Genomic DNA, 144179 nt, shown 5'->3' with positions numbered 1-144179 from the left:
ACTGGCCTAATATATGAACAACTTGGGTTACAACTGAAATTTTAGTTTTAACTTACAATCAAAGTCTTGAGGTATCACCCAAATGCTAGCCACTTGTACTTCCCTATGTTCTCAGATACAAATTTAACTCTTAAAGAGTTCTGGAAGGAACATTACAACATTCTTTCCTGTGTGGGATTAATTGGGCCAATGCCTCTCAAAGGACACTGAGACCTGCCTGTATACAGAAGAAAGACTTTGAAGGCTGTGTAGAGGAGCCTGAGCCTTCACTGACCAACTTGAGTTATAACTAGCCCTTGGGAATGAATCGAGTTTGTAAGTCAAATGTCCACTGTACGAATAATTTTCATTCTGGAATGTCTTTTATAACATTTCAAAACCTTAAAAAAATAGAAATAGCTAAATTTCTGTGAACTCTTTGTATGTTTGTGTCATGGACATTAGTTATATTTCTTTTCTAATCAGTACTTTGAACCCTTGTTTTGAGTTGATTTCAATCCATACTTCTAAATTATTTTACCCCCATGATAGAGTTTATGGTATATTCCTACTTTTCTCCTACACAGTTCTGTAAACTAAATCACTATTCCATGTTTGGAGTTGTAGATTTTATTTTGTTTCTCTTCCTCTTCTGTTTCTGGCTCCTCTTCCTCTTTCCCATCCCTTGGTCACTTCTTCCTCCTCCTCCCTCTTCTTCTCCTTCTCCTTCTTTTTCTCTTCCTTCTGCTCCTTCTTCTGTTTCTCTTTTTCTATTCCTTGTGCATTGTTGTTATGTCTGTGTCCATTTTTCTGCTGATGCTCAGACAACAAAGTGAGTAGCAATTTTTCAAAAATTAAAACTAGTTTAGAAAAACATAAGTGTTAGAGAAATAATTTTGGGAAACTCAGGAAAAATACTGAAAATAATATTATGAACTGGTTATAAATTAAAAAGCTTGGGAAAGAAATAGATAAGAAAGCTCTTTTTTTTGTAGCAATAGGGACTGAATCAGGGTTTTATATATAATAACAACTGGATGATAATGGATAATGTACCTTCAGCCATGGAATAATTTTAAACTTCATATTTTAATAAGTTCTCAGAATGTTTTCACTCCATGCTATATAAAATAATTATGCATTTTCATTTGTCTGAATCTATGATTTTATAAAACTTGCATTTTATCACCCAAAGTATGTATAATGCTTACTTCTATTTGAGAATCATTTAATAGGACATTATTGGTAGGTATCTTTTCCCTTATTATTAAGTAATGCATACATATGAAAATATACTAAAACATTAGTTCCTTTTCTCCTAGAAAGGACTGATTGTCAGAGGATGATGGCTCTAATTTGAGTCTTGCCCCCAACCATCTACAACCTGCTAATGATATTATAACTAATGTATAACATTTTATTTCTCGTTTGTTCCTAATCATGTGCCACTACTATAATTTTAGTAGAAATATGTGCCTAAACAGCATTGATGCCTAAGAGATGGTGAAAATAATATTTTATTGAGGAAATAAACTGCTCAAATTCTACTGACCAAGACTTAATTTGTCATTTATTTACTAGACTTGAGACAATGGAGTTTCTCAAAAGACCTATCAATGTCCTAATCATACAACCTATAAAAAATATCTTATGTGGCAGAAGAATCATCTGGGATTAGGATTTTAAAAGGAGCATATGCTCCAATATCCTGATGGATCTTACTCCCATCAAATCTTTCCCTTAAAGAGCAATATGGAAATGCAATGCACATATGAGATATTTTAAGACAGAAGCAGAAATTAGAGTAACATTACCTCATTACCTCAAGTTTGGTAATTTTGAAACATCCCCAAGAAGCTGCAAGAAATAAGAACAATAGTCTCTTGGGGGAATGTGGCCCTGCCAACACCTTCATATGAGTCTTCTGGTGATAATGATTTGGACCTTTGACATCTAGAACTGCAACACAATAGTTTTCTCTAAATCATCAAATTTGTGTTAATTTGCTATGACAATCCTAGAGAACTAATGTAGTTACTAGTGATTTGGGAAGTATGCAACAAGACACAGACACAAGAAGCCAGAGCAATGGGTAAGAAGCCTGCAGCAATAGTGTTGGAAGCATTCCCCACACGGCAAGGATAGCCTTGCCTTTCCTTCACATCCATAATGTGCTGCTATCTCCTTTCATTCACTTCATAATCTTCCCTGCTGCTTTTCTCATCCTTCTAATCCTTACCTTGCTTTGTGGATCACCTGAGTAAATGTCTGCATGTTTCTCCATTTATCAGTAATGATGAAAATCCAGGCGCAATTTTGAAAAAGATTTATCTATGGTTGGATCAAAGGATTTTACAGGGTCAGCATTCTAGATGTTTCATTTCCTCTTATTTGGACATGGAAAAAATCTATTTCTTCACCTAGGTTCAAATTCAAGTCCTGCTAATTACTCAGTATGTGACCTCTAACAATTTAATTAACCTCTCGAGTTGTGGTTTTCTAATCTATAAATTCAAGATGCTATCGACCTCACTGATTAGTTATGAGCATTATAGATTATGGAAGTAAAACGTGAGGCAAAATAGTCAGCACTTAGAGAATTAAAAGGTTTTTTATTACTTTTACATTTGGCCCAGCCTTGCTCTGCCCTTGCTTGGTACAAACACGGGGATTGGTGTGATTGTCCACTATGCTTAGATGAGGGAATGCTTCCCCAGGGATTTGTCTTACCACTTTCCAGGAGAAAAGGAACAGTTCAAACTTAATGAGAAGAATACTTATTAGAATAATTTCTAAAAATATTGTTATTTTCTACTTCAAACAATACTAAATAAACACTCACTACTTGCATTGGTATTACAGTTTCTATTAAGGTCTTTTCCTCCAATTGTTTCAAAATTCTAAGTGGAAGTGAGGAAATATTTCCCATCCTCAGCTCTACCCTCCTTTGAGGAGGAAATGTTTTAAAATTAAAAATAAAAGAAATCTCCACAAGCAGTTTCATGAACAAAATCTTGCCACTGTTTATGTTCTCATTCAGGAAAGAAGATTTTGGATTTCTCAATCCTATAACAGAGATATTACTAAGTAAAAAAAAAAGAAAATTCTCACATACTATGATTAAAGGATATCTCATGCCCTTGTGAAAACTTAATGAAATTATCTTTTGGGTATGAAACATTCTATAGCTATGCATTCCCAAGAGTTTATCAAGTTCATTTTCCTCCTATATCAAGGCAGAATTCCCATATTGCTAATATTCCTCACTTTTGGCTGCTAGGGCAAGATTTTCTTTTTTTTTTCCCCTTGAATTCTTTTATTGGTACATTTTAGGTATACAATATGTTTCCATTTACCATTGGGTGCTTGTACCTGTACATGATGTATCTTGGTTTTCATTTTTTTCCCCATTACCTGTGCGCCCTCACCCCCTCCACCCTTCCCTATTTACATAGACTTTGTTTCCTTTTTTTTTTCTTTTCTCATAATTTTTCCTTTCCACTCTTTCCGTTCCCCTTCCCCTCCTACCACCCCTACCCCTTTGGAACTTTTTTCCATTTCAAAGTATCAATTATGGGTTATTAATCCTTTTAATCCTTATTTACACTTCCAGTTTCTCACTCTAGAGAAACTATTTGGTATTTTCACGTGTGTCTTATTTATTTCACGTAAGAGTATGGCCTCAACGTGCATCCATTTAGCTATAAATATCTCTAGTCTCTCATTGTTTATGGCTGAGTAGTACTCCATTTTATAAAAAACCCCACATCTTCTTTATCCAATTTCCAGTTGATGGGCACTTGGGCTGTTTCCAAGCTTTAGCTATTACAAACTGTGCTGCTATAAACATGGGTGCACATATATTGCTGTGGTATGATTCTTTTAATTCTTTTGGGAAGATACCCAGCAGGGCAATAGCTGGGTCAAATGGGACCTCTAGCCCCTGTTCTTTGAGGTATCTCCACACGGATTTCCATAGTGGTTGCAACAGTCTGCACTCCCACCGATAATGGAGAAGAGTTTCTTTCTCTCCACACCCCCGCCAGCATTTGTTATTGGTTGATTTCTTGATAGCAGCCATTCTTTGTGGGGTGAGGTGGAATCTCAGTGTTGTTTTCATCTGCATCTCCCGAATGACCAGTGATGTTGAACATTTTTCATAAGTTTATTAGCTGCTTTTACTTCCTTGTCTGAGAAATGTCTGTTCATTTCAGATGCCCATTTTTGAATTGCGTCTTTGAATTTGGGAGGTCTGATTTTGTTCAGTTCTTTATATATTCTAGATAGTAGTCCTTTGTCTGAGGTACAGCTGCTAAAAAATTTTTCCCACATTGTAGGTTGTCTCTTAGCTCTGCTGGTGGTTTCTCTTGCAGTGCAGAAGCTTTTTAATAAGATGAGATGCCAGTTATTGATTCTTTCTTCTAGTTCCCGTGCTATTGAGTTTTGTTCATAAAGTCTTCTCCTATGTCAATGTCTTCAAGAGTTCTACCTAACTTATCTTCCAGCAAATTTAGTGTTTCTGTCTTAATATTTAGATCTTTAATCAACTTCAATCTTAGTTTAGTGCATGGTGATAGGTATGGGTCTAGTTTTAATCTTTGGCAAGTTGTCATCCAGTTTTCCAGCACCATTTATTAAATAGGCTATCTTTCCTCCAATGAGGGTGGTTGGCTCCTTTGTCAAAGATGAGGTGGCTGAGTATGTCTGGAGTTGTTTCTGCATCTTCTTATCTATTCCACTGATCCTCAGGTCTGTTTCTTTGCCGGTACCATGCTGTTTTTATCACAGTAGCTTTGTACTATTTTTTCAAGTTGGGGATTGTGATACCCCCTGCCATGTCTCTGTTGCCTGAAATTCCCTTTGCTATTCTAGGTCTCTTCTGGTTCCAAATGAATTTTTGGATTGTTTTCTGTAGCTCTGTGAAGTATACTGTTGGAATTTCAATCAGCATTGCATTGAATCTATATATAGTAGTTTTGGAAGTATGGCCATTTTCACTATATTGATTCTTCCTACTCAGGAACAAGGGTTGTCTTTCCATTTTCCTATATCCTCCTCAATCTCCTCTTTCGGGGTGCTGTAATTTTCAGTGTGGAGGTCTTTTCCTTCCTTTGTTAGATTGATTCCTAGATATGTCATTTTTTTGGATGCTATTGTAAAAGGAATCATTTCCCTAATTTCGCTGTCAGTGAGTCTGTTATTTGTGTATAAGAAGGCTATTGCTTTTTGAGTGTTCACCTTATACCCTGCTACTCTACTGAATCTGTCAATTAAGTCCAGAAGTCTTTTGGCCGAGTTTTTTGGGTCTTCTATGTAAAGTATCATATCATCAGCATATAATGACAGTTTAACTTCTTCCTTTTCTATCTTTATTCCTTTTATTTCTTTCTCTTTTCTAATTGCTGTGGCTAATGTTTCCAGAACTATATTGAACAGGAGTGGTGATAGTCAGCATCCTTAAGGCAAGATTTTCAATATCCTTCATGACCTAAAACTCTTGCAATCATTTGCCAAGTTTTACCATCCTAAAGAAACCTTTTCTCGGAGACAATTATTATGAGCTTTTTGCTGTCTTTCTCTGAATATAATTCCCTGCAATCCAGTTCATAAACACAGTTTCCATCAGGACAATGCATATGAGCCACAGAACTGTATTTCTGACTTTAAGCATCCTCCCCAACCTCACACTTTGTCATCTGATATCCTCTTCACCAAAATGTCATAAAAACATTAAAACAAACATGTTAAAAACTGAATGCACATACAAAAAAATAACCAGCAATTAAGAAAGGAATAGAAAGTGTTTCAAACGGAGAGCAGAGAGTAACAACTACAATTTTCAGAGATGGTTCTACTGACTGGAGAGGATTAGAGTCACCTTCATGTGAACAGTAATTCTGAAGCAATCCTTAAGAAAGGGCTTTTAGTAAATGGACAGTTGTTTGACTTTTACTGAGAGAATTATGGATACTAAAATTCAGATGTAGAAATATAAAAGGATTTGGAAAAAGTATGAAAGTCACACCTGATGAGAAACAAATGGTTAGTTCATACATAGCTTATTTAAATAGAAATAAAGCTCAAATGATCACGAAGCATAAAATTACCCACGGTTTTCCAGATAATTCTTTGTCATTCTTCAAAAATATCAGCATGTTCTGGGATATTTACTTCTCTATTCTATTTCCTTCTTAAAATTTTAGGAAATTTTGTTTTATAACATTTCCTCACAATATTTTGTTAAAATTTTATCATATCCCAAATGAATTTCCATGAATTTAATTTTAAATATCTCCTGACTTCCACTGGACATTATTTTAATAAACTCACATTCTAAATGTCTAGCTAAACACAAAAATCCCCCTTTAATTCATGAATATGATGGGATTCTCACCCTCATCACCTTAAAATTTGAGTTGAGAGTTTTGTAATCCACATTTAAATAAGCTAGGTTCAGCCTTCTCTGACCGAACTATTTGTTCTGTAAGTGTATCAGAAAAACCCTAATGTGTTTTTTGGTACATTGAGCTTCCTTTCTCAGGAAATGACAAACATCTGTATTGCTCTATTTCTAATCTTAAAAGTTCCTTGAAAGAGCAAGTTTGAGTATCCGGTATCCAAACACTCAGTATTCTCTCCACTTGACATGATTCTGTTAATCAACCTCCAGTTAGGTTTTCTGGAGCTAAATGGTAAATTCAGCCACACACTTGAAGCCTGATGGCTCTTCCCACTTATTCCACGGGTACCTTGACCACTTTATTTTGTATTCAGTCAAAAATCACTGTATACACAATTATTATAACAGAAATGGTCAGGAGAAAATCTATGAATGTTACAATATATTATGCTGTTTCAAATTGAATTTGAACCAAATACAGGGGCACAAAAGCACAATGGTATCTGTAAGTAAATAATTCCCAAATTGAGACTATGAACTATATATAACCATAGATTTCATATTGATGATGTTCAAAGATATGTGATGTTCTATTGTGCTAATTTAGAATAGACTTTAGTTCTACATTAAGAATACAGATCACTTTAAGACTATTTACATGAAAAAATTTTTAAAAATTATAACATTAAAAATTAAATAGTATAGGAAAAACTGACATAAAATGAACAAAATATGTGACAATAGACATAAAATTTCATAAATTTTGTGACAATTCTGACAATTCACATTTCTAGATTGTAGCTGCTAGCATATAAACATATACACATGTATTTTAGTTCAATTTTTTGCGGCAATCATATTTCATTTATTATAAATGTATGCTAGAAAAGAATAAAAGGCATTTAAATTTTATATATTGAACTTGTGTGGCACGTAAATATGAGTTTAGAATTGAACACTGATTTAGCGGCTTAAGGAGTGATATTTGCCCAATCAAGCACAATGACAAAGAACATAATTAAATTCAGAAATAAATATAGCTAAAAATTAAAAATTATTTTTAACTTGATAATTTGAATTAGGCAAATGCTATGTAATTTGTTAAATTTCTATTTTCACTATTTAAATGAGGATATATCCCTTTCTATATTCCATATATGTTTATAATCTTGTTGCTTTGCTTTGTGTACTTTCTTGATTTATTAACTTTTTAAAAAATATGTTTTGGGCTTCACTTAATATTTTCATAATGATCAGAAAGGAAGTACACAAAGTTTTTTTCTTGTATTTTATTTTTTTGCAAGAGTCCTTTGTTCTTGATGTGCAATTTCTAGGTTTCCAGCTATGTGAATGAATTTGGATAAAGCTTATTATGGCTCTCTGCTTCATGTTGCTTACCTGACTTACAAGCGTGTTGTAAGGATTAATGCCTATTTAAACTACCTTACTATTGCACTTTCCATTAGAGAGAATGGCTCATACACATTACAAAAATCACCCAGTGGAAAGAAAATTATACATACACTCAGAATCCTCTAAACTTCCAGTAGGCTACATTTTAATGAGACAAACCTTTTCTATAGCTATGTTACAGCATTCTTAGTCATCAAAAAGAAGTGTTCAAATGCCATGAGGAGAAGAATTTCAAGGAAAATATAGGAAGCTTTTCATAATTATGAGTAGTGATCAAAAAGCATTTAAAGAACATGAAATTATCTGCACTTAGACTCTAGAGTCAGTCAGCCTTATAAAAGTACATTTTAAAAAAGCCGATATAGCTAATTTCCCTAAATAATGCTACTTTCCATTATGAACAGCAAGTTTATAGATCGTAAAACTATACTAATAATCAGACACTGTACCTTTTGGCTCCTTAATTGCCACCTAGTGACTATTAAAAATAAATGAATTTTATATGTAGAAAGTAAGCATCATGAACAAATGCAGCAGCAGTCTCTATATATTTGCCACTAGCTATTACATGAACAATAAGATCTACTTTTACCCATTCTTTACTTTCTAGTTCAGAAGTAGTATTATTTTATTACTATTAATTTATCAAATAGTGTAGCTATTTTTATAGAAAGAAATGTTGAAGACCAAAACTTCCACAACTTTCTACTTAATTCCTGGTTGACAGGACACTTCTAGATGTTCTCAACCACACTATGATCCAGCAGCTTAGTGGTTTGTGATAAAACCAAGATTGTTCCAAAACTTTGTAATACAGTCTACCTACTGGAATCCATTCTGATTCATGGAGATTCAGCCCTAGAACAAGTTGACTAATCTAGGTAAGTTGAATTTGATTATTTGGATTTATTCTTGTTGCATATTGTGATAATTTCTCTTATCTCAAGATTTCTGAACATGGACTAAAGTCCAAAGAAAGTCTCCATGTGAGCCTCTCTCTAGTGGCTCAGATGGTGAGACGTAGAAGTCACCAGCTCCCTCGCACTCCTGTTTTCTTCTTTGTAGAATGAACCAGATGACAAAGTCAGAGAGAATAAAGCTGAACTATGGATGAAGAAGAGGTGAAGAGAATTAAAGGACCTATTTACAGTTGTTGCAGGCCTCCAAATTGCCTTTTCCACAGATTAGTTTTTAACATTTGAGTTTTATGAACCACAACTACTCAGGCTGAGCTAATTCTACCTCTTCTGCTTCTTAACAAGCTTTCAAGGGTATTTCTCACCATTTTGAATCATTTGATAATGGCTTCAAGGCCAGACTCTCATCTCTCTTGCAATACTGCATTATCAGCACATAGTAGCCATGTTAACTCACAGCAAGTGTTCAACAAATATTTGTTGAATGACTTAATGAATATGATACACATCCTATTTAAATTCTCACTGGTACAGCATACATAGACTTAGTCACCTAATTTAGCATAAAAGTCTTTGACCTCCTTCAGTTGATTTAACATTTTCAAAAGCGTTTGGGAATGCATTTAAAACTTTTATAATAGGTGGCAACACTAAGAGAGGAATAACTATGTGTTATTTGAAGATTGTGGAGAGTGTTGTAAATAAGGGAGCTCAAATAATATTGATTATTACAACAAGAGAAACAGAGGAGACTTCTTAATTTATGTATTTCTACTCAAAACTTTAGTTAATAAGAAAACTGAGATCCAGGAAATTTATTCCTTTCTTCAAGGTCTCATTATTATTTTGGTGCTAAGCCAGGAAGAAAATTGAGAAGGCATTTCAAGTTACTCAAGCTTATTCAAAACATTGATACAACTTACTTAAATTGTGTATATATCAGGTAAATATAAAATTATTATCTTGTACATCTTAACACTTTCTTCACACTATTATTTAGTCACTTAGTTATATGTTATCTGATGAAAAAATATGAATTCTTTGGGAATTAGCTTAGGATGCTCTTACAAATGACTGTGATATCTGACGTGTATATTATTACATGTGAGATATGACGATATGATGTTAGTACACATAGTTTTGTTACTGGCCTGCCAAAATGGAACTTTAAGTTAGATTTTTTCCATTACAGACAAGTGGCTTCTCCAAACTTCCTCTGACTAGAGCAGAAGCAGTCACCCTTACCTTTTCTCAGCCCTGATAAGTGGATAGAATATATAGATGCTGGCAACATGAGTTCAAAATCCAGTTTCATTTCCCCAGGCAAAAAAGGGAGAGGTTCAGTCCCAGAGAGGGGATGAAACAAGTTTGATTATGTCTGTTGTCTCACCACATTCCTTCCCCTCACTCTTCCCCTTCACATCTGTATATGATGGGATAGTGAAATGCGTGATCAGGCTTCACTATTTCCTCAGAGTTAGGTTTGAGTAAATCCTTATTCTTTTTTTAGCAGAGTAAATGCCCTACTTCAATTTGGTCAGAGGCAAGCAAATGAACCTGAGCATATGTATCTAAGTTATCGGTAGCAGTTTTAACAGAAATTTCCTTAATTGCTGGATTAATATGATGATGGCAGCTTCAGATTCTTCATAAGTCAAAGAGAAAACCATGCCTGAGCCCATATTTGACCTCTACCATGATCAATGTCCTCAAAAAAATGTTTAGACTGAATATTTGAAATTCATATGTTGAAGACATAACCTCCTGTGTGATGTTATTAGGAGGCCAGACCTTCGGAAGGTGATTCAGATTATAGATCAAGAGGTGGAAAGCCCTCATAAATAAGAATAGTTATAAGAGCCTTGAGAGAGACTGCTCTTCTCTGCTGTCTGTAACAGGCACCTCTGCCCAGTATTAGCAGGCTATAAAGTGGCACAAGCTTTTTGCCTCTCCACAATCCGGCTGTAGTATTTTAGGAGTCTGACCAAAGCTCTACAGTGACTCAAAATGGCATGTCAGCTAACAGAGTGGGAAGACTAAGGTCCTCTGCTAATGGCTACTACTGAGACTTAAATCCTAGTCAGTGAAGTAGTAGGGCTCGGCTGAGTTCACTTCCAGCCAAGGTCAACTTGACTCCAAGTAAATGCTTTCCCTTTGAATTACCCATTTATTTTCTTCAGCAAAGACATGCTAATGCCACTCTTTCATGTCCTGCCTGCAATTCTTGTTATCAGCGGGTCTCCAAGCTCTACCTTGCTCTCCTCCTTCCCATGCTTGTAATGAATAAACACGAGATGTCCTTGGTGTCTTTTGTCTTTTGTCTTTGCTGCCCAGAGCAGCTTAGATCAGCCCCAAGACCCAGCTCTCTCTAGTGATGTCTGTTTTATTCTCGTCAGCTTAGGGTACTGTCTCATAGGAGATGGAGACCCATTGTAGGGGTCTTCGATAATGTCTCCTGTAGCTGTTGTCCCCCATGAGGAAGTTGGCTGTGTTATAAGAGAACAGAGTGCTTAGGGACTCAGGTGGGCTCTGGAAGGTGAGAGCAACATAGACAGCAGCCAGTATGAAAAACAAAAACAAAAACAAACACAAAACTTAGTCCTACAAACACATGCTGAATTCCATGAAAAATCTGAATGCATTTAAAAGGGGAGTCTGAGTCTCAGATGCACTTTTGACCTGCTGAGAAGCAGAGCAGAGATACCACATAACCTAAGTCTTGAAGCCACAGAAAAAGTTGAGATAACAAATGTATGTCACTTAAACTTCTAAATGGCATTCGCTTTTTTATTCATTAGTTGAAAACTCATTCAGGATTACTTTGCATTCCCACTCTTCATTGATTTTCTTATCTACTGATCTGAGAATGTAAAAAACTCTAGCTGTAACCTGATTCAATTGTTGCAAAATGCCCGGCTTTAGAAACAGTAAGGAATAGTGTGGAATCTGAAGTTTTTTTTTTTTTTCTACTTCCAAATTATAGGGTATGAAAAATACTAGATGCATCCAAAATGATACTATGTAGCAGTATCTTCCTTCTGAATAAAACCGTTCAATTGTTTTGACCTAGAAGTGACTCATATTTCTGATCACTGTTAAAGCAGTAGATGATAGATAAGATTAGTAAAGAGGAAGAGCATGACATTTTACCCTCAGTATAAAAATGAGAGCCTATTTACTTGCTATATGGCATCCGATCCTTCCATTCATAGGAGGAACATTTCACCTTCACCTGACCCTCCTACTGTGACCCCTCTATCTATCCAAGAGCAAATTCTGTTCTGCCCAAGAAGCCACCAGTGAATCTGGCTCTTCCTGAATCTGACTAGCTCCGAGGATAGAAAGTAGCTGAGTTACTGTCCTTTCCTGTGAAAACAAGGCACTTGAGAAATAACAACATAAAGGAGGAAAATTTTATGTTGATTCATGGTTTCCAGTTTCACTCCATGGTCTGCTGACTACTTTGCTTCTAAGAGCCTAGTGAGGCAGTAAGTCACAGCAGCAGGGCACGGGGCGGGAAGCTACCCACCTCCCCAAAAGCAGCCACAAGCAGAGAGAGGGGCAGAAGAGTAAGACCTGGCAGACTCCCTTTTTCTGTGTTTCCCCCACATCTGGCTCCCAGAGTATTGGATGACACTGCCCACGTTCAGAATAGGTCTCCATGTTAGATGTCTGCCCTACATTCAGCCATCAGTGGAAATATTCTCACAGTTACAGGAAGAACTATGCTTTACTCATTTCCTTGGAATTTCTCTATCTAATCAAGTTGGCAATCAATGAACCCTCACAAGAACTATGCCTTACAACTTTTATAAATAATAAGTGCTTGGTGAGTCCTTCCCTGGGGGTCTCCCTTCCATTCCACTGTCTTTCTTTCTTTTCCTTTTATACCCCAATGCTGCACTTCAAAGATACTGCAATGTTATAGAAATAATATGATCCATGAATGATATCTTCACATCTTCTCCTGTGTGGTTGTCTTTATAAACGGCTATATAAGCACTTCCAGGTTTTAAGACATGTCAGTTAGCTTCATGCATGTTCTCAGAAATTTAAAAAAATGAGTTAATGATTCAGTGACACAAACATGAATTATATGGAATATAAAGTGAAATGATTTATCAAAAATATTATAAAACAGCAGAAAGCTTTTAGATATCAGCTCAACTTTAACTAAAAGAAAAAAATGTATTTTATCTCATAAACATTTATTTCTTCCTTCTGTTTGCAAAGCTTCATAAACTTAAACTCATGTTATACTTATAACCCCATAAGTTAGTTGCTATTTTCCCCTTATATGCATAAAAGTAAAAGAAAAAAAGGCTTATTAAATAACTTTTCAAGGGCACAAATACAGAAACTAGAAGAATCAAAATTCAACCTCAGACAACCTAGCTCCTAAGCCCATTCAATAAAATACTATCTATGTGGCTTTCAGTCATTTTTCTCCATTGTGACATTCCAAATCAACAAATAATCATACATTTATAATCATGACATTTAAAAAAATAGATGATAGAATTATACACCAAAAGGAAACTATATACAAGTTAAACCATTTAAAACTATTTTATATCATACACATTTCTCATATAACTTTACCCAAGAAGGTGATAAAAATACATAGATTTATTACTACTATAAATCCCCTAATTACCATGAACAATGGCATAATCATATAAAAATGTGCCTGTTTTATTTTGATAATAAAAAAATGGCATATTTCTCTGTTAAATTTATCATAAGCAATTTAGACTAAATAAAAATTAATCTAAACCCAATCATTTGACTTACAGAAGGAAATGAGCAAAATAAAACTAGGGGGAATTTTCATAAAGGTTGCATTTATTTTGACAATAATAAATCAATCTGCAATATCACTCAAGTGTTGTCAAGTAAATGTAAGCATTACGGCTTATGTTTTCTCTTTTTAATTCTATTTATCTTTTTTGCCCCATAAGTTGTATAAAATAATTCCATTCCTTATGTGCCAAATTTATGGAAAAGCCTGAACTAGAATATAAACTCAAATAAAAGGTAGAATAGTTAATGTACTCTGAGTATAGAAATCTATACAATAATTGTATTTTCTATTGAGACAAAATTACATCTATATCAGTGTATACATATCCACACATACACTAATCCACACAAGTGCACATGCATGCATATGGAGCCATAATTATAAATAGATGAGCAAAAGAGATACAGTGTATTATATAGGAGTAAAATTCTTTTTCATTTTAGTATTTCCTCTTTTCATTTCCTTCCTTGTATATTTGTGTAAATGATATAATTATTCTTGTGTTCACTTTTGTAATTTATAAACAATACATGATATCTGACACTTGTAGCCCATAATATGCATGCAATGAGGAGTCAGGTCCAACAGAAACAACTTGGTGTATTCCTCCTGCTTTCTTTTCAAACTACTGCTCCTATTCACTGAATTAAAATTCAAGGCACGTCCCTTGACTTGCCTTATATTTTAAAAGTATTAAATGAGTTCCCATAAATTTAAGTCAAAATCCAGACTCATTTTATTAAAATTTTCAGAACCTTGAAATTTCAGACTCTAAACTTAAAATTAAAGTTTTTCTCATAGCCCTGGACTTTTTCAATTATAAAGAACCTGCAAGAAGAAGAATCCAAAATAACTTTCTTTCTCTATGATCCTCTCCTTTCTTTAGACCTACCAGGTCACAGTGATGAGGTCAGGGAAAGTGAATAGGTATAATATAAAGAGCAACTGTGGTCGACAGCCAACTTCATTCTGTATGACATGCTTCTTCACTGATTTCAAACAAGACCTGTCTGCTCCCTGGGGGAATCTATCACATGCAGTGACATTCCTGGTTGTATTGTGGTGGGTCACTTTCAACAGTGACTACTCATTCTCTCGGGATTCAATGCTATTCCTCTTCCTCTACACTTTGAAGTCATTTTTTTCACTTTCCAGATAACTTTTATAGCACTTTGGTTGAATCATCAAAATATTATCCAACTATAATCTCTGTGAGTTAGGTTTGAATCAGTGTTACTTTTTAAATTTTGTCTTAAAATAATCAAGCCAGTCTTGGCCTTTGAAATAATAAGTTGTGGATCACATATCAAGTGTGTTCTCCCAGTTTCAGTGACCAGGTGCAATAATCGTGGTTTCTCTCTGATGCTTGCTACAGCAAGAAGGTCTTTTATCCTTAATGTACAGGAGCTGTATTAAAACCCAGATCTCATGAACAACTTCCAAATTTACAAGCTGTTCTGTGATGATTGCTTAAGTTTTTCTTTTACGGATTTGAGAGAGTGTGTGATTACTTACAGCTCATACAATAAGTTATAACAAAGTATATTTTGGAAATTTAGTATAACTTGTCTCTCAAGCTTTTGCTTGGTACTTTAAGTAATACTGAATATAAACCTGAAAATATTACAGTTTGATATCTGTCATATGTTCTTATATTTATATATACAGAATCATATATGTAAGATTAAAATATCAAAATATTATTAATCTATACAAGGAAAAAAAGTGTTGACAAAAATATACAAAACATTTTATTTTCAACAGATTGAATTCATTATAAGAACCAATCATGCACAGATTGGAAGGGAAAATATGTTATGTCCATTATGAATATTAACCTTCTCTCAGATCAATCCAATAATTCCAAAAAATCAGATAATGCTATATACTGGATATTTGCAAATACTTGAAAGCTTATATTTTCAGTAAGCCACAAAGATAATTCCATTAAAATTACAAAGGTATTTATTTCTTCCATCTTTTTTTATTTTTTCTTTTCTCTCTTTCTTTCCTCTATCTGCCTACCTATCCACTTACCAATTTATTATCCAGTATATCTCTATGTTGGAAATTATTCAGTAAAAATAGATAGTACCCACCCACTGTGATAAAATATTCATTTTAGAGTACTATTTAATGGTTTTTAGAGCTGTATATGTATTACCTCATTATTGTTCACAATATCCCGTGAATTGAGTAGGTGGAAACTATTTCTCATTTTATGAGTGGATAATATAAGATGCTACAAACTTACCCAAGAGACTCACAAAGATTAACTACAAAAAACCAAATAAGATGTGTTTTTATAAAATACAGACTAATAACTTGTCTGAAATTATTCTAAAAATTTATTTTATATGTTGTACCTATTTAGACATTCTTGACAGGTGTGTGAAATTACTCTCAGTGTTTTTAATATACTGAAAAAGGGTGAATTTCTTTACTAACTCTTTCTTTTCTTTTCTTTTATTAGTACTTGTTTGTAGTACATGCATCTTACAATCACCATGGGGAGTTGATACATGTACACAATACAGAAATATTTTCTTTTGTTAAACCCCTCCATCTTACTCTTTCCTCTTCTAATTCCCCTCTCCTCCTTTTCATTCTTGTTGGTATTATTAAGCTTAATTCATATTTATGGTATATAACATCCATATTCATTGAGATTATTAAGTCCTTGCACATGGCATATCTTCACTCTACCCATTTCCTCCTCCTCTCCCCACCCCCCTTGACCCCTCACCCTTGGTTCTGTGGACCCCTTCCCATCTGCAAGAGATCCATCCCCTTGTCTTGTTCTACTCATCCTTTATTTTTGTTTTAGTCTGTATTTCATGTTACTCAGATGAGAGATACCATATGATACTCTGATTTAATGTGTCTGATTTAGTTCACTCAATATTATATTGTCCAAGTAAATGCATTTTCCTAAAAATTAAATTTGTCTTCTTTATAAGAGTAGTATTTCATTATAGATAGATACCGGATTTTATTTATCTAATCATCTATTGATGCATATACAGGTTGTTTCCAGGATTTTGCTATTATGAATCCTATTATAAACTTTGCTGTGCATGTATCATGGTAGCATCGTGTCTTAATTGGGTAGGAATTTTATCAAAGATATTAATAATATGTACTGCACACTCATGTTGTGGCAGGAGCTTCCTATATACTCTAGTTTTTTCTCCAATAAATCTACAATTTCCATTCTTTATTGTGTAATAAATAAAACCTAACCCTTTGCAGCTTCAAAAAACAAGTATATGTTTTCTCATACAGTATGTGATTTCGGAAATCCTGAATGGATTTGGCTAGAGAGCTTCAAATTGAGCAAGGATTTCTGGCCTTCCTTTAAATTTTGTTATTACTCAGAGATCATTTCTTATTGGTTATATGTCCCATTTCCATCTGGAATAGCTAAGTATTTTAAAATACTCAAGTTCAGGATCACAGATGTTTAAATATCTTCTTTGTAGATTATTTATTGATATAATCAATCAGAATACAATGTCTGACACTTAACATTCTAGCGATTTTAACTGGATCTCCAGCACATTAGGTATAATTTTTATTTTCCACATAAGACGAATATTATAAAAAATGACCAACTAATTTTTGATTTCAGTAACAGAATGTACTTTTACAGATTTATGGAAACTTCAAAATCTGAAATCAAGGGTCTCTCTGGGTTCTTACGTGCCTGAACATATTTTATACGATGCATGCATAAATATTTCTCCTTTTTGGTGCTCTTCCATCCAGTGCAGCATTTCTCATTTCAAATTTCAGTTGTTCACTGCTAGTACATTGAATTTGTTCATTACCTGTTGACCTATAACTTTATTGTGCTTACTTAATGTTCTAGTATTTTCTTTCTTTAAAATTTTCTATGTGTATAAGCATGTCATCTTGGGACAAAGTTTTATTTCTTCTTTATCAATATATATGCATGTATATCTTATTTCATGTTTTTAGTATTTTCAGCACAATGTTGTATTAGGTGTCTTAGAAAACTCTTGGCTTGCTGCTGATCTCACAATAAAAAATAATTTTACCTAATTAAGTGGTTTGTTTATATTCTGCTGATGAAATATGCATTAATTGATTTTCATGTATTTCATTTTATATAGGTGGAATTAATAGTTCTTGGTTCATATATAATTATTTTCATATACTATTGGATTTAAGTTGCCAATATCCTATTAAATATATTGCCTGCAAGTTTAGGAGCTATTTCGGTCTATAGGATTCCTTTCTTGTAATATCTTTATCTCGTTTTGATGTTATGCTTAATGCTGGGTTGAAAAATGAGACAAAGTATTTTTTCCTGTGTTTTCTGAAAGTTATTGTAGAGAATTGGAGCTATATAGTCCCTAAATTTCGGTAAGTTTTCCTTGATATCATGTGGCTTGATAATTTAATTTTTTGAAAATGAATAAGTGAGTCAATCTCTAATATATAGGCCTATTCAGGTGATTTATTTCTTCTAGCAAGTTGTTGATAATTTGTGCTTTTCAAAAAAATTGGTCCAGGGCTGGGATGTAGCTCAGTGGCACAGCACCTGCCTGGCAAGTGCAAGACCCTGAGTTTGATTCCTGGCAACAGAAAAACAAAAGGTCCCTTTCATTAAAATAATCAAAATGAGCACAAATAATTGTTGTGTCATCATTTTATTATCTATTTAATAACTATGGTATTTATAATGATGACACATTTTCATTATAATATTGGTGACTTGTGACCCCCCCCCCTTTCTTTGTTCACACTCACTTCAGCAATTCATCAACTTTACCTTTTAAATATCCGCACAGTATATGGTCTCAGAAGCTTCTCTTCTAGGCAAGTAAATTGTGGCTATCCGTTTCCGCATTTGCCTATCTTTTCAGAGTTCTTTGTAATAGGTTTTAATGGGTTGAACCCAGCATTAACCTTTATGTTATACTTCTCTTATACAGATTTCAGTTGCAGTTATGTACAAATACCTGACATTATTTGCCAGCCTCCTCTTTCAGTTGCTGTGCTTTATAAATTTAAACACAAAATATTTACATTTTTAACATTTAAAAAATCAACTCACATTTAGTACTTTTTCATTAGTTATTTTAATATAATAAATGCCAGGTTTTGTTCAAAGCAGTATTCTCATGTATCTGAAAAAAATGTATTTAATTTTACACAAATCTAATATTTTAAAAAATCAGGAGAAAGTCTAATATTTATAAGAAAATAACTTATGTGCTCAACAGAATATTAGGAAGTCACTGATATTCAAGAGTGTATAGGAAAATATCTCAAAAATTTCTTATGTGGTATTCTGCTCTACCATTTAAAATATGGATTTAGCAGATTCATTGTAGACTAGCTAGTTTTTGCTATCTGATAATTTTATATTTTTAAAGGGAACAAAAATAGATTATAGAAAAATTACAGTTCAATGATATCTGTCAAGAAAAAGATAATTCACTTGTGAATATCTCCCTATCCTACTACATAAATATTCATTGAGATGAGCATGAGATTAAGGGAAATTATTATTTTACACTAATTTATTCTAAGTAACATATAAACTCAGAATAAATTAGTTATTATATATATATGATTTCATTCCCTGTTTTTTGTATATTCTTTTATTGGTACATTTTATGTGTACAATATAATGACATTCATTATTGAAAATATGCACCTTTACATACTCTCTTGGTTCATATTTTTCCCCTTCCCCTGCCCTCCCTTCAACCCCTCCATCCCTCCCTATTTACAAAGACTTTGTTTCCTTTTTTACATTTTCTCATATTAATTCCATTCCCTTCTTTCCTTTCCCCTACCCCTCCCACTTCCCCTTCCCCTTTGCCCCTTTTCTTCCTATTTCACATTATCTATTATACCTTTTAGTCCTTATTTACACTTTCAGTTTCTCACACTAGCGAAACTATTCGGTATTTACACGTGTGTCCTATCATTCCCTTTTTAGTTAAATTATTGAAATTTTTAGAGTTAGAAAGATACAATAATGAAATAAAAAACAGATAACCAAAATAGTTCTTAAGTTTTAATATTGTTATATCTGATGGATTCATTTCAAAAATCTGTGTATGTGACCCTTTAGCATATTGTTCAACATTTGGACTACACCTTCTTGTGCATGATGATAAATGATGTCTCAGAAACTTGCTTTTCTTTTCTAAGCTGTGCATCAGCTTATACAGTGTTTTAAAGAAATATTTAAGAAAAGAAACAGAATTTTATGTTAAACCAAATGGAAACTTTTAACATTTTTCTTAATTTGCTTATGGCTTATATGTCCACACTCATTTTTAATGAAATACAAAGTACTTCTCTGAAAATTTGAATATTTTATTTTTAATATAACATCTGCACAATCTAATGACAAAAGTCTAATTCCCAATACTTCTATTCCTCACTCACAGTGTACTGGCAATGCTGGCCTCTAGTCTGCTGCTTGAATTCAAGAGCATAATGTGTTGCACCAGACTACACGCCCACCAGCAATGGAAAAGGTGCCTTTTACCCCACAGCCCAGCCAGAATTTGTTCTTGGTTGACTTCTTGATAGCAGCCATTCTTTCTGGAATGAGATGGAATCTCAGCATTATTTTCATTTGCATCTTTCAAATGACCAATGATATTGAACATTTTTTTCATATATTTGTTTGCTGTTTCTTCTTCTTCATCTGAGAAGTGTCTGTTCATTTCAGATGCTCATTTTTGGATTAGGTCTTTGAATTTGGGAGGTTTGATTTTTTAAAAATTATTTGTATGTTCTATATGAAGTAGGAAGAAACTGTTTAAAAGGAAAGGGAAACTGTGAAAGGGGGAGGGGCGAAAGGGAAAAATCGATAAAAGGAAAAATAGAAACAAAACTTTTGTAAATGGGTGGGGGGGGTTGAAAGGAGGGAAAGGGAAAGGGAAAAAATAGGCATCAAGCTATATCATGTACAAGCACAGACTCTCTTTGATGAATGTGATTATTATATGTATATAATTGTACCAATAAAATGAATTAATATCAAAAGAGCATGATGGGAACTAAGCACTTGCTTCCCCTGCTGACCAAGTTGCTCTTTCCTCAGACTTAGTTTCTTTATTGGTTTCTTAATCCAGATGGTTCCACCTTGAAGGAGATAGAATGGAGGCCATCCATTACTACTGTATCTGAAATTATTCCTGTGGCCAGATACTATTCTCTTACTTGGTTTTATTTTTTTTATAGCACTTAATGTTACCTTAAATTTGTTTTTTTGGTTTGTTTGTTTTTACCTATTACATTTTTCTATCATCTGGCCTTAAAAAGCATCTATGCATGTTCTTTTTTTTTCCGGTACTGGAAATCAAACTCAGGACCTTGTGCTTGTGAGGCAGGCACAGTGCCATTAAGCTAAATCCCTGGCCCATCTATGCATGTTCTGTAACACCAGATTTTTATTTATTTTTATCTTGTTGACTGCGGCATTCTCAGTGTCTACACATTTCTGGGAAAAATATTAAATACAATATGCATTTTGATTAATTTATAAATAGCTAAAGAGCTGAAGGAACTCAACAGAATATGTTACCTATATTGTTCAGTGCCTCAGATATTATTACTGTTTTTCACAAGTTAAAAAAAATATGATACTTTGAAAGGTGGAGTAATGCCGAATGCCAGACAGCTCTGAGAGAGAGAGAATGAAAAAAGGGAGTCCAATGCCATTAGTACTTACATTTTAGTGGAAACTGCAGAGGAACAATCAGGTGCCTGTGATCAAGAAAGATATAATTCATGAGAGAATTATGTGTAAAATTCTTCGTAAATTTCTCAGATCATTAAAGCGAGCTCAAAAATTTAAATATGTCATAGTAGAGGTCATTGTATCAGATTTTTTTTGTACCTGGGATTGAACTCAGAACCTTGAGCTTGTAAGGCAGGTTTGGTGCCACTGAGCTAAATCCCCAGCCCGAGGTCATTATATCAGATTTGAGTGAGAGAGATGTAAGGCAGCACAGATTTAAGTAATGTAGAAGAAAAGGCCTCATGAACAAAGATTGGAAGGCAAAAGAATATGAGGAATTCAGTACAAGTGGCTGAACTTTGCTCAGAATGTAAGAGGTCAGAAAAATGGGGAAATATGAAATATAATTTTACTTACATACAATAACTAGAAATTGGGTCTTTTAAAAATTTTTACTTTAATTATATTTATCAATTGATAAACATAATTGATTTGTGTTTAAATTTTTAATTACTTTTCATTTATTTTATATTAATGATTAACTTAATCATTAACTTAATCACTCAGGTATTTATGCAAGGCTTAATTATGGTACCTGCAATGTGATTCTATGGTTTAGTGAATTAATATGCATGGACTAAAATTTTTGTCTATAAATTAAGTTTCTATGTGTCAATATTTAGAAATACATACATAAAATGAATATATATGATTATGAATATGTGTGTGGGTGTATTTCTAAAAAGAAAATAAAATTCTTTAGTAAAGTATAACAAATTAATTGATGATGAAACATTGAAAAATGCTTATCCTAATTATGCATATATTTCATTATGGTCTGAAAACAAATATCAGTTAAGAATTAAGAAAACAATTAAAAATACATGCATTATATATTACGCTAGTTTCAAAACTGTTATTCAATTGCAAATTAAAATATGTAAAACATTTACAATAATAAGTTTAAACTTAAATACTAATGAATGTACAGCTTTGCTTCTTTTGGTCTCAGAAAGAAAAAGCAAATGATACCATATTATTATCTGAAGGGCTTCTGATAAATATCAGAATAAAGACAAACATCTGTATGAAATAATAGTACTATTAGTTTATTTTTCCATCAAACAATAAAGATGGAGAGACATACTTGGAAATGGTACTACACACACTAAATTTCATCAACAATGAGATGGTAAGGTTTTATATTCAATTCAGATCACCTTGACATGTTAAGCAGAAGACAGAATATCTGGGAGCAAGATAGTTATAAAATTAATAAAAATCACTTATACTCTATGATTTTTCTGAAAAATAATGTTATGAATTTTGTTTGTGGTAGCAATGTGTAAGACATCAGTAAACATAAAATTAGTAAAACATTTATGATCAATTTTGTAATTAAATGCTATATTCTCCATAGACTTCATTTAATTCTTCCTAACCAGGCTTTGTTTGAGAATAACCTTAGGAATCCTGGAAAGGTTTACTTAGTCTACCTTAACATGGCCAGTCAGTACATCCTGGATAATTGCTATGCAATTTTGATATGTCAAAAGCTCTGTCATTTTTCTGTCATACTAAGTTGAGCATCACTCTTCTAAAACTTCCTTCTTTTATTTCCAAGAGATGATATCAAGTTATCTGAGGAAGATACAGCTTTGATAATTAAACAGAATTCTGAGTGATTGATTTGTTTTTGATAATATGAAAATGTTGATGATTTATTAGCTATTTTTTTCTTCTGTGATTCTTTGAAACATTGCTAATTTCCATTCAAATAATTGCTTAAATAGTCAGTACAATTATTCTAATTTGCCATAATTTAAATTGAAGGAAAATAAACTCCTGTTAGGTTAATTTAATCAAGCTTTCTATATCTAGTAAATGTATGTCTTTCTATCATCACAGTTTTCACCAATTACATATAATCAGAAATAATTCATGACTGTGCTTTGATAAGCTCCTAAGTTTTTATTGACACTGTGCACTACACAGTCACACTATGCAGCCACCAGGTATTATTGCCTGAGTTGAAAACTCTGTATGATCATTGTTCTATAATATTAATTTCACCAAAATATGTATTGTGTTGATTGCATGGTAATCTCTGAACTACGCTGTCAAAGAAACATACAATGAAATAAAGCCACTGTAACTCCTTGCCAGGCTGTATTTGAGTGTTTTGATTTTATTTTCTGAGCGAATCCTTGTAGCAATATTGAAAGCCATTTATTTTCCTTGTTTTATAGATGCTAGTACTGAAACTCAAAGATGTGTGTTAAGCAGCTCAAGGTTACTCAATTTGTGAGAGGCAGAGATGTGATTCAAAACAAAGCCTTCTGTTAAAATTAGTGGAAACCTTCACTATCTCAACTTAGTGACAAAATACTTTGCAAAACATAGGATTAATATTTTTGAAAAATGACTGTGAAAAAATTTCCCAGGAAAACTAAAAATCTTACAAAGTAAAATTCTAGGAAAAAGGAATGCCCACCTGGAATAGGAGGCAGTAGAACAATGCAGACACCTGAGATAGATTGACAACTTGTCAGTTACTTTCATAAAATAGCGCACTCTTCTCTGTAGAATTCATAAAAATGGTTTTTCATTCATTGTGTGTGGAATAGACTCATAGGGCTGTGGCCTTGTATTTGCCACATGAGTTGCCCATAAACTGATGGATTGATTTTAATTTGACCTTGGCAGCTTTTGTTACCCTCTGAGATATTAGTCTTGCTCTGTTCCAAACCTTTCCCTTGAACACCTTTGCCTTTGGACACTACCTTTCTTCGAAAGACTTGTCCCTGGGGCCCTAGGCAGGCTGTCAGTCACAACTTTGTTGGCCATGACTGATATGGTGTGTCAAACTCTTTAGTCATTTAGCTACTTCTGTTTTCTAAGAAAAGTGATCTTGGTTGTCTAAAAGCAATCCATATTTTATGTAATGTGAAAAATGAAATAACTCAGTCCAAATAATACTTTTGGTACTAGAAATAATAACTATATGGATGGTAATATATTTTTATACACAGAAACAGGGTTTCTACATGTGAATTTCCATTTAACTTCAGTGTTACAAGCATTATGCTATGTTCAAGTTCATGTGCCAAGAAATAGATACTTCAGAAATAATACTGTGTTTAAACAAATTATCAGTAAATAAGGAGGGCTATCAATTTCAAAATGAATTGCTATAGTCAATTTGTCTGATGTCACTTACCATCAATTCCATAAAAACTAGGATGACATATTTGTATACTTATACATTTTGATTTGATACAATAAGGTTTCTCTTTCATTTTTCTTCCTGATATATCTCCTGCTATTTCTCTTTTTCTCACTTGCCTTATCATTTCTATAATAAAGACACAAGACTGAAAACCTATCCCAAGAAAAAAAAGGAGTTTTATAATTCTCAATAAAAAATGTATATTTGGACTGCTGTTTTGACTTAGAATGCTTTGTGTATTTTGGAAATCTTTATGATTATAATATATAAATTTCCTTTAATCTCCTTTGAAATTAGGCCAAAGTATTTTTATTTTTAGTATCATATGACAACATTTTATTATTTTAGCATGTCATACATGAAATATTACCAGACACATTATAGGGAATGTTGATGAATCTTAGATGATGATTTGATATAATTATCTTTAACCTGTGTGACTCCAGTAATTTCACTCTTAGTATGTCACAATAAATTAAAAAGTTATCTCTGTATTAGTTTTTCTGTCTGCAGAAATGCAGAAAAGAAATATTCAATTTAGTTTATAAGTAAAAACTGCATTCAAATTCTAGGAAAGGCAGTATCACAGACAAGTATACATGTTTGATAAATTCAAAGTTAGAGTTATGCAAATGTGATTTTTGCCAAAGTCCAATATTAATATAGTAAGCAGTTAAACATTCACAAAACATGAAAGATTCAAAAAGAATAAAAACTGTATGTCTCTATTCCCTCATATGACAGATTTACTTTTACATGTAGTATAAATTCCACCATTCTATTTAACATTAGTATTGAAAAAGAAAATCTATATAATATTTTAATTTAAAGGGAGACATCATTATTTTTCTTTTTATCAGGTGTATGGACATCCAGAGCTTGAAAATATAAAGCTTCATATATCTATTTCTAGAGAAATGAATTTGAATTTGTTGCATGCCTGAACACTGGATGTAATGAAATAGTAAGTTTATCCTTAGGAATCAATGCAACATTGAAAAGAGGAAAACATTGGTGGAAACTGTCAAATATAGAAAAAAGGTTTTCTGTCATAAAGATCTTGACAGTAAATGCTGAAGCAATAGAAATCATAAATAATACTGATTTTATGTTACACATACTGAAAAATTTTATAGAGCTCAACTGCATTATAATAAGATAACAATAAAACTCTCCCTAGGATATTATATACAGTATGTTGTAACTTTTGTCTGAGTGCTAAAACAACTCTTTCTCTACACATGAGTGTAAAATTATTTTTTGTAACACAGGTATATATTTGATCAGTTTTATTTCTAAATTCTGCAAACTTGATCCTTTTAAAATGTACTATCTCATTTTTCAGACAGAAAAGATCATAGTGAGAGGACTAGAAGCCTTCATTCTCTTTAACTATCCATAATAAGAATAGTAAAACCTCAAAAATCTAGGAGTGGAAGTCCCATTTGACCCAGCTATTCCCCTGATGGGTATCTTCCCAAAAGAATTAAAAGAATCATACCACAGCAATATATGGGAACCTATGTTCAGAGTAGCACAGTTTGTAATAGCTAAAACTTGGAAACAGCCCAATTGCCCATCAACTGGGGACTAAATAAAGAAAATGTGTGGTTTTTTTTATAAAATGGAGTACTACTCACCCATAAAGAATGACAAATTAGAGATATTTATAGCTAAATGGATGCACATTGAGGAGATACTCTTAAGTGAAATAAATAGGACACACGTGTAAATACTGAATAGTTTCTCTGGTGTGAGAAACTGAAAGTGTAAATAAAGAATAAAAGGTACAATAGATTATGTGAAATAGGAAGAAAAGGGGCAAAGGGGAATGGGAATTGAGAGGGGTAGGAGAAAGGAAAGAAGGGAATGGAATTAATATGAGAAAATGAAAAAATGGAAGCAAAGTCTTTGTAAATAGGGAGGAATGGAGCGGTTGAAGGGAGGGCAGGGGAATGGGGAAAAAATAAGAACCAAGAGAGATTATGTAAAGGAACAAATTTCCAAAGATAAATGTCATTATATTGTATACCTAAAATGTACCAATAAAATTATTTAAAAAAGAATGGTGAAAAGCACTTTGTATTTCATTTCATTATAATTATGTATATTCAAAGGGCAGAGCTGTGTGGCCTCAAAAATAAAGACGACAAAAGAAAATGTAGATAAATAAATAAAAAATAGAAATCTATGTTAATGAAAACTATTATCTTTTTGAACTATGAAAAATAAGTATATCTTACCAAAAAATATTTCCTGATTTAAGTACTTGCAATTAGAATATTTAAATTGCAATCAATTAAATAAAAATGATTTCCACATTTTTTTCAGTATCAAAATTTTTTTTATCATTCAGTAATTATTCATCAATCACCTGTATTTTACAAGCCATATTTCTATAGAATTTGGATATAGGAAATGTACAACCAATATGGTTTTCCTCATAGAGGCTCCATTGTAGAAAGTAATATGCAAGAAAAATATTTTTTAAACTAAATACAAAAATTTAAAGCAATTGGTAAAATTTATGATGAATTAACATAAAGGAAGTTACAGACAGTGTCGTGGAAGGTTATTTTATACAACTTGGTTGGGAAAGATGTCTCTGCTAAGGTAGCACCTAAGTACAGAGAGCAAGGCAAGAAACTTGTTTCTGGGACAAGGGTATTTTGTGGCATGAAAAGAACATGAGCAATTACTTTGAACCTGGCCAAGACAGGGTTGAAACTTTGAATCCACAGCAAGGAGACCAGTGTTATTGTAGCAAAAGACATAGTGGTCACACACCAGCAAAAAGGCAATATGAGGCCTGAAATGGCTTGAGTGTTGGAAAATCTTTGTATTCTATTCTAAATGCAGTGAATAGTCATGTAGGGTTTGGAACAGTGACATGACACCACTTAATCATATTCTTAAAAGATCATCTACTTTCTGCAAAGGAGAAATCCTGCAAGTGTAATAACAAGAGACATTCTATAATAAATTTCTTTTCTTTTTCTTCTTCTATTTTCTCTTTCTTTTTTCTTTCCTTCTTCCTCTTTTTTTTTTGTTACTGAGGTTAGAGGTCAACATAACTGGATTTAGAGTAGAGACTGTGAGAATATTTGGATTATGCATAAACTTTAAAGGTAATGTCAAAAAGTATGCTAATGTTCTATGCAATTTTTTTTTTCAATTCTTTCTTTGGGTGGAGGCAAGAGTTGGAGGGAGCATGGAGGTTTGGGAGAGAAGAGGACAAACAAAGAATTAAGATGTGTGCATGCACAAATTCCCCATAATAAACACAATTATTATGTGCTACAAATATGTACTAATAAAAATATCCAAACATTAAAGAAAGGATATGCTAAAGGATTGGATAATAATGTGAATGAAGAAAGCAGTTGGGAATAAAGACAAGGTCAAAATAGCTCGAACATCACTTCCCTCCTCAGAGCAAGTTTACATCACTGTTGAGAATTACTTTTCCTGATATGTTGAGATTTACTGACACACGGACTAATAATATTCCATTCTATTTTTCAAAGGTAATTAATAACAAAAAGACAGTTCACTTGTCACTATTGATAAACCAATACAAGTACATGATAATTTTTATCCTGTCAGCAATTGTGTTAAAAATTTTAACACCAGGGAACTTGATTATAGAAAATTTCAATATCGGAAAGTCTGCCTTTATTTAGATACATGTATAAATTTAATGTATGATAACCATAAATATTTACTCATTGTCTACTACATGTAAATCTTTGTTATTACCATTATTTCTCTGGCAAGGGTGGAAAAGAGAGACAGTTTGAGCAATTGAGATGTAGAGATCACATAATGATAGAGAATACAAGATGTAGAAACAGAGAGTAAAATGTAGAATGTATAAAGAACTGAAAAAATCAGAGACCCCCCCCAATACAAAGACTCAATTCAAAACTGGGCATCTGAAATGAACAGACATTTCTCAGACAAAGAAGTAAAAGCAGCAAATAAACACATGAAAAAATGTTCAACATCACTGGCCATTCAAGAGATGCAGATGAACACAACACTGAGATTTCACCTCACCCCAGAAAGAATGGCTGCTATCAAGAAATTTGAAATAGGAAGAAAAGGTCCAAAGGGGTAGCAGAAGTGGAAGGGGAAGGGGAAAGGAAAAATTATGAGAAAAGAAAAAAATGGAAACAAAGTCTATGTAAATAGGGAAGGGTGGAGGGGGTAAAGGGCACACAGGTAATGGGGAAAAAATAAGAGCCAAGATACATCATGTACAGGTACAAGTACACAAGGATAAATGTAAACGTATTGTCTACCTAAAATGTACCAATAAAAGAATTTAAGCAAAAAAGAGAAAGAAATAAACCAATAACAAATTCTGGCAGGATTGTGGGGGAAAAGGAAACCTTCTTCATTGTTGGTGGGAGTTCAGACTGGCACAACCATTGTAGAAATCAAAAAAATAAGACTAGAGGTTCCATTTGACCCAGCTATTTCCCTGGTGGGTATCATCCCAAAAGAATTAAAAGAGGGGTCAAGGATTTAGCTCAGTGGTTCTGCCACTTGCCTTGCAAGTGCAAGGACCCAAGTTTGATCCCTGGTACCAAAAAAAAAAAAAAAAAAAAAAAAAAGGATTAAAAGAATCATATCACAGTGATGTATGTGTACCCATGTTTATAGTAGCACAGTTTGTAATAGCTAGGGTTTGGAAACAGCCCAAGTGCCCATCAGCTGGAAACTGGATAAAGATGTGTTTTGTTTTTTTATAAAATGGAGTACAACTCAGCCATAAAGAATGAGAAACTAGAGACATTTATAGCTAAGTGGATGCACATTGAGGCCATACTCTTTCATGAAATAAATAGGACACACATGTGTAAATACTGAATAGTTTCTCTGATGTGAGAAACTGAAAGTATAAATAAGGATCAAAATGTATAAATGATATTGTGAAACAGGAAGAAAAGGTCTAAAGGAGTAGGGAAAGTGGGAAGGGTAGGGAAAAGAAAAAATATGAGAAAAGGAAAAAAATGGAAACAAAGCTTTTGCAAATAGGGAAGGTTGGAGGGGGTAAAGGGAGGGCAGGGGAATGGGGAAAAAATAAGAACCAAGATACATCATGTAAAGGTACAAGATCCCAATGATGAATGTAACTGTATTTTATACCTAAAATGTACCAATAAACTTAATGGAAAAAAAGAAACAAAGAGTAAAGATATATACTATACTAATTATTAGTTATAATTGTAAAATTGCTCAAAATTAAGAAAGGTACATAATCTACTGAAAGCAATGCCTTTTTTTCCCTTGGCACTTTGAAAGGTGCATGAAAGTTTCCATCTTTCAGCAGTTGTTTATATAATTACTATATCATAATATTAAGTCATAAAATGGCAACTTTTAAATGTAGTCTTTTATAGTTTTATTGAGTCCATAAGTTGAGCAAAGTTTTAAAAATGCTGTCCAGACCCTCACCTTTCTAGAAGATATTTCCCAATTTAGACAATCCTGCAGTGATATAATGAATTGGGAGAATATATGCGAACCATTAAAAGTAAAGAAAAGAAGAACATGATACTGTTATCATGAGGAAGTATAATGAAGTTGAGCATGACCCAAAGAACAAAGATAAATTGGTGCATGGTTCCCCACAGCAAATCTCCAAATATAGCATGTCTTTAACTGACATATTTATTGCATACATAACTTTCTCTTTCACATGACTGAGCACTCCATGAAGTGATTAAATGGAAGTTCTCATTGAAAATTTGATATTTAATGACCCTTGAAAAAAAGTAAGAGTTCTTAGAAGACAGAAGTAAAAATAATATATTCTAGAGGATAACAGTTGGACATAAGAATGTGACCTTGACAACAGTGAGTTCTATCTTTCAAGGGAAATCAACTACCTCTTGAAACTTCATGAAAAATAATGAAAAGGGTCACAGTCTAGACTTTAAGAGAACTATCAATCTCTAACAAAGGAGTTTGGACTTTAATCACAAGCAAGGGTCACAAACTGAAGGGTATTAAAAAGTGAAAGACATAATCATTTTCATATTTCTTAAATGAGTCCGATTTGGATGGTTTTGCTTACTTAAAAAAATATTTTTAAATACTTCAACAGCAAGAGTTCACTAGACAAATTCAGTAATCAGTTCATAAAATCTTGAGAAACTGAAAAAGTTCAAATGGAAAAGAAAAATAATTACAAGTGTTAGAGATGACAACACAGTTTATGCTGGTTAGAAATCTGAATAAAATTAAAATGTCAGGAGTTTTATTTGTGTATGTTTGTGTACTCTCTCCGTATTTAGAATAAAGTTAAAATCATAATTAGCTTTAAGAGCACTTCAAGAAATATTTTTCCAAATTATTGGCTTGATTAATGACAAATATGTCCAAAACCAAAGGGAAAATAGGGCAATAATCAAATTGTTTCAGATAGTAACAAACTTAGTTTTAGGGTAGATGACATTGACCAATAACTGAAATGTTGTAAGTCAGAGAAATGGAACAGGCATATAAATCAAAACAGGGAAGAATATGTCCAAGAACTTCTCTAGTTAGAGTCTAACATGGAAACAAGGAAATACAATGGTACCTGGGTTCACAAACTTAATTCCTTCAGTGAGTCTGGTCACAGAAATAGTTGTGAACTGAATAGATTTCTCCTTAAGATTCAATTTAAAAAGGTTAATCCATTCTAAACTGTATGTATTTTAACCTCCAAAATATGAAGCAAATTACAGTATAGTACAGTATGAAGAGAGAGAACACTAACCTTGCTTGAAGCCACTTTTGGGATAGAGGACAGGAAGGAGGGGCTGGGTTATTGTTTGGAAGGAGAGTTCTCCTCTGTAAGGTTATTGGAGGAATCTCCAGGGGTTTCCTCTCTTCTTTGTCTCTTAGCAGTAAGGTCAATATGATTTAAAAAAAATATTTCTAGTGTCACTTGCTTTTTCCTGCACTCCATAACCCTCCAGAAATGAGAGAATATATTATCTTTCATCAGATTCAACACTCTATTCATTACAGTTATGTTGGAGTGGTGCTTCTCAAAGAAATCCTAACACTTATCCCATTTTTCAATAATGGATTTCTCACATCACTGCTAACTGCCTCCCTGTCTTCCTCTTCCTCAGTGGACTCTACCTCAACAAGTGCCTTCTGCTGCTTGCTCTGGTCCTCAATAAGCTCTTCTATGTCTGTACGATCAGTATCCAGACCTATACTCTTGCCCATGGATACAATCTCCTTCACTACCTATCCATCAGACTCTTCAAAGTCACATTAAGTCACACATTCTGGCCACAGCTTCCTCCAGGCTGAGTTTAAGGTCCAATATGCGACATCTTCCCAGGCTTTTGCAATGAGGTTGATGCAGTTGAGGACACTGAGATATTTCTTTCAGAACTCTTTCAGAGTTAAGGATATCTCTCCAGTGAAGACTGTCCTTGTGTACAACTTCTTGAAGTTGGAGATCCCTTGCTTGTCCATGGACTGCAGAAGAGGTATTGTGTTGGTGGAGGTGAAGGGGCATGGCCTTTACAATTTCATGCTCAGCATCTACATCATCCACCAACACTGGAGGGTGTGCTGGGGCACTATTTATCAGAAAAAGGCACCTTTAACACAGTTGATTTTCAGCAAGATATTTATTAATGATGGGTGTGAACATCTCACGCAACCATTCCATGAACGATTCCCTTGTGACCCACGCTTTTCAATTGGCCCTCCACATGACAGGTAGTCTGACTTTGTTTACATTCTCTTCACTGAATGCATGAGGGGTCTGGGAATGGTGCATCAGTAGTGGTTTAAGTTTCAGATTAGTGCTTGTGTTTGCACACAGCAAAAGGGTCAATTTACCTTCATGGGCTTGTGTCCCAGCAATGTCTTTTCCTCCTGCATGGTATAGGTCTTTCCAAAAGAGCCCAGTTTCATTGCAGTTGAGCACTTGTGGAGGGACAGACATATCCTTCTGCCTTCAGGAATTCTGTGAATTCTTTCTTGTAGGCTTCTGCAGTAGCCTTGTCAGAACTGGAAGTCTCACCATGTCTTATCACACTGTGGATGCCACTTCTCTTGTGGAGCTTATGAAACCACCCCTACTGGCTTTAAATTCATCACTTGTTGCACTCGTAGAGGGGTTTAGTTGCAGTAAATCATTGCAATTTCCTGGCTTTTTCAATGATCATAGCTTCACTAATGCTATCAAATAGCAGCTGTTTCTCATTCAGCATAACACTAAGAAAAGTCTTTACAGCTCTTCCAGCCCCTCTGACCTCTACTTGGTTAATATCATTACTCCTTTTGCCACATTAGCTCCATTGATGTTCAAAATAGTTTGGATTGTCAACTCAGCCATCTTGTACTCCAAGGCTAGATCAGTCACATAAATACTATGCTAATACTTTTCTATAATTTCTTTCTTCATTTCAATGGTCATTTTCTTCAAAACCTTCTTATCATATGTGCTCTGCCCTTTCTTGTTACTTTCATCATTGCTCTGCACATTCTGGTTATCTTCATTAGTGCCCCATACTTTCTTTTTCTATCATACTTGCTCTGCCCTTTCTTTGGAGCCATGTTGGATTGAAGAATACTGAATAGTACTGTATATACTAAAAAGCACACAAAAAAGCTTCACAGCAAGTATGCACAGGTCTTTCTGAGACTCCGGTGTTGACTAGAGGAAGCCACGACCACATGTCAGAGGGGAGAGGTTGGCTGAAATCAATTTTGTGTGGGCAAAATGGCAGTGATTGTGTTCATCGCCTGATGCAGAGTTCACGAACAGAAGCAAAATTTTGTAGAAAGCTTCTGTTTGCAAACTTAATTGTTCTCAGACAGAGGTGTTCATGGACTGAGGTATTACTGTTTATGAAGATTTAGAGATGTAACAGATGTGAGACTTAGGTTGAAAGAAAAAATACAGAAGCTAGAATGGGAAAAAGTGTAACTCATAGGCTTGTCGTGAAGTGTCTTCTGTTGTTTTATATTTATATGAACAACAAAAAATAATAAAATAACATTGACAGATATCTTTGACTCACTGCTTGGGTCAAATAGCTCATAAGAAATGTTGTATGATTTCATAACAATGTATTGCTGCACTATCTTTAAGTCTTCACTTCTTAAAACTCTATCACTGGTTACTTTCACATGACATGTGGCATGTTGTGCATATTTAGAACAGCAGTTAGAATCCTCTACTGTTGTAAAGAACTATGAGTCTCTCCAGATTTTTATCTCACTATAAATGTGGGCTGATTATATTAAGAAGAGCTTCCTCTAACCCTCTTCAGAGATTAGTGATTCCCATGTTTTCCCTATCAAAAGTTCAGTATCTACAGTGTTATAGGTAATAATGTGATTCTGAGGGACGTGGGATGGGGAAGAAGTAATGTAAAGTGAGTATGATGAAGCAAGTATTGAAAGACAAAATATTTAGTGTTATGTGAAGGGTTTTTTCTTTTCCTTCTATTTTAGTGACTTACTGGAGAGTGAACCTAGGGCCTTTCTACTGACCTACATTCCCATGCTTTTCTTAATTTTTATTTTGAGGCAGGATCTCACTAAATCTCTAAAATGCCCAGGTTGGGTTTGAATTTCCTATGATCATGCCTTAGCTTCCAAGAGTGCTAGGATTAGAGGCATTTGTTACCAAATCCAGCTTTTAAGGTAATTTTAAGTTTTTTAGATTTCTGAATTGAATGAGAAGTAGTTATTTTAATTTCAAATTTGATCTCACTGCTGAAAGTTATCTTGGTCCAATAAGTTTATTGTTTTCCAATTTAAGGAAAACTTTCTATGTGTTTCCTTTGAAAAAATTAACCATATTTTAACATGGATACACATAAGAAGGAGTTATTTTTAGTTTAGAATTTTAGTATATAAATTGGAATATATTCATTTGTACATAATAGTTCCCTGATAAATGGTTGAATAAATCAAACTGATTAAATGAATTAATGAAGATCAATCTATTTTCTTAAGAACTTTGTTGGATCAAAAAGATTAAAATCACTGATATTTTTAACTTAATGAAATGTTAGAATTAAAACAATGCTACCATAAATTATGATTTTAAAATATTTTTTTCAAAAAATATCTTCAATAAGATTCTTGGACATCCTTCCTTGGAAAGAAAAGTAATTTTATTGCTCCCAGTTTGTATGTGAAGTAATTATAGCCCTTTGGAAACTTCCTTGACACTGTGGAAGGCTAGAATCTGGACAGGTCTAGGCGGTAGAGCATTTCTTCACTTTCAATTTTGTTATGCTATTACACACAAATCTATTATTATTCCATGCAATGGAAATATTGATCTGGACAATACTCTTAAATTTGAATTATTCCTAAAAGCATTTACTTAGTTCATAACTTCGGGAACTATAAAAGGGGAATTTGCTGGGTATTTAGCTCAGTGGTTTCGCTGCCTGCTGCGCAAGTGCAAGGACCCAAGTTCGATCCCCAGTCCAAAAAAAAAAAAAGGGGAATTTGAATAGTAGTCTGGAAGACTTGAATTTTCTGACAGTTGTAGTGTTGACAATGATTTGCTTGGCTTTCAGCAGACATTTCTCTTTCAATGTTACTTCACTGAACAGGACAATATATGTTAATGCTATTTCACTGCCTTTAACCTGTTTCCTGTATGGGCCTAAATTAGCCAGAATTTTTGTCAAAATAGTAAAAACCTCTATGGTATAAGAGCTGAACAGGAATATCTTTTAAAAATAATTTGAAGATGGTTTAAAAGTGCAATGTTCTCAACTTTACTCCTTAAATTAAAGAAGGAAATATTTTGGGATATCTTTGGTTTTACTATGAATGAAGAAATCAATTTCACATGTACATTTTAAATAGGAAAGGTTTAGTCCTATGTAAATCCTGCTCAATATGTCAGCTTATTTCAAACTCCAACTAAATGACCTTGGAGAATTGTCTCAGTATTGTTGGTTTAAAATTTGTATCGCTGGCTTTTATTGGAGTTAGGAGGTAGTCTTCAACTCTTTCTTAATAACCATGAGGAAACATAGAAGCAATAGTGTATGTTGGTAAAGAAACCATAAAGTTTTGTTTTTCACTCCAAAAATTATGACTATTGTTAAGTGAGTAGTTATATATTAGCAGGTCTGAGGGATGCAATGATAGCATGTAGTCTATAATAGCGTGGGTTGCCAGTTCAACAAAAAATGAAGGCACCAATGTATAATATATTTATAGTCACCTCTTAGGTTTCACATCTAAAGTGATCCCTCAGAGCTCGATGATATTTTAAGGTTAGACACTGTGCATATTCCTTCTGATATGCGGCCACCTGGCCAACTAGTTCCAGATAAAGCATACAGCATTTCTGGCTGCAGTAGCCTACAGCCAAATATCAGTAAAGGAAATATATTTTAAAGATTCTCCTGGTTGGGTTGGGACCTGGTTTAAATTAAGAACTTATTTTTATGTCTTATTTATTTCACTCAACATTATATTTTCCAGGTGCATCAAATTTCCTTCAAATGTCTCAAAGTTTTCCTTCTTTATACCCAAGTAGTATTCTATTACATATAGAAGCCTCATTTTCTTTATCCAATCATCTGGTGATGGGTAGGTATACAAGCAGTTTCCAGAACTTGAATACTGTGTTGTATCTCTCATCTAAGTAAGGCAAAGTACAAGCTAACAAATAATAAAGGAAGGCTAGAAAGAGACAAGATGATGGATCTCTTGCAGATGAGAAGGAATCCAGGGGACCAAGAACAAGGAGGAAGGGGAAGGGGATGGGAAAATAGGTAGAGTGAAGAGATGCCATGTACAAGGTTCTAGTAACCACAATGAGTGTGGACATTACACGCCATAAACTGAACTAAGATTAACAATATCACAAGAACAAAAAGAGGCAAAGGGAAATTAGAGGAGGAGGGAAGGAATGGAATTATAAAAGAAACAAGCTGTATTGTGTATAGCTACCAACTCTCCAAGATGACTGCAAACATGTACTAATATAATATAAAAAGGAACTTATCTTTTATAAGTTTCTTACATGACTAAAGCCCCTGAGGAAACATGAATAATCTAAAAAGGAGGAAAGGACAGGAAGCCATTTTGCAATTCCAAAGTAACTTGTAAGTAAAATGCTGGTAAGCATTATAACTACCCCAGAACCCCAGAGCCCAAGAATAACTTTTGGGTATGTAAAGATGTATCCAAGCTCACATTTGGATCAGATGTCTTTGTGGTACTGGCTGCTTTCGCACTTGAAGGTTTAACTGTCTTTATATCAACTTCAAAATACATTCTGCCTGTACTTCTGCACAATGTGTTTGTCTTCACTGAATCCCTTCATCAAGTGCAAATGATGGTCATAGAAATGACACTATGGTTGGTCTCAGCCTCTCTCTCTCTCTCTCTTTCTCTCCCTCCCTCTTTCCCTCCCTTTCTTGTTTTCATGAGTCTATCGCTCTGTCTCTCAAATTCAGTATACGTATTATCCAACTTATCCTTAAATTCAATATCTCCCAAATTCAGTATCCTTATTATCCAAATTCAGTATACTTATTCTAAATACCTACAGATAAGTATTCCTTCAGGAGCATCTGTAAATATACATATTTTACATAAAAAACATATATTCAAATAAATATATAGTAGAATTATAGCATATAACTTTGAACATATTTAAAGAACATTTTGTGAAGTATAAAATTGAAGTCACTTGAAAAATTCTACTTCAAGTTTGAAGAATGCTCCAATTCAAAGAACAGGTAAACATTCAAAATAAAGCTATTTTATATTGAGATTTTTACTAGGAATCTGTTTAATGAAATGTGTATACTTAGCCTATGTGATTGCCCTCATAATGAGAAAAAACTTTAGACTTCATATAGTAGCACACTTTAAAACAACTACTTGAATTTTTGAACTGCCTCTGTACGTTTCTCTGTGTGATATTCACCTAGCATCCAGTTTTTACTGCCATAGGATATTGCTTCTAGCTACTCATGTCAGCAAATGGGCGCATTACTCTCACTACATGTAGTATTGAGATCCAGACAAAGACTAATCATACTCATAAAATGCTGAAATTAGTCATCCACCACCACCGTATCTCAAGTACTATCATTGTTTATTGGGAGATATTTTCCTTCAGTATCAGAATATTTGGCTTTTGTGTATCTATAGAGTTTTTAAAGTGCAGCTTAACTTAATAGTTAGTAACAGTTTTAAAAAGCCTTAAGTCATATTTTTCTGGAGTTTAAAATTATTATAAAAATTTAATATTTCCCATACATTGAAAAATAGCACAAGTCTATATATAGTCGGAAAATTTGTCTCTATTTTAAGTGTTTTGTAGGAAACAAACAAACAAACAAAACAGAATTAATTTATGCCTATTTTAAAATATTTGAGGGTTGGGGATTTAGCTCAGTGGTTGCACTGGCTGCCTTGCAAGCACAAGCTCCCAAGTTCAATCCCCTGTACCCCCCCCCAAAAAAAAAATTGAACTGTTAGACTGATTTAAAAGGTACAACTAATGTTCCATAATTGTTGCTTATCAATTTAACTAATTATATGCCCATTTTTCACTGAGATGAAGTCACGTCACATTTAACCTGAAACTTTTGTAGAAATTCCTGATAGACTGTAATCTTAAACTTGTAATCAGCATTTCCCACAGTAACCAAACAAGTATATTTCCTCGGTCTTCCTCAGAATATGGTCACTTGTAATATGGAACAAGGGGGGAAAAGAAGCTTTAATATAACTTATAGATTACTTATTTTATCATTAAATTTTCCCTGATAGAGTGAAGATTTTTCTTTTCTTTTTTTTCTCTATTATATCCTTTTTAGGTTAAAGACATGCTATTACTTTTAAGGAATATATATAAATAAATAAAACATCTTTCTTATTATTCATATTTATCTTTATTTACTTATTAAACAAATTGCAATGATATATAAATGTGTAAATAAAAAAGTCTGCTTATATAAATCACATCCTTAAGTCACTTTTGCTTAATGAGTTAACATTCATCAATTGATATCTAAAATTTTATATAGTTTTACCAAAATAGTAGTAATAAAGTGCTTATGTGTGATACATAATTGCTGTCTTATCTGTATATTGTACTTTATTTGTGCAAGTAACTGTCTTAAATTTTCAAGCCATATTTCTGCAATACATTGCTAAGTTGTATCATTCTACCATAGAAGGTGATTTGGAAAACAAAAATATTTCAGATATAGCAAAACCATCCACCTTGCTACTTTTGAACCATTTTTATATCTCTGAAAGTCACCGACTAAAATTTAACTTACTATTAAGATATGTATTCATGTCTCACCACTTAAAATACAACATATATAATATTTATTTTGAATGAACTTATCAGAATGTCCTTATCTGACTTACTGGGGAAAAGTCCTGAGGGCAGTGTTAGTATATATAAAAAGCAGGACGAGAATACTTTTTTTTTTTATAAGACTGAAGAAATACAACAGACAAAAATGTGGGGAGGAACAACTCATTTACTTTTCAGACTATTCTCCTCTCTACTATAATGTAGAAGAGTTTGATATCAAAAGCCTTTGACAATAATCTCCCAGCATTTCAGCCATACGTCCTTTGAACTCATCCCTGAACCTGATATATATTTAATTCCAACTGAAAATCTTTATTGAAATTTATACACCTTTTGATGTTTCCTGGTTTATTCCAAAGACTTTCCCCTCTGTATACTACATTCTTTACTTCTCCAGTTAGTGAATTTCCTTTCATCTTTTAATATCCAATACATAGTAACTCTGACACAATTCTGTTTTGCCCAAACAAAATTATTTGCTACTTTTTGTGACTTCTTGTGTATTTTATGGAATATAGTAAAGTGCTTCACTCTACTGATTTGTAGCTCTTGTTTTATTGGCTTCCAAGCAAAACAAGAGCATTTTAAGGAATGTGAGAATTTAAACAATAAACATAAAACAAAGTCCCTGGGCATAACATGATCCCTTTTAACCAATAAGAATACAGTATATTGGTAACAAAAATTATATAGAATTTAGCATGAATTTCTTCTGTTATTTTTACATGTATTTTGATTTCACAGCATTTTGCTTCAATATTATTTACAAATTGCCTTTCTTGTGACTCTTCCTTTTGATGCTGTAACCAAATGCCATCTGGCTAAAGTGTGTGTAATGCAGGAAAAGTTTCAAAAAGATATTTATCTTAAAAAGAAGTTATCTAAATTTGAATGCTATATTAAATATATTATAGTTTCATAGAGTTGATTGAGTGGAGAATGAAAAGGATTGGACATCATATGTTGATATTCTTTTGCTATGCCAGTTTTGTTTTCCATTTTTTCCTAAATGTTTTTAGAAGTTGCCCTCTCTGGTCGTTGACAAAAGCTTGCAGTGTTGATGTTTAAGGGCTGTTGATTGCTGGCAGCAAAGAATTCCAACTGTGCTGGCACCCAAGATAGCATCTCCACTTTTTCTTTCAGGATCATCACCTTTGTGCTAAATAGCTCTCTCATAGTGTGAACAGAAGTCATATGTTTTAGATTTTCTGCCTTGGCACCCAGGAAATCAGTATGATTGAGTAAACATATTAAACCTCTCCTGCATTTCCAGCCTGAACAGATGTTAAGTACAAGCTGATCCACCTACATTCAACCCGAGAGAGTCCACATCCACAGACTGTTTCATTTTCCTTTTTCAATTTATAGAGAAGCATAGATTCTTGCTGGCATGTATAAATGTGTCATTTAAGGCAATCAAAAATGGTTCCACATCTCACTTGATTTCAGCAATTGTTGCTGTAACGATGGACTACTGAGGAGAGAAACTTAATTTTCCTGACAGATCTTCCTCCATTGAAGCAACATGTTCATGGAGAGCCAATATTCAGTAATTACAGCACAATACCTCACAATTTCACAATTCACTGACAATATGCATTTTCACAATGTACAGCTGATTTTCCTTTAACAAAATAAATCATGAAAAGATAGCTGGAAGCAATTGGCAATCTAGATCATTAGATGATTGATGTAAAATTAGAGGACATTTAGACTGGAATAGATTGCAAACATCGGGAAGCTCAGAAAACTCATAAGCTTTATATTTTAAAGAAATATGTTGTTGATGCTCTCTCAGCTCTTGGTAGCAACCTACCAATTTAAAAAAAATAAGCTCAAGATGATTTACCTACTAATTACTGCAAGTTACTATTTGTAGTTATTTACTTCAGATTGACTTTTTAAAAATTTCTCTCCATATTCATTCATCAAAATAGAATTTTCTGTTATAATTCCTTGCCTCTTCATATTATTTCTCTCACTTCACACAAAGAATTGAAAATATGTAATCATAAACAGACTATTTTATTTATTCTTAATATTTTAATATAAAATCTAATCAAATAAGTAGCAGTATTTGAAAAACAATTTCAGTGAATAAGTAAAAATATACAGATGTGATGCACTAAGTCTATACCACTGTCAGTGGTCAAATCTTCTGCTTCTGAATGCTGTTTTGTTTTAATGGCAATGAAAATTATCATTTATTGAGTACATACATTCTTAAGTTTGACACTAAAAGCTGTGGCTATCACAACAAAAAATAATGTAGTTACAGTAATCAACATTCTTACACACAAGGAATCATAAATATGTTCTTCACATCCTATAACCTTTATGATGGGAGAAGGTTAAAGAAAGAGTACAAGAGAAGCAGACACACAAATACATATTAAAATGGAAGTTAGATTAAAACCATGTGATGAATCATATAATGAGGCATCTCCTAGCATACTATATTATGGCAACATAGAAAATAGACTGGTAGTGAATGTATCTTGTCTTTTTCGGTGGAACTGCAGCACTGGCAGAATTTGAAAATTAGAATGTACTTGATAGATCAAAAAGGGAAATGGAAGTTCAGGGAAGGAAATAATATGTAGAAGTTCACAAAGGTGTTGAAGAAAGTGATTGTTCCATTGCAAGGAATATGAAAAAAGAGAATTGTGGGTGATAAAAAAAGTACTGCCCTTGTAAGGGCACAAAGTTCATTAGAATTAGTGGGTGGCACACAGATACCCAAGTCTCTATTGAACCCAAGGTGATTTTGTGAAAAGCTAACTGATGTTTTAAACGGCTGCAATGTTAGATCTACTTGTTTTTCTTTTAACTTTAAAAAATGCTATTAGTACATGTTTGCAGTACGTGCATTTTACAATCACCTTGGAGAGTGTGCACATATACATACTACAGCTTATTTCTTTTTTTAGTCCCCTTTCCCTTTGCTCTTCTTTCCCCCATCCTCCTCTAATTCCTCTATCCCAATTTTCATTCCTCTTAAATATTATTAACCTCAGTTCATGTTACGGCATATAATGTTCACATTTATTGAGGTTATTAGATTCCTGTACATGGCATATCTTTATTCTATTAATTTCCTCTTCCCCTCTTCCTCACCCCTAACCCTTGTTCCCTTAGACCCCTTCCCTATTACAAGAGACCCACCCCCTTGCTTCTTCTATTCTTCCTTTACTATTCTCTTTGTTTGTATTTTGCCTCATTCAAATGAGAGATACTATACAGAATTGTTATATCTGCAAAGCCTATCCCATCCTGACTAGCGAGGTTGACCTGATAGTAGGAAAAATGAAAAATGAAATAACTCTGGCTCCGTACTGAGTGAAGCAGAACATTATCTAAACTTTCTGTCCTATATTTCAGTGAGGGTTTCCTATATTTGCCAATGTTTAAAGACACAATAGTGTGTTTACATGGATTTTATTAGATTAACCAGTACATGTTCATTTTCTTCAGGTATATTTAAATAAGAAGCCTACTGATGTCATTAAGCAAATGAGCAAAATGAGTAATGGAACATTTTATGCCTCTTACTGAAAAATAAACAAATATTACAGTAATGAAAACTACAAGTATGATACAATGTTAAGGCTGAAGAGGTTCTTTCCTGCCATTTAATGGACAAGTTCTAGAAAAGACAAATGCTGTAAATAAAACAGTATAGCCATGGTAACACATACTTCAGCTTTTAACCTTTTGTTACACAGAAATAATTTTAAAACATTTTTGTATTTTCAAAGTTTGTAATAACAGTGGTGGCCTCTGAATTTCTGGAAGTTAGTATTTGGCAAAGCATCAGGCCTTCAACTTTTTGACCAATCTACTAGGACAGCTTTCCTTAGGTTTCTTGTTGCTGATAAACATTCAGTTCATTTTCCTAGCTCAGAAACTTAGAATAAAAATCAGCCCAGGTGTACATAATTTGAATAATGCAAATTTCAAAAATAAATATTTTACTGGTGTTAGTTATACCTGTCTTTGACTCAAAGATTTTTCTATGTATGGTTGAGTGTGGATTTATGCTCCCACATGGATTCAATTGTGTGTTTTGTAAGTAAATGTATTTTTATTATAATTTCTGATAAATCAGAAAGCCAGTGATAATGTACAGATATGATAAATGAAATTTCAATAGTTCTCTGTTGATGCGTTACAATGTTACTACAAAGTTGAAGATTAAGCAGTGAAAAATTATTATTTCACAGTTCCTGTTGGTTGGGAGTCTGTATAGGATTCAGCTGATTCTTCTGCTTCAGAACCTTACAAGTGTGCAATCAAAATGTCAGCTACGACTGTGGCCTTACCTGAGATACAACTGTGAAACGACACTCTTTAAAATCATGTGGTTATTGACTGAATTTGGCAAGTACCTGGAAGGCTGTGGGAGTGAGGACCTCAGTTTCCTGATAGCTCTTAGCTGGTGACAATTTTCAGCTCTTTTAAGTGTGGTCCCCCCATACCAGATCACATGACAGATTGTTTCTTTAAATCCAAATACAGAAAAAAAAAACCACCTCGCCTAACAAAACAAGTCACATTTAATGTGATCTAATTGTGTACACTAGCCCTGTGTTTGTCATATATCTTACTTTAAATTTTTGCCTCTATAACAGAATGCTGCAGGTGGAGTAGATTATAAACAGGAGAGTGTATCAGGATGAGTTTACTTGGCTCCCTAAATAGCTGATACAATGAACAAAACCATACTTAATTCTTTGTATATGATAGAATACTTAAATCTATATAACACTATATTTCTATATATTCATGTGGAAATTGTTCATTATTTAATTAACTTGAACTTTTTACACTACCTGAAAGCCATGGCCCGGCCAAACAAGGCTTGCTAGGGGAAAAGAGAGAAAATAAGACCAAAATTTTATTTCTACTTACTAGGTTCAGAAGGAATACAGCCAACAGGAAAGGCAAAGTGATTCTGGTACAACTATAAAACTATGTGCACTGGATCTCATTTATTTGATATCTAACGCCTTCAAGTAAGAACCTATAGATAAATATCAATTTAAAATAAGTGATTTTCCCTTGAAAAAGAGAATGTCACAGTTGGATGTCACTCCAGATCCAGTTAGAATCATGGTTTTTTCTGGAGTAGATATGGAATTTTGTTCCCTGTGAAAATCACACTTGAGTGCTTTTAAAAAGCATTTAAAGTAATACTTGGAAGTCCAGATTTTCTAGAATAGATGTTAATGTGACAGCTCTACAAAGTACAAAGTAGACCTAAATGTCATAGGAATGACATTTCAGTATTATCTTGTGTTTCTTTTGGAGTGGATACTCTATGATCACTGTTTATAAAACTGCCATTGCATTATTTTCTCTGTGCTACTGTATACTATATATGGCAAATCAGATGCTTCTCCAAGTTCATCTTTACTGAGTTGGGAGTGGTTGTTGAAAATGACCTCTACTACAAACTGTAATTCAGAAAGAGAACATATCTGTGTCAGCTTATTCTGCCAGACGTGGGGGACGTAATGTGTGGCCCAACTGTTGACCCATCTGTGGCCCCGGCACTGTGGGTCTCAGGAATGGCCCTCAGGCATGTCGGCAGTCATTTATGTAATTCCTGGAATAAGAACTCATAACTTCCTCATGTTTGATGTTAGTCTACCCTTTCATATATGCTATGGATTGGATTATGCTCACCCTCTCTCAAATTAATGCATTGAAGCCTTAGTGCTCAGCGTGACTGAATTCCCTTAAACAGATTATGGTACCTCACTGTGGAGTACAGAGGTAAAAATATTAAAACATAGAAAAACAACTTTAATCTGGACAGTGGGTTGAAGCTGGAGCAGTTTTGAGGTGCAAGCTAGGAAAAGCTACATTGCTGTGAAGAGACTGTTTGATAGATATATAGATTATATGTTAAAGTTCATTCTGATGAGGGTTTGGGAAGTAAAGAGAAGAGCTGAAAAGTGTCCAACTTCTTTGACAAAACAATAATGAATAGAATACTGATATAAATATTTATTCTAAAATTATTCTGAAGATGTCTTGAGACAAAGAATAGGTTACTGGAAACTGGAAGAAAGAAGACTGTTTTAATGTGGTGGAAGATTCAGTCGAATTCAGTTCTCCTATAAAGTGGAAGACAGAATTTGTGGTCCATAAATTTGATACTTGAGATTTTGAACCAAAATATTCAAGATGTGACCTGATTACTCCTAAATATTCATAGTTACATGTTGGAAGAGGATAAATTTAAGAAAGATTTGTGAAGAAAAAGGGAATTGGAACTTAAAATTGTGAGAAATTCTCATTGGGCATATTGCAAAAAATTAGAGTGTGTTCTAATTAAACACTAAAGGTGTAAGTGATCTTTATTGTATGATAAAGAAAACATCCAATTTTAAGTTACTATAATATTCCCATTTTTTTCAAAAAGCACCAGGAGCCTAGAGTGTTCAAAATGAATAGGAACTTTTACAGTCCTGTAAAGAAAACAGTATGTTTTATATAAGAGAAAACTAAAAGCCTGCCTTTACTTAAAGAGAAAATGATTTGGCAGTTATCTATAGTTTAAGAAATTTTTGCATTACATACAGAGACATTTTCTAGTGCAAACTGAAAATGGTAATTAAGTCCTACATCTTACAATTTAAAACACAAACCGTATTTTTAAACTAAGAATTTCATTCAAATTTCTCAGAATACACAATAAATGTATTAATAGAAAGTGATTGTACTCGGCCATATAGAAACTTTTTTTCACTAATAAGCCACAGGAGGGCTGGAGATTTAGCTCAGTCATTCCGCCACCTGCCTCATAAGCACAAGGACCTGAGTTCGATCCCTGGTCCAAAACCAAAAAACAAAACAAAACAAAAAAACACATGAAGTTGGTTTTCAAACTGTCAAACTCCAAGGTGTGTGATTGTTTTGATATTCATGGATTATGAATTATTGATGCTTATGATATTCAGTAGCAAATTAAAATTTGGGTGTATTTCATATATATCTGAATTGATAATGAATTCCAAAAGACCCTTTTGTAATACTGAATGAGCCTGAAGTTAAAGAGCCCAAGAATAAAAACAAAATTGTCAATAAATCCACCCTTCCATCTATTTGATTTGAGAGTGTTTTACTTAAATTACCTAGTTGTATATATTAAAAATGTGAATTTCTTTAAATTTTTTGAAAATATAAAGTATTTAAATTTAAATATTTTTATGTTTTACTGTGTCCAAATTTTCTGAATGTAAGAAAAGTTAAACTTTTTTAAAGCTATAATATTTTTTAGATTGTTTACCATATTTTTTTAGATAATTTCAAAAATCAACAAATATTTGTATTTTTTTGTGTTTATATCTTTTTCTCTGAAACTAGACTGTCAGTTTCTAGACATAGAAATATTTATTTATTTAAAATATTTATTTAACTTTACTAAATAGCACAGATACTAAAAGATGTTACTGAAAATTAAGAATTAAAGTATACAATTCCCTTGAGAAAGAATTATGACAACTACCAGATAAACTATCACATTTATTGTGGTGCTATTTAAATCTATTGAGTATGTTATACATTTTGCTAACATTTTAAACTTATTGCCTCTATGGAATTGATAAATTTTCAAAGTGGTTAGTTCTACATTAAAAACCTAAAGTATTGAATAATGATAGAATGTTAATTAGGCTACAATGGGAAAATGTTGATAAACAGGTACTAAATTTCAGTTGGAATGGAGTAAGAAGTTCTGACGTGCTATATTCCACAGTACTGTGACTATAGATAACAATTATGCACTCTAAATTTTTACAAGCTGAGAGAAAGGATTCTGAATATTTTCACAGTAATGATACGTGTTTGAGAAGACAGATTTGTTTACACTGAACTGATTTGAATATAACACTAAATAAATAGAAACTATGTCCCCACCTCTAGTTACTCCCTACTCTATTATGCCATCTTGATACTTTAAAACACTCATCATAATATGAAGTTGTCTTATGTTTGCACGCATTTATAATTTGATACCCCTCAAAAACAAGAGATTCTCTATTTAACCATGTTGAACAATCCCCAGCAGCTACATACTCAATGAACACTACTTACATGAAAAGAAGAAAAAAATTGACATTAAAAAGAGAAAAAGAATATTCATTTTCTTCCTTCAGCACAATGCATTAAGGTTAGGTGAGCTATAATTGCCTCAAGATAACTTAATAATGGCAAGAATATGAAAAACTCAGCATGCTCTACAATCAATGCTATGACCTATATAAGTACATGTTATTGGCTATTTGAAAATATTTTTTATACTTTAGGTGACTGGCTTACTATTCTTCTTACAGTTAGAAACAAGAGAGTTTTGATAACAAAATATCAGAATAACAGGATAATTTGTTTCCACTTCTTGTGATTTTTTATGACATCTGAAGATAAAAATTAAACTCAGTGAGTGTTTATCCACATCTCTAAGAAAGTTTAGTGAAGGCCCATCTGGATGAGATTATTTTCAGAGTCTTGATTTAAATGGACTGTCCATTACCTCATAAGCTCCATGGATATTACAGTAAGTGGATTCTCCTGCTTTTTATCTTTCATATAATTTCTAGTCCTTTCATCAACATTGCTGCTTCATCTAAATGTGAAGATTTTTACTAGTTTTTTGTCATTTTTCCAAATCTCAAAATTTTTCTAGAATATTTTATTTGTGCTTGCTATTGCAAAGTTCTTACAAATGCACAGCAAAATTAAAACCAAGTTAGGGCTGGATGTTTAGCTCAGTGGTGCCGGCGCCTGCCTTGCAAGTGTAAGATTCTGAGTTTGATCCCCAGTACCAAAAGAAAAAAAAAGAATCACTAAAAAACCAAAGTGGGAAAGATGTATACACAATATAATAAGGCATATATTTCTAAAGAAGTAATTTAAGCCCTTCTTTCACAGAAAATACAACTGCATTTTATTAGCTGGCAAATCTTGATTACTAAATAACTCTTGAAAGAGATAATAATTTCTGTAGTACTATTAAATGTGATCATCTCACACAACAATTTAATATGACTTACTTCAATTGCTTTTGTACTAGATGAGGGGCTAATTTTATATAAGAAAAAATCAGTGATATATGTCATTGATTTAATACTATTAATGAATAATCATTATATAGAATGTAGCATATAATACATTTATAATATAAATGTACATTGTAATATATATACTGTAATAGTATACATTGTAATATAAACAATGTTTTCAGAAGTAATGTCCAAGAAATGAAATTGTTATTGTGAAACATTGAATACTTAAAGAATTTATTGGGGTTATCTTTCCCTTTTTTGCCAATGTTTAAGACAATCGTCTGCAATGCATTCAGGTTGATTAAAATAATGATTTATAAGGGAAAATAAGTGATATATTACATCTTCACAATCAACACACAACAACATACAAATACACTCTCATATACTATATACATGTAAAAACAGACATACAATAAATATACATAAATGCATAAATATATACACACATACATTAACAGAGAGAATCATATTGCAAACTGTTTCTATGTTTTCTACTTTACCTTGTGCACATGTGGCATTACTTTATGTACTGTAACTGCTCAATGAAAATGTTTTAAAAATTACTAATGATAGGAGATATGGACAAATATATAAAATATATACAAACAAAGAGTTCTTTTAAAATATATCTCAACCTTTAATGTAGAAAATTTAAAATAATCAGCAAAATATCTATTTGGATAAATCCATTATCCTTTCAATAATTAACAAGACTATTAGCTTTTTCCCATATAAAAAACTTAATAGTGTTGCCAACTTGACAAATACTTTTACGTTTTTAAATCTCTTATTGTTTTGAACAATTGATATTAGCTATATTAATGAATAATATCATTATATAAAAATGTTTAGTATTTAGAGGGTCATTTAAATTGTACTTTATGTGCATTTTGGTTGCAGCATTGTTCATATTCTATCTGCTAAAACATGATTATGTTATACTGATGTGTTGTAAATGAGTGACTTTCTAAAGAACATAAGCATTATATGCAAATAAAAGAAATTTGAAATATTAAGGAAATAGAATACAATTTGGCTCTCCTATAGCAATATCTATTGCTATCAAGGGAAGGCTGCTTGGGAAACTGTATCTGTGTCATTTTCTTAGTCATCTTTATATTCCACTGACAAAAAACTGTGCTTTCAGGATTCCTCTGCAGTGGTCCCATCTCAAGGACTAAAGTTATGTGACCTAAATTGTACAGGCCTTTTAAGTTTTTCTTTTGACTTGGTAAACACACTAGGGGAAAAAAATCATTCCTTTCTAAAACTAACCTGCATGTCACATATAAACACCTGGCAATACTGAAAGGTGGGTGCACTGATGAACAGTCCACTGTCAAGACAAATTTTGATTTTAAAAGATAAATTAAAAACACAGAAAGAATTAATGTAGTTTGCAGCTGCAGATCAAAGCAACTGGCTACCATGATGCTCTGCTGATGGTCCTTGTCACACAGGAACTTGGAGCAAAGGAGACAGGCAGCCAAGGTTATGCCAATGTTGCAGTGAGAAACCATTTACCAGGGAGCTTGACAGAAACAGCAGCAAATGCATCGCACATTACCAACACCTCCCATCTGGCTATTATTAACACTTGCGCAGAATATTTGTCTAAGCATTTACATCTTGCCCACCTTGTCATCTTTCAGTGTCCTCAAAGAGCAGATATATAATTAACTGCCTAGAGAAAAAAAAGAAAATGATTTTAAATAACTGTGTGACACAAGATGGAGCTATAGAATGCAGAATTATGCAGTGATTCTGCAGCAAGGGAAAATTGCTGAAATCTGTCTGAAGGAGAAGACAATGAACAAGTAGAATGGATTTGTATATAATTTTGAAGATGCTTGCTTGTATCCAGCTTTACTTGAGAGATTCCCACCAACATTAATTATAAAGATACAATGTGAATTAGGAAAACTAAAATACTAGTGTGCAGATAGAATGTAATCAAATACCAAAAGTGAAGTTCCCATGCAACTTAAAATATGAATTTTTAAATAAATTCACACCATAGTAAAGAAACCAACTTGTATGCTGTCAGATTGGTATCACTACAATCCATTATGTGTGCCTTCTTTGAAATTACTTCATGCTAAAACTCACTTGATTTCTGACTCTGCTCATTTAGAAATGATTCTTCAATTTTTTGAAATGTGAAATAACAGTGTAAAGATTTATTTCTCCTGGTAAGACCAAATAATCTAATTCAATTTTTAATGAAAACTTCTGTTAATTTCATTATTTTTCAGTTATGTTGACCAAATTCTATTAAAATAGCAATAGTTTAGTAAATGTATACTCTTATGCAATTTATTCAATTAATAGCATCTTTTAGCAGTTTTACCTGATAGAATTCCTTGTAATTAGAATTTATGATACAAATATGAGCAAAGATGCTGTTATTTCTTCAGAGAAAGTTTTTGTGATGAAAAATTACTTTACACTCTAATTTACTTATGATTTATCAAGTTGCTATATTTTTTGTCTGAAGTAAAATATTAGTTAGAAAAGTAATTATTTAACTAAAATCATGTATGCTGCTGTCAGCAGAAAAATCATCTAGGTTAGAACATTCTCTATACAAAGTTGAAAGGATGTTAATGGAGAAATTGCCAGTATATTTTCTAAGTGGAAAGCAAATCACTGGTTCTTTTTTTTAATAAGTTCTTATTAACAGAAAGGATGTTAAAAAGCAATATTATTTTTTCCAAAGTTCATGTTTGTGAATTAAATGTGCATGTGAGACCTCATTATGAGGAGGTTAAATGTTATGTTTTCTATTTTGTGGGTAATGGTGCTTGCGACACTGATTGCTTCTGGAAACTCATAAAAGGACAATGAATTGTGAGACATTCATGAATTGAAATGAACAATCACACATGATCAATGTGGTAAAAACTACTTTACTAACACAATAATCTTAACATTTCTATCAGAAATATATAAGTAAATCTAAAGTAAAATACAGCCTTTCCTAATTCCATCTATTTTACAGCATTTCTAGATGGCATTCTAGGTATAATTAAAAATAGCTGACAAATAAATAACATAAAGTAAATCTGATATATTTAAACATTAGCATTAGAGGGTATTGATATATTTTTACAACTTGACAAGATCAATAAAATCTGGTCTAACCCAGGTTATATCAGTATAATAAAAATTTTTATCATCTCCTATCTGTCCTAATGAGCTTTGTAATTCTCTTCTCTAAAATCTATGCCACAGGCAACCAATGATTGCTTTCTTTATTGTAGGTCACTTAAAATTTATTGGAAGTTCATCTAAATGAAATCATACAGCATAGATTCTTTTTATATTTTCCATCTATCAGTCAAAATAATGAATTTAAGTTTCATCTGTGTTGTAGTGTATATTCACAGTTCAGTATTCTGTTCGTTTTTATACCTGAGTGATATTTCATTTTGTTGATGTATCACAGTTTATCTATTCAGTCATTTGATTATTTCTAATTTTGGGGTATTAGAGAAAAAGGCTGATTTTAGCATATGAGTGGAAATCTTTAGGTGGACATGCACTATTATTTCTCCCAGGTTTTCTTCCCACTCTAGCTGGTAAAACCACAAACTACTCCAGCCTGGGTAAGTTCTAGGTACTTTTACACCTGCTCCTTTCAGTTGGTTCTTTCTTGTCTGGGTAATTATTAATGGAATTCAATAAATAAATAAGTGATACCTGAAGGAAACCTTCTGAAAATCTCCTTTCTTTCTGTAGTTCTCTTCTCTCCAAGACTTTGAACTACAAACTCTAGCTACCATTGCTTCCTTTAACTCTCATCAACTTAGTGTGGTTGCTGGGCTATATTTGATTCTACCTTCTTGTTGCTGCAGCCTGGAAAAATCCACGTCATACCTGGTACAATTGCAGCACTCATCTTGTTTATTAAATTAAATTTCAAAATATTAAAATTCAGTGACAAATGTAATCATAATTTAGATTTTACATGCTTTTACTTTCTCCTGGTTTCTTTTAGAAATGATCCTCCCATGCAAAAAAAGAAAGTCAATGTATTTTCATATATTCAGATGCTTTGTTCAGATTTTTAAGTCATTTAAAGAGAAAAGGTAAGGGGTGTGTCTGGTCTCTTACTCCATCATGGCCAGAAACATGTATTAACTATAAAGTCTTAAATTAAGAGTCGACATTGGAAAGAGGTACATTCTGCAGACTATAATTTACTCACCTTACCAATTTGATGAGATGGAGTAGAAGTAGTTTTTACAGCTTACTGAGAAGTTACCAAATCAAAATATTTTTTAGTCAACTTTTCATTCTACTATTATGGCTTTTGTCTAGATGTCCCCCTAAAGCCTCCTGTGGTCATAGGTGGGTTTTTTCAGAGATGGCTGGATCTAGATTGTGTGACACTGGGATTCATGGTGCAATGCTAGGATTAAAGGCACCAGGGTTAAGGATATGCATGTTATCTGTCCTAAGGCTAAGTAGCCTGGATATGATATAAGGGACAGAAAGAGGCTTTGTACTAGTTGCTTGCTTGCTGTTTTGGCTGTCTTCTGTCTGCCATGAACTGTTTCTGCTCTGGGATGCCCCTCTGCCATGCCACCCTAACTTGGAGCCAGACAATTATGGACTGAAACATTTACAAACCATGAGCTAAAAATTAGTCTTTCTCCTTTAACTTTGGGTGCTGGATTTTTGTTTCAGCAATGAGGAAAGGAACTAAGACACCTGTATTCCCCTGAAATCTGTGGTTTAGTTTTGTTGGCTTCTCTGTCAAAAGGGAAAGGGGTAATTCTTGCACAATATTAAAGAACATATGATCAGAACTGATAAATTTTAAGCATTACAAGACTTAATATCAACTATGTCTCCCTAAGGAATTCTCAGTTTGTTGTTATTTTTCAAGTGCAAATATTAAGTAATAAACGAGAAACCATGTTACTTTACTATAATCTTGACAGCAAATGGAGGCAAGTTTCTCTCTTTTTACCAATGTTTCTTTCTTTTTTTTAAAAAAATTTAGGATATTCTTTTACCCAAGAATTTTGCCCAATAACCTTACCTCACTTTGACATACATTGACTTAAATTGTATTATTGCGTACATTCAATCCATATGGCTCACGATGAGAAGAGATTGTTATAAAGATGAATGTTATGTTTTTCCTGTCTCATGTAGCTCATATCCTAGCTTGAGAGACTGGCATTTATGACAAAGTGCCAAGTTATACAATGAGAAATATTAAGAAGACATCAGAACACAAAGGTATACTCTTATTTACATAAGGCAATGTGACTTCAGTAAAAACTACAGAGTAGCAATGAAACTTTGAATAATAACTGTATTTTCATCATTTGTAAATTATTTTTGAACTCATCATTTTGCCTATAATGTTGTACATTTCAGGAAAAGAAGTCACTTTCTGGGAAAAAGAATGTGTGCAAAATCTATATTATGATTAAAATTGTCACCTAACATTAACACTTTGAAATGCAATTTAATTCAAAATTCAACATTTAAAAATAAATTAATTAGAAAACACAGTTTTATTTGTCATTGGTAGCCATAAACCAAATGTCAGATGTTTTGATAAACTTCTGCTTTCCTCAGTTTTAGAATAGAGATGTCATATAAAATTGAGATTAAAATTTGTGAACAAATATTAAAATTTGTTACCTTAAATTTTCACTAATTTTTGAATGTTAATAGATATTATAAAATGTATTGATTGATATTAAAGGAACATAAATTGTTCAAAAAACTAAAACTATCTTTTACATTAATATCAATTGAAAAAGTATATGAATTATAATTTGAATTCTTTTAAGCAGGATTGAATTCAAGATGTGAAAAATTTTATCATTAGAAATACACTGTGACCTTGATTATTCTTATTCTCTTAAATTACATTCATACACTTTATTGCAACAGAAAAAATGTTAATATGATGACTGAAGAAATGACATGCAAGTGGCAAAAAAAAGTTACAAAATTAACTCAGATAAAAGTAGACTACATTAAAAATGTTAGTATTAACATTTTAAATAAAATTTTATTGGTAATAGATTTTGGTAATTTAATGAAATATAAATACAAAGTCATAGACATTTAAAAATCTGATTTGTACGTAATTTAATTTTAATATGAAGTTATCTTGAAACTACAGAAAAAAGGAAAAGGGTAATTTTTCTAACATCCTAATTAATATTGATATAGCTCATTTGTCTCAAAACTTTAAATAGCCAGTAGAATTATTAAAAATAACCTTGTAATATAAATTACAAAATGGTAACAATGCCTGGCATTTTACATAGAACATATTACATTTCAAATTTATTTATCATGTTCTTTACTTATATAGAGAAAATTTCAAATCTATTGTGAAATATCAAGGTGACCAATAGTTACTCTTCATTATACAAAAATAGTCATTATCAGAAATTAATTTTGTAAAGAATTTTATGTAATCTTTGTTTAGTTAAGTAAATTCCTATAATTTGATGTTTTGACCTCAAATAATTGTATCACTTTATTATACTGTATGTGAGAGTTTGTACCTTGAACCCAGAAGTAAGCAGAGGTGTAGAAGCAAATCATCTATAGCTCCATAAGAATAAAATCAGACTGCAATGCAATACCAGTATTTATAAATATTTTGAACAGTCCTGAAATGAATCCCCATGCAGAAGACGGCAGAATAAGAGAGTTACTCTTGCTATTTAAATCCACTGCCATTATAGATTCCTTTAGTCTCAGTAGCTCAGCAGCAGAACCCCAAACCTGAAGTGATTTTCTTCCTTTTTAATGTGATTCACATGAATTCTCATTTAGGGACTTTAAGCTCGCATTCACTTTCCCAGTTAAATGGACAGTGCCAGCAGTAAGAGATTGGGAGAGGCTGGCTTCAAAACAACAAAAGTAATCCCCATTCTAGAAGTATTTCCCCAGGGACTGTGTGGGATGGTTCTTTTCTGATATCGACAGACTTCTGTTCTTTTTTCTGTACCACTCTCAGAAAATTGAGTCAAAATTTCCCCTGGGAGGCTTGCTGTATTTGTAGTCATTCTGTTTTATCTCTTAGGACTCATCTACCAGCTAGTGACTTTTAGTTAGAGAACACAGTAATTTTCCATAGTGCCCCTATGTCTATTTTAATGAAAATGTAAAGAAATGAAAAGTTTAAATATGAACAGAAACTTTTGGTGACACTACATATGTTGGATTCATATTTCATAATATAATCATCAAGTATTTGTTAAATAACTAATCTAAAAAAATTTCTGGTTGCTGAGAATGGAGCTGAGAATAGTATGTTCCTATGTCTTCAAGGAATTCACTTCAATTGTCTTTAGTTGTATCATCAGTGCCATCCATATTTAACGAATATATTGTATGCATCTGTGTTAGGTGCATGTGTGTTTAAGCGTATCTTTTACTATTGTTCTTTCCTTTGGAGCTCTCATTCTAATTGAGTAAGATAAAAATTGTGCATTTATTTATAAAGTAGAGTTAAATGATGTGAAGAAAAGTAGATGATGACAGAATTCCTATTTTAAATATGTGGTCCTGCAAGTCTTCTCAGAGAGGTGAGCAATGAAGATGGTTATCTGGGGCACTATTCGCCAGAGACCAGGAAACACTGAGTGCAAAGAATCAGAGCCAGAGATATATGTTACATTTAAAGGAGATGCAGGAGGTCCATATAACTGCAGATGGCTTGCCACAGAAAGCAAGTATGAGGTAAAGTGAGAGAAGACTTAAGAAATCAGATCATGTGGGCCTTGTAGGTTACTCTAAGAGTTTGTAATGTGAATGGAGAAGAATAACATGATTTTTCACATATACAAGATGCCCCTGATGTTTGAACCATTGCCTTGGTTGATTTGCTCATTGTGTCAGACAGAAAAATAGAGCCAGAAGGGTACCTGCATCTATGAACACGTGTGTGAATCTTTGTTAGCATATGTATATACATATTTGCGAACACACTAGACCTAGTCTACAATTTATTATAGGAAATTGGCTTATTTTCTATAAGCCAGTTTGTGGGCACTAACAAAACAAAGAAGAGAAGATCAAGAACATATGAGAACGCTACACGCACAAGCTGAGATCCCAAGAGGACTGATGAAATTTACATCTCTTCTTGGTGCATTTCACATTGATGAAGGTTATCCTGCATAAGCAGAGGCATTTTATCAACTTGATGAACATTCACATCTGGCCCAGGAGTTAAAGAAGGTGCCAATCACAGTCCCAGATGCTGCTTTATACCAACAAAGTGTGTCAAGAAATATGGAGCAGTATGTGTCCACTGTGAAATTTTTGCTTTGTTCTTTCCATTTTTAACAACTCTCTAGTGGTTTGTTCTAAATGGAAACATTTCATAAAGAATTCTAATAATGTAGTTCAGTGCAGCTTATTCTTTACATTATAAAGCAAACAAACTAATATCATTCATCCGTTCATGCACTCGTGTGTATTTAGCAAATATTTATTAAAAAGCCTAGGGCCGGGGATTTAGCTCAGTGGTTCTGGTGCCTGCCTCACAAGTGCAAGGTCTTGAGTTCGATCCCGGGTACCAATAAAGAAATAAAGAAATAAATAAGTAAATAAATAGCTAGCCTATATTTTTGCCACATAGAGATTATTGTCAGAGATTGTAGTGTTGTGGTACGAATTCTGTGACTGTTTTGCTAGGGATGCATGTTCATTAATGATTAACTTCTGTGATCTTCCTATTGGAGATTGGTATAAACAGTACATTGAACCTTTTCTCAAGTTACAGAGTCTTCCAGATCTTCCAATCCAAGCAATAGGGCTGCCTGCATCACAGCCTGGTCGTGTTTCAAGATCCTGTTCTATTCTCCTATCTACTCAAAACTAGCTACCTTTCATATTAGCCAGTTTCTGAGTCTGAGCAGCATTCCCTGTCATGAAGTATGCTGCTTTCCAAATTCAAATTGGCCCTTGGGCTATGTGTTTCAACCTTTTGATAGAAGTTGCTATGTGGCAAGATTTGTCTTTTTCTTTGAAAGGGATGTGCTCCCATGCATCACACTAGTATATTCCTAAGATTTTACAGTTGAGACTAAGTCCTGAAAATATCCTGAAGTTAAGTCTTACAAAGGCCTTCTACTTCATAACCACTTCTTGTTCATCCAGGCTGGTAAATATAATATTACTAATACAGGAAATCAGTATCATATCTTGAGACATATTCTAAATTCAGATTGCTAGAGACCATACTGTAACAGAGGCCAAGAGAGTTAAGATGACCTTGCAATGAATCTGTAAATTTATATTTCTCTGCATAGAAATTCAATGGCTGTGTTTTCTTTTTTTCTTTTCTTTGTTTTTTTTTTTTTGGTACCAGGGATGGAACTCAGGACCGTGTGCTTGCAAGGCAGATGCTGAAACTACTGAGCTAAATCCCCAGCCCTGTGTTTTCTATTTCACTCTTTTGGTTGAGGGAGAAAAACATCCCAAATTGATGACCACACTCCATATATCTGAAGTTGTATTGATATCATGATTACCAGAGCATAAGTAATTAGAGATATTGTGTCACTGGTTAGATAAGGTTGTGGCAGTCCACAGACATAAACTAGCATCCAAATAATTTCAACTGAGCCATACTATAGAATAAATTAGAGATATATTTGTGGTGGTCCAAATATATAGTGGATGTTTAACGAAAAAAATATATTCCAGTAAAAGACACATTGCCATTAATTCTCAAAATTTTCCCCCTTGATTCAAACATATATGCCATTATTCTTATGACTTTCTGAAACAGTCTGTATGTCCTCTTGTGAGTGTATTTATCAGATGTGATAGAGAAAATATGAGGAATATTGTTGTCTGGAGCCATCCAGTAGAAAGACAGGCTTATAAAAATCTTTATTATGTGTCTTCATTCACCACATTCGCAATTCTGGCACCATGTGACTTCTAGCTCTTTGCCTATATCAGAGTGCCCATTGGAGCTATGTATTTTTAATTGATTCTGGACATTGAGATAGCCCCAGTGGCACAAGTAAAGAAACTCATGAAAAAGGAATTGCAGAGCTGCTTCAGAGAGAGACAAGAATGATGGAATAAATATGCTTAAAGTGATTAAGAGTATTTTGAGACAGAAAAGTTGTATTTCTATGATTCATCTCTGAGATCATAGCAAGCATTTTATTTGTTTAAATCCATATTTTCTCCCTTAGTAACATCTTATATTTTAATAGATCTTCATTAAACATTTTATTAGTTTTATATATCATTTTGTTATTGAAAATAGTATTTTCCCTCACTGTATGCACACTTTGCTGATTCTCACTTATACAGTGGTTATGACAAATCATATATAAAATAATAAATTAATGTGACATCACAAAGAACCTACAAGTCAAAATAAAAAATGCTAACAATGCAATGGAAAAATGTAAGCCTCATAAGTGGAGTTTTTTGTCTCTTTTGTTTACTAGTATATCCTCAGCACATGTAATACCACCTGGCAGGAAATATCTGTTCAATAGTTATTAAAGTAAGTAATAAATTTCCAAATTATATGAAGAATAAATAATACGAACAGTGACAAATTTTATAAAGATATGAGGAGGTATTAAGACATTATTATAAATTAAATTTATGATACAATTTTGACAAAATTTATAACATTTTCCACAAAGAGACCAACAAGATTATATAATTAGAAACACTTTGGCTTAAAAATGACTATGATAATAAAGGATTATTGTATTTGTGTTTCTAGGAAAGTACATTAACTTAATTAGCCAATTATTAGACAAATTTTAATTGTCCAAATCAAAATATCCAAATATATAGATATATTGTGGATTGGCTTATCAAATTTAGTTTCTTCTATTCAATAGAATATTATTCAATAATTAATGCAATGATCATATTGTATGTCCAAAATAACTTTCAAGTAAGTAAATTATAATGCAAAGCAATATATAGTCCTTTAATTTTATAACTATATTAACTATTTTAAATGAATAATTTAAAAAATACATTGTATGTTCTTGTACTAATATATGCTCTGTTCTTACTTTTCCTATGGAAATGAATGTTGAATTTATAAAGTACTTTCCTTTTTTGAGATCAACTGAGATGATTATAATAAATTATCCAAGTGTCATTTATATTTGAATTATTAAAATACATTTCAATTTAATGTTTAGGTGTTAGTTATGTTAATTTTTTATTTCTTTTTCTCTTTTGGTTTCTTACCATGTGCCAAGATCAATACACAGTACTTTGCATATAGCATCTCAATTCTAACCAGAGGAATGATTTTTCTGTTATCATCATGTCAGATTTACAAATGAAGAAATTAAGATATGAAGAATTTGACAGTTTACCGAGTTGAGAAGTCATTCAATGTAAAGAAAAAAAAAAGTATACCTTATGCTCCTGGTCCACTAATTGTAACATTTCTACCACTTTTAACCTAATTGACTTTGTGGTGATCAGAGCATTTTTTCTGTTCTTTTTATTAAACTTTTGGTTATTAATCTTCCAAGAATCCAAGTGATACCAGAGTCTGAGTCAGTTTTCCAAAGTATGGCAGAAGTATTAGGCAAAATCACCATTTTTTCAATGAATTATAAATTATTTTTGAAAATTATTACCATTATCCTCAAACCTTTAATTTTTCCTTTATATATTGTAATTTTCTCTGAGGCAGCTAAAGAAACAAGTGATAATGCATTGTTTTTATTTATGTTCATATTTCTAAGTTCAATTCTAAAATGTCTTTTTTTAAAGAATAGAATATGTTGCTATTTAAAAATTACCACTCTTTTGAGATTTTTTTTTTTTCTTTAATTTCACAACCTCTTTCTTTTTTTTTTTTTTTTTTTTTTTTTTGAGACCTTGTGCTTGTGCAGCAGGTGGTGAAACCACTGAGCTAAATCCCCGGCCCCCTAACCTCTTTCTTTTAAACATAAGATAGACTAATAAATTTACCTAAAAATTTAGGTAAAATACAACTAAAAGTTAGCCTGAACTACATTACAACATCTGTATTGGGTTTTTTTTTTAATGAATTGTATATTGTAAGGGGAATATGCAACATGATAATTACTTATTTTATTTTTTATATGATAGTAATAATGATGAAGGAGATAAGACACACTCAACATACCCTTTAAAGGAAAAAATGTAATTTTTTCTGTGAGGGAAAAGACTATGTGACATAAAGACATTTTAGCTTCTTTCTTTTAGTTATTTTAAGTGTTATAATATCTATGAAAGAAGAACTTACTTTTTGCATGTTGAGATGACAAATTATCACAAACATAGTGGCTTAAAACAACATAAATTTATTATCTTGCAGGTATGCATGTCACCAATATATTGAGTGTTACTGGGTTAAAACAAAGTGTTGAAGATACATTTTTTCCATAGGCTCTAAGGACAATGAATTTAATTACCTGTACCAGCTTCTGTAGACTACTCACACCCCTTGGCTCCCTGACTCTTTATCTTCAAGGCCAGCAATGGCAGGTTGAGTCCTCTCATGATAGTGCTCTGATTATTTTTTAAAACTCTGCCTGCACTTAAAAGCTTATGATTACATTAGGCACATTGATCGCAAACTTAATTCCATCTCCAACCATTATTCTGCTCTACATGCAACCTAAGGTAATCATTGAGATCAGAGAGGAGGAAGGATACATCTTTATGGGTTTTGGAGAACCATTTTTCTGCCTTCCTCAATGATTAACCATCATCCTTTTGTTTTAAATTAAAAGAAAGTTTCTCCTATGAAATTTCAACAAAATGTAATATATCTTCATATTTTGTATCCATTTTCTTTTAAAACATATTTCCAAATTTACCGTTAAAATCTTTCAGATAATATTTTCTTACCAATTAGCAAAATGTAATCAAATAATGAGTCAAATAATATCAGCACAATAGGACCTGTATCATTATTATTATTAGTGACCTAAAACAGAAGTAAACAGTTTGCAGAGAAAGTGCAGTCAGAACATAAAGCAACTGACTAAATACTGACTGTATATACTAAACTTTTCTTGTCACTCTCTAGCAAGATTAAGTATGTGGGAACGGAGCCGGCGGGGCCGAGTGGGGCCGACCTGTTGCAGGCTGACTGGGACCTGCTTGCTCCAGCTTGCTCCACCAGTTTTCCACCAGCCACCAGGACAGGGTGAGGAGGACCCCCCAGACAGGCCCACCAGCTGACAGCTTGGCCACGAGGGGGCCTGGAACAACATCACCCACCCCCCCGCCTCTGGCCTTTGGACTGTGCCGCTACATGCTTACACACTGCAGAGGCACAGGGGGACAAAAGCCATTGTCCTGAGCTCCAGGAGTGAACAACATAGAGAGTGCCTGTCTCAGGCTCCCTGATGAAAACAAGCCCACTGGAAAAGTGAAGGGAATCTCTGCAATAAAGGCACACCAGACCACCGTGATTGGTAAATTGGAGGGATTATCAGCTTCCATTGGAAACTGGAAATTCTTCAGGGGAAAAGCAGCTGAAACCTGCAGTAGAAACTTGCAGAGTATAACCCTGCAGGAGGACAGAGAGCTCAACATGGGACTTGCAACCAGAAATCTGCCTGAATCTCACAGGTCTGGGACTAGTTGACTGAGACTCATTGACTTATAACTGCACACTGCTGCCCACATTGTCTATTGTGACAACAGAGACACACCTTGAAGGAGGCCCTTTATTTTTTAAAGGTGACAGATTAATAACTACCACAAATTGTCATTCTATAAGAGGTATTTGATGCTATGGTGTTGCTGATTGTATGACTTGGACTAAGGTGTCATGATTGATCTAAACAGTTTTCCTTCATGGTATAAATATTTAAATATTAAGACAGAAACCCTAGACTTGCTGGAAGATAAGTTAGGTAGAACTCTTGAAGATATTGGCATAGGAAAAGACTTTATGAACAAAACCTCAGTAGCATGGGCACTAGCAGAAAGAATCAACAACTGGGATTTCATCTTATTGAAAAGCTTCTGCACTGCAAGAGAAACCACCAACAGAGCTTACAGACAACCTACAATGTGGGAAAAAAATTTTAGCAGCTGTAACTCAGACAAAGGGCTACTATCAAGAATATGTAAAGAACTGAAAAAATGAGACCCTCCAAATTCAAACACCCAATTCAAAAATGGGCATCTGAAATGAACAGACATTTCTCAGACAAAGAAGTAAAAGCAGCAAATAAACATATGAAAAACTGTTCAAAATCACTGGTCATTTGAGAGATGGGATTAAAACAATACTGATATTCCACCTCATCCCAGAAAGAATGGCTGCTATCAAGAAATCAACCAATAACAAATGCTGGTGGGGGTGTGAGGAAAGAGGAGCCCTGCTCCATTGTTGGTGGGAGTGCAGACTGTTGCAACCACTATGGAAATCAGTGTGGAGATACCTCAAAAACTAGGGCTGGAGGTCCCATTTGACCCAGCTATCCCCCTGCTGGATATTTTCCCAAAAGAATTAAAAGAATCATACCACAGAGATATATGTGTACCCATGTTTATAGCAACACAGTTTGCAATAACTAAAGCTTGGAAACAGCTCAAGTGCCCATCAACTGGAAACTGGATAAAGAAGATGTGTGTGTGTGTTTTTTTATAAAATGGAGTACTACTCAGCCATAAAGAATGAGAAACTAGAGTCATTTATAGCTATGTGGATGCATATTGAGGCCATACTCTTAAGTGAAATAAATAAGACACACATGTGTAAATACCAAATAGTTTCTCAAGTGTGAAAAACTGAGAGTGTAAATAAGGACTAAAAGGATTAATAACTAATAATTGATAGTTTGAAATAGGTAAAGGTCCAAAGCGTAGGGGTGGTGGGAGGGGAAGGGGAAAGGAAAGAATGGAAAGGAAAAATTATGAAAAAAAAAATGGAAACAAAGTATATAAATAGGGAAGGGTTTAGGGGTGAAGGGCACACAGGTAATAGGGTAAAAATAAGAACCAAGATACATCATGTACAGGTACAAGCACCCAAAAACAAATGGAAATGTATTGTATACCTAAAATGTACCAATAAATGAATTTAAGAAAAAAAATTAAGTGTGTGTGTGTGTATCTATATATATATTGTTTAGAACAGTAGTTTCTACTACTACACTAGGAGACTTAATAATATGTGTATAGTATTTTTGTTTTCATAGTGATTGAGGGTAATAGTGACTAATTTCAGGGCAGGGACCATGAACCAGGATTCTCAAGCACAATGAAAGATTTCCGAGAATTCTGGCAGTTTCAAATGTCTGATTAAAAGTATAAATAAATTATTTGTCACTAAAAAGATTTTGTGAACACAAACATGCATGATAGAGTGCATTGATTTAAGAAAATACTTAAAAGAAAATTAGAGTTTAAATATGTATCATCTTGAATGGATTGTATAATCCATTCCATAGCTAACATCTATTTAATTTGTCATGAACATCTGGTACCTTTTTTTGGAATACATTTAGTGCACCAACTTAGTTACAGCAAGCACTATGACAATAAATATAAATATGAAAAAAGTTGAGAACAACACTAGCCCATAGTAAGTGAGGTCTCATTTATTAAACTTACAGATTTTTCTTAATTTTACTAATCAAGATTTTTAATTTTATTATTATTTTTATTTTATAGGTCATTTAATATATATAATAAGATGATAAGAAAGTGTGATAAAATTATGTTAAAGTTAGCTATTTTACTTTGGGTTGCCTGTGATCTTTGTTACCTGTATCAGGACACTGCCTACCATCTCTTCTGATTTATACCAGTTCTCCACAGTCTTGCAATTCATGTTTGATTTTCACAACCATTGTCTGCTCACCTTTGCCTTTGGGAAGGTCTTTATTTCAGGTTCTTTTCAAAGACTTGATACTGAACATCTTTCTCAGATATGGTAATTTTTCCATATAAGTGAACTATTTTCATTTTAATGTGTCACTGTTATGTTCTATATCATAATCACTACATTTGTAGTAAGCTCTATTTCCCAGAATAAGATATTTTTTCATTACTTAAATTTCATTTTCAGTTTCTTTTCATTGAATTTCCCTATTTCTTTCTCTTATTGCTTTTCTTTCTACCATATTCAAATAAGTCTCATTGAAATAATTTATTCTAAACTTATGTTCTATTTTAGTTTAACATTGTTCTATTTCTTTTTCTAGTATATCGTCAATGAACCCCTAATTTCTTCCAGTTCCAAAAATTTTCTATGAATAAATAATAGAAGCACATGACTGCTTAATTATCATTAATTTTTAAAATTTTAGCAATGCACAATAATTAATACAAATAATTTAGTATAAAGCAATTTGATTTCTGATTCATATTATGTTGATTAGCTCAGAAATTGTCTATGATTAGTCACTGTTATCTGATTATTTAGTTACAATTTTATAAAACGTGTAAGTATTTGCTTTTACTTTAGTGAAGGTTTATGATTGGATTAGAAGTCTTAAGGCAAGAATATAATGATTAAAAATCAATGTAGTTGGTAAACTACTTAATGCAATGTAATTTACTGAATAAAACAATAAAACTACGTAGCAGAAAGTTTCAAATATAAATGAAAATTTGCTTCATGAGAGGTTGATGAGATGAGAAGTCATTAAGACATCTAGGTAAGGAATTTTCATTTCTTTATCAGGTGATTACAATGTAATACTTATGCATAAATTAATACAAGGTAGAAAATATATAAGATGTAAGCATAAAAGAATATACATACATCTATATATCTAAAGATTTAGAATTAGTCCCAAACATTATACCTTTCTGTGTGCTCTTTTTCAATCTCAATTATCTTTGTCTTCATAATTAGATTAATCACTAATGTAAATTGTGTGATAATAATTTTAATGCTTGTATAAATCACCTTTTCTTTTGTTAGACAAAATACGTGGCACCTGAAAATTAAAAGAGAAGAGGTTTATTTGGCTTACAGATTCAGAAGGTTCAGTGCATGTCTGTTTTGATTGTATGAAGAAAGGCCCCATGGGAATGGCTTGGCAGAGCAAAGCTGTTAGTTCAAGGAACCCAGGAAGCAGGATACTAAGGAGGAGCACCAGAAAATATAACTTCCAAAAGCATAGCGCCATTTACTTTGGACCAACTGGGCCACACCTATGAACAGCAAATTCAGGTATGAATATAAGTGAATATATTTACTCATGACTATAACAGCCTCATAATCCTAGAAATGTATAGTCTTATGCCTGTTTTTTCCTTCTTTCTCTTCTTCCTGATAACCATGACATGAGCTTCTTTCTTCCACTCACACCCATTCACCATGCTGTTTCTCTCTTGAAAATGGCAACTGTGAGCCAAAATAAATCTCTTCTTTAAATTGTGGGTATTGGATTTTGTGTCCCAGAAATAGGAAAGTAACAAAGACAGATTTTGCTTCAAGGAGTGGAGTAACTGCTATGACTATGTCTGAATGTGTGAGTCAGACACCTTTGGAGCTTGTTTGTGAGAGGAGTTTGGAAAGGTGTGGAAATATGGACTAGAGAAGCATTTAAATATTGTAAACTAAACTTGATGGGAAATTCTGATCTGAACTCAGAAAACCAAATTCTGATAGAAGTGTGCATAAGTATGATCAGGCTCAGGAAATTTCAATTGGATATATGGACTGCACTAGCTGTTGAGTGAGAGCCCAAGAGTATTATATTCTGGTGGAAAATATGTATACATTTTTTTAATGTCCTGAGACTTTGCGAGTGACTAAGATTAAGTGTAGTGGTATAATAAATGGTGGGAATAATTTTGAGGCAACCCAATGTTCAGTCTGTGACATGGGTACTTCTCACTGATCACGGTCAGGTATGCTGTGAGATTCTGTAGAAAAATTCCCATTGAAAACTTTGGAGTTTTCCCCCAAAAGGAAGTATCTGAAAAGTCTGAGAAAAGGAGAGAGTAGTTGCTAAAAATATTAGCCTTATGAGGAATTCAACTACTTAACATTGGGACAATAAGAAAGATGGCTTGAGAGGATCTCAATAATTACCAAGACATCACATCTTATAGGTCCAAAGCTGCAAAACTATAAAGCTTTCTTTTTGGAAGAGATTCCCTCTGGGTAATCCTCAAGAAGGATCAAGTAGGGGATTGATTTCCCAAAATTCATTTCAGAATGTTCAGTTATTTGTCAACTCAGAAGACACTGCAGCTGTAATCTATGGGGGCCTGCTTGTTGCTCAAATTAGTGGCAGACCTTAGTGTTATTCAGGTAGTGCTGGTTCTGTAGTAATAGAGAATGCTAGATTTGTTGTGTCATGAAGGCTTTCACCTAGACTTCAAAGGAAGGCCTCAGGCAGTGTGCCCCTGTTCATAAAGCTTTGAGAGTGATCCTGGAAGTGTAATGGTGATACCTAGAAGTTGTAAGTGCCAAGAACCTGGGAACCAACATACAGTATGCAGAGAAATCCTGAGAGATACCATATGTTCTGCAACCAGCAGTGCCATAAGGCCTTTTGGATCTCATGTCTCACTGTTACTTACCCAGGGTGCTAGACATAGTGTAACAGGATATCATGTTTCTCCTCCTAAATGTTTTTCTTTCTTTAGTCTCATATCTTTCTATTCTCCTCTTTGGGTCTTTTAGAATGGGAATGCTTACACTGTGTCTTTCAATGTCAATAGTGTTTGACTCTCTTTGATTTTTACCTGAGTTCATAGTTAAAAGTTTGCCTTGAGTTCTAGACTTTTCAGTCTGGAACTATTAAAAGATTGAGAACTTTGAAAGGTGAACAAAATGCATTTTGGATAATAAGTTGCACATAAATCTTTTAGGGGCACAGGGCAGAATATTATGGTTTGTATCAAAAATATCTCCCAAAATTCTCATGTTTATGGAAGGTGATTAGATCATAGGGATGTTGTAGTTGGTTTACTATTATGAAGTGGGGCCTGGTTGGAATGGGGTCACAGAAGACATGACCTAGAAGAGTATATCCTTGTCCCTAGCTACTACTTTTTCTCTTTTTTCTTCCTGGTCATCAAAATTTGAGCAACTTTCCTTTGCCTATACCTGCCCAGCATGTCTTCCTTGGAGACAGCTGACCAGGAGACAAAATAAAACTTTTCTCCTTGAAGTTGCAAATGGTGGATAGTGAGACTCAGCTTAGATGTCCTAACTAAAACTATAACATTCTTATATATAGCCAAAAATGTGATAATTCTTTCCCCCAAAGTCTCAACATTTCCAGAATTGCTCAGATATCCAAGGCAAATTCTACTCTGAGACAAACCAGAAAAGAACTCTTAGTGGGAACCTCTGTAAAAATCAAAACTGAGTTATATCACCCCATGGTATACTGGTGCACAATAAACATCTCATTTTGAAATGGAGGAAGAATTGGACCAAAGCAAAACTGATATTCAACAGGGCAAACATAAGGTCATGTAGTTTCACCTAGTGCATATGGGACACATGATTGTAAGATGTGAGTTCCAGAGAACTAGGTTGGCTCCACACCAATGGCTTTACTAATTGCTGTTCCCATGGTCTCTCTTGGGGTGGCACCACCCATGGCCTGTGATGTGCCATGTACCTGGCATCTTTAAATTCCAGGGGATTCCATTGCAGTTTTGGTTTCATTCCCACAGCATTGCACATCCTCCTCTCAGGCTTATCTTTATAACCTCCTAGCCCTTTTTTTGAAATATAGTTTGAATCCTCCCTGAACTTACAACTTTCCATTCTGCATTCCTGAAAAGTCAGCATTATGTACAAAATGCCAAGTTTGGCCTCCTACTGGAGCAGTAGCCAAGGTACAATTGAATCATGACCGCTAAGGCCTTTTGTGACTGGATTGCTACTCATGGTGAATGAATCCCTGGGATTCAATATTTTTTAGGTGGTCCTTCTCTAATAGAGTTAGGGACTCTCATAAACAATTAAACTTTCACATTCTTGAGCCTCCAATGATTGGAGACTTGCTTATTCTTGAGATATTCTTTAGGACATCTTTCTTCTTATCTCACTTCAAATATTTGATGTGTTTTCAAGTATGTTGATCTCTTCAGCAAACACAAATGCTTTGTACCCAACTATACACATTGTTCCATTCGGGGGAAAATTCAAATTTTTCTAACATTTCTCTTTTGTTCCTAGTATTTATTATATATTTTGCTAGTAGAATTCAGCAATATCTTTCTTAGAGCCTGAACATTGGCATGCATTAAAATTTTCTTGCCAGATAAGTCAGTCCATTGTCTTTAACTTCAATTTCCTAAAAAGTCTCAAAGTGAAACCCCATGAGCATTGCCTTTACAGTCTTCATTTCTGTCACCATTCTAGTCTTTGTACCTCCTAGTAGAATCATCCATCAGGTCAATCTTAAAGCATTTTAGGCTTTCTGAAGCTAGATTTTCTACAATTTCCAAATTACTAATACCAATCAGTTTCAAAGGCTTCCTAACTACATGGTCAGGCATAATAACAGCAATGACTCTGCTTCTCTGATCAGCCTTTTAATGAATGAACAAGTTACCAGGCACCTACAAATGAAATTAAAAGAGATTTATTTGCCTCACAGTTTTGGAGATTTTAGTCCATGATTGGCTGAACCCAATCCAAAAACATAACATCAGAAGTGTGGGGAATAGCAAAGTTACTTAGTTCATGGTAGCTGAAAGGAGAGCACAGTGTATTTCTAGAAAGTAATATTCCCTTCAAAGTAATGACTCAAGGACCAACCTCTAACTGGACCCCAATTGTGTACAGCATATTCAGCTATACACAGTAGTTGATGAATCTACTGTTGAGTATAGCACTTCTGGGATTCCATCATCTTTCCAGGAGTCTGTTAATATAGTCAAGGTGAAAATTAACCTTACAGGCACAATATATTTTTTCAAAACTTTTTTTTAATCTAAGTTGTTTTTAGATTCTAAATCTCTGTTTGTATTGATGTCTTCATTTATAATCCTGGTATATTTATATACTCTTAACAATGATGAGTCAATTAACTACTGTAAGTGAAATAATGTATGTAGCACTAAATTACATTTTAAATTTTTCTTATTTTAAAATTTTATAAAAGTTTGTTATTGTAATGAATTTTTCATTTTCTGAAATTTGCCTTTTCCTCGAACATATTATATACTAATCCTGATACATTTTTCAAGGTAGTGTTGAAGTTGATTCCTTTATACTCATATATTTCTTCTCTGATACACACATATCAAACATTTTCTGTTAGAATTTGTATAGTTTAGGAGCCTTCTGGGACACAGTACCAGCACCAACAGTGCAGAGGAGCAGAGCCATGTGACTGCCAGCAGCACAGTGCCCCACCACCACCCCATGTTGAAATAAGAAGACATGTAAACAAGTCTCAAAACCAGACTTCCAGATGACCTAAAGCAACCACAAAGGGAAAGGAGAACAACTACCTGGACTTCCTGAACTGGCAAAAAAACAGGATCTGGAAAAATGAAATCAGAAATAATTTCTCAGACAATAGTGGAGATTGTGCCCATAGTGCAAGACATGCTTAATAAATCTAGAGAGGACACAGATAAAAAATAGAGGAGCTGAGTGACATGATGGAATCCCAACATAGGAAACAATGGCATCCATAAAACAGATGCAAACAGATTTCCAGGAGATTAAAAATTACATTGAAAGTTTACACAGCAAAATGAACCAATGTGAGAACAGAATTTCAGATATAGAAGATATGATTGCAATTAGTCACCAGGAAAAGAAAAAATTCTTTAAAATAGTAAGGGACCACAAGGAATCAATCTAGTAGCTGCCAGACGATGGAAAGAAGTATAACATCCAATTGATCAGAGTCAATAAAGAAACAGGAGAGAGTACAGATGACATAAAAAAAAGTTCACAAAGTGATGGCAGGAAACTTCCCAAGCAGGGGAAAAGAACATGACATACAGATAAGTGGGGCATATAGGACTCCAACTAGCCTTGATTAAAGAAAAAAATAATCTACACATAGGCATATAATAGTGAAGATTCCAGAAACCCAACAGAAGAACAAATTTCTCTAAGCAGTTAGACAAAATAAATAAATCAAATATAAAGGAAAGCCTATCAGAATCACAGCAGACTTCTCAATGCAAACCCTCAAGGCAAGAAGAGCTTGGAGTGACATATTTCAAGCCCTAAAGGAAAAGAACCTCCAAAACAGACAGATGTACCCTGCAAAAAATCTATAAAAATGATGGAGAAATAAGATACTTTCATGACAAAGAGCACCTTAGGAACTTCGTGAATATCAAACCAGCTCTTCATAAAATTTTGGAAAATATCCTAGGAAAAGACAACAAGGATCAAAACCCCAGAAAGCCCAGCAGAATGAATCCACTGGGCATGATAAGAAATTAAAGCAAAGGTAAAGAATCCAAAAAAAGAAAAAGTCATGACAATGATAAGTCAATAGATATCAGTTATAACCATCAATGTTAATGGTCTCAATTCACCACTCAAAATAAATAGAGTGACAGAATGGATCAAGAAGCAAGATGTAACAATATGCTGCATACAAGAAACACATTTAATTCAAAAAGAAACTCATAGACTGAAAGTTAAAGGGTGGAAAACAATACTCCATGTGACAGGAACCCGAAAAAAAGCAGGAGTAGCTATCCTCTTTGCAGATCAAGTGGATTTCAAAGCAACACCAATAAAGAGAGACAAAGAAGGACACTACATCCTTGTAAAGGGAACAATCCAACAGGAAGAGATGACAATCATAAAGATATATGCACCAAACACTAGTGTGCCCTCATATATAAAACAAATACTATCAGACATGAAATATCAAATCAGCACTAATACAATAGTAGTGGGGGACCTCAATATGGCCCTGTCACAAATAGATCAACTAGACAAAAAACAAGCAAAGAAATACTGGAACTCAATCAAAACTCTTGAACAAATGAACTTAACAGATGTTTACAGAGTGTTCCAGCACACAAAATCAGAATACACATTATTTTCAGCTGTAAACAGGTTATTTTCCAAATAGAACACATACTGACTCATATAGAAAATGTTTAAGTAAGTGCAAAATAATTGAAGTTATCTTCTGTATATTATCAGACCATAGTGCGATGAAATTGGAAATCAATAGCAAAAGAAACTACAAGAATTTCATAAACACATGGACATTGAACAACAAAATTCTTAATAAAAAATGGGTCACTGAAGAAATTAAAGAAGAAAGCACACAGTTCCTAAAATTAAATGACAATAACAATGCAACATATGAGAATCTATGTCACACAAAGAAAGCAGTCTTATGAAGGAAATTCATAGCACTGAGAACTCCTAATAGTAAAACAAAGTGAGCCCATTTGAACAACCTAATGCTGAACTTCAAGCTTTGAGAAAAAGGGGAGCAGGGCAAACCCAAAACTCATACAAGGAAGGAAATTATAAAGATCAGAGCAGAAATCAGTGCAATAGAGAGTAAGGGTATGATAAAAAAAAATTCCAAGAACCCAAGAGTTGGTTCTTTGAAAGAATAAACAAAATTGACAAACTTTTAGTGAAGCTTATCAGAAAAAGGAAAGAAAAGCCCCAAATCCATGCAATTAGGAATGAAAAGGATGAAATTATAATGGACCCAGCAGAAATCCACAGGGTAATCAATACCTACTTCGACAACCTATATGCCAATAAGATGGAAAACACAGAAGAAATGGACAGATTCCTAGATATGTGTAAATTGCCAAAGCTGAGTGAAAAAGACCTAAATTCTAAACAACCCAATATCAATCAATGAAATTGAGAACATAATTAAAAACTTAACAACTAAGAAAAGCCCAGGTCCTGATGGCTTCAGCACTGCATTCTACAAGACATTTAGAGAGGAACTACTGCCACTACTGTTTAAACTCTTCAATGAAATTGAAAGGAAAGCAATATCCCAAATTCATTCCTGGAAGCAAGCATCACCTTGATCCCCAAAGCAGAGAAAGACCCAAATGAAACAGAGATCTATAGGGCAATCTCACTAATGAACATAGATGAAAACATCCTTAATAAGATACTTGCAAAGAGAATGTGGAAGATCATCAAGAAGATCATATACCCTGACCAAGTGGGATTCATACCAGGGATGAGGGATGTTTCAACATACACAAATCAATCAATGTAATCCACTACATCACTAGAGCCAAGGACAAAACCATATGATCATCTCAATAAATGCAGAAAAAGCATTTGACAAAATCTATCACTTATTTATGATAGAAAACATACAAAAAATTGGAATAGATGGTCTCTACCTCAATCTGATAAAAGCCGTCTATGAAAAAACAACAGCCAATGTCATACTAAATGGTAAAATGATGAAATCTTTCACACTAAAATCAGGAAAAAGTCAAGGATGTCCAATATCACCCCTCCTGTTCGATATAGTTTTGGAAACATTTGCCATAGCAATTAGACAAGAGAAAGAATTAAAAGGAATAAAGATAGGAAATTAAGAAGTCAAACTGTCATTATTTGCAGATGACATCATACTCTATATAGAAGGTCCCAAGAATTCCACCAAAAGTCTTCTGGACTTAATAACCAAATTCAGTAGAGTAGCTGGATAACACACAAAAATCAATAGCTTTCTTTTATACGCACAATGGACTCACTGAGACAGAAATGGGGCAAAAAATTCCTTTCACAATAGCATCCAAAAAACTGAAATACCTAGGAATCAACCTAATGAAAGAAATCAAAGACCTCTTCTCTGAAAAATATAACACTCTGAAAAGAGAGATTGAAGATAATATCAGAAAATGGAAAGACATCCCTTGCTCCTGGGTAGGAAGGATGAATATAGTGAAAATGGCCATACTTCCAAAATTGCTATATAGATTCAATGCAACCCCAATTGAAATCTCAGCAGCATACATCATGAATCTTGAGAAAACAATCCAAAAATTCATTTGGAACAAGAAGAGACCCAGAATAGCAAAAGCAATTCTAGATAACAGAGACATGGCAGGGGGTTTCACAATCCCCATCTGGAAACTATACTACAAAGCTACTGTGATAAAGACAGCATGATACTGGCAAAGAAACAGACCTGAGGACCAGTGGAAGAGATTAGAAGATGCTGAGACAACTCCAGACACACTCGATCATCTCATCTTCGATAAAGGAGCCAAACACCGTCACTGGGGGAAAGATACCCTCTTTAATAAATGTTTCTGGAAAAATTGGGTTTCAATTTGCTAGAGATTAAAACTAGAGCTATACCTCTCACCATGCGCTAAACTAAAATCAAAATGGATTAAGGATCTAAATACTAAAATAGAAACACTGAACCAGCTGGAACAGAGGTTAGGTAGAACTCTTGAAGACACCGGTGTAGGAAAAAACTTTATGAACAAAACCTCAGTTGCCTGTGAACTAGAACAAGCAATCAACAAGTTGGATCTATTCTTATTGAAAAGCTTTTGCACCACAAGAGAAACCACCAATAGTGTGAAGAGACAACCCACAATGTGGGAAAAAATCTTCACCTGCTGTTCCTCAGACAAAGGTCTACTATCTCCAATCTATAAAAAACTTTAAAAACTTAGACCTCTCAAATGTAAAGACCCAACCCAAAAATGGGCATCTGAAGTGAACAGACATTTCTCAGGCAAAGAAGTAGAAATAGCAAATAAATATATGAAATAAAGGTTCAACATCACAGGTCTTTCAAGAGATCCAAATGAAAATAACACTGAGATTCCACCTCCCCTGGAAAGAATGGCTGCTATCATGAAATCAACCAATAACAAATGCTGGTGGCACTGTGGGGAATGAGGAACCCTCTTCCACTGTTGGTGGGAGTGTAGACTGTTGCAACCACTGTGGAAATCAGCATGGAGATACCTCAAAGAAATAGGGTTGGAAATCTCATATGTCCCAGCTATTCCTCTGCTGGGTATCTTCACCAAAGAATTAAAAAAATCATACCACAGTGATATATGTGCACCCATGTTCATAGCAGCACAATTTGTAATAGTTAAAACTTGGAAGCAGCCCAATTTCCCATTAACTCTAGACTGGATAAAGAAGATGTGGGGATTTTTTAATAAAATGGAGTACTACTCAGCCATAAAAAATGAAAAATTAGAGACATTTATAGCTAAATGGATGCACGTTGAGGCAATACTCTTAATTGAAATAAATAGGACATATATGTGTAAATACTGAATACTTTCTCTAGTGTGAGAATCTAAAAGTATAAATAAGGACTAAAAAATGGTATAATAGATAATGCAAAAAGAGGAAGAAAAGGGGTAAAGGGGAATGGGAAGTGGAAGAGGTAGGGAAAAGGAAAGAAGGGAATGTAATTAATATGAGAAAATTAAAAAATGGAAACAAACTCTTTGTATATAAGGAGGGATGGAGGGGTTGAAGGGAGGGCAGGAGAATGGGGAAAAAGTAAGAACCAAGAGAGATTATGTAAAGGTGCCAATTTCCATTGATAAATATCATATTGTATACCTAAAATGTACCAATAAAAATCGTTTAAAAAATAATTTGTACAGTTTATATATTTTGCTACTTGTTATCTGCTCATTTAAAACATAATATGCATATAATTATATAAATTTTGGGGTCTGAATGAACTGAAGCAATGGAAACATCATTAAACCATTTTTTCCTTCGTATATCTTACTTTCTTATGAAGAGATCATCATGAATGGTATCATTTGTGAATAGTCTCACAGAAGTCCTCAACATCATCATTGCACAGAAATTATTCAAGTATTTTGAACATAGGCCACAGATATTTTAAAATTCAAGTGTTGACTGTAAAGAGTTTTTGGAATTTTATTTGTTTTAATTTCCTACTAGTTATATCTTAAAGCAATGCTTTAAAGTCTTCTATAAAGGACAGTTTTCTTCATTGTTACTTTATGCTTGCTGTATTGTTCACACCATATGAAAAAGTATACAATGACCAAAAGTAGTGCCTTTGCTTTATTCATTTCTTATATTCATGCATTTATTAAAATCATCAGTAACAATTAGAATATATATAGTTTTCAGTTACTCAGTACTGAATATATTTTGAAAAATAAATGAAACTTAACAGATGAGAAACTTCAAATTCTTCTCTGAGTGGATGTGAGAATTGTGTCCTAAAGTGTGTTTTAGAGATTAGGCTAAATAATTGGCTTTAGAATGTACAGAGAAGTGCTAGAAAATTGACCCAACTACTTATTAATAACACCAATGTTAATTTCATGCTATTAATTATTTTTAAATTCATTATATATATATAAATTTTGGATGTTATGTTTTTTATAAATTCTTGCTAAAGGATAAATGAAATTATTCATTCTAAACCTCATTATAATGTCTAGGATGGTTATATGTAAATATCAATATTGCAATAAATAATCACTGAAGGACTTATAATTATGTATTTAATAATGCTTACATTTTTGTCATAATATTATTTGTATAAACAGTGCATTGCATGACAATTGAACATTAATAACTGAAACATTTTGTTTGCGCTTGTATTAATCTATTATTATAATATTTAGTTTCTCTCATTGAAACTCTAATACCTATATACTATGTACTATTTGGCTTCACCAAACATAGAGATGAGGTTAAAAGAAAAGAAGGTTCAGAAAGTAAAACTGTATTTCCAAAGAGAAGTGTTCTAAAATTTTAGGTAAATAAAGTGATTTTAAAGCTGATTGTTTTGGTTACTTTCCTCATTGCTGAGACAAAATGCCTAACACCCAAAGTTAAAGGAGGAAAGGCTTATTTTGGCTCACAGTTTGTGGAGGTTTCAGTTCTCCTTTGGCTGGCTGCAAGGCAGGGTGGTGTGGCAGAGGGGCGTCACAGAGGAGAAACAGTTCATATAGGCAGAAGGGAGCTAGGCTGCAAGCTACAAGCAACAAGTGACCCCACAGCCCACTTTCTCTCCTTTATATTTTATCCAAAATGCCTGCCTTAAGGGCAGGTAGTACATCCAGGGTGGGGCACACTTAATCTACCCATAACTATGCCAAATTACTGTAGTTATCACATATCCTTGATTCCAGCATCACACACCCTAGATCCAGCCACCTTTGAAAAGCCCCACTGTACCACATGAGGCTTTGAGAGAACATCTAGATATAAGCCATAAAACTATGGAGAAATATATTGTCCAAATCTTCTAATACAAAAAGGGATAAACAAAATTAAAGATAATCAATAATCATTTGTATCTCAAAAGTAATTTTGCCTTGTTTTCTGATAAAACATACTGTGCTATTTCAACTAATTTTCAATAATTTTCAGTTAACAGAGAAAAGCATTTTCAAACATCCAGCAATCATTAGTAAAACTACACCATTATATTAAACTTTATGCAATGATACCACCTATAGAAAAAGTCACATTGTTCTAACCATTTTAAAAATATTTAGTTAAAATAGACTCTGGGTAATTTGCTTCAGAAGCAGCTTAACAAGAAACAAAAGAAATTCCAAAGAAATTAATACTTCCTTATGCTTGAATTTTAAAAGTGTAACAGAAAAATAAAATTTTGACAAAATTTATGAAATAAAAATTCACAATGGATTTTGAATGCATGAATAGCAACATAGATATGAATTTATATTGCATCATTATTTTTATCAATATTAATAGGAATCATAAATTTAAGTCTATGAGGCAGACTATTCCCATCTGTTTAGTTATTTAGATGACAAAGTCACACTAATTATGAGCCAACTGGGTAGGAGTTACCAGTCTACTTATTGGACAATATAGGTTGCATATTTAATTAAATGAATTATATATAAACAAAACTATCTTTCACTGTTTTAATCATTATTCTTTTCATCACACTACAGTATCTTATTTACTTATTTATTATTTTTATTTGCTTAAACTAGATTAAGATAGATTTGGAATTTCCAATTCATGTATATTGTTAGTCATATGCCACTTATATGCATATGTAAGCCATGTTTATGTAAATTAGATATCCACTTGAAATGTAAATTAATCCTACAGCTAACCACCATGTAGCAATGCTTGGGGAGGAAAAAAATTAAGCATATTTGTTCCTGTTATTATATTGTTCTTGAGGTTACTTTTTGTGAAACTTAGATCTGCATTTTAGTTTAAGTGTTTTTACATTTAGACATGTTAGTTTTCATTAAATTCCTTTAATATTAATAAAATATATGCCAGTGTCCACAGTCTCAGCAATGTGACCCGAATTGTGCATCTCAAACAATTTTATTTTAATATATAGAAATGAAGTGGGGGTTAGGGATTTAGCTCAGAGGCACTGTGCCTGTCTCACAAGCCCAAGGTTCTGAGTTCATTCCCTGGTACAAAAAAAAGAGAAGTGAAGAAAAAGGAAAAGTAACAGTAAACTTTTACTAAAAATTTTACTCTTGATACTTAAAAATGCCATAATTAAATGTAAATAGCTAATGTCATGTTATATCAACTATGCTATTAATATTAGCAACAAAAATATGTATTTATAACATTGTGACAAGAAAATGATTTATTGAAATCTTATTTGGAAAAGTAAGCTCAGTTTATTGGCTCTATATTTATTTTTTCTATGAGTAAATATAGCAGAGCAAGTGTATACTTATATAGGCAAAAGCATCAAACAACATGGACAACGATGGTAATCTAACCTTTGTCTCTTGGCTTACATTTTATAACAAGCTTCTAATTTTATTTTCTCATCTGTTAGGCATCTTCCAGGGGAGAAAAACAATTTTGCAAGTGTTATATAAACCAAGCATGCTGAAATAATAGAAAACAAAAATTATGAATACATTGAAATGTATTTACACCAAAGTATGCACATGTTTTAGATTAAAAAATATCTGAGGCAATAGGTAATTAGACCCATTGAATATTTTGTTTGAGATGTGTATGCATACATGTGTTGTGCATACATTTTGTGCTGCCTTAAACTTAGCCTAGCTTGTGCAAATAAAATTAATAAATAAGTAGACAAAATAGGAGCAGGTAATTGAAAAGATTCTGCAAAGGCCATTGACAGATTTCTACCCAAGAGGATTTTAAGGCTAGAGTATTATCTAAAAGTCTTTCACTCCGTATTCATTTTAACATAGGTAGAGTTGTTGAGCAAAACAGCTGTTTAAAAGTAGCAAGTACATTGAAAACAAAATTGAATGTCAATTATTGGCATATTTCCTGATTTTTCTTATTCTATGAGACAGTAAGGAAGATACACATCTTCATCCAAACTCTCATTTCTCATCTGAGCAGACAGCTAATAATCTCTATAAACATAAATATGAGGTTAAAATAAACTTCATAAAGCTCTGTGTAACATAGTAAGGTTGTAGTATATTTAAGTGTTTTATTATTATATTGGGATGTTCTTATGTAAGTAATTATCAGTAATATAATTCATTTTCTTGTAAAACATTAAATTCTACCCTGAATTAAAATAATGGACAAAGCAGTAGCAATCATTTTAACTGACATAACAATCACTAAATTTTGTCTATATCCATTTTCATATCATATTGCAATTTATATATGTCAGGTAAAAAAGCCGAAGACCAAGACCAGACCAGGCCACAACAAGCCTTTATTAGGGGAATAGATCTGCCAGGCTGTCTCTGAACAAAGGAGAGACAAAAGGAATATGGCCAGGGTAGGGGGAGTCTTTTATAGAGACTGGGGTGGGGTTTGTAGGGGCTGAGGCGGGGTTGAGTGAGGTAGTGACTAGGGAATGGAGGAGCCGGTGATGTCACTAAGTGGTAGGAGGTGAGCGAGTATTAGGTTACTTTCTAGGCAGGAACAGGGGCATACTGGGAAGAAGAGTTTATTCTTTGGTGGGAGCAACCATCTTGGCATGATGTCACACAGGGGAGGGGGCAAGGCACCATAGGAAGAGGGCAGCTACTATACATAATAGCTGCTGAGGTGGTGGGAGACCTATCAATATACAGTTATTTAACATCAAATCCTGATTAAATATATTTACTAACTAAAACATAATCATGGGATTTGTTGAATATTTTAATTAGTTGATCAAATACTTATGAATATAATACATGAAGCATCTGTGTTAACATAAAAATAAAATTCAAAATATATATATATATATATATAACATGGTCTTATTCTTTGCTAAAATGGCAAATGAATCTAAAACATCGCTTTCCTTATAATAAATTTTGAATAAATGTCACAAGAATAAATAAATGAAGAATGTAATAAAAATAGCTTAATGATGCATCAAATGAATATAGAAATATATTTTAAAATAATCAGTAAAATATGTCATAACTGATTTGGACTATTGTTTGCTTTCAAAAAATCAGAAAGTGAAAATACCGATAAAGAGTATAAACAAAGCTTATTCCAATAAGTGTTATATTGTTTATTCCAATTATGGTTATATTGAGCATATTAAGCTAGCAGAAGAAGAAAGTTTAAAACTCAAATAAAATTGATTGCAAAATATTTTTCTCTTCTGAAAGATGAAGAAAAATACTTCTCCAGCATATTATATTCAGTTTTCCACCATGGGACATTTTAAAGTAAATTACATGTTCAACATGTTAATATTCTGTTATATATATAATTAACTAATATTAAAATTTATCATTTTCATTCAAATTAATAATTTACAAAATTATCCCTTGCATTTATACAGATTTTACATTTACAATATCAAAATGAGGTTACTTTCATTAGGTTTTTGTCAACTATATACAGTCATCAATAATTTCAAACATTAAGCATTCTCAAACTATTTAGAATATAATAATAGAATGTATTAAATATGCATCTATGTGGGTGGATTATGTCTATAATTCTTTAATAAATTGGCTCAATCAGCTACAACTGATGGAATTGTAAGTAATATTTTCTTGTTTTTTAAATTTACATTTTGAATATTTTACCCAAATAATTATGTATGTCTTGTTCAGAAAAGAGAAAAGTCAATGAATATTTAATTTTAAAAAACCTGTCTCAAAAATAAAAGAAGGCTGTGGATGTTCAATCCACAAAAAAGACACGGATTCAATCTGTATTGCCAAAATGAGAGAGAGAGAGAGAGAGAGAGAATCATCTTCAATTTAAAAATGGAACAATTTCCCCTATTGGCCATGAGATTTTGAAGATCTTGATTAAGTATACGGGATATACCTTGATAGATTATGAGCAACTGTCTACAATGTCTGAAAAAGAATATAAATTTTTTCTAATGCTAGGGATCCTGCATTTCTAACACTCATATTTATTTCTTCACATTAAAATATAGATTTTTCTCCTTTTAAGAAATATTTAATATAGGAATCCTAATTTATAAGAAATACTTTACATAGGCAGTTTCTAAAATGTATAATCATGGTAGTTCCCTGAATTAGATATGATACTGCTAGTGCTCAGTGATGCTTGATGTTCCATTGATTGCTTTTAGTGTAATGTAAGCACTCTCTGCTTCTGTACTCACTGTCCTGCTGTTTATTTTCAATATACCAACTAGCAAGATCCTGCCAAGGTCATTTCTCTGGCCATAGTTTCCAAATGGTCTTGTTTTACTAAAAATAAAACACCAATATATTTTTTTTTCTGGCCTGTAGGACCCACACAATATTTACCCTCCCCTCCTGACTGTAATCTCAGCTTCTACTGCCTGTCACTCCCCCTTCCTCCCTTTCAATGTGTTCTTCATGCTCTCTGCTCTGCCCTCAGGTTACTGTCCCTTCTACTTGAAATGTCCCTCCCCTTTCTATTCCCACTGTTAGCACTTTTATTCCTAATATTGGCTTAAATATTTCCTTCTTTATATATCCTGACATGAACACTGTTGAAAACTACAGGGTTCTGAAATCTCATTGTACCTCTTCCTGGATAGTGACATTTATTTCCTTTGTTCTTGTCAGAATTTTCCATTTCCATAGCTTTTAGCATCCTTCAGCATTCTACATAATTTAGGCAATTATTGGGATGCCTATTAACTGGCTATGTGACTTTTTCCACTCTAAAGACTATAAGCTCATAAAATTATCTAGTTATTTTCATACTACTCATATCTTGAGAGTATATACCTACGCCTGAAATGTAAGAAACACTTCATAAATTTATTCTTTTACAAATTTTATTGTATCATTACCAACTGTTAGACACTCATCTGTATGCTTGGGCTATATCAGTGAGCAAAAGAAGATTAAAGTTCTCTGTACAAAAGGCCCTTACCTTCTACCCACATGGGGATGACAATAAATAATATATTTATTATAAGTAGTTCCTGATAGAAAGGTATGTATAGTTTTAAAAGTTATTGAAAAATAAATAAATAATTAGGACTAATCTCAATATGAATTCTAGGAATGTGTTCATGCATTTCTCTAGGTAAAGGTAATAAAAACAAGAAAGCAAATATATTAAGAAAGGTAGTAAGTTCTTTTTTAAAAATTAAATATAAAGTGACACCTATGTTGAAATACTCCAGTGTTAAACTAGAAATGCAGATCCGATTTTGTAAATATAATCTAGTAAAATAGAAATTTACATTCTCTGGAACATAAGTGATTTTTTTAAAACTGGGGATTGAACCTAGGTATTTCACACTGAGATATATTCCCTGCCCCTCCCTACTATTAATTTCTGACAGGTTCTCACTAATTCACAGATATCCCCAGTGTAGTTTGCGCTTTTGATCTTGCTGCCTCAGGCTCTGAGGGATTACAGGGATACGCCATGCTACTCGGCTATAACTTATATGCTTTAATGAAAAGAGATAAAAATATTCTCATTCAGAATAGATAGAATAGATGAGCAATACATATTTTAAATAAACAGAAGATACTCTAGTTTCTTTTCAGATTGTATAAACCTTTCCCCTTAAATAAACAGAATATGTCCAAATCAATCAAGCAATCACACAAAGATCAAATCAATAATAAAATGTAAATTACTAAAGTATTCTTATTAAGAGCAATAGGTACAAATGAGTCTAGGAAATGTATTTTTTTAAGCTTTTCAGCTTTTACAGAAAAAGAGGGCAAAACTGGATGGAAATTGGGACTGATATTCATCTATTTAACCTAACACATTCACCACCACACAGGTAAACTATATTTTAGGAATACTTTGTAGATCAAACATTTAGTACACTCTGAGGTCTATACAGAAATATTCCCCTGCTGGGTATCTTCCCCAAAGAATTAAAAGAATCATGCCACAGTGATATATGTGCACCCATGGTCATAGCAGCACAATTTGTGATAGCTAAAACTTGGAAGCAGCCCAATTGCCCATCAGCTGGAGATTGGATAAAGAAAATGTGTTTTTTTTTTTTTAATAAAATGGAATACTACTCAGCCATAGAAAATGAGAAATTAGAGACATTTATAACTAAATGGATGCACATTGAGGAGATAATCTCAAGTGAAATAAATAGGATGCACACATGTAAATACTGAATAGTTTGTCTAGCCTGAGAAACTGAAAGTGTAAATAAGGGCTAAAAGATATAATAGATAATGTGAAAGAGGAAGAAAAAGGGCAAAGGGGAATGGGAAGTGGGAGGGGTAGGGAAAATGAAAGAAGGGAATGGAATTAATATGAGAAAATTAAAAACTGGAAACAAAGTCTTTGTAAATAGGGAGGAATGGAGCAGTTGAATGGAGAGCAGGGGAAAAAATAAGAACCAAAAGAGATTATGTAAAGGTGCAAATTTCCACTGATGAATGTCATTATATTGTATACCTAAAATGTACCAATAAAATTTTTAAAAAGAAATATTGATTGCTATATTTTGTGTAATATTTGTGGTACTATCTGGGACAGATTAATTTCCATCTCATAGAGATTTCTGATGACATAGAATGATTTATATATATTTATCTTCCTGGTGAAATACTTCATTATAGGTAGACAATTTGAAAAGAAATAATGCTTACAGAGTTCACAGTACAAAGCAGTTCAAAACAAGATAATCGATATATAAAAACTACAATAAAAATGAGTGATAAAAGTGTATCATGGAATCTTGTTATGTGGGAAGGTATTTTACATGATTTTTAAAATGTAGAAAAATGTGTAGAAGGAAACACCCTTGATTTGTTAACTTACTGGACATTACTAACTTAGTTAACAATTGGTAACTTAAAGGACATTTGAATGAGGAGATGGAAGAATAAACTGGTAACACCAAATCATACATAACATACATAATTAGAGCAAAACTATCATTCTCAAATTATTAAGCTATTTTATTTCATAAAAAACAGAAGTTAGAAATAATTTATGGTAGTCAGGCTTACACCTTCATATATAAAATCCTTGACTATGTTACCCTATATGGCAAAATGAACTTTGCACTGTGATTAAAGTAAAACTAGGGACGGGGGGTTAGAAAAGAAAATGAGAAAAGAAGAAAAAAATGGAAACAAAGCTTTTGAAAATAAGAAAGGAGGATAGGGGAATGGGAAAAAAAAGAATCAAGATAGATCACATAAAGGTACAGATTCCCTATGACGAATGTGCTCATTATATGCATCTAAAATGTACCAATACACTTAATTAATAAAAAAATTAAAAAAAAATAAAATAAAATTTTTAAAAAGTAAAAAGTCTTGTGATGGGAAAACTATCCTGGGTTATACTGGTTGACCCTGCCTCCTAACTAGGTCCACACAAAAATGATGAATAGTTTGTTTGAATGTGGAGAAAAACAAGCAGACTCTAGCCAAGCTATGTGAGCCGACTAGGGAATTTAAAAAGGCAATAAAATGAATTATTATTGTTCCAGCCAGAGAAAAGAATGTAAAACTACTCACATGTTGGTTTTAGAACAGTTGACTATGTCAAACTAGAAACTTATAAAACTTCTATATTATAGAAGATAATTTATTTCTTTTACTGTTATGCAAAAAATATGTGGTAATGAAAAAGCTATGGAAAGCTAACATAAAACTGCACCAAGTATTTTTAATTGTTATATATTTTAATTTAATCCGAGAGATGTACAAGAATTAGGTGAGTATGAGGACCACAAATACAAATGGATTTCAATTTTACATTATATTCAAGCACCACACTGTTAAGAAGTTCTGTATTTCTTAAGTTAAACTTTATTTTCACTTGTTTAGGTATTTAACTTGACGGTATACAAAAACAATGCATGGTGGCACATGCCTATAATTCCAAATATCTATGAGACTGAAGCAAGATGATCACAACTTCAAGTTCAGTCTGATCAATTTAGCTACTTAGTGACATTTGGTCTCCAAATTTTAAAAATATCTTTTAAAAAGGTCTGGGAATGTAGACCATTGCAAAACACCTGGGTTCAATCCTTAGTGCCATAAAAAAAGTACACTTGAAGAACAGAACTGAAATATGCACAGCAAAATAGAAAAATATATGCCATACCTATCATTAAATATTCATGACTATTACTGAGAAAAGGAAATTTTCCTAATTGGGAAGGTCTAAAGTGTTAAATAATAATCTTTCTAAAAATATATATATTTTAGGGGCTGGAGATTTAGCTCGGTGGTTCTACCACCTGCCTCACAAGTGCAAGGTCCTGAGTTTAATCCCCAGTACCAAAAAAAAAAAAAAAGAAAAAAAGAAAAAAAGAAAAAAATATGTATTTTATTAAACATTTCTAAAAGTAATTTTATATTTCCTGCTGTGCCAAGGTATTGAAAAAAATCTCATGTTTTTCTAAGTCTACATGTTTGTTTTAGATAAATATTCAGGTTTTTTTTCTCTAATGAACTGCACTCAACAACCACAATATTCTGTTGTGTGATTGGTGGATTCTCATTTGGAATTTTGTGTTATAATCTGGCATTTTATTGAACAGAATACAGAAACGGCAACAGATCACAGAAATGACCTTGGTTCTTAAAATATGTAGCATTTCAATGTCATTTATTCTGAGTTAGGACCATTTATCCTTCTTAAGAAAAGAGCAGGCCCAGGATTTAGCTCAGTGGTGCCACACCTGCCTCACAAGCACAAGGTCCTGAGTTCCATCCCTGGTACCTTAAAAAAAAAAAAAAAAAAAAAAAGCATAACTTTTACTTCCCGTGGAGATAGACATTTTAAATTTTTTTCCAATTTGAACTTTTTTTGTGATTATATGTGTCTGATATTTGCAAAAGGTACTTCATTATTCATCAAAATGTGCTGTACCTAAACAGAAAAACTGGTAAGTACATCAATAACCATTTTGGCTGATTTAAATTTCTTAAAATACTACTCTTGGTGGTGGTGGAATTCTGTGTAGGTGTGTAAATATGAACACAGGCATCTACTGCCTGATTATTTTTAGAATTGTTCTGGAATTTATATTCCCTAATACCAAGGATAGTAACATGCAAATACATTGAACATAATTTTGATCATAAATTCTGAGTTGAAAGACAGTAAATAATTATTTTTTAAATTTTATTTTATTGGTACATTTTGGGTACACAATATAATGACATTCATCAGTGGAAATTTGCACCTTTACATAATCTCTCTTGGTTCTTATGTTTCCCCATTCCCCGCCCTCCCTTCAACCCCTCCATCCCTCCCTATTTACAAAGACTTTGTTTCCACTTTTTCATTTTCTCATATTAATTCCATTCCCTTCTTTCCTTTCCCCTACCTCTCCCACTTCCCCTTCCCTTCTGCCCCATTTTCTTCCTACTTCACATTACCTATTATACCTTTAATCCTTATTTACACTTGCAGTTTCTCACATTAGAGAAACTATTTGGTATTTACACATGGGTGTCCTGTTTATTTCACTTAAGAGTATCACCTAGATGGCAGGGTGTGGACCCCCGCGGCTTGGAGCCCTCCTCTCCAACCCCGCGTTCCGCATAGCCACGTGGGTGCCTGCAGCGCCTCCCCCCCCCCCCCCCCCGCCGCATCATCCTTGTCGTCCCCACCCCCATGCCCCATGCCCATCCCCCACTTCTGGCCTCCTGGCTGTGCCACTACCTGGATCCACACTACAGAGGCACAGGGGATCATAAAGGCCCTTGTCCTGAGCCCCACAAGATAGAGCAGAAGTGAGCAACAGAAAGAGGGCCTTTCTCAGGCTCTTCGATGAAAATTGAAGCTCAGTGGAAAACTGAAGGGAATCTCTGCAATAAAGGCATACCAGACAGCCGTACTGGGTAAGTTGGAGGGATCATCAACTCCCATCAGAACCTGGATTATCTTCGGGGGAAGGGCAACTGGAACCTGCAGTAGAACCTTGCAGAGTTCAACCCTGTAGGAGGACAGGGAGCTCAACTTGGGACCAGTAGCCAGAAATCTGCCTGAATCTCACGGGCCTGCGACTGGCTGGCTGAGACTCATTGACTTGTACTTGCACACTGCTGCCCACGTTGTCTACAATGACAGCAGAGACATACCCTAAAGGAGGTACTTCATTTTTATTTTTTGTTATTTACAAAAAAGAAAATTTTTTTCTTTTATTTTTAATTCTTAATTTTTATTTTTTTCTATTCTTTTCAAATTTTTATTTTTCTCTTCTTTTTTTTTTGATCTTTTCTCTTTTCTTTCTCTCTTTCTCTCAATCATTCTCTCACTGTCCTACATTGCTCTTCATCTCCTGTTTTTGTTCCTTTCTGGACCAAATTCAGATTTTGCCTTTATTTTTCGTTTCTTTTCTTTTTTCTTCTCTCGATTATCATTAGTTTTAAAGGAAAGTAAATACAGTATATAGCCTCCCTATTGCTGTTAGGTGGTTCTGTTCATGTCTTTGTTCTTTCATTATGTCTTTTCCTCTTGCCTTCAACAGTTTCTTAGAGTTTGTGTGATTTTCCTGGGTTTTCCAGCCTCACCGCTAATCTTTCCTGATCCTTCAACCTATCTGTCTCTCCCTTCCCAACTCCTCCTAACTCCCCATCCCGAAGAGTAAAGTTACTATATTGAATAGTTTATTCGCTATAAACATATGTTGGGTTGGTTATTGATTTTGATTTAATTCACACAGTTAAATGTGATAGATTAATAACTACCACAAATTGTCATTTTATAAGATGTGTTTGATGCTATGGTATTGCTGATTGTATCATTTGTGCTAAGATGTTGTGATTGCCTTCCTGGTATAAAAAAAATGAGATAGCCTCAGAGTCATTAAAGTCTCAAAACCTGAAGACCAGCTATATCTGGAAGACAACTCTAAAAAGCAATCATTCCATAAGGGTACTAATACTAAACACAAGCAACAAAGATAGCTACAATAAGCAATATTGAAATATCAACCCAGGAATTAAACCAAGAACAGTACCAAAAACAAGAATGAGAAGACACTTAAGCAAGTCACAAACTCAGACTTCCACCCCACACAAAGCAAATCCTGGGGGAAACTAGGTGGAAAAATCTGATAATTAATCACCTGGACACCCTGAACTGACAGCACAGGAATTAACAAAACAGATGAATGAGGCTCTAAAATAATTCAAAGTAGAAATAACCTCCCAGAAAACTACAGAGATGGTGAGCAGAGTGCAAGGCATGATTTGAAGCTCTAGAACAGAAACAGATTAAAAAAGAAAAAATGGATGAGATCAGAAACATGCTGGAAGCCATGAATGCCCAGCATAAGAAAGAAATGGAAACCATGATTGCCCAGCATAAGAAAGAAATGGAATTCATAAATCAGTTTCAAACAGATATTCAGGAGATTAAAAACTCCACTGAAAGCATGCAGAGCATATTAAGAGAATCTGAAGATAGAATATCAGATATAGAAGACAGGATTGTGGTTAAGGACAATTAAAACAGAGACTTCTTAAAAACAGTAAGGAACCATGAGAAATCAATCCAGCAGCTGCTAGATGATGCAAAGAAGAGTAACAGAAGACTGATAGGAGTCCATGAAAAAACAGGAGAAAGTACAATTGACATTAAAAAAAACTGTTCACAGAAGTACTATTAGAAAACTTCCCAGACATAGGTGGAGAATTGGAAATACAGATAAGTGAGGCATATAGAACTCCAACTAGCAATGATAAAAAAAAGCCACACCTACACATATAATAGTCAAGATCCCAGAAACCTAAAAGAAGAACAAAATTCTACAGGCAGTTAGAGAAAAGAAACAAATCATCTACAAAGGAAAGCCCATCAGAATCACAACAGAATTATCAACCCTAACCCTCAAATCAAGGAGAGCATGGAATGAAGTATTTCAAGCCCTAAAAGAAAATAACTTCCAAGCTAGACTGTTGTATCCTGCAAAATTATCTTTCAAAATCAATGAGGAAATTAGATGCTTCCACAACAAAGAACACCTGAGAAATTGCATAAACACCAAACAAGCACTCCAAACAATTCTAAGCAATATCCTAGAAAAAGGCAATGAAGGTCACAACTCCATGAGGTCCAACAGAGGGAAGCCACCAGGCAAGGTAAGAAACTAAGGGGAAAAGGGGGAAAAATAAGAAATAAAGGAGCCAACAACAGTAAAACTTCATGACAAGGATTAGTCAATAATTACCAATTATAACTATCAATGTTGATGGCCTTAATTTACTAATCAAAAGAAATAGACTGACAGAATGGATAAAAAAGCAAAATCCAGCAATGTGCTGTATATAAGAAACACACCTAACTCAAAAAGAAATTCATAGACTGAAAATAAAAGGATGGAAAACAGTTCTCCATGTGACAGTAACACACAAAAAAAGCAGGGGTAGCAATCCCATTTGCAGGCAAAGTAGAATTCAAACCAAAATTAATTAAGAGAGTCAAAGATGGTCACTACATCCTTGTGAAGAGAACAATCCAAGTAAAGATGACAATCCTAAATATATATGCACCAAATATGAATGCCCCCAACTATACAAAACAAATATTTATGGACATGAAAATCCCAATAAGCACTAATGCAATTGTAGTGGGGGACCTCAATACCCCATTATCACAAATAGACAGATCATCAAGACAAAAAATAACAATGAAATTCTAGAACTGAACCAAGTATTGAATAAATGGACTTAATAGATGTTTACAGAATTTTCCACCCCATAATATCAGAATACAAATTCTCTTTTAGCTGCACACTGGTCATGCTCCAAAATAGACCACATGCTAGCTTATATGATATGTCTAAGTAAATGTAAAAGAATTAAAATTAGCCCCTGTATATTATCAGAACATAGTGCAATAAAATTGGAGATCAATAACATAAGAAACCACAAAACTCCCACAAACACATGGAAACTGAATAACACCCTCCTGAACAACCAATGGGTCACAGAGGAAATTAAAGAAGAAATTAGACAATTTCTATAAGTAAATGATAAGGCCAGTAAAACGTACAGGAATCTATGGGACAAAATGATAGCAGTTCTACTTGGGAAATTCAAAGCAATGAATGTCCATATTAGGAAAACAGAGAGAACTCAAATAAATAACCTAGTACAGAACCTCAAGCTCCTAGAAAACAAACAGCATAACAAACCAAAAGCTAGTACAAGAGAGGAAATTATAAAGATCCAAGCAGAAATCAATGCCATGGAGACTAAGAGAATGATACAAAAAATCAATGAATTAAAGAGTTGGTTTTTTGAAAGAATAAATAAAATAGAAAAACCTTTAGCCAAACTTATCAAAAAAAGGAAGGGACATGCTCAAATCCATGCAATTAAGAACAAAAAAGGTGAAGTCACAACATACCAAGAAGAAATTCAGAGGATCATCAATAACTACTTTAAGAACCTGTACTCTAATAAAATGGAAAACACAGAAGAAATGGATAGATTCCTAGATACATATGAATTGCCAAATTTAAATGAAGAAGATATATAAATTCTAAACACCCCAATTACAATGAGTGAAATTGAAAATGTAATAAAAATTTACCAACAAAGAAAAGCCCAGATCCTGATAGGTTCACTGCTGAATTCTACAAGACATTTAAATAAGAACTATAGCCATTACTCTTTAAACTCATCAAGGAAATTGAAAGGGCTCCCAAACTCATTCCTGGAAGCAAGTGTTACTTTGATTCCAAAACCAGGGAAAGACACAACCCAAAAAGAGAACTATAGGCCAATCTCCCTAATAAACATAGATGCAAAAATCTTCAACAAGATACTGGCAAACAGAATACAGAGGGTCATCAAGAAGACCATGCACCCTGACCAAGTTGGATTTATCTCAGGGATGCAAGGATGGTTCAATATTCGTAAATCAATAAATGTAATACACTATATAAACAGAGTCAAGGACAAAAACCATATGATAATCTCAATAGATGCAGAAAAGGCATTCAACAAAATCCAACACTTATTAATGATAAAAACCCTACAGAAAATTGAAATAGAGGTCTTTATCTTAACCTGATTAAGGCTATTTATGAAAAACCAACAGTCAACAACATACTAAATGGTCAAACCTGAAAACTTTCATGCTAAAATCAGGAGCAAGACAAAGATGCCCACTATCACCATTCCTGTTCAATATTGTTCTGGAAATATTAGACACAGAAATGAGAAAAGAGAAAGAAATTAAAAAGAATAAATATAGGAAATGAAGAAGTGAAACTGTCATTATTTGCTGATGATATGATACTTTACATAGAAGACCCAAAAAACTCAGTCAAAAGTCTTCTAGACCTAACTGACAGATTCAATACAGTAGCTGGATATAAGGTCAATACTGAAAAATCAATAACCTTTTTATACACAAATAGCAGACTCATTGAGAGAGAATTTAAGGAAACAATTCCTTTTACAATATCATCCAAAAAATTTCAATATCTAGGAATCAATTTAACAAAGGAAGCAAAAGAACGCTACACTGAAAACTACAGCACCCTGAGAAAGGAGATCAAGGAGGATATAAGAATATGGAAAAACATCCCTTGTTCCAGGGTAGGAAGTACCAATATAGTGAAAATGGCCATACTTCCAAAACTACTATACAGATTTAATGCAATTCCAATTGAAATTCAAAAAATACACTTCATAGAACTAGAGAAAACAATCCAAAAATTCATTTGGAACCAGAAGAGACCTAGAATAGCAAAAGCAATTCTAGGCAACAGAGACATGGCTGGGGGTATCACAATCCCCAACTGGAAACTATACTAAAAAGCTACTGTGATAAAAACAGCATGGTACTGGCAAAGAAACGGACCCAAGGATCAGTAGAATAGATTAGAAGATGCAGAAACAACTTCAGACATACTCAGCCACCTCATCTTTGACAAAGGAGCCAACCACTGTCATCAAAGGAAAGATAGCCTATTTAATAAATGGTGTTGGAAAAACTGGATTTCAACCTGTCAGAGATTAAAACTAGACCCACATATATCACCATGCACTAAACTAAGATCTAAGTGGATTAAAGATCTAAATACTAAGACAGAAACACTAAACTTGATGGAAGATAACTTAGGTAGAACTCTTGAAGTCATTGGCATGGGAAAAGACTTTATGAAGAAAACCTCAGTAGCATGGGAACTAGCACAAAGAATCAACAACTGGGATCTCATCTTATTAAATACCTTCTGCACTGAAAGAGAAACCACCAACAGAGCTAAGAGACAACCTACAATGTGGGAAATAATTTTTACCAGCTATAGCTCAGACAAAGTTTTACTATCCAGAATATATAAAGAATTGAAAAAAATCAGACCCCCAAATTCAAAGACCCAATTCAAAAATGGGCAACTGAAATGAACAGACATTTTTCAGACAAAGAAGTAATAGCATCAAATAAATATATGAAAAAATGTTCAACATCACTGGTTATTTGAGAGATGCAGATGAAAACAACATTGAGATTCCACCTCACTCCAGAAAGAATGGCTGCTATCTAGAAATCAACCAACAACAAATGCTGGCATGGGTGTGGAGAGAAATAAACCCTTCTCCATTATTGGTGGGAGTGCAGACTGGTGCAATCACTGTGGAAATCAGTATGGAGATACCTCAAAGAACTAGGGCTAGAGATTCCCATTTGACTCAGCTATTCTTCTGCTGGGCATCTTCTCAAAAGAATTAAAAGAATCATGTACCACAGAGATATATGTGCACTCATGTTTATAATGACACAGTTTGTAATAGTTAAAGCTTGGAAACAGCCCAAGTGCCCATCAACTGGAAACTGGATAAGGAAGATGTGTTTTTATTAAAAAATGGAGTACTACTCAGCCATAAAGAGCAAGAAACTATAGACATTTATAGCTAAATGGATACATATTGAGGCCATACTCTTAAGTGAAATAAATTGGACACACACAGGGAAATACCAAGTAGTTTCTCTAGTGTGAGGAACTCAAGGTGTAAATAAGGATTAAAATGGTTAAAAAGAATAATCACTAATTTGAAATAGGAAAAGGTCCAAAGGTGTACAGTGGTGGGAAGGGAAGGGGAAAGGGAGAAGGGAAAGGAAAAATTATGAGAAAAGAAAAAAAAAATTTAAATGGAATCTATGTAAGTAGGCAAGGGTGGAGGGGGTGAAGGGTGCACAGGTAATGGGGAAAGAAATAACAAATAAAATACATCATGTACAGGTACAAGCATGCAATGATAATTGTAAACATATTGTATACCTAAAAAGTACCAATAAAAGAATTAAATTAAAAAAAAAGAAAATGTGCTTTGGTTTTAAAATGCAGTATTACTCAGCCATTAAAAAAGAGAAACTAGAAATAATAAATGGATTCACATTGAGATGATACCACATTTTCTTTATCCAGTTTGCAATAGATGGGTATTTGGGCTGCTTCCATGTTTTAGCTATTACAAATTATTCCGCTACGAACATGGGTACACATATATCACTGAGGTATGATTCTTTTAATTCTTTGGGGAAGATACCCAGCAGGGGAATAGCTGGGAAAAATGGAACTTCCAGTACTAGTTCTTTGAGGTATCTCCATACTGATTTCCACAGTGGTTGCACCAGTCTACACTCCCACCAGCAGTGGAGCAGGGTTCCTCTTTCCCCAAAGCCCTGCCATTATTTGATATTGGTTGATTTCATGATAGCAGCCATTCTTTTGGGAGTAAGGTGGAATCTTGACATTGTTTTCATTTACATCTCTCCAATGACTAGTGATACTGAACATTTTTTCTTGTATTTATTTGGTATTTCTACTTCTTTGTCTGAAAAATGTCTCTTCATTTCAGATGCCCATTTTTGGATTGGGTCTTTAAATTTGGGAGGTCTGATCTTTTTAAGTTCTTTATAGATTCGAGATAGTAGACCTTTGTCTGAGGAAGAGCAGGTGAAGATTGTTTCCCACATTGTGGCTTGTCTCTTCACACTGCTGGTGGTTTCTCTTGCTGTGCAAAAGCTTTCTATTAAAAGAGATCTCACTTTATGATTGTTTGTGCTAGTTGACAGGCAACTGCACTTTGTTCATAAAATCTTTTCCTACACCAATGTCTTCAAGAGTTCTACCTAACCTCTGTTCCAGGTGATTCAGCTTTTCTATTTTAATAATTAGGTCCTTAATCCATTTTGATTTTAGTTTAGTGCATGGTGAGAGGTATAGCTCTAGTTTTAGTCTTTGGCAAGTTGAAACCCAATTTTTCCAGCACCATTTAATAAAGAGGATATCTTTCCTGCAGTGAAGGTGTTTGGCTGCTTTATCAAAGATATGACTGAGTGTGCCTGGGGTTGTTTCTGCATCTTCTAATCTCTTCCACTGGTCCTCAGATCTGTTTCTTTGCCAGTACCATGCTGTTTTATCACAGTAGCTTTGTAGTATAGTTGTAGGTTGGGGATTGTGATACCCCCTGCCATGTCTCTGTTATCTAGAATTGCTTTTGCTATTCTGAGTCTCTTCTTGTTCCAAATGAATTTTTGGACTTACTCAAGGTCCATGAAGTATGCTGCTGGGATCTCAATTGGAATTGCATTGAATCTGTAAAGCAGTTTTGGAAGTATGGCCCTTTTTACTACATTGATCCTTCCTATTCAGGATCAGGGCATGTCTTTTCATTTTCTGATTCCTCTTTATTTTTTCAGAGTGCTATAGTTTTCAGACAATAGGTCTTTGATTTCTTTAGTTAGGTTGATTCCTAGATATTTCAGTTTTTTGGATGCTATTATGAAAGGAATTGTTTGACCCATTTCTGTCTCAGTGAGTTTATTGTTCATGTAGAAGAAAGCTATTGATTTTTGTGTGTTGACCTTTTAACCAGCTACTTGACTGAATTTGGTTATGAAGTCTAGAAGGCTTTTGTTGGCATTCTTGGGGTCTTCTATATAGAGTATGATGTCATATGCAAATAATGACAATTTGACTTCTTCATTTCCTATCTTTATTCCTTTTACTTCTTTCTCTTGCCTAATTGTCATGGCAAATGTTTCCAAAACTATATTGAACAAGAGTGGTGATGGTGGATATCCTTGTCTTGTTCCTGATTTTGGTGTGAAGGATTTCAGTTTTTGAACATTTGGTATGATATTGGCTGTTGCTCTTTCATAGATGCCTTTTATCTGATTGAGGTAGAGACCATCTATTCCAATTTTTTGTAGGGTTTTTATCATAAATACATGTTGGATTTTGTCAAATGCTTTTTCTGCATCTATGGAGATAATCATATGGTTTTTGTCCTTGACTCTACTGACATAGTGTATTATATTGATTGATTTGCATATGTTGAACCATTGTTGCATCCCTGGGATGAATCCCACTTGGTCAGTGTGTATGATCTTCTTGATGATCTTCTGTATTCTCTTTGCAAGTATCTTATTAAGGATTTTTGCATCTATGTTCGTTACTGAGATTGGCCTATAGTTCTCCTTTTTGGTTGGGTCTCTCTCTGCTTTGGGGATCAAGGTGATGCTTGCTTCCAGGAATGAATTTGGGAGTATTGCTTCCCTTTCGATTTCATTGAATAGTTAAACAGTAGTGGTAGTAGTTCCTCCTCTAAATGTCTTGTAGAATTCAGCAGTAAAGCCATCAGGACCTGGGATTTTCTTAGTTGTTAAGCTTTTAATTACATTTTCAATTTCATTGGTTGATATTGGGTTGTGTAGAAATTTTAGGCCTTCTTCGTTTAACTTTGGTAATTCATTTTGTATCTAGGAATCTATCCATGTTTTCTGTGTTTTTCATCTCATTGGCGTATAGTTTCTGGAAGTAGGTATTGGTGATTCCCTGGATTTCTGGTGGGCCTGTGGTAATTTCACCCATTTTATTCCTAAATGCATGCATTTGGGCCTTTTCTTTCCTTTTTCTGATAAGATTGGCTAAGGGTTTTTCAATTTTGTTGATTCTTTCGAAGAACCAACTCTTGGCTTCATTGATTTTTTTTCTATTGTTCTCTTAGTCTCCATTGAATTGATTTCTGCTCTGATCATTATAATTTCCTCCATTGTATGAGCTTTGGGTTTGTTCTGCTCTTCTTTTTCTAGAAACTTGAGGTTCAGCATCAGGTTGTTCAATTGGGCTCACTCTGTTTTCCTAATATGTGCATTCACTGCCATGAATTTTCCTCGTAAGACTGCTTTCATTGTGTCCCATAGATTCCAATATGTTGTATTGTCATTGTCATTTAATTGAAGGAACTGTCTGATTTCTTCTTTAATTTCCTGTGTAACCCCTTGGTTATTCAGAAGTGTGTTGTTCAATTTCCATGTGTTTATGTAATTTTTGTAGTTTCTTTTGCTATTGATCTCCAATTTCATCACACTGTGGTGTGATAATATACAGGGGATAACTTCAATTCCTTTGCACTTACTTAAACATGTTCTATGTGTGAGTTTGTGGTCTATTTTGGAGAATGACCCGTGTGCAGCTTAAAAGAATGTGTATTCTGATTTTGTGTGCTGGAACACTCTGTAAACATCTGTTAAGTTCATTTGTTCAAGAATTTTATTGAGTTCTAGTATTTCATTGCTTATTTTTTGTCTAGTTTATCTATTTGTAGCAGTGCCATATTAAGGTCCCTCACTATTATTGTATTAGTGCTTATTTGATTTTTCATGCCTGTTAGTATTTGTTTTATATATTACAGCACACTAGTGTTGGTTCATATATATATATATATATGATTGTCATCTCTTCCTCTTGTATTGTTCCCTTTACTAGGATGTAGTATCCTTCTTTATTTCTCTTAATCAGTGTTGCTTTGAAATCCACTTGATCTGCAAAGAGGATAGCTACTCCTGCTTTTTTTTGGATTCCTGTCACATGGAGTATTGTTTTCCACTCTTTAACTTTCAGCCTCTGAGATTCTTTTTGAATTAAGTGTGTTTCTTGTATGTAGAATGTTGTTGGATGTTGCCTCTTGACCCATTCTGTCAGTCCATTTCTTTTGATTGGTGAATTGAGACCATTAACTTTGATGGTTATAACTGATATCTATTGACTTATCATTGTCATGACTTTTTCTTTTTGTTGGTTTCTCCCCCTTAACATTTAATTTCTTGTGGCACCAGGTGGATTCATTCTGCTGGGCTTCCTGGGGTTTTGATCCTCATTGTCTTTTCCTTGGATATTATTTAAAATTTTTTGGAGTGCTGGTTTGGTATTCACGAAGTTCCTAAGGTGCTCTTTGTTATGAAAATATCTTATTTCTCCATCATTTTGAAAGACACTTTTGCAAGGTATATCCTTCTGTGTTGGAGGCTGTTTTCCTTTAGGGCTTTGAATATGTCACTCCAAGTTCTTCTTGCCTTGAGGGTTTGCATTGAGAAGTCTGTTATGATTCTGATGGGCTTTCCTTTGTATGTGATTTGTTTCTTTTCTGTAGCTGCTTGTAGAACTTTGTTCTTCTCTTGGGGTTCTGGAAACTTAACAATTATATGCCTATTTGTTGATTTTTTTATATCAGTGCTAGTTGGAATCCTATATGCTTCATTTATCTGTATGTCAAATTCTTTCCCCCTATTTGGGAAGTTTTCTGCCATTACTTCTGTGATCAGTTTTTTTTTATGTCATCTGCACTCTGTCCTGTTTCTCCCTTGACTCCAGTCAGTCTTATGTTATTTTTCTTTGCTTGTCTAGCAGCTGCTTGATTGATTTCTCATGGTCCCTTACAATTTTGAAGCAATTTTTCTTTTCCTGTTCATTAATTGCAATCTTATCTTTTATATCTGAAATTCTGTCCTCACATTGGCTCATTCTGCTGTGTAGACTTTCAGTGGAGTTTTTCATCTCCTGGAAATATGTTTATACCTGTTTTAAGGATTCCATTTGTTTCCTATGTTGGTATTCCATCATGTTCCTCAGCTCCTCTATTTTTTCATCTGTTTCCTCTCTAGATTTATTAATCATGTCTTGCACTGTGGGCACATCTCTGTTATTTGAGAAATTATTTCTGATTTCATTTTTTCCAGATCCTCTTTTTTTGCAAGTTCAGGGAATCCAGGTTGCTGAGTATCAGAGTGTTCCATCTCATTTCCCTTTGAAGTTGCTGTTGGTGATCTGAAGGTCTGATTTTGAGAATTGTTTACATGTCTTCTCATTTCAACTGGGGGCTTGGAGTGGGGTGCTGTTGGCACCCACGTGGCTCACCTCTTCTGCACTGGGAGCAGTGGAAAGGTGGCCGATAAGCCCCTTCCTCTGGGCTGGGAGTGATGGAACGGTGGTCTGGACACCCAGTAAATAATAATTATTAAAAGTGGAGAAATTAACTAATGTTGCTCTAGTTTTGTTAAATAATGATAAATATATACTACATGAACTTAGTCATTTTATTTCTATTTATTTTAAGATGTATAGCTACATGGCATTAAGGAAAATTACATTATTGTGAAATCATAACCACCATCCATTCAGATAATTTTTTTGTTTTCCAAGTGAAACTTTGTATCTTATAAACACTAACTTCCTAATCTCCTCTCTCATAAAGCCTCTGTCAACCTCTATTTATTTAACTTTCTGTCTCTATTATTTTATTTCATATAAGATATATCATGTACTTGTCCTATTTTGACTAGATTATTTTAAGTAGGACTATGTTTTCAATGTTCTTACATTGTAGTATGTGTCAGAATTTCCTTTCTTTTTAAGGGTAATATTCTATTATACTTAAATATATACACATATATATATATATGCTGTTAGTAAACATTTCAGTCACTTATATTTGTGTCTATTTTCAATATGGTGCTTTGAATGTGAGTGTACAAATATCTACTTGAGTCCTTGTTTTTAGTTTTCAATGTGTATACAGCAAAAATTGTTATTACTGGGTCTTATATTAATGTTTTGAAGAAGTTGCCATCGATTTTCACAACAGTTGCACTATCTTACATTTTCACCAGGAAAATATGAGTATTATAATTACTCCAGATTCTTCTTAATATTTTCTGTCCTTGTGACAATAGCTGTTTTTGTGTGGGAGAGTAAAGTGATACCTCATTGTAGTCTTGTTTATATTTCTCCTGGAATTAGTGATATTTTCAGAATTTCATATATTTATTAATTAATTCCATATATTTATGGGAGAAATATATATTCTAAAAAGGTTCTTTTGTATATACTTCTTTCTTATCAAATATGTATGTGATTTGCAAATATTTTCTAACATTTATTGTGTTGCCCAATTACTCAGTTGAAAGTGTTCTTTTGTGCAAAAGAATATGTATGTTTGTTGAATTGGAAGAAGCACCGTGTTTTCTTGTACAGGTTTTATACATTATAGCTCTTATGTTTATTATATATTCATTTTTATTTTGTTTAAGTTTAAAGTCTAAGTCAATTTTTTGAGGTTTGAATATCTAGTCTTATCAACATTTATTGCTATAAAACTTTGTCTTCTCCACTGAATGGCCTAGGCAGCCTTTTCAAAAATAATTTGACACTTTATTAAGAGTTTACTTCTGCACTCTATTCTATTCCACTGGTATGTAATATTTTCTTACCACGACTTAGTAGTAAATGTGAAAATCCAGAAATAAATGCCTGCAGGTTTTCTGTCTTTTTTAAAGATGATTTTTAACTATTAAGATTATTTGAGATGTCAAACAATTAGGATTCTTCATGAATTTCATGGTGGATTTTTCTGTTGCTTTAGAAAGTATTGGGCTATTCAGAGAGGTTGCATTGAATTTATAGATAACTCTGGGTAATACACACATCTTATCAATATTAAATTTTATAATGCATGAACATAGAATGTCCCTCCATATTTTTGTCTATTCTTTCATTTCTTTCAGTAACATAATATTGTTTTCAGTATAGAAATATTTTGTTTCCTGTTTTTTTTCTATTTTACTCTTTTTCACAACATTACAGTCCTTTGATAGCTCCATTTTTACTTTAAGACAAAAACTAAAGTCCTTAACATGATTTCAGTTTTGACTTTCCTTTTTTGTCTAATGGCAAGAATTGATTTCTGTTTATTACCAATACAGTACATGTCTTCCATCTCAATGATACTTGACATATACTGTTCTTCTGCAAAAGAAATTATTCTGCTTCTTTTTCAAAATACTGTTTTAAAATATCTATTTAGATATGACCATTACATATAAATCTTCTCTGAACCTCCCTGTAAATAAGATACTATTATTATTATTATTAAATTATTGATCACATTTAAACCTATTCTCAAACATTTAAATATTTTATCTCATCTCATAATTAAATTTAATTTACATTTCCTTCATAGTTACCTTTGATACTGTACCTTTTCTCTTTTTTAATGTAACTGAGGAATCAGCATCTTTAACACATGGTATCTATATACACCTTTTTTCTTAGGATAAGAAGTAGAGTGCCTCTTTGCTAATGCTGGCCATATATAGTGATGGAAATAAACATTTGTTTTATCCACAATGATTTGAGGTTAAATGACATTTTTTTACATCAACTTTATTGATGCAGAATTATCTATCTAGAATTAGTATATCATAGCCTAAATACATGATGACCTAAAATATGACACATCGCCAGAGGGAGGAATTAGAGATTAGGGAAGATTAGGGAAGTAATTTTTATCACAGTGAGGAATAAGTGTTACCACTTTAGTTTTTGACAAAGTAAATGGAATAGAATATTTTCATAGATTTTTTGGGAAAAGGAGAGACTTTTAAAGTTTTTTGCATATGTACAATAATATTAACTATGAATTTTGAATAAGTAAGGAAGAGATGAATTAATGAAAATACTACCTCATAACTAAACAGTATACTATAACTTATATTCAGGTAACCAATAGTATTTTAATAGTTAATCGTACATAAGAAACAACTTAGTTTCTTGTTTCAAGAATTTAAGAAGGTTTAAAAACTGTCTCCTGAAAGAGGAATGTTCAATTTGAATCTGGATTGTTTCTCCAAATTTCCAAGTGCTAAACACTAGTTGTCTATGATATGGTATTTTTTGGTAGTAGAACTTTTCAGAGAAGGGGCTGACATGTTTTTAGATCATTGAGTGTGTGCCCTTGAAGATGATAATGATACCTGGGCCCCCTTCTTTGCCTCTTTCTCTGAAGGTAAACCATTTTGCTCCAAGATACATTCCCACCACAGTCTACTGACTCACCACTGGTCCAATGCAGTCAAAAAAAATGTGGAATGAAACTTCCAAACTTATCAGCCAAAATGAATCTTTTTTATTTATAGGTTGATTATCTCATGTATTTTAATAGTAGTGGAAAGCTTATTAATACATAAAATTGGTAGGAAGAGAAGGGGCAGACTTTCCGGTTACTATAACTGATCATATGCAAATCTTTTGGAGTTCATTTGGAGGAGGAATTTGGGAAAGTGTGAGTAGAAGGTTAGCAAAAGCTTACAATACTATATGAAGATTTTTATTACTCAGTGTGATGAAATACCTGACATACACAACTTAAAAGAGGAAAAAACATTTTAGGCTCATACTTTCAGAGTTTTCATTGGTCCATGGTTGATTGGTTCTGGAGGGGAAATATCATGACTGAAAGGCATGGTGGAATAAAGCTACTCACCTCCTGGCATCTGAGAAGGGAGGAGCAGAAGATGCCAATAAAGGCCAGATATCAGATAAAGAATCAAGGTCGCATACCCATGACCCATCCAGACACAGAGAACTGTGCTTCATTAATTTTCCAGGTGTATCTTAAGCCAATCAAGTTGACAATATCAACCAAAACAAGAGCTTAATGGAAGATTCTGTCAAAGGGAAAATGCTATATTGTTTGCATTTTAGATGTCTTCCTATGTTCATGAGGTAAAGGACTGTGTCTAGAGAGGTGTTTGGGGAGTGTTAGAACGTTTAACAAGTGGGACCTGAAGAGAGGCCATCATGTCCTCAGGTCATAGAGTGTCACCAGCCTCTACTTTTCTTTCTTCTTCCTTCTTTTATTCTCTGTCCTCTGTGCTCCCCTTCTCTCCTGTTCGCCTTCTTTACTTTCTTTTCCTTCTTCTCTTCCTCTTTCTCTTTCTTCTTCACCCTTACTGGCCAAAAAGTAATTGGGTGCCCCATCATGGATGGAAATTTCCAAAATTATCACATGTATTTGTTTTAGAGACATAAAGATAAACAATACAAAGTGTTTAAAATTTTAGCATTAAACATGTTTCTTAAAAATTTTTTCTATGTGTAACAATATTCTACAGAGATTCAGTCAACAAGTAAAGCAAATAATTAAATCATTCATAAATCTTTCCTTTAAAAGGTCTACATAATTCTTAGTAAGTGTAACATTTACTCACTAAATTTGTAGATGTTATTTATTTCATCAATATGATATTGACTTCTCACTTAGCTATTTTTTCTCTGATTTTATAATCATATAGATATCATATAGAGAGATATCATATATAATATATATCTTATTAGCACTGCAGTTATATCATAAAGCATAATTTATAATTAATTTGATATTTTAGAAATGCAGAAGTCTTTAAGAAACTAAAAGTTAAAGCTGTGATTTTGAAATTCTACTAAATGTCACCTTTGTGAACTAAGGCAGCTGTTGTATGCATGAATATCAATAAAACCAATAGGAAGAACTAAAAGTGGTTCAAATATAAGAATACAAGTAAAAATACTCTGTATTATGACAAATGTTTATTGACAATTAAACACACACACAAAAAGTCTTGAAAAGTCCTACATATACATCATCAGATTATCAGATTTTTCAGGTGGGATTTGAAAATCTGATATCAGATAATATGATAATCTGATGATATCACATACATATGTGTGTATATTTCTAAGATTTCTGCTTGAATGGAAACATTATGATTTTATATGCAGTGAATTCATATCAAATATTATAGTAAATTTATAGATAATTTGCAAAAAAAAAGTCTGCAGAAGAAATCATACTGCTCTTCTATAATCCCATCTTTCTCTTTGGACTTTTACACATTCCTGCATGATTTTTCTTGATTTTAATAGGTTTCCTTCGTACACAAATAGGGTAATTTTTCTTCAGTATATATGGAATTATTTTATATCCATTTAAACAAAAATGGCCATCACCAATAAAACTGATTAATATGTGTAATAGAGAAAAATTGTCATCCTATCTACAGCTGGATTTTGTAGTTTTATGAAATATACAAATCTTCCAAGAGATCTGTTTCAGTAACTGCTATTGCTGCCACAAAATACCTGATGCACTCAATGTGAAAGAAGAGAAGTTCAGTCAAAAGCCAGCTAGCTCCAAAGCAACAATATATGGTAGAAGAGCTCTTATTTCCACAGTAGCCAGAAAACAGAGAGAGAATGGAGAGGCCAGGGACAAGAATACATTCATTTTGGTCACACTTAGTGGCTCACCTCCACTTTGATCCCATCTGCTAACCGCACATGTATCTATACTTCCATGATCCTATCATTCAAATGATACACCTCTGAACACATGATTCCTTTGAGGGACATTTTATATCTAAACTATAACATTCTTCCCTGGTCCATGATAGGTTCATGTTCATCTCATTATGAAAAATGCATTTAGTCCACCTCTATAGGTTGCTAAATTCTTAATAGTTCCAATACTGATGAAAATCGAAGTCCAAGATGATGTAGTATGAGACTCAAGGCAAACTCTTACTGTGAGTGTGCAGAAATACAAATGGAAGTTAAATACCTTCAACATAAATAGTACAGTGTAAACATTTCCATTCCAAAGGGGACCAAGGGTGATATAGAAAGGAATAAGATCAAATCAAGACCAAAACCAATCAGGACAAACAATAAATCTTATAGCTACATGTATAGGAACCAGGGCAGGGTATGGGAATGTCTGAGTTCCAAGGGTCCTGGACAGCCCTGCCCCATGACATTGAAAGTTGCAGCCTCCATGGCCTCTCTCTTGGGCTGGCTCCACTCATTGTCTGAAGCTTTCCCCAGTAGATGTTCCATATTGCTGATATTCCAACTCCTGTGTTCTTGACCCCACCTTCAGCTTTACTCTCACAGCTTCATGGACAACACAATCATAATTTTCTGTGAGGAACTGGGACCCTGTTACCCATTTTTTGTAGTTGTTGGTCTTCTTCTAAAATCTAGTGGGAAGCCTCCATAACCTCATAACTTTTGCATTCTTCATGAATCAAAAACCAGCATCAAAAGCTTTGTTTCCATGGTGGAGAGTGGGATAAAATAAAATAAAATTTATTTAAAAAAAACCCAACACCAATGTCAGTAGAATCTTTGTTCTGAAATGAAACTTCCTGAGCCTGGCATCACTATCAGTGTTTCTATCAGAATTCTGATCTTCTGAGGTCTGAGCAGGATTGCACATCAGACACTGTGTATGATTGTAGGGCTTCTGTAGCCCACATCTCCAGACTTTTCCAAATTCCTCCTCCAAACCAGTTCCAAAGGCTTCTGAAACAATAATGTCAGGTAGTCATGGCAACAACACTATTCCTTGTACTAATATTTTTATCAGTCAGTTTCTCATCACTGGTACAAAATCTCCAATAATTGCAAGGTGGGGAATATTTATTTGGCTTACAGTTTCCAATTGGTTGAATCCATAGTTTGCTTGTTTCAAGGCACAAAGGCATGGTGGAAGGACATGAGAGAGAAAAGCTTCTTATCCCATGGAGGACAGGAAGCAGAAATAGAAAAAAGGGGCCAGAGAAAAGAACATATCCTTTTCAGTCATGCCTTCTATGTCTCACCTCCAGTCTAGCTGCATCGCTTAAGAGCACTGTCAGCTATGGCCACATGTTCCAATCATCTTTTAAGAGTCCACCTCTGAGAACATGAGACTTTTGGGGATATTTTAAATCTAAACCATAGAAAACTCATAAGGTAAAAGCAGAGAATAATTTTTCCAATGCCTATTGAAAATCATGAATGAATACATATCCATCCCTAGGTATTGTAAGACCAAGGGCCTTACCAAACACTCTGAGGAGCTGACTGCAGCTAAGAACACCCCGGGAAGGAACACACTGGACAAGTTGGAAAGTAAAACAGGCCTTTATTAGTCTGGCCAGATGGCACTCCCAAAGCAAAGTAGCTTAGAGAGGCAACTGGCTCAGAATCCGAAGCTGTTTTTATAGGGGGTTGCAGGGGAAGTTAGCAAGCAGAACTTACAGAAAAGAGAAAAAGTGTTGATCGTCAAAAGATGTTTGTAGATTGTCTTATAGATAGCTGTGTCCGGAACATCAGTTTCAGACAAACAAGGAGTTGGTTAATTCACTTAGGAACTCTATGTTTGTTACAGATTTTATCTAGTGTCCCAGAACTAACAAGCACATTTTAACCATTAACTCACAATCAGTCACTATGTTGGGGCTGGGGGAGCTTCTATGATGACAGAGTTATGCGGTCCCACAGGTATAAAGTCATACTCTTTGTAAAATTGACACTAGAAAGTGAATATACATCTAAAGTTTTTGATGAAGTAAATAAGGTTTAAAAATAACCTGAAAGGTAATCAATGTTCATGAGATACTATAAATTGAGACTGTGTAATTCTCCATTTTTCTGGTCCTTTTGGCTATGTCTCAGAATCAATATAACAATATCAAAAAGCAGATAATTTTGAGGTATTAAGTTTATAAATTGTATTTATAACATTATAACTTTCAGTTGAATATTATCATGACCTTGAGCAATATGTGAGGTAATAGCCCCAAGCAATCAGATTAAATGTTGACTCAGTAGCACAATTATAGACAACAGGAACCAACTGGTAAGTGACAGTTATGTTGAAGCCCTGCATATACATTGATAATGTAAACTTAAAAAAAATATATCTAAGAGACATATATTCAAGTAATGAAAATAAGTAATTATATATTCCCAATTAAAAGTACCAAACAGGCTATTTTGATTGATATCTTTATCATCATATTCTGTGGGTTCAGAAGTGACTTTTACTGTACAAAAGTGGCTCCAGAAGCAAAACTCACAGAATTAAATTCTGAAAGTTTGAAATTAATTTCCAAATACTGATTTATACATTTAAAATCAGTGACAATTTTTCTGTCCATAATACCTGCATCCGTAATTCACTGCTTTTGTCTTGGCTAAAAAGACTTTTGAAAAATCAAAATAGTAAATAAATAAATAAATATTAACCTTGATTTTGTGAGGTGGAAGACTCAGACATACAAAGAAATTATTTGAGCTTTCTGATAATATAACTTACGTTTTTTTCCTCACAAAGATATTTTAGAAGCATACTTGCTTTTGCATTATAAAGGAAACTGCAGATATCCAATCTCTTCTGTTACTATATTAATGTCATTTTCTGAAGGTAACTTTTTATGACAATATTTATAAATCTCCCTTAGTTTAAATTTATGTACCAATTTAAAAATGTGCCAGATTTTGAGGAAAGAAACTGTTCTATTGTGCACCAAAAATTAAGTATGCTCCTATAAGTGAACCAGTTTCTTCACAATGTACTTGTTTTTAGATGAAGAAATTGAGTCTTAATATTGTCTAAAGAAACACAGTGTGGATTTGTCGTTGCTGCAATAGCAGCTCACCCATGTCCTTACACATTAATTTCCATCTCCAATGCATTACTTGGAACAAAATTCTTGAAATAGTTTTTATATTTGATGTTATTACCCAAATAAAATACTTGAAGAGCTCATCTAGTCATGAACTCACTATAAGCAGAAATTAAAATGTTATGTGCATGTGTCAACTCACATGGTGAATGTATCATTACATTTATATTGCAAACATATACTAATAAACTTATTTAAAAATACAAGTAAAATACGCATGATTGTCAACTCTTCTGCTTGTTCTCTTTGTAGCATAGACTTCTAGACTTTTCTTAGTCAATTTTTTCTCCAATTGTTTGAGGTTTTATTTTGAATTTTTCTCCCTCTCCCATGCTATGAACCTCATACTTAACTTTTCTCTCATATTAGAATTTACCCCCAGGCCTTTCAAAACTTCTAGTCTCTCTCTTTATCTCAGCCCCCCCAGTCCACTTTCGGGACTTTTACTCCAATAATTAATACAGATTTGAAAGTCTAACTGACTAATTATAATTAAAAGACTGCTAATAATGAAATATCTAAGAATTCAATTATTCTTAATATTTATGTCTGATTTACATGTGTATTAAACTTGATTTTTTGTCTTATTCAATTGATTTTCTGATTTCCTTAACAAAATAATGTACTCAATGAAAACCTTCCTAAGAAATTACATTATGATCATATATTTAGTATCTTGAATACTGGGAAAATGTAAAATAGCACTTGGGATGCTGAAGCAGGAGGATGACTGTGTATTCAAGGCCACTCTGGGGCATATAGTGAGTTCAAGGCCAGCCTGAACTACATAGCAAAGCCCTGTCTCAAAAGAAAACTAAAACAATCAATTGAGATTTAGATTATTTAGATTATTTCCCCTAAAGTGCCTCAGTTTTTCATGATAGGCAAATGACAACAGTGCAATTCTCAATTTGAGGTTTGAAAAGCCCAATTAATGATTTGGCTTTGAATAAATAAAATTTCTTCTCATTTATTTATGTACTTTTTTCTATAAGAATCATGTCAAAACTTGCTGTTTCCCGGGTTAATCAGTAAGCTTTCCTTCCCAAGAGATCTTACCTTGTGAATGACTGTTTTATTTATACATCTCTGTTAGATGATCACTTCATTCCCACCCTGATTCTTTGATCCCTTAGGGAAGTAAACTGTGCTGTAATTGTTTCAAAAGCTCAGAGGAACTCTGAGTTCTATGGGGTTATTATTTCTCTTCATTATTATTGTTTGCTATCCAGGCACTGATTGACACAGAAAAAAATTGTTTCTTTAAGGAAGTTTGCATATTCTACCAGCAGTTGAACAGCTGTCTTAGGAAGTAATGTTTTTATATTTCACAGCTTGCAGCCACTCTATTAATACCATTTTACTTCTCTAATGGAGGTAATTCTTAAACACCACAAATCCTAATTATTTGAGCAGCAGTGGGCCTTAATTCATAACCACTCCTTCTGAAAACAAAAGAACTTTATAGCTTAAAATAGAATGCTTGTGAGGGGCCCTTCCCTTTTATCTGATGATGAACATCATTTCCGGAAATACTGCTCCCTCAGAGGTGATAATTATCCCTGTGAGCAGCTTGCTTGTATCCCTGCTGCTACATGGTGGTGCAGTTAGAAAACTCGAACTGTCTACCAAGTCTCTCTACCCCCTATGCTCAAATGTTCCCAAATTATCTAATTATCCCTTTATTTTGGAAGGGGAGATTAAGTGTCTATGAATCATTCTTATCCCTTTAAACTTTCTATTTTAAAGGCAAATATCCCACTGGCATGATGCACATTCATTTCTCCTACAGCAATTTTTGTTCTGAAATAGAAACAAACCAATTGATCTAATTATTCAAATGCTCTTATGATCCCTAAGTTTTAAAGACATCAATTTATAAAATAAATAAAAATACTATTAAAATGTGAGGGGTTTTTTTATCTGTTTTTCAGTATTTTTTGCTCTATACATCTCTTTTCATACAGGTGAGTATTCCAGTACTTGACACATACCTCTAATTAGTACTGACTGTAATGTGTGTGTGTGCCTCTCTCATAAGTTGTAGTCATTTAAAGCCATTTTCTTATGAATTGTAGATTATATACATTGTAGTAACCATTGCAAAATTATCTCATCTTCCTAACTAAAATAATTAAAATATACTAGATATTAATATTAAATGAATAATTGCACAAATAAAACTTCATGAATAAAAGGCATTAGCATTCATAAAAACACTGCATCTGTGTATCTCTATTTTACATATTTGTTCAAAAATATATATACACACTTATGAACATTTACATATTTATATGAATAATATATAAATTAGAAAAGTCTAATAAAACATATTTCCTTGTCATAATTTACAGTTCTCTGAAGTAAATGTAAAAAAAAATGAAAAAAGAAAACTAAGTGACACATAAAGATATGTACACATTACATACATACATACACATTGAATGTGTTAATATCTATATGTAAGATCCTATCAGTGATAGCAAGATGTACTACAAATACCTTGATCTCACATTCAGGAAGTAGAATTGTTATTTTGGATGATTCCATGACCAACTTGATAATAGGAAATTTATATTACTTTTCTTTATTCACTTTATTTTTAGTGAAGGAAATTCTCTGCATTATCAGCTATGTGATCTTATAATTCTATAATTCCAGGTAAGTATTACTGGAAGCATTACTCCTCTCTTGGTCAGTGCCAGGATAGGCAAAAAGTTGTATTTCCAGATTCTTGAGGAGCCCTCTATGTCTTTGTTCTTCTGGCAACAGTGAACCCACAGCTGAATCATAGCTACTAATCATTAGGTCCTTGATTCTTATTAGCCATGATTCAGTGGAAGAATTTATAGATGGGAAAAGAAGGGTTTGTGCTAGTAGTTAATGGTTTGTTGAAGCTCACACTGTGTTAATTACAGCTAATTTCATTCTCCTTTGAAAGAGGTGTGAATGCAACCCTCTATTCAGTAACTATTTGCTAGAAAAGTAGACATGGACTGATTTTAAAAATTATTTATGTAACATATCTTCTCATTATGTTTCTGTTCCTTGATACCTGGCATGCATCTGACTATCTTCAGATAATTTCTCCATGGTGGAGACCTCAGAGAATATCCAGTGCAAATTTCAATTATAAGCAATATCTAAATTTTAGTCATTGAAAAAATATTTTCTCCACTGTTGTTCATTCAATAATTTGAATATTTAACATTTATTCCTTGAGTATGTCCTTGGCAGCATGTTTGCAGAGTATACCTCCTGCAATATACTTGTAGGAATTATCTGTTTCATTAACATTTGATAATATAAATGATAGTATTTATACAATTATGGATGAGATATTTAAAATTGATAGAAAATTTTTAATAAATGGCAATCACAAGAAGATATTAAACTATATGTGTGTGTAATACATATCAATATTTATGTATCTTGTCTTGTTATTAATGGATAATGAAGAGGGCGAGGGATTTAGCTCAGTGGCTCTGCACCTGCCTCACAAGCACAAGGTCCTGAGTTCAACCCCCTGTACTAAAAAAAAAGACAATGAAGAATAAAAATTAAGGATAATACTAAAAAACAAGAATTGTTATTCCATATATAGATTTTATAATTTTATTTTTATTTGTATGTGTTTGTGGGGCATAGTGTGACATTTTCAATGCATGTATGCAATGTATAATGATCAGACCAGAGTAATTGGTATGTCACTCACTGCAGACATTTATCATTACTTTGTGTTAAGAACTTTCAAAATTGTGTCTACCAACTATTTTGAAAGACACAAATACTGGTTTACAACTGCAACTGGCCTACTGTGCTATAGAACATGAAAAGTTATTCCTCCTTTCCAGCTGCATCTGCTACCCATTAACCATCCTCTCCATTTCTTCTTCCACTAATTTTGCTACAAAAGACAGAATTTAATTTTTTTTATTGCTCAATAGTATTTCATTGGATATACCATTTTCTTTATATTCATCCATCAATGAAGATCCCGGTTGATTACATATCTAGAAAACCTGAAATAGTGCTAAAGTGAATATGTACTTCAACATACTGATTTCTTTTGTATATATATATTTAATTATGGAATTTCTGGTTCACATAGTAGTTCTAGTCCTACCTTTCTTTAGGAATCTCCACACTGTTTTCCATAAAGCCAACACTAACTTTACTTTCCAACTCTTTCTTCATATACTCACTGTCCTTTGTTGTTTTGGGGGTTTTGATAATTTAGACATTCTAAGTACAATAAGATGATTGTGATTTTGATATGCAATTAAATGATGATTATAATGCTAAGCTTTTTTTTATATATTTGTTGAACTTGAATGTATTCTTTTGAGAAATGTCTGTACAAGTCATTCACAGATTTTTTAAAGTTGTATTTTTTTATGTATTCATTTTGTTGTTGTTTTTATGTTGAGTTCCTTACATATTCTGGATATTATTCCCTTGTCAGACAAATCATTTGCAAATATTTTCTGTCTTGTTGTAGGTTGTCTCTTCATTCTGTTGAGTTTCTTTTGCTATGTAGAAGCTTTGTAATTTGATGTATTCTCATTTGTCAATTTCAATTTTTGTTGACTGTGTTTTGAGGGTTGTACCCAAAAACTCTTTGCCCAAGCCAAAGTTCTGTACCACTTCACTAATATTTTCTTCTAGAACTTTAATAGTTTTCAGGTCTTGCATTTAAGTCTGTAATCTATTTTCGGTTGATTTTCTACCTAGTGAGATATAGAGATCTAGTTTCACTCTTCTTCATGTGGGTATCCTGTCTTTTTTAGTACTGTTCACAGGAGATAAATTTCTGTCTCCATGGTATGTTTTTGATTCCCCTGTCAAAAATCAACTGAGGGTTTATTTCTGTATTCCCTTTACCTTTGGTTGAATTTATTTTAATATTATTGTGACTGTTTCTTGGCTATTGTGAAAGGATTACTTTTAGCAGCTTCATTAATAGTGTATAAAAACTTACTGATGTATACATATTGATATTTTTTGTCCTACATTACTTCATTTTATTAGCTTTAACAGTTTATTATTTAAATGGTTAAATTTTCTCCATATCAAATTATATCCTGAAAACAAGTACAATTTAACTTGTTCATTCTAATTTTTATTCTCTTTCTTTCTTATGTTTTACTGCTGTGGTAGTAAGAGTGATGAAAATGGCTACCATTGTCTTATCCCTAAAATTATTTCATTTTTCCCTCATTCAATATGATGTTGGTATGAAGGTGTCATATATAGCTTTTCTTGTATTGTGGTATGGTGGTGGTCCAGTTTAATTGTTTCAATTTGATTTTCTTGGGAGCCACCTAAAAGGATAGTAAAGCACATTTCGGGGTGTGATTTTGGTGTGTCATGGAGGTGTGACCATGAGTAATATATATGGCCTCTGGTTATTTCCTCTCTGGTATTGTTTCTCTGCTTTACTTCCCAGCCACCATGAACTAAACACCTTTGCTCTGCCCTACCCTTCCACTATGATATTTTTGCCTAGGACTGACTCTCTGAAGTTGTAAGTGAAATGAAATGTCTCCTCCTTTAAATTGTGTTTGTCAGGCATTGTGTCTGAATGACAAGAAACCTGACTAATACAGAAAACCCATAGCAGGAGTGGGCAGGTGTCATTGCTGTGACTAGACATGTTCATGTGATTTAGATGCCTTTGCAATTGGTTTGTAAGAGAAGTTTGGAAAGGTTTAAAAATGTGTGTGAGAGAAACCTTAGTTGATACTGGCCAGAAGCCAGAGCTAGAATGGTGATAAGAATGTAGATAATAAATGTCAAATTCACGAGGTTTCTGTTAGAATTTTGAGGGTGTTGAACTACAGACCATATATGTAATATTCTAGAAAAAGATTGATACATTTTGTCCATGTTTTGAGACTTTGCAGGGCTGGCTGAGGTTAAGAGTGGTGGACTAATTGGTCTGGGAGAGGAAATTTCAAGGTAACTTAAAATTAAGGCCATGGCATAGTTACTGCTGAAAACAGTCAGACTCACAGTGAGAATCAGGGACAAAAATTATGGCAAATTAATTTGAAAAATATAATTTCGGCCCAGAAGGAACTATGTACAAAGTCAGAGCCAAAGGACGGGTGACACAAAAGAGGACAATGCCATTAAAAAGAAACCAAGGACATTGTTCAGAGATTTAAAAAAAGATATATAGTGGGTATCTAAGATATCAGCAAACCCCACCCATTGAAGGCTTAGCTGTGCAAAATTGTGAATCTTTTATTTGAAAAGAAAGTCCTTGGTCCTTTTCTAGATAGATCTTCCTAGGGAATTATTTCCCCAGGATTCATTTCATTAAATATAATAAAATGAGCCATCAAGATACAACAGAGGCCACTCCAGCCATGGTCCTAGGGTGGCCTGGCTACTGCTCCCAGTGACAAAAGACATTGGCATCATCCACATAAGATTTTTTCTTTGACAGCAAATGCAAGAGTCATGGGGTTAGTGAGGCCTCCACACAGATTTCAAAGAAAGCCTGGTAGGTAAGCCAGGGATCCCCCAAGAGGCCAGTACATGAAGTGCTCTTTGGTAGTGAATTTAAAGGTGCACTGGTTATTCCAGTAGGTCAGAGATGCCAGGATAGAGGAACTTCTGCCTTGGAAATCTGCAAGCTGCAATTGAAACCAGTCCGAGACAGAAGACATATATGTATAGGGAATGACCGGCAAGGTCATTGAGATTGCACCACTCAAGACCTTTGCAACTCACATTTACCACTGTATAACTTGGATGCTTGATTTGTAGATATAGCATTGAATATTTGCTCTTCTGGGTTTCAGTCTTGCTTTGGTCTGATTCTTTTGTATCCCTCGTACTTCTCCTTTTGGGAATGAAAATGATTACCCTTATCTATTGTATCTTACAATAACTTGTAAGCTACAAAACTTGTTTTGATATTTACAAAGATTCATAAATAAGAGTTTGCTTTGAGCCTAAGAAGATACTTTTATTTGGAGATTTGAAAAGTACTGTAATTCTTCAGATTTTGCAGAAAGGAATGTTGTGTTCTCAGTTCTACTCGGGATAATTAGATTATATCATAATAGGCAAAGTTATGACCTTGTGTTTATTTGGAGTTTAAGTATTGTTTAGGGAGGTTTGTTTGTATGTCAGATGTATAAGGGGTACAATGTGGTAGTTGCACTAAATTGTGTCAATTTCATTGGATTGGAAGCTGCTTAGAGAATTAGTAAAACATACTTCTGGTTTTGTATGTGTGAGCCGTGGGATCTGAATTTGAGTGTTATATGTGGTACTTGCCCCCTTACTCTCTGGTACTTTTCCCTCCTCTGCTTTCCATCCTTCATGAACTAAGCAGCTTTGCTCTGCCATGCTCTTCCACCATGGTATTTCTGCCATGAAGCCAGCTGACCACAGGCAGACTATGTTGAAAACATGAGCCAACTAATTCTCCTTTAACTTATAGATATTGACTATTTTTTCTTAACAATGAGAATGCTAATACAGATATATTCATTACCATTTTCTGATTTTTTTTTTGTGGGAGACCAGATGGAAAGAATGAGGCCTAATTGGCCCCATGACTCCATGCTCATGGAGGAGAAAGAGAGCATGAAAGCATGCTAACACACTACAAGGAAAAGTAAAAACATCTGAGGTTAAATTGTTTACCCTGAGAAGTACCATGGAGGGTGGGAGACAGATGAATCCTATGGAACTCCAATTGCTTGTGCCCATATCTGAGTGAATAAAGCCAAGGTGTGCCAGTTATTTAGGGCTCTTTGTCAAAGGGACTCATGAGCTCCCTGGCCCCCCAGATTTTAACTTGTTTCTGTGTCTATTTTTCATTCTAGCACTCCTTGGTCAGCTTTGAGCTTTTAGGCTGGTTCCTACAGTTTTTATCTTGAAGAGATTGTTAATTTTATTGGATTTTTTTTCTGTATTTATTGAGGTAATAATATTATCTTTCCTTTATTCTATTGATGTGATGTGTTTATTGATTGAATTCTCACATCTTTACCATAAGAACTGGTTGATAGTGGTATGTCATATTTATAATGTGCAATTGGATTGTTATGTTTTGTAGAGAATTTTTGCAAATATGTTCATCAAAAATATTATACTGTGATTTTCTTTTCTTTTGTGGGGCCATCTTTGTCTGGCTTTGGATTCAAAGAAATGCTGGCCTCATAGAATAAATTTGGAAAAGTTCTCTTCTTTCAATTCTGTAATATAGTTTATGAAATTTTGGAGAAAGTTTTCATTGAAAAGCTTGGTTAAAATTTAGCATTGAAGCCAATTTATTCAATCTTGTTACTTCTTATTGTGTATTTCGGTTTTCTATAGGCTAATAGTTCTATTTTTGTAGATTATATCTGTGAAAATTTTTCCGTTTCATCTAGGCTTTCCAATTTGTTAGCATATGATTCTTCATAGTTTCCCCTAATGATCCCTTGTATTATTATTTATCTTAGTTAATTTCTTGTTATTAGGACAAAAAATACTTGACACACACAAGTTAAAGAAGGAAAGGTTTATTTTAGTTCATTTTGTAGAGGAGGTTTCAGTCCGTAATTGGTTGAATTCGATCCAAAGCAACATGGCAGATGAGTATTACAGAAGAGAAGAATTTCGTATTGTGGCAGGTAGGAAGAAGTGTGACTTCCCTTTTCTTTCCATTTGTATTCCATTCATGCTACAAACCAAAACACTTTTTTGGCAATATATCCCAAAATGTGATTGAGTTAGATTATGCTGTCTTTGGTTTTGAATGTATGCATTAGTGTAGTGTCCATGAAGTTTCTTTCACTCTATTCAGTTACAGCAATGTCTGGGAGCTCTTGTTGGCCCACACTACATGGGTTTTAGGATTGCATTTCCAACTTGGATGCAGCCCTTTCATATAGAATAGGTTTACCTATAGTTCTAGGCATGATCTTCGTGGTCATGGGTGTCTATCAGTTTTTGATGATTGTCTGGTGGGTGGGCCTCTGTGGATGGTCAGCCCATGAAGGTGGGATGAAGGTTATGTAGCAGCAGTGGTGAAGTACGAATCATACTCTGACAGCTACACAGATGTAGACCTCCTCTGATGGGCCCAGTTCTGTACAGTACAGTATATCTAATAATAAGGCAGGTGTCATGTCAGTGTCTAAGGGCCATTCAGGGGACTTTATAGGGCTTTAGTGGACTAACATGCACATAAAAGGCTTACCAGCTAATCCCTACATCCACCTACCTCTCAGGGCCATGGAGGATTGAGATAATCAGAGCAGACTGGCTTCTTCTAGGATCTTGGGTGGTGGCAATGTGTGTCTCCTGGCTTTCTCCTGTGTCCTCAGCAACCTGAGCTTTTCAGAATAGGTAACTAGGCTGCTTTTCTGGGTTGGAGGATGGGTGGGCCTGGCTGGCCTTCCAGTGTCTCATGTGTAGTTTCATTTGTTTTTTGCACAGGGTCCTTGCGCCTGTTCAGCAGGCAGCAAAACCACTGAGCTAAATCCCTGGCCCATGTGTAGTTTCATTTTAACACACACTACAGTGAGGGAGAGAAGAAATGAACTGAACTTAAATTAACCAGACTGAGGTTATCTAATTTTTGTAGGTTCAAGTAATGATCTTCATGTCAGCTGGGAAAGTTATTTATTCATATAAACTGTTTAAATTTATAGGACATGTGGGGTTTTTTACACACCAAAATCTGAAAACAGTTTCAATCAAAATACCAGGAACATGCCTCACAGAACTAGAGAAAAGAATCCTAAAATTCATATGGAACCAGTAGAGACCCAGAATAGCCAAAACAAACCTGGGTTGCAAAAACAAAATAGGACATAACACAATCCCAGATTTCAAGTTATATTACAAATCTACAGTGCTAACAACAGCATGGTACTGGCACAAAAGCAGACATGTGGATTGAGGAAACAGAATAGAGGATACAAAAACAATCCCAAGCATATTCAGCTATTTGATCTTTGACAAAGAGGCCAAAACTATCCAGTGGAGGTAAGATAGCCTGCTTAATAAAAGGTGTAGGGGACATTGGCTATCCACAAGCAGAAGAGTGAATCTAGACCCATAGCTCTTACCATGTACTAAACTAAAATCAACATGGATCAAGATACACATTTTAAAACAGAAACATGTAATCTGATGGTAAATATGTAATACTCTTGAAGACATAGGTCTAGGCAGGGACTTTCTAAACAGGACTCCAATTGCAGGAGAATTAACATCAAGACTCAACAAATAGGATCATATCAAATTATAAAGCATTTACACAGCAAAGGAAACAGTGAAGAGTGAAGATACCATACAGCATAGGAAAAACTAAATTTCCAGTTATCCCTTGAAGAGAGAATAATATCTGGAATATATAAAGAACTCAAAGAAATTAGACCACCCCAAAGAAAAGACCCCCTAAAAAGGAAAACTGAAATGAATAAACAATTCTTAGAAGAATAGTACAAATGACCAATAAACACATGAAAAATAGTTCAACATTGTTGGCCATAGAGAAACTCAAATTAAAACAACAAAGATTCCATTTTTACTTCAGAAAAAAATGGATACCATCAAGAAATCAACAAGTGCTTGTGAGGCTGCAGGGAAAAAGGAACTCTTCTATACTGTTAATGGGAATATAAACTAGTACAAATATTATGGAAACCTGTATGGAGATCTTAAAAAAAACCTGAAACTAGAAATTTCATTCAACCCAGCTATTCCCGTTCTAGGTATCTTCCTGAAATAGTTAAAGACATTATATTATTGTGCTATATGCATACCCATGTTTATAACAACACAATAATAGCTACATGTTGGAAGCACCCTATATGTCTATTAAGAGATGAATGAATAATAAGTGGTATTTATGCACAATGGAGTACTACTCTACTACAAAGAAGGATAAATGAGTCATTTGTAGAAAAATCAATGCATCTTGAGACCATAATGTGAACTGAAATAAATCAGACAAATGTATTACATAGTTTATCTTATATGAGAAACACTCAAATATAAAGAAAGAGCAAAATAAAAGATAGACAATAAGAAATAAAGAGTTTTTTTTATGGTATCGGGAATCGAACTTAGGACCTTGCACTTGTGAGGCAGGTGGCAGAACCACTGATCTAAATCTCTGGCACAGAAATAAAGAGATTTTTGCAGATGGGAAGGGGATCAATAGATGGTGAGAAGGAGGAGGAAAGGTAGGGAAAGAGTATGGAAAAGCATTGAGATATGTTATGCACATGTACCAACTCTCTAAGAGGAATGTACTCATTATGTACTGCAACATGTACAGTACTAAAATAAAAAGTTAGAAAAAAAAGTGAGAGTGATAGCCAAAAATATAAAAAGTAAAATAAAATCAGAAAAGCAATGCTAAGGGTAGCAGAGGTGATTTTATGAGAAAACCCAAGTATGTTACCAAATTGAAATACAGTTGGAAACAGTTTATTTGCTCCTGGTTAATTTTGTCCTCACTGTTGGTCAGGACAAACCTATAATTAGAAAATTTAAGTTCAGTGAATTTGTTTCAATAAAAATGTACTTTAAAATTACATCCTTAAGTTCTAATAGATGTAATTTTAACCGTGCATACCAATTAAAATATTCTGTAAATTGACTGCCCACCCCCACCCTGCTCCATTGGCCTCTTTTCTGTACAGCCACCTGGTGTCACACTACAAAGACGCAGAGGACACCGGACCACCAGACCACTGTACTGGAGCTAATCAAGTTCTCAGCATTTAAAGAATTCCTGCCCAGAGATAGGGACTTCTGAGCCACTGTCTGACTGCTCCTGGTCCAGAGGAAGGGGCTGCCGGGCCACCATCCCTCCCTTCACTCCCAGCCCAGAGGAAAGGGCTTTTGGGCCACAATCCCTACCGCCACTCCCGGCCCTTGGCCCACTTCTCCCAGCTCAGAGGAGGTGAGCCATGTGGACATCAACACCACCACCCCCCTTGCCCCCCCAGTCAAGATGAGAAAACACGCAAATAAGTCTCAAAACCAGACTTCCAGATCACCTACAGCAACCCCAAAGGGAAATGAGATGGAACACTCTGATACTCAACAACCTGGACCCACTGAACTGGCAAAAAAAGAGGATCTGGAAAAAATGAAATCAGAAATAATTTCTCAGATAACAGGAGAAATTGTGCTCCTAGGGAAAGACATGATTAATAAATCTAGAGAGAAACTGAGGAACATGATGGAATCCCAACATAAAACAAATGGAATCCATAAAACAGATGCAAATAGATTTTGAGGAGATGAAAAACTCCATTGAAAATCTACACAGCAGAATGAGCCAATGTGAGGATAGAATTTCAGATATAGAAGATAAGATTGCAATTAATGACAAGGAAAAGAAAAATTGTTTCAAAATTATAAGGGAACATGAGAAATCAATCCAGCAGCTGCTAGATGATGCAAAGAAAAATAACATAAGACTGATTGGAGTTAATGAAGAAACAGGAGAGAGTTCAGATGGCATAAAAAACTCTTTGCAGAAGTAATGGCAGAAAACTTCCCACGTAGGGGAAAAGAACTTAACATACAGATAAGTGAGGCACATAGGACCCCAAATAGCCTTGATCAAAAAACATCTACACATAGGCATATAATTGTTAAGATTCCAGAAACTCAACAGAAGAACAAAGTTCTACAAGCAGTGAGAGAAAAGAAACAAATCACATACAAAGGAAAGCCCATCAGAATCACAGCAGACTTCTCAACACAAACCATCAAGGCAAGAAGAGCTTGGAGTGACATATTCCAAGCCCTCAAAGAAAACAACCTCCAACCCAGATTGATGTACCCTGCAAAACTATCTTTCAAAATGGATGGAGAAATAAGATACTTTCATGACAAAGGGCACCTTAGGAACTTTGTGAATACCAAACCAGCACTCCAAAGAATTTTACACAATATCCTAGGATCAGACATTGAGGATCACAACCCCAGGAAGCAAAGCAGAATGAACCCATTTGGCACAACAAGAAATTAAATGTAAAGGGGGAGAACCCAACAAAAAGAAAAAGTCATGGCAATGATAAGTCAATTTCTTTCAGGTATAACCATCAACGTTAATGGTCTCAATTCACCAATCAAAAGAAACAGACTGGCAGAATGGGTCAAGAAGCAAAATCCAACAATATGCTGCATACAAGAAACACACTTAATTCAAAAGGAAACTCATAGACTGAAAATTAAAGGGTGGAAAACAATACTCCATGCAACAGGAACCCCCAAAAAAGCAGGAGTAGCTATCCTCTTGGCAGATCAAGTAGATTTCAAACCAACACTGATTAAGAGAGAGGAAGAAGGACACTACATCCTTGTTAAGGGAAGAATCCAAGATGAAGAGATGACAATCATAGATATCGATGCACCAAACACTAGTGCACCCAGCTATATAAAACAAATACTAATGGACATGAAAAGTCATATATGTACTAATACAATTGTAGTGGGGGACCTCAACACCCCACTGTCACAAATAGATAGATCAACTAGACAAAAAATAACTAATGAAATACTAGCACTCAATTGAACTCTTGAACAAATGAACATAACAGATGTTTATAGAGTCTTCCACCCCACAAAATCAGAATACACATTCTTCTCAGCTGCTCATGGGTCATTTTCCAAAATAGACCATGTACTCACACATAGAACATGTTTAAGTAAGTGCAAAGGAATTGAAGTTATCCCCTGTATATTATCAGACCATAGTGTGATGATATTGGAGATCCATAGCAAAAGAAACTCAAAATATTTCATAAACACATGGAAATTGAACAACACACTTCTAAATAACCAATGGGTCATAGAGGAAATTAAAGAAGAAATCAGACATTCCTTCAATTAAATGGCAATGACAATACAACATATCGGAATCTATGGGACACAATGAAAGCAATCTAAAGAGGGAAATTCATAGCAGTGAATATGCAAATTAGGAAAACAGAACGAGCCCAGTTAAAACACCTGATGCTGATCCTCAAGCTTCTAGAAAAAGAAGAGCAGGACAAACCCAAAGCTCATACAAGGGAAGAAATTATAAAGATCAGAAGAGAAATCAATGCAATGGAGACTAAGAGAATGATACAAAAAAATCAATGAAGTCAAGAGTTGGTTCTCCGAAAGAATCAACAAAATTGACAAACCCTTAGCCAATCTTATCAGAAAAAGGAAATAAAAGGCCCAAATCCATGCAATTAGAAATGAAAAGGGTGAAATTACAACAGGCCCAGCAGAAATCCAGAGGATCATCAATACCTACTTCCAGAAGCTATACTCCAATAAGATGGACAACACAGAAGAAATGGACAGATACCTAGATACATATGAATTACCAAAGTTGAATGAAGAGCTAAAAATTCTAAACAACCCAATATCAATCAATGAAATTAAAAATGTAATTAAAAAGTTAACAACTAAGAAAAGCCCAGGCCCTGATGGCTTCACTGCTGAATTCTACAAGACATTTAGAGAGAAACTACTGCTACTACTCTTTAAATTCTCCAGTAAAATTGAAAGGGAAGCAATACTCCCAAATTCATTCCTGGAAGCAAGCATCACCTTGATCCCCAAAGCAGAGAAAGACCCAACTGAAAAGGAGAACTATAGGCCAGTCTTACTAATAAACATAGATGCAAAAATCCTTAATAAGATACTAGCAAATAGAATGCAGAAGATCATCAAGAAGATCATACACCTTGATCAAGTGGGATTCATCACAGGGATGCAGGGACAGTTTACCATATGCGTATTAATCAATGTAATAAACTATATCAATAGAGCCAAGGACAAAAACCATATGATTATCTCCATACATGCAGAAAAAGCATTGGACAAAATCCCACATGCATTTATTGTTGGGAGCAATGCTACATAATTCTAGGGAAAAATCATTTGGTTAGCCTAGTTCTCTTGCCTACAGCCAAGCTACAGAGTAACTCCAGTTTGGCCTCCAGTCACAACTGAGACTTCAGTGATCCAGTGATGCTGTGATTCTCCAGGACAAGAAACATCCTGGGAGAACAAATATCTTCTCAGTTCCTCGTTGTTCTTGGACTGTTAACATCTTGTTTACCCGAGATGTACTGAACTCTCTGCAAGCCTTTTGTTACACCTTGTTTATCCCAATGTGAACTACTGAACTCTCTGCAAGTCATTTGTTACATTGGTTTCTCCTGATGTACGGAATTCTCTCCGAGTCATTTGTTACAAGGTTCTGAATAACAGGTGTGGTAAGCTGGGGGCTTTTGTCTTTGCCGCCCAGAGCAGCACTGATCAGACCCAAAGCTCAGCTTCTTCTCAGTCTCAATTTTCTACCTTTCCTGTAATTTGCCGTGTGCTGCCGTGGCTCGCAGGAGACCAGGACTCACTGAAGAGGTTCTAGTAATGTCCCCTTCCCCTGTCCCCTAAAATTTATGATTAAAACCCTACAAAAAATTGGAATAGATGGTCTCTACCTCAAACTGATAAAAGCCATCTATGAAAAGCCAACAGCCAATATCATACTAAATGGCCAAAAACTGAAATCCTTCACACTAAAATCAGGAACAAGACAAGGATGTCCACCATTACCACTCTTGTTCAATATAGTTTTGGAAACATTAGCCATGGCAATTAGACAAGAGAAAGAAATAAAAGGAATAAAGATAGGAAATGAAGAAGTCAAATTGTCATTATTTGCAGATGACATGATACTCTATATAGAAGACCCCAAGAACTCCACCAAAAGTCTTCTAGACTTAATAACCAAATTCAGTCAAGTAGCTGGTTACAAGGTCAACACAAAAAAATAAATAGTTTTCCTCTACATGAATGACAGACTCACTGAGAGATAAATAGGTCAAACAATTCCTTTCACAGTAGCATCCAAAAAACTGAAATACCTAGGAATCAACCTAATGAAAGAAATCAAAGACCTCTTCCCTGAAAACTATAGCACTCTGAAAAGAGAGATTGAAGATGATATCAGAAAATGGACAGACATCCCCTGCTCCTGGGTAGGAAGGATTAATATAGTGAAAATGGCCATACTTGCAAAATTGCTATAAAGATTCAATACAATTCCAATTGAGATCCCAGCAGCATACTTCAAGCACCTTGAGAAAACAATCCAAAAATTCATTTGGAACAAGAAGAGACCCAGAATATCAAAAGCAATTCTAGGTAACAGGGACATGGCAGGGGGTATCACAATCCCCAACCTACAACTATACTACAAAGCTACTGTGATAAAACAGCATGGTACTGGCAAAGAAACAGACCTGAGGACCAGTGGAACAGATTAGAAGATGCAGAAACAATGCCAGACACACTCAGCCATCTCATCTTTGATAAAGGAGCCAAACACCCTCACTGGAGGAAAGATAGCCTCTTTAATAAATGGTGCTGGAAAAATTGGGTTTCAACTTGCCAAAGACTAAAACTAAAGCTATACCTCTCACCATGCACTAAACTAAAATCAAAATGGATTAAGGACCTAATTATTAAAATAGAAAAGCTGAATCACCTGGAACAGAGGTTAGGTAGAACTCTTGAAGACATTGGTGTAGGAAAAGATTTTATGAACAAAATGCAGTTGCCTGTGAACTAGCACTAACAATCAAAAAGTGAGATCTCTTCTTATTAAAAAGCTTTTGCACAGCAAGAGAAACCACCAGCAGTGTGAAGAGACAAGCCACAATGTGGGAAAAAATCTTCACCTGCTTTTCCTCAGACAAAGGTCTACAATCTTGAATCTATAAAGAACTTAAAAAGGTCAGACCTCTCAAATTTATAGACCCAATCCAAAAATGGGCATCTGAAAGGAACAGACATTTCTCAGACAAGGAAATAGAAATAGCAAATAAATACATGAAAAAATGTTCAACATCACTGGTCATTCAAGAGATGCAAATGAAAACAATGCTGAGATTCCACCTCACACCAGAATGAATGGCTGCTATCATGAAATCAACCAATAACAAATGCTGGTGGGGCTGTGGGTAAAGAGGAACCCTGATCCACTGCTGGTGGGAGTGTAGACTGGTGCAAGCACTGTGGAAATCAGTATGGAGATACCTCAGAGAACTAGGACTGGAAGTCCCATTTGAGCCTGCTATTCCACTGCTGGGGATCTTCCCCAAAGAATTAAAAGAATCATACCACAGTGATATAGGTGTACCCATGTTCATAGCAGCACAGTTTGTGATAGCTAAAACTTGGAAACAGCCCAAATGCCTATCAACTGGACAACTGGAGACTATACAAGGAAAATGTGGTTTTTTTTATAAAATGGAGTGCTACTCAGCCATAAAAAATTTGAAATTAGAAACATTTATAGCTAAATGGATGCACACTGAGGTGATACTCTTAAGTGAAATAAATAGGACACACATGTATAAATACTGAATAGTTTCTCTGATGTGAGGAACTGAAAGTTTAAATAAGGACTAAAATGTATAATAGGTAATGAAAAATAGGAAGAAAAGGGACAAAGGGGAAGGAAGTGGGAGGAGTAGGGGAAAAGAAAGAGGGGTATGGAATTAATATGAGAAAATGGAAAAATAGGAACAACATCTTTGTAAATAGGGAGGAATGGAGGGGATGAAGGGAGGGCTGGGCAAGGGTGAAAAATAAGAACCAAGAGAGATTATGTAAAGGTTCAAATTTCCAACAAATAATGTCATTATATTGTATACCTAAAATGTACCAATGATTAGAATGAATAATTGATAATGCAAAATAAGAAGAAAATGTCCAAAGGGGTAAGGGTAGTGGGAGGGGCAGGGGAAAGGAAAGAAGGGGAAGGAAAAATGATGAGAAATGGAAAAAATGGAAATAAAGTTTTGTAAATAGGGAAGAGTGGAGGGGGTGAAGGGAGGGCTAGGATTGGGGAAAAAATAAGAACCAAGATGCATCACATAAAGGTACAAGTTCCCAATGAGAAATATTATTGTGTTGTATACCTAAACTATACCAATAAAAGAATTTAAGAAAAAAAATATTCTGTAAATTTTATCTTTGAACCTGGCCATAGTAAAAACTGATTCAGGACTTTATTATCTGGCCTAATTTTCTTTTATCTTTGCCTTGTGAATATTTAAAGGTTGAATGAAGTCTTAAATGTCTTACCTTACTTTCTTGTCTGAAAAGCCACATATTCGATCTTAAAAGTAGTAGGGCATCTCAGAAATATAATATTTGCTAATTTAACTGTTACATGAACATGTAACAGTTAATTTTAAAAAAACAGAAATTATTGAACATGGAACACCATGGACTTTTATGCACATAGTTTTATAATTCTTTGGTATTTGAAACATAATTGGAGTGGGTGTGGTTTTAGGAAATTAAAAACCTAGCATATAATTTATAAAAATGAAAGATTATTTCAGATTACAGGAGAGGCCAACCATTCATGAATATTCATAATTAAGATGAAGAATTTGAGTAAAACTAGAGTATTTTTCCCATTTCACATGTTTGGAATTATTTTCACTATGTCTTGTTTCTCCATCATCAGTTATGCCATCAAAAGAAGAGTTTGGCTGTAAATAGCATTAATTGCATATGACTTTGAAGAATGATTTGTTATATATTCAATTTTTTTTAAAGTAATTGTTACAGGGAGGACACTCTTTGAAAAAGAAAGTGTGAAGGAAGGTCTGATATATTTTGCTTCAGTTAGATTCTATTCATTAGTGAAAAGATGGTGGCCAGTAGCAGTTTTCCCAAGAAGAGTATGATTTGAGGATGAATTTCATAATAAATAATAGATGTATACATCTAGTTTCATTCTGTTTAAGGTATTTGAGATAATCAGATATGCCTCAAGGTACAATAAGTTAAACGAAGACAAGAGAGACAGAGGGCCAGAAATTCATTTTTAAAGCAGACAAAAATTCAAATAGCAATTCTGTGTGTAGCTGTTAGATGACTGAATGACCTAAGGCACTTCACAGATCCTCTCCACTAAAGCCTACCAGTAAAAATAGTGAAGAAAATAATACAGCAAAAATCAATGACTCAAATCCTTGTGAACACAGTTCTTACACATATTGAGAAGTAAATAAAGATCATCATGAATGATACTTTTCTTAATTTAATTACTTGAAGGCTTAAACTGATAAAACGATATTGAGTGCTTGTCACTGTGTTAAACAGAAAGAGATATTTAAAGACCTTACCTGGCAATCAAATGCCGCCTTTTTGAGTTGACAATAGAATTTTCTGTTCTCAACTCACTGGACAGAAAGAGATACTTGGTCCTACTCATCTGCAAGTGGATTTCACTCATTCTCAGATTCCACTTACTCCAAGATTTAGGACTACTGCATGGGGACCAGAATAGCAATTAAATCACTCCACATATATGGTCATCAGATACTAGACTTTTCCTTCACTCTACACACAAAAGTCATGAAGACTTCCAAGAGAGATATGGAATTTGCACTCATTTCCAGCATCAAGTGTGATGCATAAAATATAAGGAGTGTTTGTGATATTTAAATCAGTATATTGCTTGTATGAGACACTTTGTCCATAATCCCTAGGCAGTTTTTCCCAAGACAGACGTTTATGAATTCAGTAGCAAAGGCTTGCAATGTATCCGGGAAACGAGGGTATCTCAGAAAGCATACCCATTCAGAAAATAAAGTACTCTTTAGTGTATCAATTCCAAAATGTACATTGGACATCTAATTGTGAAAGGATTTTCAGTCCATTTTTCTTTCTGCTTCTTGGTTCAATTCTCTGGGAAAATTTCTCCTTCCCATCTATCTACTAATTGTCAAGTAAAAGGGGGAAAAGAAATCATACCACATTGGAAATCTAGCAGCTGTTTTCTCAGCCTTCTTGCTGCCCTTACACGATGGAGAATCTTGAACAAACACACATCTGTTATTTGTGGAATTTCTGATCCAATCTTGTCTTGAACTTTCAGATGATTTTTTAGTCTAAACTCTGATTTTATTGATGACATAAGTCCTTTCAAATAATTTTAAGTTTTTATCAATTTGCTTCAGTCAGCAACATGTGCTAATAGACTCATCCATATTTCTTTTCTATACGTATCTCTTTGGTGACAAATCTTTATTTTCTTGACTCAACCTTGTTCTCCTTTCACAAGTGTTAGTATTTTAAATAATCAGGATTCTCTGGAAAAGCCTACTTTTTAGCTTTTTTTTTTTTTTTGAGTCATTTTGTCCAATATAATTTACTGGAAGTCAAACCTGAACTGTGTCCGTGGTCTGTGATCTCTGACACCTCAATTGAGTCAGAACCTTTAAAGATGAATGTGACAGCTGTGCCCTTGAGTTGATCCTTGCTGCAAGAGTGAATCTAATTGACCTTGGTTGCTCAAAGTCCTGCTCTGTTTGATGCTTTTCTTCCTGGCTACTGATGAAGCAGTTACTTCTTTCAAACTTTCAAGTCTCCACATTTCTAGCCTCTTTTACTTTGTCTTTATTGTACTTTATTTACCCCATTAACTGGCAATTCTTGCAGTGATTGAAAATTCAGTCAATAGTAGTGAGTTAACTGTATTAAATATCTACTTGGCTCCTTCCTCTAGACCTGCATGTAAGCTTGTTTGGTAGTGTGAGTCAGCCATTCTCAATAAACACAGCTTAATATTTAGATCAGCTGCAGGACCTAAGTATTTCTACTTTTATTCTACCTACCACGAGACCATGTCCAGTGCTCAGAATGTGGAGGTTTACCCTGGCACCAGGTAGGGAAAAACAACATACTCACACACACTTCTATGCATAAACACATTTAAAAATGTCTAACAAAGGTTATAAATATGCAGAATAAAAACGTTTACTTTTCATAAGGTTTTTATCCTTATCCTTTCATCCTTTTCTATAGAGTCAATAATACAGAGAGAGACAAACACAAGAATGGATAGTATGAAAAGCACAAAAATTTCTTTAAGCACTTTAAAAACAATGAAAATATCAATAAATATTAATCAATGCAATAGCTTGGATTTTTAAGTACTGCTGAAAGTTTATGTGGTAAAACCTTGGTCCCCCAGGTGGAGATATTGAGAGGTAGTGGAAACCTCAAGACATGATGAGTCCCAGAGGAACATTACTGGAAATGTCTCGAGTAGGCTCAATTCTCCTGTTTAGTGTATGATGCAAGGCTGAAGAAAAACTCAAAGACAAAATTAAAGAGAAAAGTGGACAGTCAAATGCTGTTCAAATAGCAAAAGGCCTTGGTCAGTCCAAGCCACCGATTTTTATTACTAATCAATTGGGGTAAAGGCAAACTAGTGAGAGGATGGGACTATGTGTGAGGATATACACTTGTGTGGTTTCTATGGAAACTAATGCAGGCCAGGGTTTTAGAAGAGGCTCAATCAGCATTCTTGAATCAGAGCACTATCGAATAAGGAACAGAATAGACAAAATATATGGCCATAATTAAAACAGTGTCCTTCTAGTTCAGAAAGTTTTAATTGTGGGAATGGAGTTTGGGTGTTAGCTACTCTGACCTCAGCTACTACGTTATCTCAGATTGAGCCCCATAGCTTCATAGGCCATTTCTCTGGACTTGACTGTGTTCATTACCAAGAAGATCATGCTAATTTGTGCTCATGAGGCACTTCCTTGAGTCACATAGCTTCATTCAGACTTGCTTCTTAAAATAAGACAAATGAGGGATTTAATTCTTTATACCTGCACTGCTTACAGCATGCTTTGGGCATAATCAATATTGCAGCCCCTTGCAGAATGTCTCCAGGTCATGGAGGGCATATTCTTCAATGGGGACAACAGTCTCTTCCTTTTGTTTTGCTTCCTGACCATGAGGTGAGTAGATTTTCTCTGACACATGCTCCTGCATTGACATAGTGCCTCATCTGCCTGCCATAGGCCTAAAAACAAGGTCAACCAATCAAGGACTGGAAACTCTGAAACCTAAAATAAGCCATTTCTAAGTTGATTATCTCAGGGTTTTGTTATAGTGTTAGGAAACTGACTAGTGCAATTAAACAGGAGAATATTAAAACTGTTGCCTTACTTTAAGACCTCCATTACTTTTGTATCTGGAAGAACAGACTATAATATTTTGGAAACTGAAATTTTCTTTGGCTTCTGGTCCAGGAGATTCCTCTTTATAGGATTTCACCTTTGATGAACATTTGTTCTGGCATCCAGTACTAGTCTGAAGGTCAATTATGCCTCTTGTGTTATTTTCAGCCACATGAGCTGCTGCTAGAAATTTAATCATGTTTTACACTATGTCAAATTCTGTGGGTTCTTTAAAGTAACTGTTCAATATCATGAAAAACTAAAGAGGAAACTTTGACCATCTTGAAATTAATCTAGGTTGTTTCCTTTTTTTCTTTTTGTAACATTTTTCAAATAATATACTATCATAATAGAAATGTTAGTGACAATTTAAGAAAACATTGATGTGAATTTTGATCCTCATAACTATCATGATAGAGAGAATATTAGTCCTGATAAAATTTTAGCGCAACTTTCCAGCATGACTTCTCTTAGTATCGTTATTATTATATAAATGAGATAAAATGGTTATTATTTATTTTGTTTTTATTTAATTACTATGACACTATAAACATGTTCCTTTATACCCATTCCTAGACAATTTTTGATTCTGTACCTGCAGCAGCAACTTCCATTTTGATTTCTGTCACCATACAGAGGTTTCATACACCAGTATAAAAAAAAGTTAGATTTTAAAATATTGGTGAAGATTAATCTTGATTTTCCACTTTATTGTTTTAAGAGACATTCTTATGTATGTCTGGGTAGGCCACGGAAGCATGACCTTGGAGACTATAGCTGGTCCCTGACTTTTTCCTTGCTTGGCTTTTCCTTGTTTTTCTTTGCTTTCATCTGCCGTGAGGTGAGGAGCTTTACTCCGTCATGACCTCTGCCAAGACAGAAACAGCCATAAACTCTGAAACCATAAACCAAAAGAAACCTCCCCTCTTTTAAGTTGTATAATATCTTTGTCTATTCTTATTCTTAAGACAATATTGAGTAATATCTATAAATAACTACATATTTTGAGTTTCCATTAATATTTTAAACCTATGATCATTGGAATTTCATACTTCTTGGGCATTCTTTGTGGCCTGATAATTAATTGATACATGAATTACTTTGTATTTATTTTGGTATTTTTGAAAATGTTTAATGTTTCATGGGACAAAATATTGCAATCATTTCTTTAGATCAACGAAGTTATAATGGCTGTTTAGTTACATTAGAATAACAAAAAATTTTGTAAATAAAAAAAATTCAGGGCCAAGGATTTAGCTCAGTGATGCTGGTGCCTGCCTCAGAAGTGCAAGGACCCAAGTTTGATCCCTGGTACCAAAAAAAAAAAAAGTAATTCAGTTAGAATAATGTATCACTGGACATAATTATTTTATAAATGGAGAATTATGTACTTTATTGTAATTCAACTAATAAACATATTTTCTTAAAATTTTTATCAACTTGTATAAAAACCTTGGAGCACATACTTAACATATCCAAATCAGAATATTTTCATATACACTGGCATGGAATAGACCATTTTCTTTATATATGTAATAATTGATCTAACTATATCTCAAAAAATTTTAATTTTTCTTTATCTTGAATGAGGGTGAATCAAATCTCATGATACTTAGGGTATTCTGTTGTAAATAAATTTCATGATTTTGACCCAGGAATTCCAAAATCTTTGAATATGCAACACATGTAACAAGGAGAAATGAGCAATATTCTTCTATAAGCTTTGCCTAATATTTATTAATGGCCATGATTAACTCCTCAAGAAATTCTTTTAATACAAACTTGTTTTTAATTTTTAAAAAGGTTTAACAAGGATAGACAGAACTGAATATGTGTCAGTGTGCTCAAGTGTTGAGGTTGATTGTTGATCTACTGATATATACTTAAGTCTAATGGTCTAATAAAATGTTAATTTGATGATTATTAATTTCTTCCTTATTCTTTGAGGACACATTTTCATGTGATAAATCATCAGATTAGTCTAGATATCATATATAGCTCATAGACATTCCAAAGGATATTAGTACAAATTAATGCCCATTTTTAGATGATAATTTAAATTCAATTAATCACTTTTCATATACACGTGTTACAAATTTACTATTTTAAGATATTTTCCTATAATTCTTTTTAAATTTATCACTCAATTATAACATACTATAATAATTCCACAGAATAGATGAGATACTCATCTTCAGTTAGTATGACTTTTTAATTTATATAAAATTACTAAAATATCAGAAGGAAATTTATTCTAATTTCAGTAAGCAAAATAGAATACTAGCATGCTGGTATCAGGACACCAGACTAGTGGTTTTAGGTCATATCATGTAAATATTGCATAGAAATCAAATTTAAATCAAAATTGATATATTTAAAGGATTGGTCTACATCAAGAAAGATTTGTGTAAAAGGCAGCTGAAAGGTACTGTATAAACACTGCTCTTTTTTTTTTTTTTTTTTTTTTTTTTTTGGTACCGGAGATTGAACTTGGCTCCTTGCGCTTGCGCAGCAGGCGGCGAAACCACCGAGCTAAATCCCCGGCCCAACACTGCTCTTAAATATGAAGAACACATAATAATTATAAAATAAATCAAGTGAATTTCAAATCAAGACTAGGAGCATTGTTTTTATTGTGATTTTCATAATGCGTTTCATGTGACATTTTATGTGTTCAAAAATGAAAACTTTAATGGTGCCAAGCTAGTATCTTTTTAAAATCTTGTAGTGATTTTTTTCCTATTTACTATTAATATTTTTCTCATGATTAAATTTATAATGGATTTAGCTAATTTTAGTTTCTCTAATGAATATTAGCTCAGTCTTTCTAGTGCTTGTATATATTGCCTTTTCTAGGTATTAGATCATTTCCAGCTTGAAATAGCTAAGTGGGTTTTTTCTCATTGAAACAAATAAACAAAAAATTTCAAATACTAAATGGTAGAGGAAGAATTAAAAACTAAAATCTAACTTCAGTATCTATCTCTATTATACTACATAGGGCAAAACCAGGAACAAAGATACAAACACTAGGTCTACTAGTATTTTTATTGGAACATATGACCAAAAAAGAAATCAACAAGCTTTTTATACAGAATTTTTACAGAAATGCTTATACCAATGCATAGTTAAGTTTTGTGAATTTTATATTATTAATTTGAAGGAGGATATTGTGACCTACATAGATCTAGGAGTTAAAGTACTACTACATATTTATTCATAATAAATTTGATCTGTAAAATAATCATTAATATAAAACTAATTTGCAATTGGTGCATAATTTTTGTATTTATTCCACATGTTAAATTTTTTCACCTACTTACAGATGTTATTAATCAGGCACAACTTTGTTTGTCAACCAGAGTTTTCTTTGGAGAGCAGCAGAAAAGTTGAAAGTGAGAGAGACAAAGTTTCAAGCATGGATGCCTTTTATTAATCTCTACTGTCCTCTTTGGCCACTGTTGCTGTTACATCACTGCTATTTCTATTGATATTCATCATTCATTCTCTGGACATGTAACCTGATAGCTACATTCTGCTTCTTTCTCTTGTATCTTTTCTCCATTTTTTTCAATTTAAAAAAGTTGGTGCACACACACACACACACACACACACACACCTAGAACAGAACAAACTACAATATGGACAAAAATATATTAGATAAAGTTATTTATAGGTATTCAATATTCTGGATATTTTGATATATTTTTCAGTAAATAATCACAAAGTTTTTATGTTTTATACTTTTATGCTATATAGATGAGGATCTAGAGTTGTTTGTGGAATATTAGATGAAAGATTATATATGCCAATTATTTACCCAAATACACACCATTCTACACACAACTCCTTTACTCATTCACCAATTTTCACAATAAGCATATCAGATTTTAATAGGTGATATATATTTTAAATAGTACATTTTAAATTGCAACAAAAATGTAGTAAAACTCATTCTCTCCTGCATATTTCCCTTCCAAACCACCCACTCCCCAGGACTTTTACAACCACTTTTTTGTACAGTATTCTTAAACCTTTATATCTTCAAGCCAGTCAGTTTCCCATTGTGAACAATAAAGAAACATATTTTCTTGGTTCCCTACTTTTTTTCCCTTTAATTCTTTTATTAGTACATTTTAGGTATACAATACGTTTACATTTATCATTGGGTGCTTGTACCTGTACATGATGTATCTTGGTTCTTATTTTTTCCCCATTACCTGTGCACCGTTCACTCCCTCCACCCTTCCCTGTTTACATAGACTTCGTTTCCATTTTTTTTCTTTTCTCATCATTTTTCCTTTCCCTTTCCTTTCCCCTTCCCCTCCTACCACCTCTACCCCTTTGGACCTTTTCTTCCTATACTTTTACTCCCTATATTTTCCTTGGTTTCATTGTTTTATTATAATGATTCATTTTATAACATTGAATTAGTTACATTCTCTTACTTAAATGTTGATCTCTAAATAGTTTTACTCTGACCCATAAATGATAAGAAATTACTATTATTTCTCATTTTCTCTCCTCTTTAGTTCAAATTGCCATATAATATACTATTTCTGAATTATCAGAGTTCATAATACTGCATCTTTGTTCATATTTATAATGCTCACATTTATTTTAATTTAAACACTACAAATAAATTAACATTGTGCTTATGAGTAGTTCTTTGACATTAATTTTTCCTCAAATATCAGCAGAAATATATTCTCTTATAGTTTCTTTAATGGAGTGCATTGTACTATATATACTGCATTACCGTTTAATAGTAAAAGTGACTTCCTTGTTCAAAACTGTATTGAATTTCAGCTTGCCTGAACATAGAATTTTGTGGTAACGTTTTATTTTTTTGGAAAAAGATGTATTTACCCTTTTATTTTAAAGGAGGTATGGGATAACACACTGCTTTTGAAATATTTTTCCTTTTAAAATGTTTAACATTTTTAATCTAGAAAATCAGTGGAGATTCTTTTATTTTCTTAAAGATATATTATCTTTGCTAGTACATACAGTTGACATTTTTATCATGTCAACTTTTCTTGAAACATCTTGTAGTATTTAAATATGTATGTTCAAGTTTCTTTTATTCCTGTCAATTGTCTTAAACTTTATCTTCTAATATTCTTTCCTTTACATAATATCCCTTCTTCAAGGAAATCAGTTATACATTTGGTTTTTCCCGTTTGTCTGTGTTCCACAGATATTGCTTTTCCTTGATATTTTATGCAATATACTTCATGTTTGCTGTTGTAAATTTATAGAAAATTTGAATGTTTACCAGTGTGGTCAGCAATAGTTTCAAATCTGTTTCAAATGTGTGGATTAGGTATATCACATTAAATATATTGCTGTCAATAAAATGGGTGCAACTCAAGCAGGACAAGAAAATACAGTATTTTGGTGGATATATAAATTGCAAATAAGTATTAGTATGTTCTAAGTAGAGTTTGGAAATATGGGGTGTGGACAGTTCATAGTTTTGTCTGGATGAATTAGGAGAGTGCTTAAATTTGAATTAAATCATGTTCAACAATTTTAAAAATTATCCTTGCTTTAGACAAAACAAGCATTATTATCTTTTTGAAGGCTGTCATCTCAATCTGCTGTTTGTGTCACTGTTCATAAAATAGCAACACATTTTCTTTTGTCTTGGCATTTCCTACTCAAGCAACTCTTTAAAAATATGAATTAAAGTGAATTGAACAACTCATGAAGAGTTGAACTTATAAAGGACTAAGTAAAACTCACAGTGCAAATTCAAAAGATAACTGGTTTTCCAAAAAAACAAGAGCAAAGGAATAAAGCAAAGGACTGATAAATGCATGTCATAGTAGCCTGATCATAGGTCCCAAACATATAACATCCTAACTCCTGAAACGTGTTGCCTTATTTGGAAAAAGGTGCTTGCTGATGTGATTAACTTTAACCTCTTTAGTTGAGCAAATTTGTGGATTAACTGCATGCCCCACAAATACCATCACATTTCCCCTTTAAGAAGGAGATAGAGGGAGTACAGACAGAAATCTACAGGAAAAAGCCATGCAAAGGCTGGGGCAGAGGTTAGAGGGATTTGGTCATGGCAAGGAGTGTCATCAGTTACCAAAGGTTGAAAAAAAGAAAGAATCTCCAGTTCCAGGGGCCTGGTCAGAACTTTATTTTTATTATAGTGTCTTCAAGAACTTATTTTATGCTAAGTTGTGTACCAACAACAGAAAATTAAAACAATGTGCTTACTTAAAGACTTTTCCTGCCAGGCATGATGGCAAACTCTATAATCCCAATTACTTGGGGGCTTGAGGCAAGAGGATTTGCAAGTTCCAGGCTAACCTGGGCAACTTAGAGAGGCCTTGTGTCAAAATGAAATGGACTGGTGCTATGGTTTACATAAACGTCTACCAAAGTCTCAGATCTTTCAGAGCTGGTGATTGAGTCACTGCGTCATTATACTCATCAGTGGATACCACTGATGAGTTCACTACTGAATGTACTGTTAAAGGTAAGGTTTGCTTAGAGGAGGTGGGTCACAGGGGGAGTGACCTGGAAGGGTGGATTTGAATCCCCAGCTTCTCTCTATTTTCTGGCTGCCATGGGTGGAATAGCTTTCTGTTGCTGTATCCTTTCGCTGTGCTAATTTTATCTTGGAGCCAGCCAACTACCAACTGAACTCTCCAATACTGAGTCAAATAAACCTCTTCTTTCTAAATTTTGGTTGTTGAGTATTTTGTCCTAGTGATGAGATGTAGCCCAGCACATCCTGAGTTCAATCACAGATACATCCAAAAAAAAACAAAGCAAAACTAGAAACTTCTTAGTACTTACGCCTCTCATAGATTTGAAAGATTCATATGAAATGAAATTTTTCTACCTCTGTCTGTATATATTAATGATTTTATTATGCATATTAGTTTTTTACTTATTGGAAATGCATACATTTTTGACTTCCTTTTAAAATGTATAAAGTGGCATGCAATCTCAAATGAATGTGCTTATAAAATATATGTATATGATTTGTGTTGTGATGGAAAAATGTGTTGGGATTTTTATTAAGATTGTTCTGATCATGGTTAAAAGACATATTAATCTTGTGAACTTGTAAAATTGCCTTTTCTGTGTCTGCATCTGTAGCAACAAATGGGGATAGCACTGCCAAACTCATTGGTTTTTGTGAGAGTGAAACCTGATAGTAATATTAAAGAGCAAAGCACAATGTGATACAGTGTTCAAAACATAGAAGACATGCAGTAGATACTTCTGAGTTATTTTCCCTTTTCCTACAAAGTTAATATATTCCAAAGAACCTTATTCTAGCAACCAATCAGAATTGTGAAGATTGCTGTTATGAAGAAGAAGATTGCTTCCATATCCATTTTCCTTATAAATGATTAGATTTAGATATTTTGGAGCTAGAATCTAATTTATCATTAGTGTGAGGATGTTATGTGGTACTATATAGAAAAGTATCATCTGTGGGTGCAAGAGTATTAGAATTTCCACTAAAATGGCAAAATATTTACTGCATGTAGTCCAGAGACTATGTTTGAGTTCAATAGCAAGTAAATAAAGACTCATTCTGACAGCCTTAAATCACTGTCATCTGTACCCTGGAATATTATTCATTTCCAGTCTAAAAGACCCAATGGGGCCCAGTTCTATGTAATGTGAATTTTCATCCTACTGTCTTTTACAACCTAAAACAAATAACAGTGGCTCAAAAAGAACAGTCATGGATTTATTAAAACTCAAGTAAAAATTTTCATAATGTATATTAAATATATTTTAAAAGCTGCAAAGGTGAACTGCAAATCAAATTTCTAAAATTCAATTAATCTTACAATAGATGTTTTTAAAGCAATGTTTTCCTGAGGGATAAAATCAATTTAATTATTAGAAAGTTTGCTAATAAATGTTCATTAAATGCATAATGCAAAGCATGATGAAAAATCTATTTTCTGCTCTAAATTATGTGACTGACAATTTTAACATTATAACAAGAAAAAATGGCATCAGTGAGTTCAGAGTTAATTCTGTGAATGTTGAATGCAGCTCTTTGTAGCTATTTCATAAATAAAACACATCATCCTATTCTAAGATTATAGATTAACCATAATCAATGTCATCAACTAATAGTTCCCAGAAGTCTATATTTTATACCACTTACCATGATACTCCAATTAGGTCAAAGATTTAAATGCCAAAAAAAGACACTAAAAAAATTACTCTAAGAAAGCTTTACTGAATTCCTTTATACTTTGAAAAGGAAAACCCATTCAATTATTCAAAATTCAGAACTCATATAAAAGGAAAACTGATTAAATGACCTGTATAACAAGCAAATAAAAATCCATTTGAAGAATGATTAGAAAGAATTATGTTTTATTCAATTATTCCTCACTGCTTCCCATTTTCTTTTAAACAAAATTTAAGAAATTGTATCATTAAAAAAAATCTCTGAAATCCAATTTTGTTGTTTCTCCTCATATTCTGTCTAGACTGCATTGTTTATCAAGCATTTTAATCATTATTTTCCTGAGTACAACATGGTCATCAATCTATGCATGCGTTTCTATTTTTACTTAATGCATTCAAAAAAAGAAAACTTCATTTTCAGAGCCTAACTGGGCAAGATATTTACCCTTTCTCTCTCAATCTCAGGCTCACACTTTTACATATGTTTTTTTGTGATCCTGGACCTGAGAGACTATGCTCTTCCTTTCCTTTCCTGAAATTTCTTACCAGGTTTTCTTTTTGTTTGTATCAATGTGAGGTTAACAAAGACAGAGAAAGAAAGAAAAATCCTCTCTTCCAGTTTCCAGACCCTGGCTGTATTTCTCTAACTTTATGTCAGGATCTACCTCCAGCATCTGTCAGCATCCCTAGCAGCAGCCATCTGTGCCACACCAGAGACACCAGCACTGGCTGCACAGAGGCACCCTCTCTCCTGTGTGAGTGTGCACTCCCTGCACCCACACACTGTCCAATCATTTACAATGAAGCAGGAGCCTTAGAGGACTCATTTCTCGACTGTGACAGTTAACTGATTGTGTCAACTTGAGTAAGAAACCCCCAATTACATTGAATCAGCATAGTTCTGGGTGTGGCTGAGGGGATTTATTGAAGATTTCGTAAGATTTACTGGGCATGAGTGACAGCAGCCCATGGGGTTGCTGCCTAAATGGTATAAAAGGGAAATGAAGATGGAAGGCTCACTTCTGTTCATTTAGAGGAGCTCCAGTGTTCACCTTCACTTTGGACATCATTTCTGGGCTTCCAACACAGACTCTTTAGCTCCCAGGACAGATCCTTCAGACTTCCACTGTAGACATTTTGGCCTCCTGATATGGACTTGTAATACCCTGATAGGACATTACAGTGAGCTCCAGGCCTTCCAATATATCTTTGGATCTCCAGCATGCAGACAGACCTTTTGCACTCTTCCACACCTGATTCTGTGGGTGGCTATTGTAACCCAATCATGTAAACTCTTATATATTTTGTTTATCTTCCACTAAATCTATTTCTCTAGTAAGCACTGATTGATAGATACACCAATCTTCAGAGATTAAGTGGCAACTGTAGAGCCTTAAGTTCTACTTTTTAGGACAGCATGTTTTCCTTGATTTCCACTGCACAAGTAGCAGTTGCTTTTTGAAAGCTTGGTGAGCAACTTCCCGTATTTGATTATCGTTGGTACAGTAGCAACCATGGTTTTTCTTTTCTTTGTCATGACTCTAACTCTTAACAGTGGTAGCAGAAATAGTCCTAAGAATCACATCCTTAAATAAAGGATTCTGGAATTATTTTTGAAGATTAAATTATTTTTACTAGAAGCTAATACTCTGAAGCAAGAAATGGCATCAAAATCACTTAAATTGATACTTCTCATTTTTTTGAGTCCAAACTGTCTAAAGCCTGGCAGTAATTGGCCATTATTTCCTTAACAATAATATTTATAACCAAGAAGAGAAGGCTTGCTTCTAATTTTTCTAAAATATTCTTAGAAGAAAAATGACAAGTAGAGGACCTTAAACACTTTGGCCAATCACAATCAGAAAATCAGAGCTAGTTTGGTGGTCCTAAAATAATCATTTGTATCTTATAATGACTGAGAAGATAATTATGGATATTATACTGAAAATTTAATTATTCTAGTTGCAAATTAATACTGTAAATTGAATTCCCATTTTCCTTATCACTTAATTTGGAAATAAGGGAGTAGAGTGGGAAGGATGGAATCTGATACTTGGTAGTAATTGAAATTGTTGAATATTAAAATATATCTGAAATTCTTTTCCAATGAGAGCACCACCTCATCCTGCAGCTGCAGAGATTAACTTTCCCTGAGTTGATGACTTTAAAATGCTGTGTTGAGAGGAAATGTCATGTTTTCTTAATACAAAATCTAACCATATAGTTGCTAACCACATTATTAAAATCAAATTTAGTACACTTCAGAGACAAATGGAAAGTTAGGCTCACAGGAATAATTTAAACCTCAAAATATTGGCAAGATTTACTAATTTCTAACAGCAAAGACACTGGGAAAATACAAAGTGAACAAAAATTTATTTGCATTTCAGGAAAAGAAAAATAGTATTATGTTTTTTCAACAGATGGTGTTACCCTCGTATAGGGGACACTAGAGAATGTAATATTTTTACAAAAAACCCTCAGCACTGCCAGTCATTGGAGAAGAAATTAAAAATGCACGTTCAGCAATCTAGATGACCGAGGTTACCCAAGCAGCAGTTTGCTATAATAATAAATGTTTGGAAGCTAATGGCCACCACTTGAGCACCTCTTGTAATTGTAGTGGCCAAAGGTAACTTGCATTAGTATCATAATGTCTCAAAAAATTTAGTGTTAAAATATTTATATAAGTTTTTCTTTTCTTAAAGTGTGTATACATTTTTTGCAAACTCTGTACATGTGGGTATTAACCTGAGGAAGTTAAAAAAACCTGTAAGATATATCAATGGTCTGTAGTTAAATATTAATAGAGATGGATTAAGAGTTTCTGGCCTAAATATTAATGCAAGCAACTGGGAATGGCTCTATTATTTGTTTGGTTGGTTTAATGAAATTTAACCTGGACAACATCAAATATTCAACAAAATTGGAATATGGTATAGCTGGGATTCTCTCAAAGCAGAAGCTGAGATGGAGATTGAGGTATAATAGATTTGCTTATGATCTATGTGAAGGCAAAGAGGAAAAAGCGGAGTTTTTGAGTACAAGGAGTTTGAAATACAATCTGTGGTGACAAATCCACAGGAACATTAATGGTGGAGAGCTCACACAGATTCTTATTTTGAGTTTTCCTGTATTGAACCAATATAGGTAGACCTTTACAACCACTCCTCTCTTAGTTGCAGAATGCTGGATACTTCAGGGAGGACCTGCCTTGAAATTTTCCCTGAGACCAAGGTAAACCCTGAGAAAGCTGACAGCTGTGGGCTCTGACCCGACTCTTTAAATTAGCAGTGATCCCTTCTTTGAAGGGGGAGGTAGGTGGCACAGTTTATCTACCAAAAGATGTCAGAATGTCCTTGACATGTTCTGCTGGGGTAACTACAGAGTCTTAGGGAAATAAGAAGTTTGAGATGGATTCTTCGTGTGTAATGTGGAGATCACCTCATATTGCTTAAGGCCCAAAATATCACTGCCTAAAGCAATCTCATCCCATGGACTCTTCAAACCAAGGTACATTCAAGGGCTCACTCCGTATACTATCTATTCCAAAGATGTTTTCATTTGTTTTAATGATATTTTAAAACTGACAATTTGAAGTGAAAGCCACTTTCCTTCAATAAAACTGTCCAGTTTCACCCAAACCTACCACTTTGTACTCTGCTTTTCTTTATGATGTAATTTTTGCAAGATGTCATTCTCTTTGAGGTGTCTGGAAAATAGGCTCATAATCACCTTGAAGTTTTGCTTCAAATATTACCATTCCATAAAGCTTCCTTAGACTCTTGAAGACAGAATATAGTTCATCTTATCACCTACAAAACATATCACTATACTTTGTTTGCATATTATTCTTCTACCATGTTACCATGTGAGTTTATTCTTGAATGCATGGACTGAATATTAATCATCTTTTCATACTCAAATATTATATTATAATTCATATTCACTTTAATATTTGGTGAAAATATAGCTTTTATGTGAAATGGTTAATAATGGTACAATTAACAAATTAAGAAGAGAGAAAGAAAAGCGTTGTGAAGAATGCAGGAAAGTTATAACTTTTTCAATATAAAACATTTTGTATTTGGAGTGTCTATGAGAGAAAGATATAGAGATACAAATAAATATTTGATGAGATAGTAAATGAAAGAGTACATGAATAATGAAAGAATTAATGCAAGTTTCATTATCTAGCTATAGCTGGACACTCAATTAAGGTTTGTTTAGCAAAGTGCAGTTATTATTTTATTGTTGTTTCATCCTTTCACTGCAGAAAACAGCATGCTATGCCTTCCAAAGCTCCAAAATCTTCCCATAACTGATGACTCATAAATATTTTCTTAAACAGGACTATTAATTAATATTCAATAATTAATTCAATGAACTGAAAATCTTTAATGCACTTAATTTTTATAATTGGTGATATAACTGGAAAAATGCATACCAAAATAAAAATTATCACTACAATTACAAGAGACAATATACAGTGGTACCTCGGTTCACGAACTTAATTCACTCCGTGATTCTGGAAAAGATGGCTACATTCATGTTCGTGCAGGAAAGATGGCCACAGTTGTGTTTGTCACTCAATGCAAATTTCACTAACAAAAACAAAATTTTGTCAAATGCTTCTGTTTGAGAATAAAATGTTCACAAACAAAAGCTTGTGTGAAATGAGGTACCACTGTATCTAACACTACAAAAAGTTTTCTCTTGCCCCTTGTCATTTCTTCTTCACATTTTTTCCTACTTGCTACTCTCATAAAAAGAACTGACCCATTTTCTGTTGCTGTATACTGGAGTGGATATTATTTATAAGGGATAAACCACAAGATCCTCAGTGGATGCATAAAACCAGGGATCATACCAAATCTTATGTATACTATTTTTTTCCTACATGAAAAAGTAAAATTTATAAATTATGTCCAGTAAGTGATAAACAATAATAACAAAAAACTGAAAATGAAATAAAAATTTCAAAGTTGCACTGTAATGTTATTTGAGTATGATTTCTCTCTCTCTCTCTCTCTCACACACACACGCACACACACACACATACACCAATATTTAATTGTACTTTTCCTATCCTTCCCCTTGGGATGACATGAGGTAGTATAGTGCCTCTGAAATGAGGAGAGATGAAATGAATGACATAGGCTTTGTGACTCAGCACTCGGCAGTAGGCCACTGTGTAAGGGTTACTTGAACAGAAGCATTGCAATGGTAATCCAGCCAATCTGATAACAAAGATGGTTGGTTTCTAAGATACTAACAGGCACCCACACACCCAGGGCAAATATACATAGCAAAGAAATGACTCACATCTAGGCAGAAAAAACCCAGAAATGTTATACCAAATATTGCATAACCTTAAACTTATTATTTTTTTTAACTTCTGCAATTTGCTATCTAATAGTTTTGAAACATAACTGACTGCAAATAACTGAACAGCAAAATGCAAACAGCTAGTTTAGGGTAAACTGTTGTATTTCCATTAGTTTCCTGAGATTTAAATAAAATAAATAAAGTGTATATTCTTTTGGGGGATTTTTATGGCCTACTCATCACAACATAATAATTTTGGCTTATTTGCCACATATTTATTTTGAGATTCATTCATCCCATTGCAAATATCAATTAATTTCTTTTTATTATAGTATCCTAAAGAGTATTCCATTGTATGGATATATCACATTCGTGTGTGTGTGGGTGTGTGTGTGCACGCGCGTGCCAGGGATTGAACTCAGGACCTTGCCCTTATGAGGCAGGCATGGTGCCACAAGGCTAAATCCCCGATCCCTCACACATTTTTTAATGTTGATATACACTGATTAATCTTTGGACAATTTGGCAAAGTCATGGTTATCACTTAAACCACAATCATTTGGATGTCCATTGGATAGGCACTGAATATGTTATTTATTATCTAAACATTTCACCTATTTATAGTTTTTGGTTATTACAAATAAGATTTCACAGAACATTTATGTACAAGTCTTAAAACGGACATGAAGTTTCTTTGGATCTTTAATAAATATCTAGCAATGGAATGCTTAGGTCATATAGTAGCTCTATGATTAATTTTTTTAAAGAAACTGACAACCTTTTCCTGAGAGGTTGTTTCATCTTAAATTCTTACTAGTATTATAAGAAAGCCCCTAGGTGCAATTTTCCAGAATTCTAAGAACCAGAAAAAAGTTATACTTCCTGTAACATAATTTATTCTCTCATTATATTACTTTTTACCCTCCTATCTAAAACTATTAATATTTTAATTCCCCTTAAATTCTTTAGCATTGGATAACTCGGTTTACACTCTTACTATCTTTTTATTTTAATTTAGGAGCTACTTTACCTGTCTTCTGTCTTTTCAAATGGTTGGTCTAAGGTCTACTCTGTTTCCAAAGCAAATAAAACAGCATGCGTGAGCTGCCCGAGGATCAAATTCTACCAGACAGAAAATAGTTGGAATAGTTTCTTCAGTTTCTAAAACTTTTGCTGCAGATAGGATCATCCTCCCTTATGATTCCTATCTGTAGCCATCTTGAATAATCTATCAGTTTCTAGAGAGGTTTTCCATACTGTATCCTTCATATGATCTCAAATGTCTCTCTAATATGTAATAACTACAGATGCCCTTTATTGATAATCACAAGTAATCATCAATGAACTTAAATTAATGACAACTGAGGGTAGCTGCCAGCTGAGAAGCAGATAATTTAAAATTTCACTTAGATCATTTTTTAATTTGTTGCCCAGTTCCTAGGCATTTTAACCTTTTACTAATAATCCATATCACCATGGGTAGTGGTCAGGTTTCTCACTGATAGTACAAAATGCCTACAATCTACAAATTAAGGAGAATTTTATTTTAGCTCATAGTTTGAGAGGTTTTAGTCTCTCATGGTGGAAAAGTGTGGTGGAACAAAACTGTTTACCTCATGGTGGTCAGGAAGCAGAGGACAGAAGAAGAAAGCCAGTGAAAGAGGAAGGAAAAACTCATAGAGGAATGTGCCAGAGACCAGCATCTCCAAGCTCATGCTTTCATGAACCATCCAGAGCCACCTGGGGGAATGTATTACTCATTTCTCAAGCCAGTCAAGTTGACAATCAAGATTGACCATTACACCATGGTGATCTACATTAGCATAAACACATTCTATATTTCAGTGTATCTCAGTGCCCTCCTTAATAACACCCCCATTATCATTCCTTCACTCCAATTATCTAGTTGTGATTCAATCTCCTTTTAGCTCTATTTTGGGCAGTGTTTATATTATAGCATATCTCATATTATTAAACTTATGTCTTTATAGTTTATACCATTATTATGGTGAGCCTCTTAATGGCAAATCAAGTACTAGTTGTCTTTTGTTCTTCATGCTAGATACATATTTCATGTGTCACATGTATATGGTTTCTTCTTTTCTAATTTCAAAATTTGTAAGACTTAGGTATCTAACAGGTAGTATTTAAAAATTTATGAATTGATAGATCAGTAAGATGATTTTTAAAGAACATTAAAGAATATCTTCATTGACTCTAAACTAACCTCTTTAAAATGATTTATTGACAGAAAATTTGAGCATGATATCCTTTCCTTTTTTATTAGTGAAAAATGTGTGTGATTCCTAGCAGTATATGATGAATGATAGTCACTGTTTCATTACCATTTATGCATTTTAAGTCTATATTTCAATTTGATGGTGCATAATAATAATTTTTAAAAATCAGTATTTTCTTTTCTTTTATAAATACAGGGATATTTCACAAACCTTATACTGCTACCTCTATTCCAGCCTTGTAGGCAGATAAGGCAACTTGGAAGAAGAACCTATGGATAAAATCATTCAGGCTACAACTTATTCAAAAGTTGCCAGAGAGAACGAGACACATCCATTAATCATGAAAGTCAGCAGGGAAGCGATAAAAGTAAGGACATGTCTGTGAACAATAAAAATACCAAATAATGGCATGGGAGTTAGGTCCCTTTTCTTGTTCTCACAATCAAAACCTACTTGTGAAAGCCAAATCCATCTCAGCAGGGCAAACCAGAATTTTAACTATTCAGAGTGAACAGAATACCAGAGCATTCAGAACAAAATACAGAGATTTGAATGGCAATGCTGATTCTGTTCTTAACCATGGAC

The sequence above is a fragment of the Heterocephalus glaber genome, unplaced genomic scaffold, assembly GCF_053883595.1.
Source record: "Heterocephalus glaber isolate CG9 unplaced genomic scaffold, H.glaber_assembly_v1.0 deba00001509, whole genome shotgun sequence".
NCBI classification, from domain to species: Eukaryota; Metazoa; Chordata; class Mammalia; order Rodentia; family Bathyergidae; genus Heterocephalus; species Heterocephalus glaber.
This window is presented reverse-complemented; position numbering follows the sequence as displayed.